Genomic DNA, 135,663 nt, shown 5'->3' on the forward strand with positions numbered 1-135,663 from the left:
GTAATAAAAAACTTAATGAAGTGTAAAATATATTAATTTATCATCAAGACGATCCATATAAATGATAATATTATTAATGCCATTTTTTCTACATTCCTTTTAGTTAAAAAAATTAATGAAATTACTTTTGATATTCAGTTTTAAATAAAAAGTAAGTATTGTTTTTTTGTCGGTTTTCCTCCGTAGAATCTACCTACATTCGTCGTTCAAGTGACGTTTCAAAACGCTTGTAAGAGCCTATTTAGATGTGATCAACACTCGCTTGCTCTTATTCCACACAGTTGATGTTGACGCAGTGCAATTTAGGACATTGCCCGAAAAAGATTTTGACAGACTTTTACGACAGCCCTCCTGTATGAGACCAATAATTGTGAATCTACTTACCGTTACATAATTGAAATTAAAGATCAATATCAGGTTATGTAGGTAGCTATTTATAAAGAGACAAGAATTTTTTACCATACATTTTGCAATAACAATAAAAATTAATTTATACTTAGTTATAATGTTATGTATGGGTATTTACTTAGTTATTTACTACGCTTCTATCGGGAGAAAGCTCGCCCAATAACCAATACCACGATTGCTATCAATAAGGAAACAATTGTAACAGTTGTAATCGCGGGACTGAACCTTAACGAGGCACAATTAGCATCACCATTGGAACCCGGTCGCAAACGCTACACATAGACGATACTTTGTCTATGTGTAGCGTTTGCGAGTAATTTTTCCTACACACGCTAAATGTGGACATTCTCAAGCATAGATTTAAGTAGTAAACTTTAGGGGCACTTCAAAGCGAGCGTAAAACTACTGCAAGACCGCTTATTGCGGGGAGCCGAGAGCGGCGGTGCGAAATGTCAGGACGTCACAGCTGCGTGAATTCCTTATCCTAAATAAGAAAAAAGTTTTTAATTGTTCACGCGCGAGAACACATACCTACTCGGTCTTACGGCTGTTCCGATAGTGCGAAACAAGCCTCAGCGATATCAATTCAATTTAAGCGGTTATAATATCAATTCAAATTAAGCGGTTATAATATCAATTGAAATTAAGCGGTTAGATTATTGTGTAATTTCGGCGACTGCTTGGAACCTAAGGGCTGTGAAGCGAACGCGATCGCCAAAGGTGGACGTAATAAAATGATAATGCGCCGCTAATGCGGTCGTTTATCGCTGAGTCTCACAGCGTAGCCCATAGCGGAGAGAGCTGTATGAATACCTCGCGTGCCTGAGCCCCCTGCTCGCCCACTCCCCCGCCCGCCTGGGCGAGGCCCCGCATCTAAATCAAGCCACACCAATATCGATCAATAGATCACACGGCTAATTTAAAACGAAGCTATGCATGCACTTGACGTATTTATCGGCTTTAACGACCGCCCGCATATGGTCGCGGCGCCGGCCGTTGCTCGACAGCATCGCTCAAATCGCACAAGGATAACGCGCGTTATGTATCCTGCTCTATTAGACATGTACGTACTAATTAAAGATATAAATTTTCATTCAAACAAAAATTTAAATGGAATTTCTTGTTATTTTTTTTTACTTTACATCATAAACCCTATTTACGCCGTCAGATGCAGGAACACGTATTATAAAAAAAAACGTTTTAACCGTTTATCAAGTGCCAATATCGCTGATCTTCACTGATCTAATAAATATATTACTTCGAAGCTTAAAGCATACCTCAGTTAGGTACCTATGTTTCAAAATATTTTTATTAAAAAAACTTAAGTAGTTAATTGCGACGAAGTTAAATGTGCAAGAATAGTGGAGTATATCTAAGTATAATCGATATAGGTGTATTTCTTTACTATTGACTAAAGGGACCACAAAGTTATCTCCTTGGATATCTACCTACTATTATGAACCGATACGAGTGAACTACACATAATTAAACACCTGTGTGGTTATAATATTCGCTGAAATTCAAATGTTTTATTTAATACCAATTAAAACTATAATTAAGTCGAATTCATAAAAAACAATACTCTGTAAATTTGAACATAATTTCAACAAAATAAAAACTTTTAAAGAAGTAAGAATAAAAATTACTTTTGGATTAACATAAACTAACAGTAAAATAATTGAGATCAAGTTGAGAACAGTTGGTGGTGGGTGTGGGTGGAGGTACTTAGAGCGTCACGATAGCACGCGAAAGCGATCCCGTGGCGCTCCTCGTTAAGACGGAAAGGGTACCGCTGGTTTTTTAGTGGGTATTCCGATGTTCGGGGCGCACTCGTCGCCTTGGACACTGGCGAAATCCCACCACCCCACACTGTTCCCGTGGGGGAAACGCGTAACGCGTTTTTTCAGCGTTAAAAAAAGAGGTTTAGGTACTTACATGGAGAATCGCCTTTGGACATAATTTCCTGTTATTAACATCACTGTCACTTTTAAGAACCCATTACTTCCGCTGTATTGTGTTATCGTCTCATTTATTCTCATATCTTAAGAGGATGGTATTTTAAGTAACTAGCTAGTTAAAGAAAATTATGCATTATGTAATTTACTTATGAAGAAAAAGAATGAATAAAATTTACCTATGTATATATTGTTGTAAGATCAGATTCAACAAGTGAGTGACGTCCCATACTATTCTATATGTACCTACTTAGTCGTGCCTACTAAATTATAAATAATTTACTCAATTAATGACAAAAAAAATAGTTAATGTTGTAGCGACATGCACTTATAATATTTTTCGCGGCACACTCGGTTTTCATTCCTTCAAAATTGCTGTCAACCTTAATTTTGGAAAACCTTCTGCAGTCCTTAGCCGACTGAAATACTATCGGTTTACATTATTCTCATTGTTGTTTCGAGATAGCAAATATAAGCATTCGTTATCCACCTACTATTATTTACGAAGTATATTCACAATTTTTAAAGTCAAAAAAGTATACTGCTATACACCTACGCAGCAACTACGCATACTACCTATGTACCAAGTACCTACCTCTATACCACCAACATAAACTTCATGCGCATATTCTAGACTTGCACAAACATTATTTCATTAACGGGCTAGATGTCGTCTCGCAACCTTCCTTACGTTATCGAGTTAGTGACGTCAAGGCAGGAGCTGGTGATGTAGGCGTGGCGTACACCGGCCCCGCCCACGCCGGCGCCGTCAGCGTGTGCGTGTGACTGCATACGGAATACAGCCATACAGCTGTAGGGTATGCAAATCAGCTGCGAAGTGAGATGAGATAAGATCGCTCAACGCGATGCAGCGCTAGACAAGAGAATAGCCGACCGTTATAAATGTATGTCGGTAAAGCTTAGCCTCATAGCCCCGGGTATTCCAAGCATGTATGAAGCTTTGAACTTAGAATTCTGTATCGTGGCCGTGGTACAACAATTGTCTTACCTACATAGGCTTCGGATAATACGTCAATAGATACCTTCTGAATGGCATCTATCTGGCATGTTTATGCGTTATCACTCGTTCGTGTCACGAACACACCATTCAATAAAACTGTAGGAGTGTTTAGTTCTTTATGTGTAAAGACAGGGACACCAAGCTCACACAATCACTATGATGGGAAGCCCCTACCTACTTCCATAAGTATATCTAAGTACATCTCGTACCGTTCCTGCAATTAAGGTACAAACACTGAAACTTTGCAAACTTTGCACCAGGAACTATTACTACGTTATTATTTCCATTTAGACGTAATTACAAACTAATTATTTTCAATTGCATTCTCGAACAGCTACCTAACCTAATTTGTATTACCACAAACGGCATAGTACAAATAACTAAACACGCATCAACTAATTACTGGCTTAAACATTTTTCTACGTCCTTCCCGACTTCGCTCGGGAAATATAAAGGAATAACGTTCTAGATTTCATTTTAATAAAAATATTTTTGGAATGCAATACTGATAATTATTAAAGCTGAAATGGAAAATTAATTCTCTTCGGGTCGTAGGCTGTACCTATAGCATAATTACATACCTTCATAGTAAGGTTATTCCTTACTTTGAAGATATGTAATTACGAAGCAATGTTAAAGATAAAAATATCTCTATATCCGAAAAGAATTATGTCTGTCGTATTCAAGAATAAACTTATGTATAAATATTTACGTAATATTTTCAATAACCATTATACCGGAGATGTCCATACTCGTATAAAGCAGAAAATATCCGTACCAACTTTAAATGGTCACATATTGAATGTCGTCGTAGTCCAAACTTGTACTTGTATATGAATATATTTATATGTGTACATGTTTACATATATTTGTATTGTTGTTGATATAATTTACTGATTGCCGCCTTCGCTGATTTCAGTTAAACCTAAAGGTTGACTGGCAGAGAATTCCTTCAGGCATTTGGTCCGCCTCTTGTTCCAACAGCATATTGTAGTCGCCACTAAAGTTTTTCAAATAAATAAATAAAACTATTACTGTGTTGTCATCGATCACCATAAAATTTGGGTTGTTATGCTTCCTGAGGATAAAAACATACAGACACATCAAAATTAAATAAATCAAAGTAAAGACAGGATACAACAAACGCACAAGAACACGTATGTGGAGACAAATGAAAAAGGTTAGGAAATTAGTCTTCGATTTAGTTTTCAATAGAAGTTGAATTTCGTATATACGTTATATGTTGGTAACAGTCAGACAGTTACAAAATATTCAAACAGCGTGTAGGTACCGTTTGTCAAATTTCAAGTACACAATAGTAATTCGGCAAAATCTTTTAGTTTTTAAAATTACTTTTATTCTTAAAACCAAAAATGGTTCATTGCAATAACATAATTCTCAAATACTTTTCATAGCCTGTAAGTTTTAATTTAAAAAAAAGTGGTATAAAACCCAGTAACTATGGTTAGTTACGATAGTACTTCAGATTTACAAAGTATCTTTGCTGACATAACAATTCGACAAATCACTTATTTCAAAATTTTTTCCAATCTAACAGTTGCGGAGACATTGAGTAAAGAAAATGCGAGAAAAATTTGTGCATTTTTTTTTATAACTAATATATATTTCGAGAATACTGCCTTTTATTTCGACGAGTCCTAAGCCTATGTTCTTTTTAACACCAATACAATCTTAAATCTCTCTAAGAAATCTAAAAATACACCAAATATCCAAATCTACTCAGGCATCTAAAACTTATCGTACATTAAAGAAACTCGCATAAAAACACACATACATGGACCCTGAAAACATTACACTCTACTTTTTCGGCAGTCGTGTAAAAATAAGTGCACCAAATTAACCATTATAGTAATACTGTGATGAACATATATGGTTGCTTAATTATGTGCGCTGGAAATATTATTCATGTATCTTTCAATACGGGACCGTAGGGGTCGGCATGTGTTAGTGAAATTACGCGATAACGACCCGCGGTTATGGAAATCAGTCTGCGCAATTTAAGCGCGTATATTTGTATAACTCGTTTACGTACAAGGTTTCACTCCAAATATTTTTTAAATATTGAAATATTATAATACAATCAGGATCAACCCTATATACACCATACCAAGTCTTCCCTGACACGCCTTTATTTAAATATCTTTTAATATTTCCAAAGCTACTGGTCTGACTAGCATCGTAAATAAGGTTTTTTTTATTTCCAGAAAACACTATTACTTAATATTGTGATTTTTCTGTAAATATTTTTAAATTTAAACCGCATCATCATTTTTTAACCAATAAACTAGGATAGCTAAAAAAAGTGAACGAAAAGCTCAAACGCTCAAAAGCGTTTTATTTTATAAATATGTTATTGTATGATGTTAATTCTATTATAACATATAGATTTCCTATCTAACAAGAATTTCTTTTATAGACTGAAATATTCCATCTTTTTGTCTACTAATCATTATACGTTCACTAGCTGTTAAAGAGATTTAAACGTGTGATCATTTTCATTTAACGATATAATTGAGATTGAGAATATTGTGATGATGTTTGGTTCTACAATAGTTTAGAGTATCTTATGAAAGTAAAGATAAGGACACGATAAATAAAATTAATTTCAACGAACGAATAACAAAAGTCATTCTGACTTATGACATTAAAAAGAGATAGATACAAAGAGAACAGATACAACGCTACAGTTAATGATGAAAACAACAATTAGGGACTTGGTTATTCGTGCGACAAATATAGTCAGGAATCTGATAGCCATACTGACATCACGAACACGTCATGACGAATATAGAATGTGTATTGTAATTTACTTAATAAACTCATGTATTATTCACTTGCCCAACCAAATATAATCTTGAAGATGAGTCTGCCGCGTAAAATACTTTAACTAAAAGATAAGCTGTTTGTGCGATACAAGTTTGTAATAAACATAAGAGAATAACAATCGCAGGAAAATCAAAGCTACACTTTTAGATTATCGTGTCTAACGCGTTTTAAAACTGTTCATCAGATCTAAGATGCCATGTATTAAATGTCTTCATCTTCAAACTTAAACAGAGCAAAGTAACATTTGGTGGTATGTGAGTATGGTGTGGACGGTAGTTAACGAGGTGAGCTGACCTACGTACCACAGACTCTTATCACGAATTTATAGAATCATTGTACATTTGTTTTTTTGGTAGTATTGTTGGGACCTGTTCACTTACCGTTTCAAAGTCATCAAACAGTACTTGTCTTAAAAGCTCATTATATACGCGTTAGGTTAATAATCTTTTGTAATAATAGTTACTACAATGGGTTGTGCTAAAGCAGTTTGTAGGAGAGCCGACATCAATCAGGTCGCATGCGGGTGGATGGAGGCTCAGACTAAGTTCCGGGATGCAAATTACCCGTCTAAATATGTACAGGTTGTATAGCAAATGTATTTGTGTTACCAATACCATTCCTACAAGTTACTCCATTGGACATTTAATTCCTAGTAGGCTTAGGATACAATATAAATTACAAACGACAATTTGAAACGTTAATAAACGACATTAGGTCCCCGAGACATGATACTTATTTATTTATTTATAACAACAAAATATTAATATTTACTTTTATTTTTGACACCTGTTACGTACAAGCACCTCAGGGAGGATCGCTGACGCAGCACATAGCCGCGCAGTCACCGCCGCGACCCAGTTAAGGGATCAGTAGGTTAAACAAATTACATATTTGTCACGTACAGCCCTAAAAACACCTAGCCGGGAAGTCGCCGCCGCGAGTCAGCTCTGCACGTACCACCTAAATTAGTCTAATAGATCAGCATTTTCAGCACTATATATTAGGATGAAATAATTATATGTATTATTCAATATGTGATCCAGTAACGATCAGTATTGTTTCATAGGATTAAGTTTATACATAAGGTAGGATTCAATATCTGCATCCAGCATCGAGCAGTATTGTATCTTAGGATTAAGTTAAGTATAATATTTAGTGATTAATTTGTGTTAATAGAAACTTTGGTTTTTCTCAAACCCTCCGGCTATCGTAAATGTAACTCACCCATAAGCCTCGTCAGCTTGTTTGGGTGCTTAAACATAGACAAATTAAAATATATAATAAAAACTCACACACATCAAACATAATTAAAAATATGTAAAACAAAATAATACACAGGTGAGCTCTAAATATGCAAAGCAAAACAAAGCTTACTTAATATTGTAAGTATGTATAAGGATACTGATATGCAATATCAAAAATTATTATTATTAAATAATTATTATCACGAAAGTATTAGGTTATTAGGATCATACTCATACCTAGTATAGTGTTATATGATCTGCGCTCATACTATAGAAACTGTTTCAGGTAAGATTATAAATGTAAATTGTATCTGTTGGTTGTGGTGTAGTAGTGTTATATATTATAGTAAAATTATTCTATAATTATGTGTGTTCATGTATAATGTATAAAAGTATGTATATTTTACTTTTAAAAATGAACAATATTTATCTTAAAATTGTTAACTCCACCAGATTATTGGGAGTAATCTTAGACGAAGCTCCAGTAGGGCCCTCATTTGTCATCTCTAGCAGGAAGGCTCAGCTCCGCCGTTTATGCTATAATTAAGGCTCGGCAATTGGCAGATATCGAAACTACCAGAATCGCTAACTTCAGTTACTTCCACAGTATTATGTCTTTGGGGTAAAGCGGCTGACATTGAAGCGATTTTCATTCTTCAAAAAAGGCCCATACGGTCTATTTATTATAATTTATGAGCTAGAACTTTCCTCAGAGATGTATTTAGGAATGTTGGTGCTATGTCAGTTGCATCACAGTATATTTATGCAAATATTTTATATATATGTTACAATATTAATCATTACACAAAGAAAAGTGACATACATTTAACGCTAGAAATAATAATAAAATAATCATTCCAAGCTTCCGTCTTAATAAATTAATCAATCGTTTTTAGAGCTACGAATAAGAATTTTTAATAAAACTCTGCAGTCTATACTCGAGTTGCCACAAAGCAGGCTTTAATTAGGTATAAAAAATAATCTTATTAGTAAAGCCTATTACTCTGTTACTGAATATATGATGGCAAAATGCGTGGATTGAATGATTGCTTGATCTCGTACAGGAACTAAGTGTATGTAGTAAAGTAAGTAAAATAACAGCCTGTTAATGTCCCACTGCTGGGCTAAGGCCTCCTCTCCCTTTTGAGGAGAGGGTTTGGAGCTTATTCCACCACGCTGCTCCAATGCGGGTTGGTAGAATACACATGTGGCATAATTTCAATGAAATTAGACACATGCAGGTTTCCTCACGATGTTTTCCTTCACCGTTAAGCACGAGATGAATTATAAACACAAATTAAGCACATGAAAATTCAGTGGTGCTTGCCCGGGTTTGAACCCATGATCATCGGTTAAGATTCACGCGTTCACCACCACTAGGTCATCTCAGCTTTTTGTATGTAATTTATATAAATTTAGATTTATGTAAAATAAAAGAGTAGCTTCTGAATTTCTCGGCGGTTCTTCTCGGTAAGATCCACATTACGAACCGGCGGTAGTGCTTGAGGATTCATAGGTACTCGTAAAATTCTATTTGAATAAAAAGTATTTTGATTTTGATATATGTTATTACAATTAGGTTGTATAATATTCTAATCAAAAACTATTTATATGTCTCTTCGTTATGATATTGAACCGTTTAACAAATATTTTTTGAGTTTATACTTAATATTATATTTTGTCAATTTTTAATTTTTAATGATTTAAAATCTAAAAGTTGTTCGTTTATTAGTTTTGGTAGGAGATAATCTGTAGTTCGTTTTCCATAAACGTTGTTTACTTTAAATGCGGTTCGCTTCTATCTGTTACAGCCCTTGTTGTGACGTGTTATTAAGTTCTTGTTGTTGTCGAAATAACGTTAACAAAGGAGTTCATGATTAATTTTTTTTGTACTGACATCGACAATACTTTACAGTATTCGAACACTTATTTGCTATCATTTTGTTTAAATTTATCTTTGCTTGATAAGATTATGTAAATTTAGTAATATAAATCCAAAAAAATCTGCATATTTATTGTTTTTTATACTTATTTTAGGAAGGTAAACGAACGAGCAAAATAAAGTATTGAGATTTGTCCGTGAACAAGCGATGTTGAGTGTCACCTACCCTCCAGCATCCCCAGTGGAGCACAAAACTCCCAACATCAAATATGTCATCCAATGTATTTCTGGTGCGTTTGTACGGATTGTGAAAGTAAGAGTACAGTAGCTTTACATTAAATTTCAATTAATTATCTACTTATTAAAACTAGATTAGATCAAAACCTTAATACAGTTATTTGTGACATTCTACGTTCTCTAATTTATTAGTTCTATTTAAATAAACTTGTTTTAAATTAAAATATCAATACCTACTGTAATATAAATAGCGTAATCGTTTTAATATATATTTATCCATGAACGTGAACGTGAACCATAAATTACAAATGAAAACATTTTGATTCTGACGCCCCGAATGTTAGGAAGAATTATGACAGTAACGAGGCACCTGAAACAGATGTCCGTCGCGCAGCCCTCGGCCGCAAGGGGACCGGCGGAAAATTAATTTCTAACTTTAACTAATTATTGTTTTGTTAAAAACAAACAAAACTGTAAGCCTCACTTATTTTTACACGCTTTTTTAGAATACATATTGCAACACGTGCGATCTACGTGGCCGGTCAGAAATTAGTCGAGAGTTTGTGCGCAAATATAGTTTTTTGCAGCAAAAGTTGGGAGTAACGTAAGTACACGCAGTAACGTAAGCCACAAAAATGATTAAATATAATGTGCTACTATAGCTAAACAACTGCATATTGTTATTATCTATCATTTTAAATTCGTAAATTACTTAGAGTATTCAGGCCAGCATTTACTGGTGGTAGGGCTTTGAGCAAGCTCCTCTGGATAGGTACTTGATATTGTTGTGTTCCGGTTTGAAGAGTGAGTGAGCCAGTGTAATTACAGGCACAAGGGACATAATATTTTAGTTCTCAAGGTTGGTGGCGCATTGGCTATGTAAGCGATGGTTAACATTTCTTACAATGCCAATGTCCATGGGCGTTGGTGGCCACTTACCACATATGCTCGTCCACCTACCTATTCAATAAAAAAAAACTTGGATCAGGTACTTACGTATATTGTACAAACGCCATTAAATCATCACATTACAGGTTGATCTTACTAATAAAAGGTAAAGCCATTAGCCAAGCCAAAGGAACCAACAAGAACGACTCGAATGACTGTTTTAGCATAAATTATATTAAAGTACTACAAATGTTATTAATATGTACCTTTGTAATAAAATAAACAACAAAAATTTTCACAAGGTATTCAGGAATTGCAATAGGTTCGAGGCAAACCTTACAGCGTCAATGCGTTGCCAAATGTGTAACTACACTTTTTATTTGTTTGATTTGAATCATTCATTCTCAATACCGAAATACATCAACACAAAACGTTCCTAGCTATAATAGTAACGTGGGACTTATACGGAACAGCATGAACCAGTAAACTATTTCCAAAACAATTTGGAGTTCTATTAAATTGTTAATCGCTACCAGATATCGTATTTCGGAATGTCGATATTACGGACGACAGTGTACCGATGTGAACTTCTAACAAACTCCCTACTTGCTCTATCTATCTTGCCTATATGCTCGAATATAACAGGGAATATAATTTTGTTTGAATTAAAGCATTCAGCAATTCTTACCCTATGATGATTCACTATCATAAGCCGAGATGGCCTAGTGGTTAGAACGCGTGAATCTTAATCGATGATCGTGGGTTCAAACCCGGGCAAGCACCACTGAATTTTCATGTGCTTAATTTGTGATTATAATTCATCTCGTGCTTTACGGTGAAGGAAAACATCGTGAGGAAACCTGCATGTGTCTAATTTCATTGAAATTCTGCCACATGTGAATTCTACCAACCCGCATTGGAGCAGCGTGGTGGAATAAGCTCCAAACCTTCTCCTCAAAAGGGAGAGGAGGCCTTAGCCCAGCAGTGGGACATTAACAGGCTGTTACTGTGATGATTCACTCGGATTTGTTAAAAGAAACGTACATATAATACACCACATTTTTTAATTATTAATACATTTATACAATTTCATTTTTTTTATTACAACAATAGTAACATTTGAATAAAATACGTCTTTTATAATACAAAGTTACATGTGTATTTCAGCTTAATCGGTTGAATGGAGCTCGAATCGGTTAAAATTCAGTTGCGTTATTGGACCGCCAGTTGCAAAATTACGGTTTTTGTCAAAAATAGGTGAACCTGAAAGATTGAATATTATAATGAAATAATAATGTAAATATAATATATCTAATCGTTTAAATATATTGAGAGGTCGCTGTTTAACTGCAAGCAACGTCTGCTTTATTAGTATTTCATGTGTAATGTATTAATATACACGTACATAATATTCACAGCGGTACTAATTGCTAGTAGTTAACATAATCTGAGTGTCTTACGGTAAAGAGTTATATCTATCAAATACTATAAAAGTGTCGCTCGAGAGAACTGATGGCTGACTTATCTCAAAGCTGATTTATCTTCTAGCAGGAAATCATCTTAAGCTTACATGGCAACGAGAGTATAATTAGAGTTCGAGCCATTCATAATGCGCTTATAAAGACGCCAGGAAGCGCCTCTGACAATACTAAATATTTATATTCGTCGATCAGGGTGCGGCGGGGACGGAGCGACGCGCGAGGCGGGGGTTGACTCTGGCGAGATTTATGCCGTTGTGATGTAAGGAGATTTATCACGGGGTGCACGTGTGCTCGACGCGCATTGTCGGCGCTCGCCGCGGTCACCGCGCACAGGAATGCCGATCGTAACGCCCATTGATGATTTGCGCTCAGCGTCACCCACGATATAGTCTTATTTCAATACTTGGATCCTAACTGTCATAAATGACGTACGGTGGCAGCTGCTCGCTCAGAAACTCTGCGCTTGCCCAAAATTTATGCACGGAATAGATTACGACGCGCAATAAATTACCGATAGCGATGGGACATAATAGTTAATCTATCAACGCAATACACGATGTACGCTTGTTCTACATTGTAGAGACGACGCGCGGTGGCCGCGGTGATGTGTTCACAGCGAACGCGCGGTCGTGATAAATCCGCAGCGGTCCCGAAACCGCAATAAACAGCTTAGAGTTGCGCCGCTACGATGTGCCACGACGTTTCCTCCATTTAGATTTATTTATTTGTACTCGCATTCTCTGCAATGCAACAAGACGATGGAACTGAGAAGAGTGTGGGGCGAGGGTGGTGGGGGCAGGGGGATGCTCGTAAATATGTCAGTGGAGATGCATCGGCGAGAGTCCCGCCTGCGCTTCGCAGCTGGTAAAATTGTTTACTACCAATACCTACTTTAAGAATAGATTCATATTATCCCCTCAGTAACTACCTCACTTTTGTAATAGTTTATCTGCTAATATCTACCTAAATTATATACTTTAAGAGTTGATCCGGTTCCTCTGTTTCCGAAGCACAGCCAAAGATTATGATGATACACTCGTTGTTATGAAATGTTAAAAAAAGTAATAACCGGACATTAAAAACATTGTGAAAGTAAAAATAAATAGTTTTTGAGTGGTTGGATTGCTTTTAGATCTATTTTATAGTATTTTAATGAGTCCACTTAGAAACTATGAATCGTCGAGATGGATCCTCGTTGGTCGCGTGCCAGCAGCGACATCAAAGCCGCTGGACGCCGAAGGCCGACTATTGTGCGTCTCTCATACTGGAACTGTCTTTTATTTTATTCAAATTTCTACAGTTCAGTTCACGCGTTACTTTATTATTAAATGATTTGTTTTATATACATTCTGAGTTTTCGAATTAAATTTAATCGGCATTAAATAGTCAACATTATTAGTCCCGACAAAGATAAAATAATAAAAACCGGGAACCGTGAAGTTTTAAATACAGAGTGAACAGAAATAAAGTACTGAAATAGATAAGAGAATGTGTGCGGTGGATCGCTATAAACTCAAAACAATGCGGCTCCGTCGGAGAGCGGCTCGCGCGAGTCTCGGTGCGGACACGTGTGCGAGTTTCGAAGAACGTTCAGTACAAATCTATCGAAGTGAAGAATGGAAGCGAGCGCGGCTAACGACCGCCACACGTCTTAAAAATACGCGAGAGGATAACCAAATCTGTTCAATTGTTCTCCGGAGATTAAGCGACGGCGGAGAACGGCGGAGAGCGGCGGAGAGCGGCCGCTGCGGCATTCCGCGTGGGATTTATTGAGCGGGGAGCGGCCGCCGGCGACCGATTTAGTTAGGATTAAAACAAAGGTAAATGTCGCCGCGTATTTTTAGTGCCGCACTAATGTGCCTCCCGCCCCGCGCCGCACCTCACCCTGCTGCCATCTATAAAACTGTCGTATCCTTCTACTCTAATACAAGCATTACTTAAATCACCATTGGGAATGTATAAAGAGATTGGGGTAACGTAGACGGATTCACGTGGTGCCTCGTACTCTCTGGGACATGTTATTATACAAATATCAAGTCGAATCATTAATCGATCGATCGCATCCGCGTCGGGTTCGTTGATTAGTTACCAAAAGGAGCAGCTGCGATTGTAAGTGTCATGACTAACAATGAGCTCGGGATGTGCACCGCACACGATGCGCCTCCGAGTTTCGCAAAAAGCCTCTGTCGCCGCTCCGTCTGCCGTTGCGGGCCCGAGGGGCGAGGACCACGCGCACTGCACGTCGCGCTCGCCGGCGTACCCAGACGCGCTCAGCCCCGCCGGCCGGCCCTCTCGTGCGCACAGCGTTGTGTCCCAAACTCGAATATCAATCGATTTGCAGATTGAGATAGTGCCTTTTGTGTCGGGCCTTACGCGTTCGACGCTACGTATTATTTTCCTTTGTTATGTTTTACTTTTAATGAAGTGGTAGCCGAGGATATGTTTATTTTGAATTTCAGCGCGTGAAATGTTAACGCTGTTGTATAATTAACGATTAATTTCTGCTATATAACTTAGACTTCAAAATAATTTTATTTTTATTAAGTGAGAAGGTACAAAGAAGATTTGTTAGCATCCAGATCATTGACTGCCTCCCGATCTACAACTATAATTCTTATTATCTCTACCTGCTATTAAAATTTTAAGAATCGAGGTGACTGTATATTGCCAAAGATTGCAGGTTCAAATCCGTGCAAGTATCACTAAGTTTTCATGCGCTTAATTTATATTTGTAATGTAATTTTGTCATATCGGTGGTGAATGAAAATATCATATAGAAACCTTATCAATAAAATTCTGTCACATGTGTATACTAATAGGACGCCACCACACTACTTCAATGCAGGTAGCATTGAAGTAGCGTGGTGGAGTAAGCTCCAACTCTTTATTTCATTATTTCTTTATTTCTCTATTTATTTATTATAAGGATTACTAGCAATGTTCATACTGGTCAATGTTAAATTTCATAAAATTATAATACATCCACAGATTTTGTTAAATAGTTTGTAAGCGAACACTTATTAAATTACTATTACTTGCTACACCAACGCATACAACGAAACACGTGCAACATAGAAAATGCAAGCTTGTACATGCGCACATCTTTACAATATAAATATGGACTAAATATTGACTGAATATATATAAACCTTAAACCTTTTTCTTTTAAATAATAAATACCGTAAAATAAAAATATAAAAAATTGCTATGATCATTTAAAAATAAAACAAACAAAAACACCTCAAAAGTATAATTATAGCTCACTTTCATTAGCAAGACTTTAATCTTAATTTAAGTAAAAAAAAAAAGCTAAAAACTCAATTTTTATATAATAAAAGTATCACACTCCGAGAAGACTGGCTGACTGGGACGTTGATGGCTAACTTGCAAATATATCATACATAATGTATTGCAAATATTTATATGGAGTCGTGTTTCTTTAGATTACAAGATATTTGATACGTTAATATTATTGTGGCGGTCATCGATTAGTTCGAAGATAAATCAGCAAACAATTAGGTTTAATTTAGAAACGCTGAGAGCAAATTCCGAATTTCTTGCCGGTTTCTTCTGAGTATGTACTTACCTGTGTAGGTACTCTCCAAGAGGTGGACTAGACATTAATCAGCCGGTGGTAGCTTTACACTTAATATTATCTCATAAAATGAGTCGAAAGTCCTTGGTAAGAGCACTTTAATAAAGTATATTGTGGATTTTATTTTTGGACTTATAATATATACTGTAAATATAATCCTGAGTGTAGGAAGCGTTAGACTGTATGCCTCTACTGGTTATTATATAAGTGTGTTTTAAATAATAATATGTTTTGCTATTGATATTAATTTTAATTTCAATTCTGATTTCAATTTTGATTTTGATTTGATTTAAAAACAATTTAAAAAAATTATCAGTGTAAGGTACTCATAATACTTAACGCAGAATATCGTAATTACTTGTAATTGGAAATACGATTAATAGAATATACGGTTAATCTAATCATTTAATGTTACTTGTATATTGTTATTTCTTTTGGTAATTTAATTAAATAAATAAAATTCGTTAATTCAATCAACCATTCTGTCAAGTCCATAGACAGAGTCGATCTGTCCGCACGTCTCATGCTTTTGATTTTGCCGTTCACTAAAGTAGTCACTTACAAATGTTAAGTTAATGAGTTTCCATACATTGTGCTTAATAATATGCGCGATTGAATAACGACACAAGGCAAAATTATATATAAATATTAAAAACTTTCAGTCATTTCTGGACCCGACGTAGAAATATTGGGATCTCCCTTATTACTACGCAAAGCACTTTAACACCTGAGGTAACACCTACCTACTTAAACGATTTCATTATAAATAATATCGAATGTATTTATTATGTGCTGCACTTCGAACTTGTACAAAGTCAGTTCAAAGTATTTGTAAGATGTGTAATAAATAAATATAGATGTCCAAATTCGGCGTGAGTCATGTTAAAGTATTGCATATTGCGAACGAATACCTGTCACATCCCGCCGCCTACAATTAGAAGAGTGGAGTGTCACTCAAACGATTACGAGTATCTATTTAAGGTACAATGTTGTCGAAAGCCGCTGTTAGCGCGTGTTTATTTAATAGTTTCCTAGTCGGGGCTTAGCGCAGTTAAGCCGGGTTAAGCCGAGCGGCGGGCGGAGAGGCGGCAGATGTCGTCGGAGATCGCGCGGGGCGGACGTGCACTCGCCTTTGACATGGGGATTAGGGCTTGAAGGAAGTTCTCCGTCCTCGGGCGAGAGTACCTACCTACTAATCGGAGCTGATTGTCACAAACACATAGAATGGACCAAGGATATAATGAATAGTTTCACAATTTCCGAAGGATAGCCTTTCGTAATTTTACGTTTATATAGCATGGCAATGAAAACTATAAAAACAATATAAATATCTTTCAATTACGGTGACAATTATTTTGTGACGAATATTTCTAATAAATTGAAATACATGTCGTAATCGTGATGTTGTAACACAATCCTGTCTTGGCAACGATTGGGAAATTTAATAATTAATGTATATATGTATATGAGAGTAGGAACGTCAATGGTGGCAAGAGCCCTTTTGATTGTATCACTAAGAGAACCGAGGCGGAAAAGAACCTACCTAAACTCCTTGGACAAGAAAGACCGTGTAAGAGTAAACCTAGAAACCTGGCATGGTTTGTTTACAATTCACTGCACTGACCATGTACCTAATCGCTATAACCAAACACTTAAGAACTTTTTAACGTAATATTACTAAGCCGAATAAAGCATAGTAACGTACAGTCGTAAAGAAGTTTCGTGCTCGTAAAAAGCTATAAAGATTTTTTGGAAAACTCGGACAAATTGTTTATGTCCCAGGTATCGCATATGCTTACTAAGTTCTGCTAAATTAAAAATAAAAATAATTTCCAGTAATATTACGTTGCTGGGTTAATGCGCGGGGGCGTCGATACCTACTGCACTTCCTAATAGAAATATCGCTCTAATAGTACTTCAGCTAAATACTCTGATCAGAGGCGGGGCCGACTTGTAGCACTTAGCTCGGATAGGAGTACTGACTATGAGCGTATGGCCCTGCAACATGATCACAGTTCGTGACTTGATCACAATAATTGCTGTATAGTTTATATAATTATATGACAAGAACCGGAGCTATCGACATAGCTTGCAAAACTAGCAGACTGAAATGACAGTGAGGTCACGTATGTCGAAGCCCAATGGCCGTCAAAGCCGACGCGAATCGGGAAACGAAGCGTAGGGCGTCAGGTGAAGGGATAACCCGAAGGCGGAGGGACTCTAGGGACCTATGTAGGTAAAGATACAAAATTAGTTTTTTTTTCTATTTATTTAAATAGGAAGGCGGACGAGCATATGGGCCACCTGATGGTAAGTGTAAGTAGTAGAATATCTGATGAGTGGGTATTACCTACCCAGACGAGCTTGCACAAAGCCCTACCACCAGTGAATATATCATGATAAAGAGTTCATATAAAGCTAATGAACTGACGAGTCCGTTAGTGACTCCAATTATAGCGTAACGTTGCTCGAACTGATAGTTACAAATACATTTGCTACAATTAATTCTTTCCACGTGCAAATTATTACAACGTTATTGTTTATTACGAACGTGCATTATTCTTTATTCTATGAGGAAATTATCAACAATAATTAGCGCTATTTCAAATATGACTGCGAGGTCGTCCTTTGTAGACAATATTGCCGTTTACTTGTCTGTGCATTCACAGAATACTTCGTAACAAAAATGTAACGGACCGATATAACATATTTCGCGAGAATGCTCAACGCTTACTTCACCAACTTGCCCAGCGGATTGACCGTGACGGCTGTACCTGTGTATACACGCTACACACATACACAGTGATAGATATTGAATTATTTACATTAAAGCCCTAAAAATATATATCGCGGGGAATGGTGGCAACAATACCAGCAACACATCTTCTTTGAATCGCAACTCCGATCCTCTGGGTGAAAAATTATATTTTAATAATATTTTTAGTTACTGTGAACTTCTAGTGTAAAATAAAGAACTTGAACGGTTTTGTTAACATAATGTCACACAAGATGTTTTTCCTACTGTTATAACTTGTTTTTTTATAAAATCTGTAGGCGGACAGGCAAATGGGCCGTGTGGTGGTAAATCGTCACCACCTCGCGTAGTCATTTGCACTGTAGGAAATATTAACCTTTATTATTGCTTACAAACCTTGGGAACGAAAACGTTATGATCCATTGTAGTCTTGTTGCCTGTAGTTACACTGGTTCACTCATACCTGGTTACACATTACTGGTTCGCGCATACCAGAACACAGCAATACTAAGTATTGTTGTTTGGCTGTAGAATATGTGAGGAGTGGGTGGTACCCAAACGTGCTTGCCCTACCACCAACTAAATTTTTGCAGATGATCTGAATAGCGAAAACGTCTTTTTGTCTCTTGTGAATTATTTCAAACTCAAGAAGAAAAGCAGTCGTGCACACAATATTGTACAATAACGATTTTCATATAAAAGATCGATCGTTTTTAAACGTCAACTTCTTTGCTCGTTTAGATGTTTTTGCTTGTGACAAAGGACAATAGACAGCGCCGGTAAATATATTATTAACAAATGTAATTAACTGCCAATAGCAATTTAATAGCATATTAGCACATCAGAAGTGAAACAGTAACATCGCACTCTCCCCAGTTTTCTTGCCACTAAATATCGCAACTCTGTGTACCGATGAGTGGTGGTGTGCGTGACGTGTTCCAATCCTAAGGGTGTGTTAGCCAAGTATAGGCACATAGCACACATTATCATAAATCTTATGGTCGGCAATTGAAAACGATTAGCCGTCCTATTACAAACAAGAATAAGTTCCTAATAAAAAAAATACAAAAGTGTTTTCAAAATTTCAGTTCGAACATGGTGATGAAATGAGATACAAACTAACAAGTTTAGTTAACAAAAGCTAATAAAATAGTAACGTCACGTAAAATTAAGAGATTATGTGAGCCAATGGTCGATTCGGTGTACAATAAAAACTAAATTAAATATAAGACGCTTTCAATACTAACGACTATCAATTTAACAAACACAACATTTTACGTTTACGTAGCTTGTCGTATTTACATAATTATATTGTTGAAAAACGTCGATAAAATTGTAAGCATGTTGTGAAATTCCAACGCACACATTATCAAATTCTGCAATTTCCGTGTAAGCAGCGAGCCGGTGACACTTCTCAGTAGGCAGCCTGCATACCGGACCGAAGCTATCGCCCGGCCGGCTCATTACGCGAGTAGGTGTCGCCATGAAAGGAAAAAAACTATTGCGTTCGATACATAGTTACTAACACTTCCACACCCTTATGTCTCGGTGTTTTCATAAGAGACTACGCGGAACGCGCCGTAGCACATAGCCAGTACATAGAACGTACACATGCAGAGTACATACTAGAACGTACGCCTTAGCGGATGATGTATTCTTGTTTTTTTTTTACAATTTCTAAAGCAATCTCAGCTCTATTTGAACGGTTCTGAGTCTAAAACCGCTTAAAGGCGCTACGATATCGGAGTGTTATTGACTAGGATTCCTAAGAGCCTACCTTCCTAGACCGAGCTGTGATATTAAGAAATATACACACTAGCGAGTGCAGACTGTTAATATATGTACATAATACTAAACGTAATTTTATAATTTGGATAAATATACACACCAGCCTTATAATAACGTCACATGTATTCTCCAATAGTGTATTTTTTAGAAGTAGGTACACCAAAGTTTTTTACAAATAGGCTTATAGAATGAAATACTTACGTGTCTGTAATTAAATTTTCTAAATGCTTTTTGAAAACCGCAAATATATAAATGGAAAACAAATGTTTGGATAATTTAATACAAATTGGAAATATTAAGTTACTTAAAGCATAGTAAGTAAGCTGTATGTGTACTCGCCTCTAATCGGACTCCAGTATCTAATAGAACGCAGCGCACTGCAGGCCCCGCCCCACGCTGCAGTCTGCGACACGGTCGCGGCCACTGGCAGCAGCTTGCAGCCAGCAACCCGACAGCCCCGTTCGGAATTGATGCCTTGCACTTTACACAAAAAACTCCACACAGATACACAATACTTTAAATCTGTTTATATTTTAATTAATCTACTTATAATATCCTACTTTTTGAATTCACGACTTGCGTAGCAGAATTCTAACCGCCCACTGTTGTCACCATTATATTCAAGTATTGTGTTTATTGTAAATTTACTGGTGGTAGAGCTTTGTGCAAGCTCGTCTGAGTAGGTACCACCCACTCATCAGATATTCTACCGCAAAACAGTAGTACTTGATATTGTTGTGTTCCGGTTTGAAGGGTGAGTGAACCAGTGTAATTACAGGCACAAGGGACATAAAATCTTAGGTCCCAAGGTTGGTTGGTGGCATTGGCTATGTAAGCGATGGTTGACATTTCTTACAATGCCAATGTCTAAGGGCGTTGGTGACCACTTACCATCAGGTGCCCCATATGCTCGTCCTCCTTCCTATTCTATAAAAAAAAACCTTTCGAAGACTTAATCGCACTTTTCTAGTCTTTGCAACTTGTAACGAGACTGCGATAATAACATTTCTGTAATGAGATACCGCAGATTTACGATAAATTATGAATTTTAATCTCACACAACTGAATAAGTTTCTGTCATTAATTATAAACAGCAGTACGTCTTTAAAATAATTAAAAACAAGCTTAATTTAAAATATTTATCAACTCCATAATTTTTACAAGCTTTATATTAGCTTTACTTGTACCAACTAAATACAAAACTAAATTGTGTTTGAACGTAAACAATTACCTACCGATTGATTGTTGCGAGTGACTGTAGTTCGATAATAATATAATAATTTGGTATTAAACTGATCCCACGATGGAGCCAGAAAGTGGATAGTCCATTTCTAAGACCACTAGACATTTAATTCACCTTACAATTATTATAAAAAAATTACAATGAGCATAGTTGAGAGTTGATCCGCCGTGGAGTACCGGCTTAGAATAGTACTCCCCCAATCTCATTCCGTGGGTGTCGTAAGAGGCGACTGAGGGACGGGGAAAAGGGGAGATGGGCAGCAGCGTCCCCCCTCCCATAAACATCTTACCCCCTACTGCGCTCGCCAACACGCCTGCCCAGCGCGGCGAGTATGGGCAAACCCCTCCCTAAATGGCAGATGCGCCCAAAAAAGGCCCCCAGTTACCGGCAAGCCCGCTAGGCCCGACCAAGGTAGCGGTCGCGGTATCGGCAGGGCAGGGGGTGCTAAGAATCACCGGTTCACGGCAGGCTACCGTATAAAACGACTGAAAATGGCAACGTATAATGGACGCTCGATGAGGCTGGACCATCACCTCGCCGAATTAGAAGTAGAGTTAAGTCATATAAACTGGCATATACTGGGGTTATCTGAAGTCCGAAGACAGGGGGAGGACACGATAACTCTAGAGTCCGGTAACTTACTCTACTTCCGCGAAGGTGATAACCTCTCCCAGGGTGGTGTCGGTTTTCTAGTCAAAAAGGATCTCATTAGCAGCATTGTGGAAATCAGTAGTGTGTCGAACCGGGTAGCGTACCTTGTCCTAAAACTTTCCGACAGGTACTCCCTGAAGGTTGTACAGGTATATGCGCCAACTTCGACATACTCTGATGATGTGGTCGAAGCGATGTACGAGGACATCGCAAAGGCCCTCAACGACACCTCGAGAACCCACTACAATGTTGTTATGGGAGACTTTAATGCTAAAGTGGGAGTACAAGATAGCGGTGAATCGAAAGTCGGACCTTACGGCTTGGGCTGCAGAAATCACAGGGGGCAAATGATGGTAAACTTTCTCGAAGCGATCTCCGACGCTCCAATACCCGTGCCATCAAGGCTGTGAAAGTGTTCGCTCGCAAGTTTAGGAGGCCGCGTCTGACAAAACTTAAAACTGAAAATGGTGGGGTCGTTACCTCTAGGCCTGAGATTATCGGAGAAGTAGAGAGGTTTTATGGGCAGTTGTTCTCTTCAAGATCGGATAAACCCATGGGAATCAGTATTGATGACCAGCGCGCCCCTCTTATGCACCATTACTCCGAGGAGCTCCCGGTCGTTGACCAAGGAGAGATTAGGGCGGCTCTAGAACAGCTTAAAAACAACAAATCTCCGGGAGATGACGGAATCACAACCGAGTTGCTTAAGGCAGGCGGGACTCCGGTCCTGAAAGAGCTAGCAAGCCTCTTTAATTCCGTCATCCAACATGGCAAGACCCCGGAAACGTGGAGCGGGAGTGAGGTGGTACTGTTTTTCAAGAAAAGTGATAAAACCCTCTTGAAAAACTACAGACCAATCTCCCTCCTGAGTCACGTGTATAAGCTGTTCTCAAGAGTCGTCACGTCTCGCCAGACGACTTGACGAGTTCCAGCCCCCAGAGCAAGCCGGCTTTCGATCAGGCTACAGCACCGTGGACCACATCCATACTGTTCGGCAGATTGTGCAGAAGACCGAAGAGTACAATCAGCCGCTGTGTATGGCATTTGTGGACTACGAGAAAGCCTTCGACTCCATCGAAACCTGGGCAGTGCTCGACTCATTGCAAAGATGTCATATCGATTGGAGATATATCGAGGTACTGAGATGTCTGTACAACGCCGCTACAATGACTGTCCACATCCAGGACTGTAAGACGAAGGCGATCCAATTGCGCAGAGGGGTGAGACAGGGGGATGTAATATCCCCGAAACTGTTCACCAACGTGTTGGAAGACGTTTTCAAAACGCTGGATTGGACTAGGTATGGAGTCAATGTAAACGGCGAGTACATCTCACACCTTCGATTTGCCGACGATATCGTCATCATAGCAGAGTCGCTGGAACAACTCACCGAAATGCTGCGTAGCCTAGGCGAGTCTTCCCGGTGTGTCGGTCTCGGTATGAACTTGGACAAGACCAAGGTCATGTTCAATAGGCATGTCGTGCCGGGACCGATATACGTCGAGGGGAAACCTCTCGAAGTTGTTAGTGAATATACCTACCTAGGACAGATAATACAAGTCGGTAGGAACAACTTCGAGAAGGAAGCCGATCGAAGAATTCGCTTGGGATGGGCAGCATTTGGCAACCTTCGTCAAGTCCTCAAGTCGTCTATACCGCAATGTTTGAAGACGAAAGTCTTCAACCAATGCGTCTTACCTGCCATGACATACGGTGCCGAAACGTGGACACTAACTGCGGGACTAGTCCACAAATTCAAAGTCGCTCAGCGTGCTATGGAGCGAGCTATGCTCGGAGTATCTTTGAAGGATAAGATCAGAAATGAGATTATCCGGAAAAGAACCGGAGTCACTGACATAGCTTGCAAAATTAGCAGGCTGAAGTGGCAGTGGGCTGGTCACGTATGTCGTAGGACCGATGGCCGTTGGAGCAGACGAGTCCTAGAGTGGAGACCGCGAATCGGCAAGCGCAGCGTAGGGCGCCCTCCAGCCAGGTGGACCGACGACCTTAAGAAGGTGGCGGGCACCAACTGGATGCGGAAGGCGGAGGACAGGGAGCTTTGGCGCACCTTGGGAGAGGCCTATGTTCAGCAGTGGACAACGATTGGCTGTTGATTGATAGTTGAGAGCCGTTTGGCGTGGTTGGTAGATACTTGCCTTTTCACGCCGAAGGTTGTGGGTTCGATTTCCACCCAGGACAGACATTTGTGTGCATGAACAAGTCTGTTTGTCTTTAGTCTAGGTGTAATTATATATATAAGTATGTATTTACAAAAGAAAAGTAGCATATGTAGTATATCAGTTGTCTGGTTTCCATAGCACAAGCTTTGTACAAGCTTAATTTGGGATCAGATGGCCGTGTGTGAAAAATTTCACAGGATATTATTATTATTATAGTTTTGTCGATTTGCAGATATTGTTTAAATCCTACCCACAAGTGAAATTCTTCACAAATAAAATGTACCATAATAGATAACTAGATTTATTGCGTACTAATATTCGTCGTATGTTTTATTTTTAAATATACGTATGTAATCCAAACTACCACCGTACGTACATACATTGTGTTTAATAAGACCTAAAAATCAAGTTGACGCCTCGTTGGTCTTGTGGCTAGGTTTTGGATCACGCAGTGCTCTTAACGTATAATATAGTCTGTCTGGCGCAGTTGCGGTCTCTCTTGAGTATATGAGTCCTCATCGTGTAGAATTCGTTTTTCCTGCGAGCCCCTCAGAACTCGCATAATATTACCAACTACAATCAATGCAATACTATAGTAATCGGGTAAAGTGAATCGGTCACAAAAACACTGAGTCATGACATTACTATTGCCTCCTAAGTTAATATAGCCCTGTATGTGAAAAAGCAAAGCGAAGTGCACACGTACGGAGGCTGGCGATAGACATAAATCGCAAACGCGATCGTCGATAGCGCGGCTCGTTTAAGTCGCGGGGACGTTTTAATCGTCGCGCGACGACGTCGCACGATCGGCGCGAGATACGATCGCCGTCACCACCGCTCGGCCGCGCCGCGCATGCGCACCGACTCGACGGCGCGGACAGCTCGCGCGACAGATTTCTTATCTCGATTACCATTTTTCAGACGCGTCTCGCAATTTCCTTGTTAATTACTTTCTACAAAAATACTCTCAGATCAACTGCGGATCTTTGTTACTGATAGGCATACGTACCCTACGCACGCCTATCAGTATCAAAATACCTACTGGTTTCGGCCGACAAAGTTAAGTAAAATAAAATAAAGCATTCATTCAGCAGTACTAGTTCAATTATAATACTATTTATATAAGTACGCACCTGAATATACGTACATTACTCGATTATCGAATATAACGAATACGACCTATTAGTTTTGTCACATCTAAACCAAAATATTTTGAAAGCGCACGCGCATTGTGCGTAATATATTATACCATAGATATATATATGACATTTGCATACCATCGTGTGGTTGTTGTGGCGGGATTTTAACCATTGTAACATCAAAAATGAACCCACAACTTTGCAAATAAATAATTTGAATTTAGGAAGTAACACATTACATGCACCTTCATATGTAGTATAGTATCAGTAAAATTTTATATTAATATGTGGAACCGAAGCCAATATTAAGTAGGCAGCCGATGCGTATATCAGAACGCAGCACGTGTTCCAGTCTCTCCCACGCTAATGACTCCTTCACTTCCTACTGTTCCTACTTCCCTAGTGCAACCGGTGTTCCTTGTCAACATCTGTTTTCTAACACTATGTACCACTATCGAACCTTAAGATAATACAAGTCTTGGGAAATATTTTCATAGTCAAGCCATTTGTTATACCTACCTACATAATTATGACACGAAAGATACATAAAGATGAGCATTAGTACGGGTTTGATTAGTATTGGTATATAATAGTTGCACACGTGTCTATAAAAGAGCCAACACTTTTAAATTGAAATAATTCAGACACAATTGTAGAATATATGTCCGTACATTCAGTTATTGCTCCCTTAGGATATTAAAGTAAACTGCAAAGCACTGTTTACTTCAAATAGACGCGACGCGGAAGAGGGCGCACGTCGCCCGCGCCCGCCGTCGCGCAGTGGAGCGCACACGCGGGTACGTGCCGTGAGTTATTAGTGGGGACGTATCTGTCTTATTAAATAGGTGTTCCTTAATGAGATCTCGGATAATTACATTGAATGGGATTCCGGAACTGGGACGGTGCGACGAGCGGGTGCGGCGCACATGTGCCGTGCGACCGACCTTCGGGTCATAGTTCGAATAAATCACCATTCTAGAATACGCCTTAACAAGATATATTAAGTATTAGAATAGATTGAACATATTTAAATCGTAATGATGAGTGTATAGGAAAGCGGAGGTCCCGTCACGCTCTGTCGCGGTTAACGGTTTGTTTGGTTCGCAAAAAGATCTTGTTTCAGTCGCCGCCGCCGCCGCTAATGAAGACGATTGCGCTTCGGCCATTAAGTACAAGCCGTCGTGTCGCTCCATCTGCAGTCTGAACCCGCCTTTATATCTGATTGACATTTATTGCCTTTAATGTTTGACAACTCAAATATTTTTTTAACTACTATCGTGTATGGTCGAAATTTATCCAATTTTTAAAGAATCTCGATCGGTTTTATAACTTAAAAAAATGAATGTAATATTTTCGTATTAGTCGGTACAGAGATAACCAAGCCCCCGGCTTCTCCAATCGAACTTTTTGAACGTATATTCATAACAAGTATACTCTGTGCCCAAAATTCGAATATCCATGAGCTGAATCTCCAACCCCCCTGTGAACACACCGTACCGCAAACAAATCACACTTTCGTTAATTAATCGTTAAAATATTTTATTTCATTAAATGAATCATACGAGTAGCGTTATGGTACTTTCAGTTGACACACCACTCCCAGGTGTGACATCATTTAGCTGTTGTCTATTATAAACCTTAGGACATCATTGTCCGTATTCATGCAAAAAGGAATCACTCGATAAAAACACATTTATGAAATATTAAAGATTTTAAAAAAATATGTGCTGCTTCGTTAAAAAAAAATAAAAATATATATATCTTATTTTGATGAATTTATTAATTACTTATTTAAATTTGTGTACGTAAATTTGCACTCTACTCGGTACAAATTTCTAGATGGTCCTTTTTTATTTTTACTAATTGATGGGTTATCGCATTTACAAAAAGGAACCACGACCTGGAAATATACTAATATGAATGAAAGCATGAATTTTATTATAATAAACCTTTAACGTAAAAACTTAACGAAAGAAAATATTATATTTTAATAATTATTTTCAGGATAGGATGAGAATGCAAAAATGCTTTTAACATCAAAACTATCGAACTTCTTCCCATTTTCGGCAATGATCTTCGCTTTCAATATACCTATATGACTTTTTTGTCCTCAGCTGTTTTACAATGGGTGAAATTCGTTTGCAATGTAGCAATATTTCAATCTTATAAAAGTATATTTTATAAGATTGAAATATTTGTAAAATAACTTTGAATACATTACCTTAGCGATTTTTTCTGCGTCTCCTATATACTCACAGTACATCTGATCTGATTTGTGTAACTTTCGCTTCGCAGCATTTGTTCTTACCTCCACTTGTCGATACTCTTCCATCTTTTAAATTCTGAGACTTATTATTAAGAACAGTGTTTTCTCTTTTTGTAGAAACGCCAAGTGTTTTGACAAAAAGATCTCGGCACATTTCAACTTTGTCCAATAAGTACTTACGAGGGAAGTTAATATTTTTTCGTAAAAGTAGTCATGTCATTTGGTACCAACGAGCAACGATAGGTCTGGAAACATTATATATAAAATGGTACCACCAGCTAGTAGTTTAGAACATTTTACAGTATTATTTTACAATAGTTCTTTACACATGACGGAATCGAATGACTTTGGTTCTATTTTGCATAATATATTACTTATGGAATCATTAATTTATTTTATGCTTAAAAAACACACATATATATACTTGGTTCCATTATTACTTATATTTACATACTTATATTTTATTGATAATTCACTAAACCCCGTAAATATTTTGTTAACTGTATTGTTTAAAGAAAAGAAAAAATAATGACACCTGTAGTTTAGTTTAATTGTCACAGAAGTTTAATTTGTTCTCTAAATAAATTACAAATTAATTTTAAACGCTTTATGTTGATAAATATTGCTAACACTTAAACTTTGCAATTCGAAACAGTAATTTTACAAATATTACGAGATATTTAAACAAAAGCATTAAAAAATACGCAGGGCGTGATGTATTATTCTTTATTTATAAATATTATTTTATGGTCTTAGTAGTTCTTTATGGGCGAATAGATCGATTAGCGAATTTTTATATCTCATTGATTAAGAAATGCACGGATAAAATACTAATTTAACTCGTGCGTCGGGACAGGCGGCTAGTATAGTATATAAGCAGGAATTACAATAATTCAGTAAATTCATTCATTTTTAATTACTAGAATAATAGTCCTTAAAGTTGTGTGTGTTGTGAACATTAGTTATTTCTTCTAACTTTGTCGCAGCTAAAATATGACATCATTAAAATATTTTGGCCTTTTTATCCCGTTTAACTGGATTTTCGATTATGGCGCGGGCGAAGCTGCGAGCCAAGCGTTAGTTATTAATATAAATGAAACCAACACCAATATGAGTGGTGCTTGCGCGGGCTTTAAAAAAAAAGCTTTTGCTCGATTAATAAGCAACTACTAATATAAAACGCCTCTTGTAAATACAAAACCGCGGCTAAGCAACGGCGGAATGTGTACGCAATAGTAAGTTTAAGAAACTTACTATGAATCTCCCTATGTTATAGCTATAACATTTTATAGGTACTGCTTAAATTAGAAATATCGAACCGCCCTCAATGGTCCGCGGTTATGGCGACAGTTGCTAAGTTCAATCATCGAATAAGTTTGAAAAAATGCTACTGATGATTGTGAACAACAGGGAGACCCCTAATTCAAAAAAAACAAAGTTACAGCTTAGCTTATGAAAACTCAAAAATCAATTAGGTAATTATATTGGCTGAAATTATGATCCCATTGTTGTAAGAAATCTATTTATTTAAATATTATAAATACTTATTATTAGTACTTTATGATAAAAATATAGTGAAAAATTGTTATTGAGGGTAATTTTATGTGCTTAATACCTATAGTGAGGTACCCACTGACACTCGCATGTGCAATGACTTGAGTAGCTTTAAAGTTATTGTCGGACAGAACTGAAGTGAAGTCCTCAGGACCGAATTTTGATCACAAGAACATTAAGCGTCAGAGCTGGAGGCTTATAGTGAAGAGTCTATGAAGAGTGTAACGCGCACACGGCGTTAACACCGGAGCCCTCTATCCCCTCACCCTCGTCACGCTATGGAAAAGCAAACAGAACTCGACAAGCTGTAAGACATCGATCAATACAAAATTCGAATCTATGAAATAATAGTTTAGAAATAAATTATCTACCTCAAAATGAACAGTAAATGCATTAAAAGGTAAAAAATAAATCAATTGATTCTATTTAAAGATTTTATAGGTATGTAATACAAAACTTTCTGAAGTCGAAGTCTACGTAAACTTGTATTATTTAGTACCTCTCCATCTTTAAATTCGGTTAAATCTAATAATCGAATCTCTGATTAGGATGTTGCACATTCGACAATCTGACGAAACCCAAAACAAACTGCTTTTAAGACGACGCCACCCGTCTTCGGAATATCATTATTCTGAACAGTATTTTTTGCTCTCGCAAGTCGCCTCGACGTCTCCCAGAGCCCAGAGTTCTGTTCCGTTCGTAAGACTTTTAACTTTATTTCCGTAGAATAAGAACCTCCGCATTCCTTGTACGGCTACAAGTTAATTAACCGTTTAATATTCCCGAAGAATGAGCTCCGGTCGCGGTTTTAGCGAAGTCATTACTTTCTTCAAGTTGAAGAATAAGAATTCTTATTACCTTTCGTTTTTCCATGAAGTAATCTCAATCTGCCTAACATTTATATTCGAAACGGAGAAATAAGTAGTTAACACATATGGTATAAACGAAATGAAAACGTCGACGTATCATTATAGATACCTATGTACCTACGTAACACTCTCAATATGTGGGCATGGGTAACGATGATTGTAATTCAAAAATTGTTATATTAACTTTATAAATTTTTATTTTTTATTAGCAGATAATATTTTCCAGCAATCAAGAAGAAAAATCACTAAATTAATAAATTTTTCAAGTAATGTTAATGGTTCCACGTCCTTTTTATCTCGTGACACTCGCTTGGGTGTTGACAAGAGTCACTGCTAGAATTGTCTATTGTCACCAGATAAAACGCCAATACATAAATAAACTAAAACGTTAAACTTTAACTTCCGAGTTAGTAGTAGTGCCCCGTGTTAAAATAGAAAATTGTATCAGACATTTAACATAGATTTACTTTTATTTTATATTTGAACTAAACAGTAGATAATGAAAAGGCTATTTTGTGCACACAAGTACCTCGTTAATGGTTTCTCTCCAAACTCCTACGTAAAGTACAAAGTGTTCATTTTATATATTTAATACACAATTCGGTTTTATCATTCATTAGATACACATTTTATACCTTTTATGCAAAATTGAAATAAAGAAGTCCGATTATAACGAACCATGCACAGCTGAGAACGATTAGTTTTACTACTTAGTTAACTTATAAAACTATTTTTACGTATTTAGTAAGTTCATAAAACTTTGTAAATTCCTAACAATTGTATAGAAAAATTCATAATTTTAAAATGTTTATATTGCACAATAGAGAGCAACGATGGTTGTTTCAGGGACAGGATATGCAATGTCCTGAGAGGTAATGCAAGTCGTCCACGCTACTAGGAGAACATCCGACCCTTGTAACGGACTCCTTGATAAGTGGTTCTCCCTCGGGAACTATCTGTTGAACCAACTTTTATTTATTAGAGATCGTACAGGGATAGTTTTCTCATTACGTGGTGGTAGGGCTTTGTGCAATCCGTCCACAAAGGTACCGCCCATTCATCACATATTAACATGCTTATGAACATTATCACATATTCTAGTGTAATATACGTATTTTATTTTTTAAATTAAAAATTTTTACAATTACCTTCAATTGTTCGTCTATCTATTGTTAGGATATCTGCGTGTGTATATATGATGAATGTATTAACTACTGAATAACATGTAATAAACGATAAGTTACAAAATATATTGTCTGTATAATATAATATAATAAATTTGCTTCTCTATAAATTTGTAAGTTGCTTAAATCTACAAACTTTTTTCAATTTAATGAAACAATTAAGAACGATTCTGAGGCAGTATTCGGTAATGTGATCTGAAAATATCGTTAGGAAGGAGATTAAACCACCGCGCGACTAATTGAGCCGGCGTCGGATAGCCGCTAATTATACGTAATATCGTCGACGCCGTTAACACTCCATTAGCATAAATAAATGCCGTGACAAATTCTCGCGAGACGCGTCTGTTTGTTTTACGATTTATTTATTCCTCACGCTGTGGAAACACAGGAATGTGTCCGAAAACGCCGGTAAGTGTTGTGCGTCAGCGTGCGGCGGCGTGCGGCGCGGTGCGGGCGGCGTGTTTACAAACAGGCGGCGGCTAATGGCGCTATTTGCGGGGCGACAAGCGCTGCCGGGTAACGCCATCTATTGTTTATTTCCAGCGCGCTCGGCCCGCGGCCGCGGCGTGATTAACGTACTTTAGAAATAATACAACTCACCGCACACCAGGCGCCGGCTTCCGACACGTGTTCGCTTCTCATTTTACTTACGGCTCGACAGCTGCTATTTAACATCTCCGCCTAAGTGGCCCCTATTGAGGAGACGCGCGACTAACATAATGTAAACAGATCGCCATCAATTGAGTTCTTGTGAGTAAATCACACGATCGCGAGATGCATCGTACGAATTATCTTATTAAAACAAATAGATTAGCTTAGAGTAGGTAATGGGGGTCATACAGGTAAATAAAAAACGACTGTATATAGTTTTATAATTAATATTTATTGAGCCTGCTCTCGAAGCTATTTACAATATTCTATAGATACATTACGATTAGGGTACGAGGTCCTCGCAGCGCGCTGCGGGTGCTGTAGCAGTAATACAATAGTTGCGAACTCTTTATGCGGACTACCGCATCGAGTGCCCTCTCATACGTGGCAGTCGGGTCGAAGTGTATGTGTACAAATAGCCCGAGACTAACCTTGCGAGTGTCGCGGTTCGCGGGCGTCACGCCGCGTAACGACACTCGCGACACAGTCGTCATTAATACGCCGACCCGGCGTTTCAGACGACTGCCTTGCACCGGAAGCTGCTACGTCACGTTTTACAATTGTATTTCGATCGGACATTAATTGATTGTGTTATTCAAAACAAAAACGTTCACGCTGCTGCTGACCGAGCAAACGTTATACGACATAAGATTTTAGAACAACATAAGATGTACGTGTGTGTCTCCGATCAGCTGTAGGTACAGCGCGGTACAAGCTGTCTGCCGCTAATAATCCGTGAAATGAACAAGGCCGGTGCACGGAGTGGAAAATGTTGCGGAGATAATGGGGCGCGGCGGTCGGCGCACAACTACTAACTTAATCGCTGAAAGGGTTGTTTATTGCACGATGCGTTTCATTGCTCTAACTAATACATGAAACATAACTGGGTATTATTTAACATTGGTTCAGTGAGATATACATATATAGACACATAGGTAGTCTGGTTACAATAAAGTTTATGTCACAAACCAATATTGAGTCAATAAACAAGTAGAGACAATTAATTTACAAATTTTATACATATCAATGAAACAATTCAAACAGGTACGACTTAACGACTTTTTTGTGTTAAAAAAGTAAGTAGCAATGTAACTGTATGTACCTATTAGCATACGTATTTATACTTTTAATTAATAATACCGATATAATACAACAATATACTTCGTTCCTAATAATAAACACAATATGTTACAATAGCACTGAGCCTCAAGGTGATGGTTGTTCTTACCCCGGTAGGTAGGACATATGTAGTTACACGTATAACATTAACATGTAGGATACATCCCGGCTACGAGAGCTATCTACGTTTACATTCTGGCCATAACGTAAATTCCAAGTTTACAAAATCTTTAACATTCTTTAAAACATCAATTACATTTTTCTCAATTCCGCTGACGGCCAGCCTTCTGTTTATCATTCATGAAGTTACAATTCACATCATTACTTATTTACATAACATTTTCCAATCACTAAATCTACGGCAACAATTTGTAACTCATTTAGCGGGAGATTTCTTAGCAGTTCGTATCTCGTACTTTCATCTAGCTACGTAGCTATTGTTTAGTTTTTATATAATCGCAAAGGCAAGTGTTTCAGCGAAGCGGTCAGTAACGATAAGCGTTACACTATTGTAGTTGGGTGTGGCGAAGTGTCGACGCGGCGCGCGGGGCAGTCCGCCCGCGCGCCGGTGCCTTAGGTTGTCTGTATTGTATGTATTTACACCTACATTAGCTTACGCGCTACGTACGTACATAGGGAATTTCCATAAATCATCTATCCATAAACTATATACGGTATGTATTTACATACGTTTTCTATCTAATATTATTTACTCGTCTAAAGCTAAATAGGTACCTAAGTATGAAGGACGAGGCCCGGCAAAACCCGGCGAGGCCCGGCGAGGTCCGCCGGTATTACGGAGTACGCGTTGACTCAAACAGAATTATCACAGACGATTACGTTAATTGAATGAATTCGTTATTGAACTCTGCTTTGTAATGCGTTACACGCGAGATGTCGTGTCGTGTTGTGTCGTGTCGTCGACGGCAGAACGATAGCACTATCAATTTTAAAACGAGGTCTAACATTCAACTGTCTAAATAATTAGGCAAATGTAAGGCGGAATAAGTTAATTACATCGTTAATTACTCTGAAAACAAAACTTGAAACTTTGTAATAATTAATGCGTTGGTTTCGTTATCATTGGTTGTTTGTTTTGTCATCTCAACCCGAATCCGCGGTGAGTGTTTATCTGAGCTAATTGCCGTCTTTAGAAGTTACAATTTACAAAACACTCGATGCGATGTAACGCCGCACCCTCGTTGTAACGCATACCTAAATAATGATTCCTCCTCCACTTAAATATTATTCTTTATTTAAGTAGAGGTGACAAGATTGACAACGACGACGACCGACTTATTTGTTATCGATTTCGTTGAGCTTAATCACGATCTATCATAAAGACCATAACTTGATCGGTTTCAGGCTAGATTCATCGAATCATCGAGTATTCATCATCGATATGTTTATACGCCGTTCGTGCGAGAACATCCCACGCAGCAGAGTGCTCTTCGGAACTGAGCAACTGCGGCGGGTCTCGATGTAACAATAGTAATAGCCGGTATCCGCCGTTCGCGCCACGGTTCGCCGCGTCGCGACTCTTGTTCTACCTCGCGAGTGGGGCGAGTTCCACGAATGTTGAATGAGTTAATACGATTCCTTTGTTTCATCTCCGTTCCCAACAACATGTTCACAAACTTATTTCAGAAATTATCCCAAGTTACGGGTGACGGTAGCCGGTGACTCCATTGCGGCTACAATCGCGTACTGGAAAGTATAAACACCTCGTTGTAAAACAAACGGAATGTTATCATTCGTATTTTACAATTTTACAAAGTTTGAAACATGATCGTAATACTAAGAGCGTGACCGCTCCGATACACAACACACGAGGTCGTCCCTACTACGATACTCATATTTAACTTAGCGCGCGGCGATCGTCTCCCGTCTGCAAGCGCCCGCCGGCCGACACACGTGCAATATCGTCTTCTGTATTCTCACACAGTCGTTCCGATGTATCACAGTTCACACGAAATCTGTCGCACTACCGGTGGCCACGGAGGCGGCGCCAAGTAGCAGAGGTACCCGGATGACGAAGCCTCCGGCTAGGACAATGTCTCTGATAACAACCTCAGCGGTCGGAGCGAGCGGCGCCGTAGCCTCAGAACCAGTACAGGTCCTTCGACGTGTCCTGCACCTGCGCCTCCAGACCTGCAGGCAATGAGAACAATGTTACAAATTACAATTCAAAATTACTTAATGTACTCTAAGGTCTGTCATTTGGCTATTCACTTTTGATAGATGGAACTAGTGAGTGCAGCAACGTTACATTTTGATTCAATTATTGACACTTCAATTAGTACTGTAATATTAGGCAGCTTACATATTTATTATTAAATTGTTATCCGTAATACAAGGTTATTCAAATAAACCATAAAGGATAGTGAGTTCCAGTCATCTAATAAAATAAAAACAAAACCAAAAGTTTTAGTCCTTTTTCATTAAAACAGAAATGTGTAGATTAATTTATTTGGGTCAGTACCTATCTAAGTAAAAATAACATAACCATTTACGAGTAGGGCTGGACCTCGTTGCAAAATTAAGAGAGGGCCAGGCTTGGTCGTAAACTTTTTTTGGCAGTGCATTCTTTGAACCCATGCGGCTCGTCAAAAACTACCTACTTTAGTTCTTATACATCAATACATTTTTCGTGCAATCTTACTTAAGCCTAGGAAAGCAAAGGCTCACGTATTGATTCCCGTGTATTCAGGCCCAGTGCGATTCAACCCGCAGGCGGTAGAAGTTTGTAAACACAAACTCTCCAGCCAACTAAAAATTTATAATTAACACGGACATTGACTTAATCTCGAAAAGTCAGAAGTAGCCAATTGCGATGGGATCGTATTTTTGCGTTGCAGTCCAACAGTGTCCGCTCAAGACTACCGCGGCTTCTTATTAATTTACACATTTTAAATCGATAATTTCATATTATTACAAAATAATAATGCCAAGGCGTTTAAACGTGCAAATTTTGAAAGATTTTCCTATTCAGGGGATTCAGCTAGTAATGGGAAGAATATTATTAGATATTATTTAAATGTGGCGAAAGTACCAAAAAATATACTGCATTGAAGGGTCAAGAAATCACGTTCCTCGAAACTATTTTAACAAAGTTTTATGTAGCCATATATATAAAATTCGCGAGGAGTTTTCGAAACATATCCGATAACGCAATCATCATAAAAAAGTAAAAAAGATGCAATAAGTACAATAAAACAACAAAGTGGATGTCACGACTCAGGACGCGACGCGACTCCAATTGATTGCACGTCACTGCGCGACGCGCGGGCGCACTGATTGTTATAAATGACCCGCCCGCTATCTCCAGCATCAGATCCTTCACATCATCAAACATCACCGATTGAGTGAGCCTACGGACACTCTGCCTTCTTTGGAGATCCGATAAAAAAGAAACAAACAAACGTCACGGAATGATAACGTAGGTATTGGAGTGACCAGGATTACATAAAGTACAGGAAATAGATATTCAGTGGAATGTCTAACACTCTCTTGAACTACATCAGATCGCACACTATTGAGCCGATACATTAACATTTTGCAATGGAAATGCCATATAGTACTTTATAGTATTTTTCCATTAGCGTTTCCGTCAATGTCTTTTTTCCTTCAACTTGAACAAAACGGCAAAATATTCTTCCTTTCTTTTAAGGACTCGTGTATTTATCGGTCGAACATAAGTCGAATAGACAGAAACTGTGCGACAATAGAGGCATTAATTAAAGTTGTGGTGCCGACGGCCGGTTAATTGCGGGTAGCGGGCGACGGGCAGCGGCGGCCGGCCGGTAATTGACAGCGCGCGTGATTTACTGTCGCCCGCCCCCGCGTGCCGCGCACCCTTCCCGCGCTATCGACCGCGGGCGGCAGTGGTCAGCGCGCCGCCATTGGTCGCCATGGGACCGCCCGCCGCCCCCGCGCCATCGCGCCTCCAACGCCCGCTATCGCCTGCTACCTCTGCGATCCTGGTACACGCCGGGTGTTTGCATGCCGGACACCGGACATTTTGTCGTCAGTTTTGTCTTTTTATTTACGATAAATAAAAAATGAGTTTTTTTATAGATCTTTCATCTTTAAGGACTTTTTATATGTTATTAGAACTTCTTTATCAAAAATAATTTAGTAACAGTCAAATATAAAATGCACTATATATAAGTTGTTACTTGATGAGTCACTCAGTACAACTTTTCTTCTTATTTTAAACAAGGGAACACAAGAGCAAGCACTTCTAAATTTAATATTTTAGAAGTTAATGTTTTTCATTGAATTTATAATATTACGGTGTTTGAAGCAGATATTTAATGACTTCTACTGTACTTTACCCAAGCAAAGTAAAGTGAGCAAATCTGCCAAATATTAGAAAATTTATGAGTTTAATAATAATTATTCAAGAAGAAGCTTTAGTAACTTATGTAAGTTGACTTATAATATCTTATAGATTACTATTTCTATTTAATTAAAGATATATTTAGGTGCTCGTTTCACACAAGAAGTAAAGTTTATAAAGTGTACGCCGTACGCGCAATACAAATAATGTAAGCAACTATCTCAGGCAAACGTATACCTTCAACATTGCTTCCAACGAATTGTGAAGCAGACTGAGACAATAACCGAGACGTTGTTCACAGTGTGTTAGCGTTGTATGAAGTGGGTTTGTAACTTTGTAAAGTTTATAGGTGGCTTATTTATATAATAACACAAAATTAAGACAAAATACTCTCCGGGTGTTCGTCGCAAATTTGAAGTTGGACTTTCTAACCGATTATTCTTTTTTAATATGAAGGTATATTTACAGGACCCAAACAATGCAATCAATATCAATTTCAATAACATAAATTAGGTGTAAATTCTATAACTAGAATTAATAAACTAGAATTAAACTAACCATCTCAATATCTTACAACTAGAACGGGCCAATTTCAATTAGGTAAGTACGTTTAATAGTACTCACATCACATTCAGTGATATTATTAATCAAGGGGTTATATGACAATTTCACTAAGTAAAGAACTACAGAAAAAAGTTAAAAAAATAATACCTACAAAAGTAGCAAAATCTAAAATAAAAATAATTATTTTAGCCACGTCAGCCATTCGCCAGGGAAACTATATATCATATTATATGTAGTGCACATGTGTGCTAATACACAAGTGCACACTCTCCTAAGCCGATGGAACGACAAACCCGACACGACCGGAGAGTTTAAGCCAAAGACCAAAGATGCAGAATTTCTTGATGATGTATTATATATTTCTTTTAAAACAAATGTTGCATATTTTTTGAGAACTCCGTCTAAATTTATAAATGAAAATAGTAAAATTATAAACAGAACAGGTTTTATTTTTTGTATGTTTATTTGTAATTGATAAACTGAAAAACTACTTAATCGATTTTAAAAATACTTCACCTGTAAAAAGCTAAATTATAAGCGAGTATCACAGGTTATTCTTTATTTTAAAAATCTCCCTACGAAAATTTCAATAATGTCACCCTTTATTAAAACTTTCTCACAAAGCTTAAAGGTATTAAGCTTGCGCGCGAAAACTATGATATATAAAATAATGCACTACGTGTTTATAGTGGGTACCTGATCGTTGCCCACGAAATAGTCCGCGAGGCTGTTTATCTATTGTACTAGTAATTGAGTCACAATAGCCTGCTTTTTGTTCAAATTAGCCAATGAAAACATGAATAACATCGAAAGGGGAAAAATATTCTTATCTATTATAACTATATCGTTTCATTATGTACGTTTATTGTGTTGGTACACATGTAAATTCCTTTTTAATTCGACCTATCGTTTAGAAATTAAGACCGATATAAAAATGTTAAAAATAAGAAAAATGATGCTAACATTTTATTTTTGTAAATTTATAAATTAATTAGGAAACTCACTCTGTTCAATGATGCAAGCCGAATGAAAATCCGTTTAGTAGTTTTTAAGTTCGAACAGACAGACAGAGAGAAGTGCTTGTTTTATAATATATAGTGATTGATCTTGAAATTTAATAGAATCGTCATTTACTTATACGAATTCTAATATTTTACTTTTTATTGACAGGTTTTTATAACTAACAATTTTATAAGTATAAAAATGATAATTTAAATGGCGTGGAATAAAAGGTTTTTATATCTTTTTCTGTTTTTTCAGAAGTGGACAACACTTAAATAATAATTACATCAAGATAGATATACCACAACTCGAATAAAAAATAATACCATAACTTAATATAGAACCATTAGAATAAAAACAATTAATTATATATATTTTCTTATATGTAAAGACCAGTCTAGGTAAATAATTGCTCACATACCTGCGGAACAGATTGTTCAATTACGCACTCATTAGTTCGTATTGCGAGATTATTTGTTCATGAGATTGATTCCAAGAACATTTTATTGTATCTGCCGCATGCTGCAGCTCGCAACAATTGGTGGAAAATACATTGTATTTTATTTAGATAATAAATTATTTTTGAATAATGAACTAACAGCCTGTTTCATCCCCATGTCTAATTTCTGGAGTTTTATTCTACACGTAGAGATTTCTTCACGACGCTGTTCCGCACTATAGAGCACCAGATACATTCAAATTATGTAAAATGGCAAATTATTCACTCGTATACGTTATCTTTGTCCCTTTGTTACTATAATCACGCACATCAACAATGTATTTTTGGATCAAAGCAAACAGGACCATCTGAGTATGAACATTGATTTTGCAGAGGAAAATTATAAAACAGCGTTAAATTGCCTGTTTCTACTGCTTCAGTTATATTATATTTACGACACGATCTAATGCTTTAAGTTTATATTTAAAAATGAATTAGCAACTAAACTATCTGTCGCAAATTTATTAAGTGACTAAGAAATAAAAAAAGTACTGATCGCATAATTAAAAAATCTTTTAAATACAATTAATCCCTGTGTGAGATAAGTCCGCCTTTGTATATACACCAAATAACAAACACAAATAAACACAAACAAAACCATAACATAAATAGTAACAGTTCTCATGGATGTGTTTAGTCTCTAACCGGTATATGTAGGTAATATGGCAAAAGCTAGTATCATTATAAATTCATGATATTTCATGATATTTCATGAAACGTCTACATAAGCTACCGGAGATGTGACTCCTACTTGCGATATTAGTTAATTAGGGACTCTGAACTCGTACTGGCAAATTTATATCTATTCCCAATTGTTTACATTTCTCGAACCCCTCCAGCCGATGTCCCGCATATGTCAGTCACCGTTTTTCCTATCCATATAATGTGGAAGTTACCTCCAAGTATGACAACTTATACTTATTAGTATAGTCTGAATTTGTAATTATTACTATTACTTAACGTAGTACTGGGTACTCCTAAATAAATAAAAGGGTTGTTGTATTGAAGTCGTTATTTGCTTTTATATAAAAAGACTCACGTTTCCTTGCGCCGGTTCTTCCAGGTCTGAGATATTTCTTTCCGAACCGGCGGTAATATATAAAACAACTTAAAACTTATTTTTCTTACATACTAATGTTCTTTGTTTGTACGAAATTACGCACATATATGCCAATTAGCTCCTCCAGCAAAGCGAATAGCAGAAGGGCTAAAATATGACTTTCCTTTACTTCTTCTTTTAATCGTAAACGCAGCTCGTCTTGTTATAATCATTACAATATTAACGCTATATAAATAATGTCATTTCGCATAATTAATGCCAAAAGTAAATTTATTATGACATCATTCTTATTTATTCTTGTGCTAAAACTTAACGACTAAAATAAAGGACTCTTAATGAAATGATAATTTTTTTTGCACTTATTGTCTTAATATTATTAAATACGTATAAATACATAATAATAAAATAAATAATAATTACCCTATTTACAGGAAAACGTCGCACAAGTAACTTATGTCATGCAAAATATTCTGCCGGATCGTTGAGACAGGTTGGAGATTGTTTACAAATTGATTGTTTGGAGATAAAATATTATTCGAGCTCAAATCGCTTTCGACTAAGGTGATTTTTATTGCAGAATAAAGTGACTACAGACTACTGAATTGTAATCGGTTCTTATTGGGTGAATATATATTCCGAACAGACGGTGGCTTTGCATTTATTTCAATCTTGTTACATGAAGGTAACGCTTCATATGCACTTATACTCGTAAGAATGTACTTGGATAAAGTTTGTATATTTTGATTGGTACTCTATTGACGCAAATACATAAAATGATCATTATTATAGCAAATAATAATACCATAGATATATATAGTATGGTTAAAAATATTCAGTGACACTGAGTCTGCCCCACGTCCCAATCCGCCTGCGCGGCGTATGGTTGACAATGACAAGTGTTCTAGCTACACATTTGTATTTTCCTATAACATTAAATAGCTAAGGGAGCGGTAGGGGTGATAGATACGCGCGAGTGTATGCGTGTGTGTGTGGTCGCAGCGGTGTCACGTGACCGCCCCCACTCTGTCACATATTCCGGAGCCACCCTCTACTTGTACCAGCAATCCGCACCCTCGGCTCGTATACTTAAGTACTTCTATATTCAACTGTAGATACATAGGAATTCAAAATGTTTTAGTGAAATAAATATTTAGCTTAAAACAATTGTTCTGTTTATTTATAAATGTTTTTATACCACACAGTATTCATATACCTAGCAAGTACAATCGGGTAATACACAGACTTTGTTCATTGGTAAAAGTGAAGGTTGTCGTGGCATGAAAACATTTCTAAGCAGCATTATGTATTTTCACAAAATAAGTTAAGCTAAGTAAGCGGTCTTAACTTTATGTGTAATGGAAAGGATAGTTCGGTCATCCTCCTGTCGTCTCTAAGTTTCGAAGAAGTTGCCGATTAACTGTTTAAACAATTCAGCATAAATAATAATTTATTCCTCTTAATTTAAATGTAGTGTTTATATGTTTATTTCTTATTGAGCTGATATGGCCTAGTGGTTAGAACGCGTGAATTTTAATCGATGATCGTGGGCTCAAATTCGGCCAAGCACCACTGAATTTTGTTTGTTGTGTTTTGTGCTTAATTTGTGTTTATAATTCATCTCTTGCTTAACGGTGCAAGAAAACAGCGTGAGGAAAATTGCATGTGACTAATTTCACCGAAATTCTGTCATATGTGTATTCCACCAACCCACATTGGAGCAGCGTGGTGGAATAAACTCCAAACCTTCTCCTCAAAAAGGAGAGGAGGTCTTAACCCAGCAGTGGGATATTCACAGGCTGTTACTTTTCTTTATTACTTTTCGTTGACAATATCGTTCAACACTTTCTGTAATTATTTAACGTATGTTACCAACACGTGATGTCAACACAAAAGTTGCCAACATAAATCACCGTCTGCGAAATTACTTTAACAACGACAAGTTTAAGGTCCTATATCTTATTCTTTTGAATTATAATATTTTAATGATTTTTTCTCTGTTTTGTTTTCTTAATGATGATCATGATCATGAATCCTTATTATCTTACAATTAATTTATAAATAATTAATCTTATATTTCATAAGCAAAAATAGTTTGGCCCGTCTGTTTCTTTAAATATAAGTAATTTCCTTGCGCTTAGTTAAGTGAACAAATTTTCGCTTTTGTAGTCACTTAAAAGGTCCAACGAAAGTAACACAAGTACCAACCTTTTATATAGTTTAATACAGTGTGCAAAATTTCAGCTTAAACGGCTTGGCTTGGTTTCTAATTCAGTTTCAAGTTTGAGTCGCAGTATTGTAAATTATTTTATATACATAACGTAACAAACCTACAATTTGTGATTAAGGAGATTTATAAGTATTTCATATTGATAGTAGATATATATAATTAATTATTTATTTTGTTTTCTCATATTTCATTGCTTTTGTGATAATTTATAAATAAGTTTCTTAAGTTGTAACTGTCTTTTTAATATTTTTAAGATGGCAACATGGTATTTAAAAAAAATGCTAAAAAGAGTTGTAACCGTTGAGGGCTATAATAAACCGCTGCCGAGTTGGATATTTGGTTTTTTTTATTTGTAATCAGTATCGTCCACGCGCCACCTCCGTCTACCATAATAATATGTCCCTGCATACATACATTATTATATGGTAAGTTGAAGTTTGTTTATTTGTCTGCATGTGCTAATACAAATAGATATTGAATTACAATATGATTAACTGAGGCCCTAATATTAATAAATTGGCGAATATGTACACTAAGATCTGCACCCATAGCGGTAAAAAAAATTAGAATGTTGACCGATGTAGATACGGCTCGCCTAGTTATGGTACTTTAGTTATTTCTACAGTATGTCTTATGGCATTCTACTCTGAGCTAATGCTGTCAATCTGCTGAAGGGGGTATTCGTGCAATTTATAACTCAAAAGATTTATTAAGTAGCAATTTTGAGGAAATTAAAATAATGACTCTTACTTCTAAATATATATTTGGTAATGTTATGTTATGAAATTGTGACGTACATACTGTTAACACCAGGAACAAGTATAAGCTTACAACCACTATTACCAGATACAGGGTTAGTATGTGTTTTATGGGGCAATGTATACGCTTTAACAGCAGGATCCCAGAAAACGTTCTAAAATATTCAGCTGTAAAATTTAAAAGAATCGTTAAGAAACACTAAAGGATATTACAATGCAATGCCTTTTTACATAATTGCAAACTTTGGGAACGATCGCCTCTAGGCCATTTGACATAAAAAATATAATTTTTTTATTGTATATAATCAATAATTTTAAAATATAAGATAAAAAATTCCCGCTGAGATTCTTTCGCCGACTTCAAGTCTGAGGTGTTTATTTCAAAACGGTAAATGTAATCAGTCATTTTTAAAATTAGAGGCATGAAATTTTATATACAAGTTTCTGGTTAAAAATAAATTAAAATTATTTCAGCGCTTTTGAAAATTTATTCTCTAAGCGGGTCAAATAGGGGTTGAAAGTTTAGTTGAGTGTTTAATAAGAATGATATTTAATATAAAAACTACTGAAAAATCTTTAGACGTATTCCGTCGCTTTTGTAAATTCAACCCCTAACGAAAGAAAGGGGGTGAGAACATTAGTATAAACATTAAATAAAGTGTGTATATGTAATATACTTTTTTCTAGCCAGAATGAAACTTCATGCAAATTGCAATTCTTACTTTGAAAATCACAGACTTCCATTCAATCATATATGGTTTACTAAAAAATACGCGAGAGCAAAGTTGCGGGAAACAGCCAGTAGTGAATAAAGACTTTTGACTTTTGAATGTATCTTTTATCACCGAGTCACTAAACTTTCCGATAACATTATTAGAGTCGGAGCGTAATCGTTATAATCAATCGTACAACATTAAAAACAATGTGTATGTGTGTGTAGTGAGTAAATGTATTTTAAAGAAAAAAATTGTAGATATGATCTCAGTCAGTAGACTTCAAATATCATCGTTTAGGCTTCCCCTCGCGATTCAGGAAGAGATAACCAAGTGATATGCTGAGACGGCGCGGACGGTCGGCGTCCGGCGGCAGGGTATCAATCAAGCGAGGACGACGGGTCCGAGGGGGTAATGGAGGGTAGAGGGGAGCGGGGAGTGGGGAGGATCTCAAGAATTTAATTTGGCAGCTCCCCTACGCCGCGCAAATTAATTTTAATCGTCGTCATTAGAGGAGGAGCCGCCATTACGCGAGCGCCTTTCAACTCGCCGCGGAACTTTTTGCAGTCGCATGTAATCGCTTCCCGTGCGTGCCGACTGTCTATGCGCCTCTGCCCTATCCCTCCGCACCCCTACGCCCGTCCCCGCACTCGCCGCGGCACCGGCTCGCTTCAATCGAGAGATGTTTTTTCGCGGGAGCGATGTCCGTAGATAATATTAAACGCAAAGAAGCCGCTGAGCAAATTATCCTAATCGGCAACCATCGATCGTTAACGACGTATCTCATAAGATAAACTCCCCGCGAACCCTAACGACGACGGACGGTGTTAGGAGAGCCTTATCTAACTCGTACTTAAGATGAGGCTATTAATAACTAAAACATGTTAATGAGCTTGTAATATTTTACAATAGGGGCTCAGAAAAGATGTGGAAACATTGACTGAAATACACGAACAAGCGCTCGGTTTTGTCACTACGATAAAGGGCCTAAATCATCACAATTAAAATATCGCTCTGCGGCGACGGAATGTCTTTGAAAATTAAAATACACAAGAGGAGATCAGCTCGACCCTCGACGGCCGGCGCGCGGGCTCGCGGTCGGTGCGGCGGCGCGCCGTTATTTATTGTGTTCTTTCACCGCTTGTAACAACGTCGTCATCGCTTTGATTCAGCCGTCGCCGAGGGAGAATGTGATCAATCAATGGCAATAAAATAAATGAGAACGACCATAAAAGAACGTTCAACGTTACAACTGCCTCAAGGACTATTCTAATTGTTTACTCTTATAGGTGCACCGTATTACCGTTAGTTAATGCGATTGCGGTGTTGCCTACCATATACAATAGGGCTACCTCATTTATTTGGTCTGCGTAGCCTAGGCTATCGTCAAGTACTTTCAGTGTTCCTCTTGCCCTACAGCCGTGCACAGTACTAACTGACAACGTACTCTTATTGTAACCTGAAACACGTCGCTCAGCATTACAACTGCCAGTTCATACCTGTCCTCAGGTTTTCTGTCACGTGAGCTTTTATTATCTAAGCATTCTCATTTCAGCTAATGGAAAATTCAACCTATTCTAAAACCAGAAACTTAAAAATAATTATTTTTACCTTTTCAATAACTATGTAACAGACTACCAAAGATAATTGTTTGTGTCTACGTGTATCGTGTGTGGTACTGACCGGGCGGCGCCGGGTAGGAGTACGGCGAGCAGGCAGCGGGGTCGAGGTGCGGCGAGGCGTGGTGCGCGTGCGCGTGGTGAGCGTGCGCAGCGTGCGCGTGTGCGTGCGCGTGCGCCGGCCAATCCACCGGCTTGTACTGCGCGTGCAGCGAGCTGCGGCCCAGCAGCAGTCCGCCGTAACCCGCCGCCGCCATATTGTGGTGCGCCGCCGCCGCGTGGTACTCGGCCGCGTGTCGGTGCGCCGCGTGACCATACCTGTACGACGTCATCGTTATCAAAGATATACGACTACGTAGTTCACATTGCTTTTCGTAAGAGATGTGTTTGTTCAAAGACAGGAGAGCGTGTATGGATACGTTACCCCGCATAGTGCTGATGCCAGGGGTCGTAGTCGTAGAGGTCGAGTCCAGCGCACGCGGGACCCGCCGCCGCCGCGTTGAAGAACGACGCGGGCAGGTTTCGTGACGCCATCGGCACGCCCTCTGTACCAACACGACACGTGTCATATACACAATAGACACACACTATGTGTGTGTCTATTGTGTATATATGTGTACATCACTTTATATATAGTGTAAATCACTTAGACTGCCTCGTTGGTCTAGTGGCTTGATGTAAGGCCAGAGGTCCTGGGTTCAATTCCCAGGTCCAATAAAAAGTTATTGGGTTTTTCTGTCAGAAAATTCTCACTATCATCTCGGAGTCTGGAAATTGGAAGTGTGTACACTCCCGTGCCTTGGAAAGAACGTAAAGCCGTTAGTCCTGCGCCTGAACTCTTTCCGGTCGTGTCAGATTGCCCCATCGATCATTTTGATAGAAACAGTGGGTTACATGGCGGTATTTTCGGTAGAATCTACATTCTAATCCGCTGGTAGCTTTGAAGGGTTGTTGTTGCATGGGTAAGTAGTAACGCTCAATTTTTTTCTAGTATATCCGCGTTATGTTATAACTTGACTTACATATCCTTTAGGTCTCCGAACCAAAACAATTTTATCAAAAACTCCACCACGAAAATAAAATAACACTTCAGAAAAGCAAGCTTCGGAGAATGAACACGAACAAAGAATGAGCAAAAAAAATCAGATATTAAAGAAAAAAATATAATTATAATAATATAATATTAAAGCAAATGAGTGAAAGTGCTGAGAACAAAAAAAGAAAAAATTAAAAAGAAGATTTTGACATCTGATTCAGAATCTAGGCAAGATGAAAGGCTTTGTTTGGCTTGTGATGAAGCTTATTTGTATTAATGACTCACGTAAAATGCACAACAAGATATTCAGATTCAGATAAAGGCAGATTTATATTACGCTGATATGATTACTAGAAATCCTATTTTTGTAAATAGATGTTTAGATTAAACGATTTAGCGAGCCTAAATGTTTTCCAACATTAAACAATAACTTTTATAACTGGAAGGCATTTAATATCCTGTACTTACTATTTTTTAGACTATGCCTGAACATACCTTTAATGCTTATATAATAAAAGAGTAGAATAAAACATGTTACTAGATTAATACTTGATATTGTTTTGTAACACTATTCTACTAATAACTCAATTCTCAACTTTTGCTTAATTTAAACTTATGCAAAAATCGCTACATACTTTTATATTTTAATACTTTTAAAAAACGTTTAATAAACAAACAATTAGAGTAATTTTTGTAGGTACTTAAGTGTTTTTATTGTTTCTACATACACAAAGGCAGTGACATAATATTGAGCGTAACACATGACAATCTTTTTGGTTAAATAATACTAACGAATTTTTTAATACTATTTTATGCTATTGATATTCAGATAGTCTTTCTCAAAAAAGATTACAACATGCCTCCCTCCAGTAGACTTCAAAATCTATGTAACCAGTTGAGACGTACATACTAGATATATTTTTCTTGATGGGTCATAATATTTTGACATTTTACATTTATATAAATTAAAAGTAAATAAAGTTGTACCGAATTATAAATCACTACCACTTCCCTGAACTAAAGAATTCACTTCGAGATGTAAACTTTTTCCACTTCTAATGAACAGAGCCGCACAGTCGTATTGTGTAGTGTGTCGTACTCGTCATGTTCCGCATTTCAATTATCTACGGCACGTCATCCACAAACACTTACGAGTACCTACCTACGTACCAAAACATACCATGGCTGGGCACTCCGTTTATTTATTTTCATAAATATCGTGAAAAGCTTAATCTATAAGAGTTGGCACTGAACGTGCAAACACATTCTACGGTCCTTCTTCATTATTAAGTTAAAAAATATATTTTTACCTTCAATATTGATTAGTAAAATGATAATTTTTATGTATATACAGACGTAAGAGAAAGTTGAAATATATTTAATATTATAGTAGGAATTCCGCAGAGGGCCCCAACGCCGCGCATTCCTCTGCCTGTCACAGGTAGGTTTGGTACTATCGGTGACGCAGTCGCTGGCCGCTCGCCAGATTCAAACAGAAATGAGCCGTTAAATTAGCTCAAGTGAAGTGACGAGCTATTTCAATCGCAAAAAGTAAAACAATTATTCCAAATATCAAAGGAAGATAATTGTCTCCTGAAATACAGCCAAAAATATACTTGCGAACATAAAAAGTAATTAATAAATAACTTATCCAATAAGTTGTCATGTCAACATCAACTGTGTTCTTAGCGAAGGCACTCAGTACCTACTTGTTGCATCTTAAGGTGGATTCAGTAATATTAAAATTAAGAAAAATAATGACCGACCGGAATGTGATCCCTCGGTCGTTAATGTTATGTTAACTGCTCATTCGTTATCGAGAATATAATTAACGTGTCAAATAGCTACCTACCATGAAGATTTAACACCGCCAGTATCAGTACCCACCGCGTTATAGAAAGGGTTATACTTCATGTTGTCGAGATGGCGGTCGAAAGAGAAATTTGAAATAGTTTTAGGTTTCGGTTAGTCTAAGTTATCTAACCTACCGTTACAGTAGACGTCGTACATTAAGACGATAATTAATACCTTCGTGTAATTATTATATCTTTGAATAGTTAATGCTTTTGTTTGCATTAGTTGTTCGAGTATTTGCTATCAAGGTGCAATACTGCATTCACTCGGTGTGTATCGGTTGTGCTTGTGACAGTTTCATTAAACTAAATCTAGTGTTGAATTTTTGTATGTGTTCCAAAATTACATTTTTTTGTACTTCTTCAACCATACTCTAAAACATTAGTATTTTACCTCAACATCTTGTAATAATCTCGAAGTAGGTACCTAAACGAGCTATTTCCCGGGCGGAGTCCGCAGTCCGGAGCGCGGCTCCCACGGCCCGCATTCCGAGAACGGCAGTTCTTTTATTGTCGCGGGAGTTATTGGGAGTCACTCGAAGGCCCGCTTTGATCTCTTATCTCCTCTCTTTATAGTGTCAACTCGTTGTGTACGAACCTAATAGTGGCCATTTTATTTTATAACAATCGGACCGCGGCTCGTCGCCATTCCTTCGCTGGAAGCTATCGCAGTCTTCTTTTTATCCCAACCTACGAGCCTTTGTTAATTCTGCTCATCGGCTTGTGTTAGTTAATGGTTAAGTGATGTCCGTACCAATCAAAATACAGAGTCGTACTGATAAGTAATTTTAGACATTTTATATAAAGTTTGAATGAATGAATTTCCATGCATCAAATATAAATACAATTGCGTAATGTACACAACTGATTTATGCAATTAAATTAATGAAACAGAGCGGCAACTTTGTTTCTGGCAGAGGCTTTGAGGTAGAATCTATATTTTAATAATTATATGTTGTAAATGAAAGATAGATGGAACGATATGAATTAGAATTCGTTATTAATAAGAAATCGGTTATGTTGCTAAGTGTAACTACTATACTATGTACTGGTAGTACTCGGTAGCAACTACAGACTGTTTTGTAGTCATCACATCAGGCACATATAAAGCCTTTTAATAGAACTGTCTGTTATTATGAAAATCATTTTGATTAATTTTAACCAATTTATTTAAATATCTCTAAAAATCTCAACACTACCATCCTGAATTGAAAATAATATTCTTGGAAACGCCTAAACTCATGTCATTTGTTTAGTTGTTAATGTGAGACAAATTAAAACCAAGCACTAATAAACAAAAAGAGCATTTAATTTTCAAAAATAAATAGGTTACCAAATAATTTGCTCATGTCCGCCTTGAAGGCTAATGGACAACCTGGAATCATCCTCGAAACGAAGAAAATCCATGAAGCACTAAATAAAGAATTCTGCAACATCGCGAGACGTAGGTACCTGTTGTGAAATGAAGATCAACGAAGTAAGCTCATGGTTTAAGTTACATCCTGTCGATTCGGTTTAAAGCTGTAAACATTTAAAAGACAGACTCAGAACCTGAATATTTCAAATATATTTTTGAAATCGCTCCTATCAGTTACTTACAACTAACATTAATTTTTTACATTGATATTTTTCGTTGTTGATTTTTTTACTTGATGATGGGCGCTCACGTCCAAGTGTTAAAAAAAGATTCAAATGGTTCGGAATATCAGATACCTGAAAGTCTGTCTTGGCGATTCTGGCTCTGACATGACTAATTTGAAGTGCTGTCAATTGACGATGCAGCGCAGATGCGGACTTTAACGTTTCATACGGAACAATTATCACTATAAATATGTTATTGTATCATCATGTCTACGGCGTCAGCAAATCATTTATAAACATATAGAAGTTTTTGCACCTGGAAAATATATTGATACATTCCATTCCAACATTCCTAGTACAAAAAAGAAATTTGTGTTCACTGAAGTAGTAAATAAGGATTATTATTAACTACAACTATTTCGAAATTATAAAATTTTGATTAACAAATATTAGGTCCTTACATATGAAATTGGCATTTTGTACGGGAGGAATACAAAGTCATTTTTTTTTTATTTGTATATTTAATTTGTATATTGTATTATATTTAATTAATCAAAGTATGCGCCGTTGTTATCTATGCACTTTTGCCATCTCATAGGTAATTAATTGATCCCTTTACTAAAAAAACCATGGGGGCGAGAATCAATAAACTCTTTGAAGGTGGTTTGGACTGCCACATAGGAGTGGAACGAAAACGTTGAAACAAAAAACGTTCTATTGCGGCACCAGCGCCGTACACATCATAAATCCTTCGAGCTGTTTCTGCAGCACTTGTGCACCGGTAGAACTCGTACTCGTAAATATACCGATATTTCATGTTTTCCATTGTGCGGTAATAAGCGACGCCAAAGAAAAAAATAATGAGGAAAAAACAAATAAATGACTGTTTCAAAATTCAAATTTTTAATTAAATTTTTAAAGAGGAGATATTTCAGATCAAAGTGGTCAGTACGACAAAACGATAATTACATATGTAATAAATAATATAACAAAAACCATACATTAAGCAATTGTTTCAGTTTTACGAACTTACAAAAACAATCAAAACTTACCTGTACATTTTATTATTAATTTATTTGAATAACACAAAGCTATTGTGACTGTGTGTGTGTGTCACGTCCACGTGTACTGACGATTATAGAAACACAAATATGTATGAAAATGACATTACACCATCGGACTGATGGTGATGATCAGTGTAGTATAGTGGCAATTAAGAGAGATCTCTTCTTTTATTTATTTTATATTTATGATAAAATATATAAGTAGACTAGCTCGCTCACCGTTGACACCGAAATACAACAATAGAAACGTTGTAGTTTGGAGAGAGAGTAACTGAAGTGGGCGAAGGCGGGAGGAGGAAACTCCCAGCCCATCATGCAATGAACCGCATTTTGACATCGATACGTCGTAAAAATCGGGAAAATTCACTTCATAATTTAAAGATCACGTTACTGAGTTTGTACTTATTAGGTATAACAGTCTCGGAATAAAACATCTGCGTATAGCTAATAACTCATGAGGAAAAAAGTCGATCGAAACAATAATTAGAATTCAATCACTAAAATAGTGTCGTGACGAAGGATACTTATAGTTGTGTGGCTGGGGCTGAACAAGGAAGTACCAGTAAGTACTTTCAGTCTCTACCCTTTGATACCAACTTTCAATAACACATTGTCATACTATCTGATGATCTCTTCGCTATTCGAGTCGGGCTCGAGGCAGTCACGGCAGTAGTTGACATATCGTAACGGCCCCGTTCGCACTGAACGCAGCCGGCGCGGGCGAGCGGCGGGCGAGCGGCGCGGTGGAGGGGCGCGGCTCGCTGACCGCGGCACAAAGGCCGCTATGCGTTTTTGCCGCGCGGCTCCTTTCGTCCGACATTTAAGTAATGGTCCCCCGTTTTTCTAAACTAATCGCGGCCGAGAAACTATGTCCCAGAACTCGGCCTCGTCGTGAATCCACAATTCGACCCACTTTTTGGTGCGGCCGCACCCGCCAACCGGTTGCTCGTTGCGTCATCGATGATCTTTATTTTCTATCGTGTCTTTGCGAATGCCATTCATGCCGGACCCGTCGTTGATTTAGATACGAGATAAATGAATTAATATTATCGTATACACAGACGCGGTCGAGATCAAGCAATCTGCAATCGGGTCATTCAAGCAATTTACAATACGCTTGAACAATAGACGGGCAAATGAATTGCGAAAGGCGAGGCGGAGGGTGCGTCGGTCGTCGACGGCGACCGAGTGGCTGAAGGAGTACGGGCGCTCCATTTCGCAATTAAGTCTTTAATTAAGGCCACAGATTTATCTAGCAAGTTGAGTCGCTAGAGCACGTCGCATCGTCGTCCATTCTACGAAGTACAGATGTTTTTTGCGAGCGGTTCGCGGTAGCGAGGCGGTGCGGCGACCGCAGGGCGAGTGGTCGTTAAGAAACGAGTCGGTGGTTCGGTCCTGGAAGAACGCACCCGTGACGAGCGAGTACCGGGAACCGCGGCTGCGCCTGCATGGCCGCAGCAAGAACGTACATAAATCAGTCTGAATCGAACGCACTCGTCGTAATAGACCCGGAGACGAGGAATACGGCTATTTCGCGCTAGTTTCTTAAGATGGCTTTATGCATTGGTACTCATTAGTAAACAGGAAACCAACGAGCTTTAAAAGAAACTTATTGATAGATTTATAAGATTATTAATATATAAACATGTGTGGTGTCTATCTTATACTGTGAGCATATATAAATAGTGTAGGTAAAGCGACAGGACAGGACTTCGCGGCAGCAAAGTGCAGCGTTTGTTCCAGAGAATGTGTTTGCGTATTGTGTTCTCGAAGTGAATGGCAAACGTAATGTTTGTTCCTATCAGATCGTATTCATAACGTCGAGGAAACGCGATTGAGTAACAAATAAAGACACACGCAAGTCTGCCGCCTGCGGGTCCCATCGGTCAGAAAACACGTAATTTCCGAGTTTCGACTCTACCTAATTACTTGTCTAGTAGTTCTGAGAACGATGAACGTTTCTGAGTTCTCAGGTTGAGAATTATTTTTTACATCCGGTGAACGGGCGATACATTAATGAGAACAATTAGCAGGCCGTTCCCGCTCCGGTCGGTTTTAAATTCAGCTTGTACCGCGGAGTATGAAGCGGGAATACGGTCCCGGACTGCGAAGCCGCGCAAAAACTGCGTGAATAGCCTTCATGTTATAAACATACTCCATAGAATCAATCAGCGGCCGCCAGCGCCGACACCGCGCCGCACCGCGCTGCCTCTTCACACGCTAGTTAATCTCTCGCTCCTACCACATGAACTCACTCGATACTACTACCACGAATTACTTTGTAAGCAGCAAACCGAAGCTGTAATGAAGCGTATTTAATTTATTATAAAAAGCGTTCGAATGCGAACCGTGTTCCAACGGCGACGTTTTTCATCTACAAAAACTGGATGTGAAAAAGTTATATACCTATACTTATGTATATAAATACCAACGCTCTATTTTTTTTCTAAATTTAAAAGGGAAATAGTATATACAAAAATCCCACACATATTCCACAAGTGACGTGACTGACTGTTTACTTTTAACAGTCGATGTGTTCGAGAGTGCTTTCAACGGACCTTCCGCTAGACACGGACGGCATCAACAACACGCTAGACAACTGATCGCTTTCGTCAAAGCGATCAGATGTTATCAATAACTAAATTTGACTTTAACTTTTTAATAAATATTGCTAATTATACTGGACAGGATTGTAATATAAATGATAGAATAGCTTGGAGTTAGTAGGTATTTGTTGATGTGCATGCAGGATTTATAAATACTATTGTATTTGATAATTACTCGTTAATTTTTGTATATTAAGACGCGTCACTACTGAGTTTCTTGCTGATTCTTCTCGGTTGAATCTACGTTCCGACCGCGGGTAGCTTTATATCAAAATTGTAAAATGACTTGATACGGAATGACCCAAAAATGCTTTATTTTTATTTATTTATTTATTTTGAACAAATTATACATATCTTAATAAATACGATAGGAAATACATTAGTATAGTACTATGTCGTAGCTACTGACGCCTCCAATTCGACAGCACATTTATTTATTATTTGTTCATTATAAACATAACACTCAAATATCATTTAATTTAACAAAATATAATATATAAATATATACATCTAAATATATATACTATAAGGAAGGGATGGGGTAGGAAGAAAGAATAGGTTAGGTCAATGTTATATTGATCGTTTTAGTAATGCTTCAGTCTCATCATAGCCCAAATTGAGAAGCCAGTAGGTAATTTGAATTTTACACTGGTAAGTCGTAAGTGAGAAAATATTGTTCTTCTTATTTATTCTATTATATAAAATTGAACTCAAATAATTGTATTGGTGACTTGCCATCGCTGATTTAAATGGAATGGTCCGGCAAACCTTATCACTTCTGCGCTTGTTGACTTTCACAATTGTATTACATATATTTTGTCTTTATTGTATTGACAGTCAACGCTCAAAATATTGACTATCTATAAAATAAAGATATTTAGCAAAAAAAGATATTTAAGTAAGAAATGGCTTCGACGAATTGCCTGTGCGTTGTCAGATGTCAACTTCTAAAAAGCGTGCAGTGCTATAAATATTATTTCTTTAATATGTCTGCTTCTAGGAGGGTTCTTTATTTGTCTTGCAGAAATGAAGAAAATCGATGAGGCCAGACATCCAGACTACCCAGAATATCAGAGTATTCTTTCAAAGTTCTCTGGAATTTATCTCCATATCCATTTAGTGATGTCAATAGTATGTGATTATGTGATCAAAGTTATCGAATACTTTACCTAAATCTACAAACAAGGCTGAGAAAATTATATTATTATCTATACTTGCCAATACATTACGAATAAAATTATTTTCTTGTCTAACTAGAGACATCAACTTGATAGTTCGGAAGTCTACCTTTGGGCTTGTCGAGCGACAAGGCGCGGGCGAAGTGCTCGTCGACGACGGCCGCCACGTCGCCGGAGTAGTGCGTGAACACGACGCAGTTGGCACTGACGTACTGCGCACGCGCGCGTGCGCCTCCGCCACACTCTCCCTCCGACTCTGATGACCCACCACCTGTACAAACAACATCATCTTCTTACTAACCCCATTTATGGTAATTGACATTGTTAATGTTCTATTAATATATAAACAACATTTGACTAACCATCAGCGCTAGCGCGACCGTGGGCGGAGAGGTCCTCCTCCTTGGTGCGTAATCGCGGAGAGTGATGTGCAGGTTGGTGGTTGTGCGCATGCGCGAGGTGCGCGTGAGCGTGTGCATGCTGCGGCAACGGCAGGGAATGCGCGTGCGGTGGAGAACCGGGCGACTGCGCACCGGAGGAGGCCGAACCCGAGCTAAGCGCAGGAGCGCCGCTGGCGGACACCGCTCCGCCGCCGCCGTACTCGCCAGCTGCATTGCCTGCACTCTGCACGTTCAACTGCAATGACACTCACACTTTAATATAAATTAATATGTGTGTTACGTTAAACGGGTGGATACAAAGGTAAGTATCTACAATGTACATATCTAATGAAAACACACACATCATATCGCATGTGTCCCTCAACTGTCCGACAAACAAACAGTCGATCACGAGACCGTGCCGCTTAATGGGCTCCTACTACTTGCGTGTGCGTCACACACAGAACTCACTCGCACAAAACACTAAGGCTGTACGAGAGACGACGTGTAGTGCGGTCGATACCACGCGCACTCTTATAAGCCCGGGAGCCAATTCTACTAACAACTCGTCACTTTATCGCAATTGAATTGAAGGGTAATCGTTGCCGTTTAACCATTTTCTTATTCTACTAACACGACGATACAGTTGCGGTTTGGTCAAAGTTGAAGAAGAAAGAAGCGGGGACGTATAATAACCGTTATAAATTAGTAGAATGGTCCCCCCTGTACGGCGTATACGCTATTCACTCCTCGGCGCATTTTAATTAACCTGTCCATGAGAGTTCTTCTAATTCATTCCTCGGCTACCTACGACCTACGACCGGAGCGCTTTATTTATGTCACACGGTTACCTACCTGCAATTACTATGCAATTTATAATATAAACTGTGCGTTATGTTGTCACTGATAAATAGTAACGGACAATGTTTTGTAATCGTAAGAATTTATTGCAGATAATGCCAACGGTTACATAAATTACGATTAATTAATACGTTGCCGTAGAGTATGTTTTTTATCCAATAACATCGGCCTCTTAACTTTTCTGCGAGAAATAATCACTTTAAACATAATTTTACTAATTGAATGAAATAATAACAGAATCGAACAACTTTTCGATAACGTACGCCGTGTAAATTAGTAACGAATTAATTCGTTGACATTCCGATAGTCATTGAAATTTAAATATAAGCGAGAAAGTTTGTTTCCGTGTGCATACATCTGTATAAATATACCTTCCTATATATGTATGTATGTATCTTCCAATAGACAAATAATTTAAACATGAGCCGAGGTTGAACCTCCTGAATTTTCTTTCTTTTTGCTCTTTTGGTATGTTATTGAATTAGGTTGGTCGAATTAGGTAAATTAAGAGTTTTTTTTTTTGCAAAATTTTATTTTATTACGGCGTTCATAATAAATCGAATTCTGTATGAGTTACATAAAGAAAAAATACAAAGTTGTGATCTTTTGATAAAAATCTCAATCATAAATCGTATTAGAAGAAAAATCCATATAAGTTTTTTTCTCAAGTATAAGAATTTCCACGACGAGTCGTCACATGATGCAGTAATGAGCTCGGATACATATTTATAGACGAGCGGAAAAATTACTTCCACAAGCACGCCATGGACCGCTCCTATAGGTAAGTATTGTCGGTTATGATACGCGCCACAATTGTACGAGTAGAGTCCTCAAATAAAACAAACCTGTGTAGGCTGGACCGAATTGTACCAGTGGCGCTTGTCGGGTGACGAGTCTTTATGACTTCGTGCTGGGATGCCTCAATTCAGTTGTACGCGTCCGCGAAGCTAATTTTAGTGGGAGCCTTAGGGATTTCTAACTAGGCTTCACCTGCTGGCATATGTGGGTACACTCTGGCAACGGAATTATAAACCAGCTCCCCAACCGATAGAGCTCGTGTTGCGCACACTGTCGGTGCTCGTAACAATACGATCAAGTACTCACGTAGCTAGATATACTAAAATGTATTCATTCTATGTACACATGATTAAATAAAAACTTGTTTTTTAAGTTATTGTTTTTTAATGCATTCTTATCTGTCGAAAGGCAGCGCCTGTTCTATTTTTAATTATTATCGATAAAATTCGAGATAAGTTCACATATTTTTCTTTAATTGCAGATGAACACTAAAGATTAGCCGATAAACGTTATGAATGCGCTCCCGGCCACGAGCTGTAAGACTATTATAAAGTTATTATACATATAAAGTTGTTAACACCGACGTGTTCCTGCAGTTGTTCTCGATCAACACCACGTGCGCTATGATATCGGCTACAATATGAGCGATCGTCCCATATTTATGCTTCAAAAACCAGTCAGTGCGAGAGATCCCGTTAAGTCGATATATCTAGTTAGCGGGTACATACAGAAGCGAAGTTTCTCATATCCCGCCACTTACACGCGTCTGCAATACGTGCGGAGTTTTCTGCACACATTCACTTAGTGTGATTGAACACATACAACAGTCAGGCTCGTGTCGGACTGCCCGTTTGTTACAGTCAATTTTACCTAATGAATTAGGTACTTCTGGACAAAAAGAGCCTCATAGAGGTAATTGCACTCTATCAGCAAAGCGTAATAAAGCAATAGTGGTGAGCAAAAAGAATATAAAAAGTATACACATATGTTTAAAGGGCACCATGTGGCGATCGAATAATCCGGGCTGATGTGCACAATAAATAATATATAGTCTATTTCGTCCACGTCGTCACCATTACTCGATCAGCACAAATCTTGAGAAAACCTACATGAAAACTCCCGAGTACCGATACCTACCTACTTCGTTTCAGTAAGAAGTAACCAGATCGATTGCTATCGTCGCCTGTTTACTTATAACACGAACTGCGGTCATATCTCATCTATCTTTTTCGTCGACTTTATTAATGTTGGTTAGTCGGTTTTTACTATTTTTGTAAAAAATAATTTGATAATTTAATAACTATTATGTGTGACTTGTTATGTGTACCCGACGAGTGCGTATAGTGAGTAATAATCGTAATAAACAATAATGTAGTAGCGAGTGGTCGGGTGCGCTCGCCGAGTGGCCGAAGGGAGCGAATGTACTCGTATGTTAGACAAGTCAATTATTTACCAGCACCCATGTAATGGTACACATACCCGTAGGTACCAAAACCCCAAGTAAAATGCGGAATTGAGAGAAGCTATCGTTCAAGATATCATAATTGTTCGCTAATTTCAATGATTTTAAAATAACTTTGTTAATGTGTTGTTATAGCAAAAACTTAAAATAATAGAAACAATAAAATGTCTTTCATAGGTATTTCTATTGATGATTATTTTCAATACGTTTGTACAAATTGAATGTGTCTTAACGGCTTTTCGTTTATTGCATTCACTAACGACTATACTTGTGTATATGACATGTATGTTTCCAATTCCGTGACGTAGGCTCACGTTCCGCTCGTTATGTCCGGTCGAAGCTCTAAATACTTGTATAAGTTTTATTAGAAAATAAAATAAGTAGAAACTTATCGTTAGTCACTATTGAAGCTCCTCTTTTAGAAAAACGGAATCGGTTTGGTTATTACGTCTCAATCCTTCTTAATAATATAATATAAAGGTATTATTACAATAATATAAGCTATTAAAAATAAGTAAATTTATTTCTAACAGCTTTATGACATTTAATGAAGTAGTACCCATAGGCAAAGAACGATGTCAGTGAGGCCGAAAGAGTATTGCAATGGGTATATCCGCTTCAGGTTTAACGGAATAAACAAATCATGTAATCATTACAATGACAATGTAGATATAGAACGAGACCGATTAGTTGACCTTTATTGTGGTGTGCATAATTCCGCCAATTGACACAAAACTTTAATGAATTAAACATCTAAACCTCCCTTGTGAATCACTCCTCCTCCTTGGTACACAAACAAACATACGAAAATACTATCAATAGTTTTTGAGTTCATCGCCTTCAGACAGATAGACATACAGATGCGGCTAGGGTACCTACTTAGTATTACGATATTATGTGCTAAAAGAACTACAGTAACAGGAAGCATATCAAATAAATATTTAGGTCAAAGGCCTGTTAATAACACTTTCAAGAAGCATTAATTGGCTTTAGGATTAAATTGAACGAAGTGTCGGCCTGTCTCGGTATACCTAATAGTTTAACTGATAAATTCCTTGTCCTACTTACCTACATGTTTATATTAACGGATAGGAATCTGAAATTTCATGAATGTCCACAGAGTGTGGAAGCTAATCAGCAGTTCACTTGTCATCGGCTCGTATGTAATTGATACTTCTAGTAAACTGGAAATGGCCATAAACGTTGCTCGACTACAATTCCAAGTATCAGAGTTATGTGGAAGCTTGAAAAAGTAGCGTGTAAAGGTGGCATGGGCGTCATGAGCGTAGACCGCGGCGCAAAAACTCCCGCCACATTAGTATGGGGCGCGCGGCTCCGGGCTCCGAGTCGCTACCCGCCTCTCGTCTCCGCGCCCTAGTGCACGCTCGTAGTGCCGGTACACATATTAGGTAATATCCGATTGTATGGTGAGAAATATCATCAATTATTAGGCTTAGGCTCCGAGTAAAAAATTGTAGTAACTAGTATAATTTTAGACGAATGCGCATGTAATGAGTCTCACACATTTACAATCGTTAAGTTATATTGTTATTTAGGTCGTAGGCTGTCTAAATGTCCAATTGAATTCCGATCGATTGAGTGTTAGCTCGTGATGAGGTAACAGACACACAAGTTTACTATCACATTTATAATATAGCATAGATGGTGTATAATATGTTAAATCAAGCCTATGTAAGTATGTGAGCAGTCGCCTGGTATCAAGTTACCAATTAGATATAATGGTCGCGGGTCGCGGACACCTTCACCCAAACTTAATGACACATTCATTTTATTACCCGAATTTAACAGTTTTATTAAATTATAAATACATCTGCTGCTGTCTCTGCGCTATAATGATACGGCGAGGGGACTCGTTTGTATATTACATAATATTTATAACTGCTTCGATGGCTCAGTGGGCAGCTTATAAGGCTGCTGTCCGTAAGATGCAACTTTTAATCAACATTTTTTTTTATAAAATACGTAGGCGGACACGCAATTTGGCCACCTGATGGGAAACGGTCATCACCGCCCATAGACATCGGCGCTGTTAGAAATGTCAACCGTTCCTCATATTTCCAATGCGCCGCCTTGGGAACTAAGATGTTATGACCCTTATGCCTGTAGTTACACTGGCTCTGTCACCCTTCAAACCCAACTTACCACTAAGTATTACTTTTAGGTATAATATATGTGTGAGTGGTATAGATGAAGTGGGTGTACGAAAAAAACATATTTTTAAGTTATTCTGCGACTGCTGTAAGACGCGCATCGAAGGTGTCCCGTAGAACTTAATTTGTAAACCTAAGTGCAAGACTAAATATGAACCATCTAAAGAGTTATCAGAGACCTCATTAGAATTATCGTATAGATTGCTTTATTTGAATTCTTACCTAATTTCCATTATTATTACTATTCTATTGTAATATTATTCGACTAACGACTCCGACGGCCGAATTACGATAACAGACTTTGCAGAGGTACCTGTTCATTACGAGCTCTATTTGTCTTCTGCACCTGCCGTCGCCGCGGTCACGTGACTCCGGCGTTTGGCGCGTATCAAATAACAAAACATAACGAGCCAGCGCGAGCGTTCTGACTGCATTACAAATACTTCATTATAAACTCGAAAGCTAAACGGAACGCACCTTTCGCTCATCTAATATTTATGCAGTTATTACAATCTTTTTGCAGGACGCGGTCGAAGGGGTACCAAGATTAGTACGGTTATCATTAAGGAAGCTTGTGTACAAGTGACATACCCACTGCACTCAAGTATGTGTCTTTTCAATAAGACTTGATTATAATAAGAAAAGTTTATTTATTATTGTAAGTTTCATTTTATAAGAAAATAAATTACTAAACATCTTTTTTTAAAATCAGGTTTTTATGTGCATAAAACGTTAAGATTGTAATACATAATATTAAAACTCTTTTGTTTTACGCTACGCACGCCAGTAAAACTCACATTACTTTTTCCGCCATCATTAACAATCATCGTCATATATGAGTCATTTTACATAAACCTTATTCACTTATACACCTGCACTCCGTTCATTGGCGAAAACCGTATGAAAAACCGGTCAATACTTTTTGACTTTATCGTGTTCAGACAGACAAACACTTATTCAAACAGAAACTTTGTTACGTTTGTCTTGTTGAACGTCTGGGTAGGTACCGACTACCGACCTACTCATCGCTTATTCCACCGATAAACAGGGTGAGCGAGGCAGAGTAAAAAGAGACATAAGGCATCTTAGTTCCGACGGTCGGCGGCCTATGGACAGTGTAAGAAACAATTTATATTTCTTACAGTACCAACGTCTTCGAGAGGTGGTGACCATTTACCATTAGGTATACCGTTTGTTTGTCTGCCCTCCTATATTAAATTATAAAAATAATTTGATTACATTCGCCCAACTTCACAAACATTTTATTAAAAAAACGACCAGGCCCCCAATAGTGAGCTGATTGATGATATAGATTAGATATTGGACATGTACTATTGACACGTGTCACGCGGAATGAGCTCGCATACCTACATAATAAATAAAGTCATTCCAAATGAAACTCTACGTATGGAATCTTTGCAAACTTCTCAACAACGCATACTTCGACAGGAGATAACACCTTGGCTCGGTTAAACCTATATTATGATATTGGAGCTGATTGAGACGCCGCGGTTGTTGCCGTGCGCGAGGACGATTTGTATAATACGCAACTTATCTCATAGAAAGGTATCGTCTGGGAACACATATTTAGACGTAAGTAGTTTGAAATTAAGTAGGTAAATACTTGTGTGGAATAATACTTCTATGGAACTACGCTCTCTCTGTCTTTTTAATCAAGCCTTTTTATGTGCTCTTTGATGAAACATCTCAAGCGCGATCTAAGTGGACCGGGCTTCTCCGGAGGGGCGCAAAAGTCATAACGGTAACTGAGGCACGTCTTCAGAGTCCGTAAATACATATGTATGCATACATTTATATATATATTATAAAATAGGAAGGCGGACGGGAATATAGGCCACCTGATGGTAAGTGGTGACCAACGCCCATAGACATTGGCATTGTAAGAATTGTTAACCAGCGCTTACATCAATAATGCGCCACCAACCTTGGGTACTAAGATGTACCTACCCAGACGAGCTTGCACAAAGCCCTACCACCAGTAAAACTATATATTACTATAACTATATATCACTATATATTCGTGGTTGTAATTACTTTAGTGTCGATATTTTTTATATTTTTTTTGGTAAGCAGGAGGACATTTGGGCCACTTGACACTACCAGTGTCTACTTAGCGGTAGAACATGTGTGCGTTTCCCCACCCAGGCGAGCTTGCACAAGTCCCTACCAGTAAGTAAAGTGGTATTAAATAATAAAGTATAAAAGGTCTGGAAACTGATGCTATATCATAAATACTCGTGTTGTAACATCACGTTTTCATCCATAGATATCTATGCTGACGCGAAACATTAGCAATACTGACCCGGTCGTACTGGAAGTGCGGCGCGTGGTGGAAGGAACGCGCGGCGCCGCGGCCGTACAGGTAGGGGTAGTAGGCGCCGTACATCACCTCGGGGCAGCTCACCGCCATCCCGCCCGCCGCCGCGCGCGCCCCATCGCCCCCCCACGCCCTCCGCGCGCACTCTCACCGCTCTTCACCACAAACGGTCAACGCTCACCGCTCGTCGCTCACCGCCGCCGCGACACACGCAGCTTCAGCGGCGGCGAGACGCGGACTCTGCGCACACAGACACAAAAACACATTAGTGCCATTAGGTATTGATATTACATAATGAGAAATAAGGAGTTTGTTGATAAATGTCATTAGTGAGTATGTACGTACGTCAAACACAATAAAAAAATAAATAATACACAGACAGTTAACATAAGTTACGGACGGAGTGCTGGGAAATCCCTGGATATAACAACATATAAAAGATTTACTAACATTAATCCTTTATTAATTAATTTTGTCATTTAATAAGAACTAACTTAGTGCATCGTACTCTACTATGTCCCTTCCTAAGGTGTAGGTCTACGTGTCTTTACGGATTTTGTAATCAATTAACGTTGACAGTGTTTTATCAACAATAATTGCCAAGTTGATTGTTACAAAGAATACTTTCTGTTTTTCCAACATAATGAAATATTTTTTTCTTTACTAATGGATATTATAGAAATGAAGGGTTTGTTCATTCGTTTGGCGGTAAATAGCTTGTTTACTTTGGTCGTAGAGTTCTAGCCAAAGTATCTTTACGCTGCGACCCCGACAAGTGGAGCTGTGATCATGAACAGCCAATATGACACAATGTGCGACGCAGGCGCGACTAATACCGATGCAAAGCGGGTGAAGTCGCGAACCGCAGCCAGCAAAGTAAGAAATCACATGCATTTGAATCATGTAAACGACCATTTATATTTTCCGCATTCGCGCAAAACCTACCAACTCTATCGCTACGCCGCTTACTGTTAATACAAGACGGGCGTCATAAAAATCATTCGTATGTTGCAGTACGTTTTTGTTTATATATTACGACTGTATATTTTCTTTCGACGACTTCACGGACATATCTCTATTACATATTCACAATATATAGATGTAAGTATTTAAAATGTACAATTTAATGTTACATGAATTGTAATTGGCTGTGTCTGCATGCGTCGATATGGATTGACAGTATTCAGGGTGTTTATATATAGATCTCAATTTTTTTTAGTAAAGCATACCTATTTACCTATCTGTCTTTTAAAGAGGCCAATGCTTATACAATAAAAGTAGTTAATAGGGTATAAATCAAGTTATTACACCCATCTGTATGAGACTTTAAGAACGTAAAGTTAGTAGTTGTTGATTTTTCAAGCCGGAGGTAAAGATTTAATTGTATTATTTATATTACATGTACCGGACATGCAACATGATGACCGAATGGAATGAGTCCTTATTGATCTTTTTATCGATTCTCGGTAGAATCTTCATTTCGAAACGGTGATATATTTGCATTAAATTTAATCTTATCATCTGAAGATTCAAAAGATTTATTATATTTACCATCATATTTTTTATATATTTTTACCTAATTATATTATTAGTATAGTTTAATACGTTCATTTAAATAATTGACAATGAATACATATGTAATTACTTTTAGTTCAAATAATGACGAGGCACGATGACAACATCTCCGGGGCTTCAATTAGAACATTGGGTTACGGAGTACGGGGGGAAAAATACAACAAATAAGAATAACTTTCTTCGTTTTGGAGTTTAGTACGGAAACAATTTGCATAACCGAATAGTCAGATGCTAAGACTGCGTTCACGCAGTACCTATACCTAAATTAGTACATGCGTATATATTACATCTATGAGTATTATCTCAAGATACTTGTAAACTAAACGCGGAAGTGTTTCATTCGAGATAAAACGAGTACTGACTTGAAAAATCGGTATAAATATGTTGTTTAGTTATTTTCGACATGAAGAGCGATTCCATTTTTTGAGTCAATTGATTATGATGAACATATAAAAGACTTCAACTTGTAAACTTTATTATACAATATTATTATTTTGCCCGACTGCAAGTTATACAATAATTTTGTGATTATTAAAGTTAAAACTCCGAACTTTTTTATGTTGTTTCGACATGTAAGAAATATTGTTTTACAAAGTAACGTACCGACCTACCTACCTACAGCGAAGCCTTAACTTATGATAACTTTTCGTAGTTAAATTTAAAAATGAAATATTAATAGTAATATGCACATAGTAATCTGGATTTGTTCGGGTCGGTAGCTACAGAACGTTGGGCGGGAAAGACAATTAGGTGACCGTCGGGCCACTTAATGGAACGAGTAGACCGTGCAGCGGAAAATAACCCATCGGTTAATTAAATGGAGAAGAAATTAGTCCAATGTGATAATGATCACCGTCTATTCTTTTTTTTTTTTATATAGAATAGGAAGGTGGACGAGCATATGGGCCACCTGATGGTAAGTGGTCACCAAACGCCCTTAGACATTGGCATTGTAAGAAATGTCAACCATCGCTTATAGCCAATGCGCCACCAACCTTGGGAACTAAGATTTTATATCCCTTGTGCCTGTAATTACACTGGCTCACTCACCCTTCAAACCGGAACACAACAATATCAAGTATTGCTATTTTGCGGTAGAATATCTGATGAGTGGGTGGTACCAACCCAGACGAGCTTGCACAAAGCCCTACCACCAGTTTTATTTGTAATAAAAAATGAGACACCTGATGGTAAGTGGTGACAACCGCCCATAGACTTCGGCACTGTAAGAAATATATTGGCGCATTGACTGTGTAAGCTATACCTTACACAGTCAATGCGACACCAAACTTGGGAACTAATACGTTACGTCCCTTGTGCCTTACTTACACAGATTCTCGCACAGCAGAACAAAGCAATACTAAGTACGTACCTACGGCTGCTTGGCGTCAGAATATGTAATGATTGGGTGATACCCACCCGGGCGGGCACAAGGGCCTACCACCAAGTGATTCAAACTGGGATTTCAATTTCGATTTAATCGAGGCGATTGTTATAAGCAGCAAACGCTATTTATTTTGATACGGATTAATGCTGCGCGATAAATAAATTGATCTAAAGTTATCGATGATTTTTCTTGTTTTATGTACAAAAATGTTCCCTGTGATTTGTCTTTAAAAGGTAGATGTAGATATGTGCTTTCGCGGACCTTAATCTATAAGCCCTTTTATGAACGAACCTGATTTCTACAGGACTTGAATTGAATTGGTCATTGATGTATCTCGTATGACTTAGGCAGCGTTAGCATTCTAAAGACTCGATAATAAAACACCGGAATAACGCTTCTATTATATTTTAATGTTAATATTATTAAGCAAATATTATATTATTGTATTTAGGTAATATTTAAAACAACAATATTGAAGCGACACTAAAATTTGTCGAAAGTTATTTGTTAACAATTCAAAATTCATAATATAGTTTAGAAGAAGTAAGCGAATCATATAGAATGAACATGATAGCGCAAGTGCGCGCATACAGTCTTATCCTCATATCGGATGCAGATACTCTAGAAACGAGAATGCAAAGTGAATAAGTGCTCAGGTATTCAATAAAACATCAGCTTCTCAGAACATTCCTCCATCGATTACGTGTGTTGGCTCTTTATTGTTACATTTATAGTTTTAATTCAATTTTGAAAGATGACTCATATAACTAGTTTTGTGAACAAACGTTATTTAAACAAATTAGGCCGTTACACTGATTACCATGACAGCGGCAACATACTTTTTATACCTACATATATTTATAATTAATAATAAAAATAATGTAAACAGGTTTATAGGTATTTATAGGTACACTGGTAGAACAACGAGCTAGTTTTGCTAGTACTAGATATAAAGCTACCTGCTCTATTTGTATGCACACATTCTTATAACAAACGTCCTTTTTAGTAAAGTATCATAGTACATACTGGCCGCAGTACGGGATGCCGTGTAACTGTGTGATTAACGTCAGCATTAACGGCTTCTGCGTGTCGCTAATTCATCTTCAGGGAGCAACGGTCCTCCTACTTTCGAGCGGGACGGGGGTAAAGCAACATGTCACTAAACGCACTCATTCAGTCATATGATTTCCATTTCTGAACTTTATTAATAGAAAAAAAACATTAATTTACCCATTATATTATATGTATTAAGTGTTGGTCTAGAGACTTCTTGTACGGCCCCAGATTATGTGGAATAAATGGTTCGATTCTCGGGTCGGACCTATTGAGGTAATTGGGTTTGTCTTTAAAGATATTTCATAAATAAGAGGTTTCAGTAGTAGTAAAGAGTCCAGCGCCTGGTCGCAGCGATCTCTCTCCGTCGTGTCGGGTTGTCGGCCATCGGACATGTACACGCGGGTATCTATCTACCTACCGCTCATTTTATTAACCGAAGCGACAGTACTTACGGATTATGCGTACATGTATTGTATATAATTTATATGAAAATCGTGTCAAACACATCAAAATATTTAACGAATATTATATTGATAGAGTGAGTTAACGATATAATTATATTATTTTCAATTTAAGCAAAAGTTACTCTAAATAAATTCTATAGGAGTTGTTTCAGTTTTGTACGACACCAAAAGTAGTGGATAAGATAATAATAACATAAACAATAAAATTGCTATTATTTTTACGTTATTTTATGCAGAAGGCATTTTTTTAACATTTTTAGTAGGAATTGTATTGTATTAGTCACCTTTAAACGATGAGTATGAATATTTGAACCCATTGCGATTGAGTGACAATTGTATCAGTTGCGTGTACGTCTCGTTTAACAATGAATCTTTTAAGTGAATGGAGATCCAGTCGAAAACAAAGCGTTTGAAAAGAATAATCAAGCATGTTACTAAGAAGAAGGTTAGATACTCATTGCATCGGATACCTCAATGCCCACTGAGGACTTAACATTAACATAAAAATACAAAATTTTACACTGCTAAGGACGCATTTATCACAGTCTAAGCTGCAGTCACAAGAGAGTTTTATTTAAAATTTCAAAATGTTGGTAAATAATACCCATAGGTTTATTTATGTTTAAGTTAGATAATACAAAATATACATTAAACTGTATAAAAAGCTAAAGTTCTGTTAAATTAAACAAATGGGATGTAAAGTAATTGTTCGAGTATATTAGGCAATTATTATTTTTCTGTATCCTCCATATATATTGTTTAATGGAATATTATTTAATAACATAAGTAACTGATTTAACCGTTTTATTACACATCATTTCATATTTCATTTTTTATTAAAAATTCATCCCGAAATGTTGCAGGCATTTGCCGCATTTGCCGGTGTCACATTACACGGTATCCAATTGTACGTTTTCCGCAAATGCAGTTGCAATAATGTGCAGTAGGTAAATCTACCCTATCCATTGTAACCAGGTCTTAAGCGACTCATCAGACAATCGAAATCGTTAGCGCAAATAGCGTCGATTGCCGTAAGGGTATCCGAAAATTAATATGGCTTTATAAATCAACATGATATACACATATATTTTACAAAATATAAAACATAGTCATTTTAATTAGCTCAAACTTTTTTTAGCTTTATGTTTTGTAAATATGCAGGCCAAATATTAAACATCTCCTTTAAAATCTCTATACTTTACCCTTTCATTATTCAGAAGACACTTATATCTTAAATTATATTGAGCAGCAATTATTAGTAGCGATGTCAAAATGGCACATGCATACAGATATTTTTGCCAATTATATGTAAGTCGATGTAGAGTTCCATACATATAGAGTAAACAAAGCTACCTACCGATTTATACCTTTTTCTATTACTTACCTACCTAAGGTAGGTTCCCAGGTGGTCTCATTTAGATATTTAGATTTGGCGTATAATGTGATTTATATGAATTTTATCTTATGTCTTAATATTGTTTAATCGTATTATGTGAATTAGTTTTTGGTAGGTAGTTAACCCAGTTTACATTAACGCTTACTTACACAATATTACCTACATTCCCTTTGAAAATTAAATTTCCTAGGTGTAGTAAGTACAAGATTGGTTACATTCGGATGTTACACTTTGTTTAAAAATCGTTTTGAAACAAAAGAGAGTGCGACGTACGGTACGTTCGCTAGAAAATAAGCAGTCAGTTTTATCCTTTTTGTCCACAACAGTAACTATCTGTGTGCACTAAATAATTCCTTAACAGTATCGTTTCCGCGGGGCGACCTTACGACAGATTTAAGTTTCCACGCAAACATAGGAAGGCATTGGCCGTCTACGTCATTTTTTAAAGATATTTTGCAGGATAAAACTAATGACCTCAGCGTGATTGTAATAAAATGTTCAGTTAGCGAAGTGTTAGAAAACTGGACAAACTATACCATCATAATATATGGCGAAAGTTGTACGTTGTACGCCCACAGAACGGTCCGCGTCGGCATAAGAAGTACAGGTACTTACACGAAGGTACCTAGGTACCTATCTATTATGGAAGAACCGTAATTTAACAACGTTAATTTACCAACGATAGCCAAACTTAAGACGTTTTACTTTCTAATATTTTACGTAAATTACTTTGTGAACTTATAATAAACAATAAAAGTGTACTGAGTAGGTACGGCGGACGCGAGGCGAGTTATTTTTACAAGTGTTTGTATCGTTTTATTGTTAAAAATAAAAACGAATGATAAACAATAATTCTGCAAGCGAAGTTAAAAATCTATCTGGCCTCGCTAACATGATCAATCGCAGACGTTATCAGATAGGCCTTTAATTTTTATTTACGATTTTCTGTCTTAGTAACAATACTACGTAATTTTTTATGACCAGGCTTTTTTGATTGGTTACCAGAAAATCTTCTTATGTTTTATTGAAATTACTGTAGAATTGAATGAATCAGCTTTATTTATAATGTCATTCATTAATTACAATGTGCAATAGACAAAACCAAACCTACTCTTTAAAATCATTTTCCTTCAAATTCAATGATGTCAAATACTTTAAAATAAATTTTACTGCCAACATTTGGGCTATAGTGTCAAATGCATATAGCCTAACAAAAGCCGGCAGGCCGGACACCGGATACCGGACGGATTAACTGTATTCTGCTTTATGCGAACACCTAGCGACTATGTATAAATATAACGTGACGCTTAGCTCAGCAGTACTTTATTATCTTATACACAGTAAGTAATATATATTATATTTGTCAGCACTTGTGTATACCTATGCATATACATTTTGTGTATCCGGAAAAGGCTCTAACGATTTGGCTCAAAGTTTGTTTTTTGATAACGTTTTGTTTTTTAAGTTTACTAATAATTTAAAAATAAAGATACTTTAGTAATTACTTTACCAATAATAATAATATCAATAAAATTCAAATATCTTTGGTGTCGAAGCTAATCTCTGTATTTTAATCATATGAAAAAGGTAGTACCTGTGTACCACAGATAGTTCCTCGCGCCTTGGCCAGCGAAGGGAGTTCACTTTCTTCGGAAACTGTTGCACACCGGTCCACAATAAATGTAACAAGCGTATATCACAGACACGGAACACTAGCGGCACGAGAGATCACACTCGAGGGTATACAATATACCAGCGATGTAAACACTAGCAACGGAAGAGTCGCCGCGGTGGGTCAGCGGCCGGGGTCAGTGTCGCGGCGGGCACTGTGTCGCGCTCGCGGCTCGCGGAGCGCGGATTTAATCGCGCAAAGAATGCGTCCAAGGCGGCGCGCCGCGCGGTACTGGCGCGCGGGCCGCGACTTCGCTCTGCCGCCGCCATTGGCGCGCCCCGCCCCGCACCGCCCACCGCCTCGCGCCCCGCTCCCATCCGCCCCGCCCTCGCCTAGCGCCGATGTGCGGCGGGTTTTTACCGGCGCGGCGTAACATACGCAGTGCTGTGTAGAGAGCTGCGTAGAGCTAAGAGTAATCACGACTGACGATGTCCTTTGGTGAACTCTGTACATGTACTTGTACCTCAGTAGTCTCCACAGTTGCTTTCAACAACAATAGGACATGGAATTGGACCATAAATTCAAAAAAACCAGTACCTAATTAAGTAGAAACTGTTTTTACAATTACCGACTGTTGAAACCATCCCGTATTTGTTTATAGGTAATTATCCTCCTCGTGGTGGAATAGGCACCATAACTTCTCCTCAAAACTGGACGAACCCGCCTCTCCCTCCTCCTCTACTCCTCTACTCCTGTCTCCGGCAGCCCGAAAGGACTCCGGAGACCAACTCCTCCTCTCTCTCTCCGGCGGCCCAAAAGTACCCCGGAGTCCTCCTATTTGCCACGGAGCCGCTCGCTGGTCAACTCTGCGCAACAGAGAAGTCCCAGGAGCGGCCCGCGACACTTCCGCCGCGTCAGTCTCAGCCGCGATCGACAAGCATTCCGGAAAAACATCGGATTGCTGGTCGACCCCGTTGCCCAGGGTGCACCACGTGGAGGTGACTGACATGCACCTCGGGTAAGACTGAGACCTTTCTTAACCAACATTCAGATAAAATAAGCACGTCAACCTGTTTGTTCAATCTATTTAGCAAAACCAAGAGTCTATTGAAATTGCAGTTTAAGCTTCTTATGTTAACATGAAAAACCTTTAGCCCCGTTTTGCATTTCAAAAAAAAATCGCCACACTGCTCAGGACAAGATATTATGAATTTTGAAGCCGTTATAGCTTCAATATTTTCGTTAATTAAGTTTATATCATTCATAAAGAAATATTATTGAATTTAACAATGGTACGATTTACAGTCGTTCTAGGGACAGAGATTCGATTCTTTTTTTGTTTTTCTTTTTTTATCTTGACCTTACTCACTAAATATTTTGGAATATTATCAGCAAATGAAAGATTTGATAAGACTGAAAAAAGGAAAACAAGGTAAGGATGTTTTGTGATGGATATATATGTATAAATATAAGGTTTATAATATTGATCTAAATGATTATAAAAAATTAACAACATAGAAATGTAGGAATAGGAGCTAAGATTAAATATGAAAAAATAATTCATTAATATAAAAAGCTTACGAAGAACAAGTAGCATGCATCTACAGCAAATAGCAACACCTAGTCATTTCTTCATTTTTAAGGAATCTAGGTCCAATTCTTTTTTTATGTGAATTAGCTGGTCACCTTCTTTCTTACGAAGAAATATTTTGCCATTCGACGTCCAGCAATAGGCGTACTCATAAGATTTGGCAAAATCACGACTGAGATAAAACAACCTCTTCATTGTAGATGAAAGACTTTCCGAGATAAAAATCGGTTTGGAGGGGCCATTTATTCCGAGTTTTACTGTTGTTAATACATTTTTTTCTCGGCTCGATTTCTTATACATTCTGATAATCTTCTCTTTCATCATTACACTAGTGAAATCGACGAGCACAGTTCTGTTACTGGCATCGCGGGAGTTGAGACGGAAGATATCCTTAAATTCATAAGGGTTAATGGCGAAGTTGCAAAGCTTGCCAATAGAAACAATCCTATTTAACAAATTTTCTTTGCTTTCAGATTTATCAGATGGTATATTTTTGATTTCAATACAGGTCTACACCTGGAAAGCCGTTCATAGTTGTCGATCCTTTCTTCCAATAGTTGTAAATATTAAAGATTTCTTTGTTTCTCAATTTCTAGTTTCTCAATTTGATCAGTAATTGAATCATATTTCTGTGACAAAAAATCGACAGACGCCTGAATTTCGTTATTTTGTCTCAAGATTTCATCCACCGCTGAGGATATTTTTTCAATTTTTTCGTTCTGGTCATGTTCAAAAGATTCTAATATGTCCTTTATTTCGCACATGAAAGAGGCAAATCGTTCGCCAACATCGTCAGAACGTTGCCGCTTGTGACGGTAAGTGTTATTTGGTGTTTGGGAAACAATTTCTTGAGACGCTTCTTTACTAGGTTTAATTCCGGAGGTCTGAGCAGAAGCCGATGAAGCTGGAGGTGGCGTTCGGTTAAGTGGCATTGTTGTTAAATAAAAAGTTCCCAAAAAAAAAAAAAGTATATACATTTTAAAATTCTGTTAGGAGTTGGGTTTGAACTCTGATCAGTTAGAAGTTCGCGAAGGTACAATCCGTCGCACTCCTTACAGAGCCGTCCACCACTGGGGCTTCGTGTCGAATATACGCTATTAGTTCGTATTTATAATATAACAGTAATACTGGTGGGGTACCGGGTCATTGAACTCATGAATCCGTTGAACACAAACTGTTGAGTTTTGCAAACCCGGCCGTTATATTATTCACAATTTATGAATTTAGCACTATTAATAGTGCTATTATTAATGCAGACTTCAATAAATTTCACACTATTTTACGACTGATTACTTTAGTTTTATATCAGTGATAAATATATACGAAAATATTCACTTTTTATATTATTACTAAGATTATTTGAGCGGAGCAACAAAAGATACGTGTTGACTTGTCGAATGCCGTATGCAATATGGCCCAGTGGTTAGAACAAGGGAATCTTAACCGAATTTTCACGTGCTTATTTTGTATTTATAATTCATTTTGTACTCGGGGGAGGAGGAAAAACAACGCGGGGAAACCTGCATGAATCAGTAGAAAAAAAAATGCCACATGTATATGCCACCTTCCCGCATTGTAGCAGTGTGGTGTAGGTAATCATCCTCCTCGTGGTGGAATAGGCACCATAACTTTTGAGGAGAAGGAAAGAATTTAATATAATAAAGAAAGAATTTAATATTTTAATTTATAATAAAGAAAGAATTTAATTTAAGAATTTAATATATAAAGAAAGAATTTAATATAATTTAATGTGATTAATTCCTTTGATTATTGTGAATTTGAATTGATTTGATTTAATTCAGATTTTTATTATTGTCATTTTTGTCTTTTTACTATTTATTTGTATTTATGATCCCTGTTTGGTCGAAATAAATGATTTTATTATTATTATCAGCAATTTAAATGTTTATCCTATTTCATTAAACTAAAAATTGTCAGTGGTACTTCAATTTTGTCCCATTTTAACGAGGAGCGCCACGGATCGCTTGCGCATCCTACGTTGACGCTCTCCTTATGGCACACCTTTTTTTTAACGCTGGAAAAACTCATTACGCGTTTCCCCCCGAACATCTATAATCTGAGCTTTAATATTATTTTAGTTTCAGGTCGGACATTCGGTAGATATAGAGTCGGCATGCCAATATATACCTTACTTATTTTTTTCATATATGGCCTAATAATATCATAAGATTTTTTTTTCTTTAAATTAAATTTTCTAAGAGAGAAAATTTTCGGTCCAGACCCTTTTGAAGCGAATGCTACCAAAACTATAACATAGGTAGGTAGGTAATAGTTTGCCACGGTAGCATGCGAAAGCGATCCCGTGGTGCTCCTCGTCAAGACGGAAAGGGTACCGCTGGTTTTTTAGTGGGTATTCCAATGTTCGGGGTGCACTCGGCGCCTTGGACACCGGCGAGCCCCACATACCCCCTCACTGTTCCCGTGGGGGAAGCGCGTAATGCGTTTTTCCAGCATTAAAAAAAAGGTAGGTAGTAGCTTACCAATGATTTTTCCTATATCCTTCTCACTGTACATGCGACTTATAGAAGCTATTTTTTGTGGAATCTAAATAAAGGGACAAAATCTCAATCTCAAGTATAGCCTAGTAGTTCATATTGAAAGAACCGAAGATTGTCGGTTAAAACCCAGGCATTCACACTGCGAAACTATGGAATGCTTTGCCTGAGTCCGTATTTCCTGATAGGTACAATGTTGGTGTCTTCAAATCCAGAGTAAACAGGTTTCTTATGGGCCAGCGTGCTACATCTTAGACCGTGTCGATGCTTAACATCAGGCAAGTCAACGGTCAAACGCTGGTCTATTAATAGTAAAAAAAAGGCAAGCACCATTGAATTTTCATGTCCTTAATTTGTGCCCACTACGTTCTCGAGTTCACTCAGTGTGACGAAAACCTACCCATTGAATGAAAAATCTGTCACTTGTGTATTTACCAATAATAGGTAATTGTAATGTCCCCTTAGGTTCAGGACATTCATTGTTTGAGGAGAGCTCCGCCGAGGCACGAGCAGAGCACAGCACGGGAGGGGCCGCGGATGCGTTATATCATCACAATCAGGCAGCCTCTCCGATCCATGCCGCGGACGGCCATCGCAATGGTAAAACCATTGCGATGGCCAAGTTATCATAAACACAAATCACAAATTCCTTTTAGCTAGCCGAGTCACGAAGTTGTAAGAAACAGAGTCCAGTAAACGAAGCGGTTTTTTTCAAAAATTCAAGAGATCAATATTCACTAAAGCGCGTCCACACTATACGAGCAGTGCAAGTACAGTGAGTATTATGTACCCCGACAAGGTTTTATTACTCTTATTCCTAAAAGAAATGAGATAAAAGGAAATTAGAAAAAATGACGGTAAATTCAAAGGAATTGATAATAGTATTCCACAAACAGCTCTGGTTTATCTCTCCTTTTTTACCTATTACCCCTATTAAAAATAATCTTTAACTACTTTGCATTGAGGTCCTTTTGTCTTTGATCCAGATTTAATTTCTTAACAATAGCATTTCTTAGAATTTCCTACCTGGTCTCTTTGTTATCTAATTTTCTCCTGAGTTTATGATTGTTACTGTACTTTTTATGTACCGATGGATAGCTAAGGAAACGCAGATGTTTTTAAAATGATCCGCACGATAAGAGCCATAGTGATTTTTACAAAAAAATTGCGAGTAACTTAAAGAATCAAAATTAAAAATCGAAAAGTTGTACAGTCTTGGATCTGTAATCTAAAAATGCTTGAAGATTGTTTTTGTTTTATAACTGGTTATTATTAACTAGGATGTACCCTAGCAAGAAATACAAAAAAAAATAGGGAAAATACGTTGATTTTTTTTTATTGAATTTTAGAATCTTAAACATCCTTTAAATAAAAAAAATATTAAAAAATTAATAACTCGAAAATGATACACTTTTGCATAAGCATTTTGGGGGTCATTTGATAGCTATTGTCCTGAACTATAACCCTTTAAAAGGATCGTGACATATTACCCTGTAACCCTGTATAAGACTTTTTCCAGTGTTAAATTTGTAACGACGAATTAAAAACGTTTTGTATAATTGTAAATCACATAGTACCCATAGTCTGTTAATTTACTTAACATTTTTAATCAGTGTGTGCAAAATTTTTTTTTATTTCTAGGTAAGTTGATTTACTTAGTTTTTTTCAGGAATCTTAATTTCATAACATATAGGCATTATTATACTTTTATCACAAACTTCACTATGTGTGACATAGGTGATTAATTGAAAAAAAAAAATTGTTATGCTGCGTTTAACGACGTTTAGACGTTTTTAAGAGTCTATAAAAGTTTAGACAGTTTAGTAGAATATCTGATGAGCAAGTACCTAGTGAGATGAGCTTACACAAAGCCCTATATAGTATATTGCCGCTGTTATAGTGTGGTCAAAACTCATAATATTCATCGATCAAACATTAGTCTAACTTTAGAAAGAGTAAGACCAATATGTTAACAAGTATGTAACCATTGTTACTAACATTTTCTGGAGACATTATTAATATTTTCCTTAAGAGTCTATACACATGAAAATGGCTCTCAAATCATTAATTATAGTGACTAAAAATAGATATTTTTAACATATTTAGTCAATTTATTATTTGAAAATTTGAAGGAATATTAAACAAAGTTAAATTTTATTGGAATCTATTACATGGTCCGTCATTTATTTATATTCTTAGAGATTCCTCGTCTCCCATGTAACAATCATTAACTGTATCCATAATTACATCAAATGTGAAACCATGTTACAATTATTTGATGCTGCACATTAAATTAAAAATACAATTTTAAAAAACAAACTTTTTATTAATATTACACAATATTATCACTACAATTTTGCTCCATGTACATTATAGTGAACAATGAATATATCTGTATCGTGAATTAATTTACTTTATATATTTATTACATAATACCAGATGCTAATATAATATATGACTACAGTGTCTTAGGTATAGAGATTTTTTTTATTTTAATTACATATGATTAATTACTCAGATAATTAAATAAATCTCATAATTAAAGGGCTATATAACAAATAACTAGTACCAGATATTATATATAATATTGTGGCATATTAACAGTAACGCATAACAAAGTAGTGTTCCCATAAACTTCTTACATAGTGTACTAAGCGATACTACCAGGAGTTAGTATATTAAGTTAACCAACAAAAACTATCAAATGTGAAGCTATGTTCCAATAATTTGATGCCGCACAACTTTAACAGTTATCATTTGTGCACTATGCAAGTTTAAGTATTGACAAGCATGATAGTTGCTCATAGTTTGAACACACCTATAGTTTGGGATTCAGAAGAAATTTGGTCGATTTTTAATTTCTGACACAATGCCTTTTTCAACAAGGGGTGTTGTGAATCTATCAAAGACCTGTCCACAGCACACATGCACCTGACGTCCAAGAGAGAGCGTAAGGCGACGTGCGAGTCCTGTAGCATTGCCCTCTTCACCAAGGAGAGCAGTTGCTAATGCACCGTTTCCCGTAGCCAGGGGAACGCCAAGAGCAACTTCATTTAAGTGAGCTTCTCGACCACCGATCCAGACTAGCAGAGAGTCCACCATACGCAATGCTACAGCACGGCATACAAGTTCTCCGCTCCACACTTCAAATTCATGAATAGTCCAAGAGCTTTTTCTGTAATTCACGCGCCTCTTAGTAGTTAAGTTTTTAGGGGAAGAACCGATATCCATTTTTTTCTACAAATATACAAACAATTATGTTAATAAGCAAGTATACATTTTACTTAACTTAACAAGTTTATTTAAATTTGAAAAGAAATGATTATTATTTTTGGATAATAAACTTAAACATAGCAATAAAACTCAAATGTCAATGCCAATTTTTTATTAGTGTCAAAACCACACAGTCTATTAGTTTCTCTGTCTACGGTCTATAATCAAACTCAAAAAATGTAAGTCACTCGATAACTATAGCTACCAAAATTAAATAGTAATATTTAAATTAAAATAATGGAATATTGTTTAAGTTCCAATCGAATATGCTGCAGCATTAGTTACTTTTATTAGGTACAAAATTAAAATATATTTTGCTTACATTTTTTTATATGACACATTATAGAAATGAAATAATTTATAAAATGTTAATTGTAAAATACGTTATAATAAAATTTTAATGCAAGGATTTTTTTTTTTAATTAAACGAAATTTTAATAAATTATTATTGTTTTTTTTAAACAGACTGTTAATAATAAGAATCTGTTTCACATTTCACTTTTTATATGTAAAGAAATTACTGATGTATACATTTTTTCCTTGTTTTGTACTTTTCAAAAAGAAATTTTATTGTATGCTGATAGTTTGTATTCTTTTATATTGATAGTGTGAAAGCATAATGTTGTGTACACCATTTGACATATATATGGCATTATAAATTTTACCCAATCATATTAAGACATTTGGATTTTAACTCTTCTTATTTGTTGAATTACTGGCGTGTATAATTATTATAGGCTATTATATAGAAGTCATGGTCATATCCGCCAATCGAAATTAAGTTCGTTTGTTATCGTCTGCTTATAGCGCGTATGAAACTCGAACAATTGAACAGTTATTATAGTAAACTGCGTCTGTCATCTTATTCATTCGGAAGATCTTAAATTGAGCGGCGTGTAACGCCGGTTCTTCTGTTATAAAATCCACATTTTTTTATATAATTGATCATAAGTGTGAAATTCAATTAAAATGAGGTACTTCTTGTTGCTGGGGTTGGCCGTCCTGCTACTATCAGGTAATTTCATATATCTATCCCATGGAACAGTGAAGTGGAATGGAGTGTTGACGTAGCATTTAGAATAGAATTTTCTCGTAATTGAAACTTTTAAGTATTAAAAATCCGTTTTAGTCTGCACTGTAGCATATACGGTACCTAATGGTTTTTTTATTATAAATGAAACTAACTCATATTTCCAGCATTCTGATTCTAAAATACATGTTTCAATTTAATTTTTTGCTAATTTATTTTAGTTTGAGTTGAAATTAGATTGCACTAGTAATACATAATTATCTTAACAGGATGGTGTCAAGCGCAGGAAGGTGTTGGGAGTGTAGAAGAGGTGACAGTGGACGCCGACCTGGGCGCGTCGCGCGAGGGTTCGCGTACCGGTGAGTCTCGCCCCTAGACCTGCTAGTTACTGTTAGTTGGAAATAAATATGCACGGTAACATTTTCTATGATTCAAAATTATGAAACAAATTATTTATTAATAATAATTTGTTTAATGAACAGTGTATCAATGGGTAACCTCACTTAAGATTATCAGGATTATGAAAATGCGTATATTATCTATCGTATCGTTAGTTGTCCTTGAATTTAATAAATTGATAAATAGTCAAATTGCCTCTGAATATTGTGAAATAAAATATATTTTTTATTTCATTAGAGTTATCAATTGCCTACCTGAATAAAAATGAGAAAAGATTTTTAGGTGTTCATTCAAAACAATGTACAATAACTGTACTACAGCCTGGTTTAATAATGTTAAGACAAAAAAACAAATACTTCTATATATAATGATTTGCTATAAAATCAGTCTGTTAAGGAGATTAATGAAGCTCATATTTTTTTCATTTTTACCTATTAATCTACTGTCTTAATGTTTTTAATTTAAGCATGGATGGATGTTTTAATAACATTTTGTTTTGTGTTTCGAATTGTAAAAAAAAAATGTAGGTGGAAAACATGATATCTATTAAAATGATTTATTTTGGATGTATATCGTATTAAAAATATTGCACTCATTATTAGCTAACTAAAATGAAAGTTTACAATTAGGCAGTTATTTATTTTCCATATAATGTCTAGGTGGTTGTTGACAGGTTTTGGAAATTCTTATAAGGTATAATGGAGTCTAATTTAAACATAAAGTCTATTATGCCTAAGAGTGGTATATTAGGAAAACATCTCTCTGCACTTCATAAGCACACTTCCTATACAAACACGAAAAAAAATGTTCATTGTTATGTTTAATTTAGTGAACAAACTATTTAATATCTTAAAAAATATTAATGTAACGAAATAAATTATAACATCCATTTTCCATAAGAGCTTTATTAAGTGTTTAGATGATTGCTAAAATTAAAAATGATTACAACCAAAATTGAAAGAAAGCTATTGGCTTCGTCGCTTAATTCCGTCGTCTGTGGCGAGTACTCGCAGGCGCTCTTTGAGCCACGCCGAGTCTTGTATGTGGTGGCGCAGGCGGCGGTCGGTCTGCGGGCGCGCCCACTGCCACCACCAGCCGTACCTAAGTTAAACGGGTAGCATTGTGAGAGACATTAATAGTTTAAATATGTCGCACAGGAATCGATGAGAGACGAGGGATCACTAGTGGGATCACAATACTATATTTTAATATCATGGACCAGACCATGGAAGCCATGCATCTTGAATACTCTTCTGTTCGCATGTATGCTGCTGATATCCTCCTTAACCGCTGGACCGTTTGTTAAAATTATTTGTGTTTGTAGATGGAGCCCTGGATGGTTTAGATTATATTCAGTAGGTGGCGCTGCGATCGGGTTCCACGTTTTTTTTAACATAAAAATGTTCTTATTTCACCTTTACGAGGTTGGGACAATTAATTATATTGAACTATTTTGCAGTTCTTTATTTATGCAATCAGACGATTTTTGGCACTTAAAAGCTACAATTGCACAAGTCGTAGAATAATCGATTTAATTAGTTTGCGAAGCCTTCTCAGGCTTTCTAGTGTTGCTGCTAGTCATGATTTAATTAGGATTATTGTATAACCACTGACTCGTGCGAAGTGGTGACGGGCTCGCAGTACATGTCGCGCGGGCCGCGCCCGAACATGTCGCGCACGCGGGCCAGCGCGCGCTCCGCCCGGCGCTCGTCCACCTCCCCCTCCCCCTCGCGCCGGTAGAACTTGGCCCTCACCACCGCGGCTGTCGAACAGCACGAGAACTTAGATCGTATACTTGCCGCTGGTCTCGCACGCACCGCCGCCTAGTCGCCTTACGTAGTCCCAGCGGCTTCACTGCGGACACGTCGGAGCGCCCGAGCTCGCGCTGGAACGCGAACCGCAGCTTGAACGATTTCGAATGTAAGGGGGCGGTCGAGCCCGGGTGGGTCGCGGCCCTCTCCTCGTCACCGCGCTCGCTGTACTCCGTTGTCATGACCGTCGGCCTAATGTAATACAATACCGCGTGTAAACCGTAACTTACGCCGAGTGCACCCGACGACGGTCAGGTGTCATGATATTTCGTTTAATCGATGTCGGTGCCGAATCGATCATGGCAACGAGGCAATCTTACCACGGCAGTATCGACGCCTCCCACTGTGACTATATCCACTAATCGTTGAAGACATAAGTTGTATTAAGTAATTGATAGCTTTTTAGAATTTTCAGTTGGTTACTTATTCAAGTATTAATAGGCCATTCATCTATTACTCTTAAAATTATAAAACATGAGAGCGGACGGCACGGCATGCGAGCGGATGTGTATGGTGACATAAAATGTTCATTGATGAGACAAAAACAAAAAGTTTAAAAAGGCGTCTTAACACCTTCATCCACTTATGACTTCAATTATAACAAACAACAGACGCGGAGGCGCTGCTGCGCGAGGAGGAAGCCATCTCGCCTGACGGGCTGAGTGTAGCGCAGATGCGCGAGATGCGCGACCGTGCACAGAATTTCACTTTCAAGACTGAAGTCAACCGTATGATGAAACTCATCATCAACTCGCTGTATAGGAATAAGGAGGTGAGGCTATTTATATTTTCTATTTAAATATATTTTTTGTCTAAGTTCTTTGATAGAAAACTTGAATGTCTACGCTGATATATATATATATATATATATATTAGTTAAAATTATTCGGTACTGATATCTCCGAATTATTCCAGATATTTTTAAGAGAGTTGATCTCGAACGGATCCGACGCTCTGGACAAGATCCGTCTGCTGTCGTTGACGGACCGCGACGTACTGGCCGCCAACCCCGACCTGAGCATCCGCATCAAGGCCGAGCCAGACAAGCGCCTGCTGCACATCATCGACTCCGGCGTGGGCATGACCAGTCAGGACCTCGTGAACAACCTCGGCACCATCGCCAAGTCCGGCACTGCTGACTTCCTATCCAAGATGCAGGACGTCGAGAAGGTACGTCGGAAGAGTCTAATCTCATGTCTTTGAATATTTTAGTGTCATTATTTTGTTTGAACAAAGGTACGTAAGAGACATTACTCACAAGAAATATTACTTACTATAAATTATTCTTACCCAGTTAAATTTGAAAGAATGCGGCCATTATTGAATAAAAAGTAATATTAGTTGTTGTTGCCTGCCACACTGTTTTCGTAGACTTTTCTGCAATAGCTATTAATCTATTTTGTCGACGAATAGAAGCCGGTTCCTATTACTTACAAACAACTGCCGCAGGGAGGCGCGCAGGAGATGAACGACATGATCGGGCAGTTCGGCGTCGGCTTCTACTCCGCCTTCCTGGTGGCCGAACGCGTGACCGTCGTCTCCAAGCACAACGACGACCAGCAGCACGTGTGGGAGTCCGACGCCAACGCCTTCAGTGTGGCCGCCGACCCCCGCGGAGACACTCTGAAGCGCGGCACGCACATCACGTACGTATTTCGTGCAACATCATCTTGACACCCACCCCGACACACCCGCACTAATGCCGGGCTCGGTCCGCAGGCTGCACTTGAAGGAGGAGGCGGCAGATTTCCTGCAACCTGACACCATTCGTAACCTCGTAAAGAAGTACTCGCAGTTCATCAACTTCCCCATCTACCTGTGGGCCTCGCGCACCGAGACTGTGGAGGAGGCGGAGCCAGAGGAGGTCACGCCCGACGCGGACGCGGATGAGGACGTTCAGGTAGATACTGTGATATAATAAATTTTTGAACGATAAAAAATGATCCTTCTCCATGTCGCTTAAAAACGAAATGACTCATCCGCGTGCAGGTCGACGACGCCGCCGAGGAGAAGAGCGAGCCCAAAAAGACCGAAAAAACTGTCTGGGACTGGGAGCTGATGAACGACAACAAGCCCATCTGGACGCGCAAGCCCAGTGAGGTTGGCGACGACGAGTACACGCAGTTCTACAAGAGCCTCACCAAGGACACGGCCGCGCCTCTCGCCCGGTGAGTGCGCGTGCGTGCGTGCGGGTGCGCGTGCGTGCGTGCAGACAGTGACCGAGCGTGTTGCAGGGCGCACTTCGTGGCGGAGGGCGAGGTGACGTTCCGCGCGCTGCTCTTCGTGCCGCGCGCGCAGCCCGCCGACTCCTTCAACCGCTACGGCTCCAAGACCGACCACATCAAGCTGTACGTGCGTCGCGTCTTCATCACGGACGAGTTCAACGACCTCATGCCCAACTACCTCGCCTTCATACAGGTAACAAGCTTGTTAAAGCTGTTTAAAGGCAGTTAATTCGAGGAGCTTAAACATAATTAATAAGGATTGAGCGACTGGGAATTCTGAAGAGTAGAGAGAGGTTATAAGAAGTTTATGAACAAAGTGTATGTACTTTGTTGGACTTTTCCCTTTTATTTATAGTTTGAATTACTCAAATCCAAACTATCAACATGTGTTCTGTTGCCAAGTCATTATAAATAAGAAAATAAATAATTAAAATAAAATCTTATCAGTGTTGGATTTGTTAAAGGAGTTAAATTTACATAATCTTGTAATTTAATATTTAATTAATTTAGCGTGTTTCATACACAAATTAAACAATATCTAAATCGGCTAGTTCTTTGCATTCTAATAACTACTTGTTTCAGTACTGTCATCTGTTTCAAAAATTTTTGAAAATTGCATTTTGATTCAAGTAGCATAAATTAAGCATATTTAAAATATTTTTTAAAAGCCTGGGAGGAGTCACAAAATAGTAAAAATATAATGTTTATCTATACTTATATATTGAATAAGGTTTTTGATTTAATTTAATTTTTACCCGTGACAGGGAATCGTGGACTCGGACGATCTTCCGCTAAACGTGAGTCGTGAAACGCTGCAGCAACATAAGCTCATTAAGATTATAAAGAAGAAGTTGGTGCGCAAGGCGCTCGACATGCTTAAGAAGATCCCCGACGACGAGTACGAACACTTCTGGAAGGAGTACTCCACCAAGTGAGAAGTGTTTGTTAAAGTTAATACATTGTAACATTGGACTTTACAAGTAAAATAGCAATTAATCTTCACGTAAGTTATGTCACCTCATTAAGTTCGCGTAATTAAAATCATTTGACTGTCGCACACTATTTTGATGCCGGTGACAAAGCAATTTCGATTTATAAACTACTGACACCGCTCTTATGTGACTGTATTGTCTGCAGTGTGAAACTCGGTGTGATTGAAGACCCGTCCAACCGCTCGCGACTCGCCAAGTTGTTGCGCTTCCACTCGTCTCGCAGCGACTCCATGACCTTCCTCGCGGACTACGTCGCGCGCATGAAGCCCGGGCAGAACCACATCTACTACATCGCCGGCTCCAGCCGCGCCGAGGTGCGTACGAGTCGCGTGCAGCCGTCAGACGATCTCGGTTGTCATTATTTTGTACTTTTTAAATATGTATCGGTACTTGCAGGTGGAGAAATCGCCATTCGCCGAGCGCCTCGTGCGTTCCGGTCACGAAGTCCTCTACCTCACGGAGGCCGTCGACGAGTACTGCCTGTCGTCGCTGCCGGAGTACGAGGGCAAGAAGTTCCAGAACATCGCCAAGGAGATATTCGACTTAAACGAGAGTAAGTTACTATTCTCGCTCTAATTCGATCGAAACTCGGCGAACTCTTTCTCTTAACTAAACTCTAATCGGTGGGCACTTCGCAGACGAGCAGCAGAAGGAGCGTACAGAGGCCTACCGCAAGGAGCTGGAGCCGCTGACGCGCTGGTTGGGTGACAAGCTGAGCGCCTGGATCACGCGCGCAGAGGTGTCGCGGCGTCTGGCGCGCTCGCCCGCCGCGCTGGCCGCCACGGCCTTCGGCTGGACCGGCAACATGGAGCGCCTGGCGCTGTCCAACGCGCACCAGAAGGCGGACGACGCGCAGCGCCGCCACCACCTCTCGCAGAAGAAGATGCTGGAGATCAACCCGCGCCACCCCGTCGTGCGCGAGCTGCTGCGCCGCGTGCGCGACGACCCCGACGACCCGCAGGCGCTGGAAGCGGCGCGCACGCTGTACCGCACGGCCGCCATGCGCTCCGGGTTCATGCTGCAGGAGGGGCAGGCTATGGAGTTCGCAGAGTCCGTCGAGGGCATGCTGCAGCGCTCGCTGGGCCTGCCGCCCGACGCGCGCGTGGACGACGAGCCCGAGGACGAGGTCGCGCCGGACGAGGCCGCGCCCGAGGACGAGGTCGACGCCGAGGAGGCCGACGAGGCCGAGCCGCACGAGGAGCTGTAAGCCTCTAGCGGCCCGTTCGTGTGAAGCGTGAACGTGCGAGTGTTCGAGAAGCGCGACAAACTGTTAAGACTGCGTTTTTTTTTACAATTTAATGTAAATGAGTTTGTATGCCTTGAATGAAAACCTGTAAATAAATTATGTTTTATTTATATTATCTTTTATTTACTCAAATTGCTAGAAAAAAATACAATAGGGTAAATAAAGACAATAGGGTAATTTACTTGATACGAAAAAAAATCTAAAAATACATATATTATTGAAAAATCTGAACTATTAACTGATTACCATAATGGCTTTGTAATTTGTATTTTTTAATTTTCGTAACCAAAGCAACATTTATTTATACAGCCAACTGCGGTCAGTACCACTGATCAATATGGCGTCCACTGCGTCCAGATTTTTCACACACGGCCATCTGATCCTAAACTAAGCAGAGCTCGTACTATGGAAACCAGACAACTGATATACTAAATATACTAATTTTATTTGTAAATACATACTTATATAGATTTTTTCAGACTCAGGACAAACAGACATGTTGTCTGTCTTTCCTGGGTGAGAATCGAACCCACAAACTTCGGCGTGAAAGGCAAGTATCTACCAACCACGTCAACCGACCCGTCAATAAAATAAAAACCTTTATGAAAAGAGCCTACTCATTCCTCTAGGGTATTGCAGATATCCATTGGTGGTGGTAGACACTTTTCATCAGTTCGGCCTCCTGCTCGTTTTCCCCTTCTTACATAAGAAAAAAAGACGTAGTTTTGCACAAATATATTAAAAAAAAAACATTTATAAATATACATATAATAGACATTGGCATTGTAAGAAATGTCAACCATCGCTTATACAGCCAATGCGCCACTTACCTTGGGAACTAAGATTTTATGTCCCTTGTGTTTGTAATTACACTGGCTCACTCACCCTTCAAACCGGAACACAACAATAACAAGTACTGCTGTTTTGCGGTAGAATATCTGATGAGTGGGTGGTACCTACCCAGACGAGTTTGCACAAAGCTCTACCACCAAAGAAAAAAACTTAAAACCTCTCTCTCTTTCCTTCAAACGAGGCGTGAAGAGGCATCTTGCGGGCCGGCAAGGCGGTGACGGCTAGTACAGAACATTCTTCCCGACTGTACTGGCCGTCGTCGCGTTTGGACTCTACTACCACTTACCATCAGGTGGAGTAGAGTCATTTGCCATCCCGGACATATAAAAAAAAAAAAAGCTACAACTTCCTCTTCCTAAATACTTATCAATGCTTGTCATTTCTGGTGAAAATGTGAATGATACGAGACAAATGTATGCAGATTCAAACCAATTGCAATCATTCCGCATATATAGTATCCCACGGACTCGGGTTCCAGGTACGGCTTTAATTTTGAGAACATACCAGAGGTTACTCGACTATGGATAGTTTCAAAGTCAAAATTGTTTTTTTTAAATAACAGTTAGTAATCGACTTTCCACAAATTGTAAAAAGTTGCAGTTTTAAAAACGCCTAGTATTTTGTATTTTAGGATTGGTCAAATTCATCAAAAAGTTTAAGGTCACTTGCGCGAAGACCGGCATACTTTATTAAAAACTTAGTTTATTGATCATAATAGGCTACCTTTACGACATTTCAGACAAATTTTAATACAGTATGATTAAATATTTAGTTGACTATTAAATTAAACAGTCAAAATTGGTTAAAAATAATTTTTTTATGCAAAAATCATAACTTTTAAATAACAATCATATTGACGGACTTTTCTGACACGTCGGAAAAGACCGTTTAATGCAAAAAAAATCTATAAATAAGACAGTTTACATGTTGCACAGATAATCTATGTGCGTATTTAAACATTTGTTCGAAATGTTCCGTCAAATTTTTAAAAAATCGTTCCTGGCGGCTTTTACCTCAAAATGAAGCGTTTGTCGGATTAGTCCGGCACAATCGCCATTCAGAGGTAAAAAACACTTTCATTAATCAAAAATTAAAAAGTTTATTTACGAGATCAGCTTTAATTATTTCTTAAATAATTAACACAACAATAAATAATCAAACAAATAAAAAAAAAAAAAAACAAAAAATAGACAACCAATGGAAATTTAGTTTTATTCATAATAGTATTAATTTAACAGTAATCAAACAAAAATAAAAATGTCATTTATTTCAAGTAAGCCACATGGCCTTATTTCGACAATTTAAATAAATTGAATACCTAATGGTGATAATACCTGATGGTATTTAGTTAGCTAAAGTCAAATAAGCACTCATTGTACAATAGGGTTTAGCCATCAGTTAATAATAAAAACCTTGCTTAGTTGGAAACGGTTTACGATATCTGGATACTGCGAAGATCGGCATATACTGGTCTTTGCCTATAACAACTAGTTGGACTTAACCACTAATGTACGTAGAAACTATAATTGTATCATTAGAAATAATTTCTTAAAATATGAGTTTTATTCAACTTTGAGATAATTATTAGATAATGAAATTGTTTTATAAAATTTTAAACTAATGTACTAACCTGCACAGATCCGAATAACATCACACAAAAACACACAGCATACTTTTTTTTAACAATGTGGTATCGTCTTGATGGAAATTTAACTGACAAACTAAATTTCAAATGAAGTTTTTCCTCTCTGTGTTTTAACTAACGCCCTGGGCTTCAATTTATAGATATTAGAACAGTAAACCGTTTTCGTACATCGTGCTGCTATTTTTTTTTTATACAATATGAAGGCGGACAAGCATATGGGCCACCTGATGGTAAGTGGTCACCCAACCCTCTTAGACATTTACATTGTAAGAAATGTCAACCATCGCTTACATAGCCAATGCGCCACCAACCTTGGGAACTAAGATTTAATGTCCCTTGTGCCTGTATTTGTATTGTATTTGTAGCTATGTAGGTAGCTATTAAGAATTAGTTGTATTCCTTACTGTACGGCCTTACCCGCCCGACGGTCTTCCCCAAATTGACCTTATGTCATTTTTTATATGCAGGCTTTTGAAAAAACAAAGATATTTAATAAATACTACCGGATCTCGTCTATATACCACTTCTTATATAATACTCCATAATTTTTATTAACTTCATCCCAATATCTTTCAAAAATATGACATTGTTAACTCGGTGACAATTAATACGTAAATAATATATACTTAGTTCAATAAAAGAAGACAAGATTAATAATAACAATAACAGTATTGTCATTAATTATGTGTTATACTTTCTAATGTACAAAGAAATGATATACATCATTTATAGACTTTCGTCTGCATTCATTTATTTTAAAATGTAAGAACGGAAATACATGCAGCCTGGGGAGGGGGAGGCACTGCCCACCAATGAAAGCCGGTGTTCTGATCAAACAAAACAATATACTGCTACGAAATTCAAAATATCACTTCATTTGACTCCAGTTTCACACAAATAAGCGAAACTTTTTACCAATATTCAATGCAAACACTAGAAATATACTTTGCCTCATTCTGAAAAATGAATAAATATTTACAAACATCTACATAATCTCGCCTTTGATATGTATTAATTAACTAAAGATCTTTTAATAAATACTATAAATATATATACTATATATATACATTCACCTCAGGGCATTTTTTTGCTTTTGTGACAGCTACCAGACTTAACTGACATTTTTCTCATATTAAGTAGCTAAATATTTGACAATCTTTACACTTTCTATAACAACAACACTTCTTTCATGTTAACTAAATTTCTGTACATGTAGTTCAACCACGATGGCGCGCCCAACTCTTTTTTCCAACTGCTATGGTGAAGTGAGCCGCTTACATTAGCTGTTATAGTGGGGCGTGTCTCGCATTCTTGGATTGAACTGACTACATTTTTTTTATAGTTTTATTAAGAATGGCATATGTTTTTAGCAACACTGTACAAAATGATTAATGCTTACGACAAGTAAAAGTAGCAAGGATTTTATGGATAAAAGACTGGCTCCTAAAATTATTTTTTCTAAATAAAATAATACTATAGGATCAAAGTTGAAATGAGTAGCTGTACTAAAATAAATGCCATTAGAGACTAGCCGACCAAATCGTTAATTAAATGTAAAAATATGGTAACAAATTTCATACTCCTAAGTATTTGTCTTACATTACACTACACTTTGTCTATGAAATTTTATTACTATCAACTTGAGCTAGCGAGGGTCCGTCGTAGTGCTCGATGCGACGGAGATCACCGAGTCAGTCCGAGGAGCACCAGCGGCGGTCACACGGGCAGCAGCGGGCGCGGCGCGCGCAGCTTGGCGCGGTTGTAGGCCAGCACGCCCAGCAGCGCCAGCGCCATGCCCGCCAGGTTGAGCGGCGGAGCGGGGTTGCGCAGCAGCAGCAGCGACGCCGCCACCACCGCCGCGCGTTTGGCGGCCGACGCCACCGCGTACGCCAGCGGCGATACGCGCCACAGCACGCTGAATGCGGCCACGGCCTGCAGCCACGCCAGCGCGCCGTCCAGCACTAGGAGCGAGCCCGCGTACGCCCAGCCTCGCGCCGGCGCCGCCTCGCCCAGCGCCAATGCCTCCAGCCCCAGCCACGCCGGCACCAGGAGCACCAGCGCCATGGCGCTCAGTGTCTGCAGCAGACGCAGATGGTGTACCCCCGTGTCGCGCATGACACGCTTGGAGTACAGATGCTGCAGACTGAGCAGCGCGGCAGCGGCGAGGGCGGCTCCGAGACCAAGCGCATCGAAGTGCATCTCGGTGGCGGACGCGACGGCCACGCCGGCCGCGATCAGTACCAGAGCGCCCTGCACACCAGCCGACTGCCGTTCACCGAACAGCACCCACGCCAGACCGGCCGTCCACAGAGGTGTGGTGGCTTTGACTGTTGGTTTAATTCTATAATTACTATGAGTATTATCAATTAAAATATTATTACACTGAGTAAGATGTTTGGTTTTTTTTCATATGTTCATGTGAGTTCATGGGGTTTTCGACATTTCAATGTTTTCTTTCCTAGTTCCTACTTTATTAATAAAACAAAAAATTATTGATGTGCCTACCTGTGTGTGCATATGAAATTGGCACCTTCCATATGGAGATTTGTGAGAACATAGTTGTAAAAAATTTAGCGAATGCTAGTGGTACAAGTACACGCAAATAATATTGCTTTGGAAACGAGGGTGCTCGGCGGACATTACATAAAGCAAAAGCTGGTGCGCTGTAAAGTACTGTGGACAGAAGTTGCACCATCGTGACTGACATAGGAAACGGTAACTCTGTTAGAACCAGCTTTCCCACCACGTTACTTGCAGAACTTAACGCGTACCACGTCACGCACAGTGCGCCAATTGTAACTGCTTCGCGTCTAGAACCCATCTTATAATGCGATCCTGCTTATTTATGTCGTATTCTTTTTAGTACTCTTCCTCTTAGCAACTCCATAGTCGCTTTACTTCCGAAATCAACAAATCCATTTATTGTATATTTATTAATTTAACAAAGTTTCGGTCAAATTTCTAGTTGCATGTCAAAAAGTTTCCAATATAACATAAAGTTTAAACTATAATCTGCTAGCATTATGAACACTGAATTCCTGTTAAATAAATCAAATGCAAAATACGTAACAAGTTACACTAGTTACAGCACCGAGTATGTATTAGGTATTCACCGTTTCTTCAGTCCCTCTACTCACATTTCAGTATCATACTGACGTTTGACAATTGACACATCATACTTCTGACCTGAGACGTCTGACGTCTGTCGTCTGACGTTTCAAGGTTATTTTGTTATAACAGATTATATTAGAGTACAATATAAGGCATTTACATATAATAGCTTATACGTATTGACGGCAACAAAGTTTTATAAGATTTGATTTTTTATTAAATTGAAATTTTAGCTTCATTTTTGTTAAAATTATTGACGTTTTATTGAAGGAAAAAGTTAAATATAACGACATAGCTAATTATAAAAGTGGTATCATCCCTTTTTAGGGTTCCGTACATCTAAAGGAAACTTATGAGATCACTTCGACTCGCACTTGCTCGGTTTTTTTAATTTTATAGAATAGGTAGGCGGTCGTACGAGCATATGGGCCACCTGAAGGTAAGTGGTTACCAACGCCCATAGACAATGGCGTTGTAAGAAATGTTAACCATCGCTTACATCACCAATGCGCCATCAACCTTGGGAACTAAGATGTTTTGTCCCTTGTGCCTGTAATTACACTGGCTCACTCACCCTTCAAACCGGAACACAACAATATCAAGTACTGCTGTTTTGCGGTAGAACATCTGATGAGTGGGTGGTACCTACCCAGACGAGCTTACACAAAGGTCTACCGCCAGTAAATTATTTATTGTGTTAGGCAATTGTGTGAAATGTTTCACTGTTAACGAGAAATCTTGAAACATTGCAACAAACGCAAAATGCGCTTGAAAAGTTTAAATGCAAGAAAAAAAAAACTGCAGAAAAAAAGCACTGTTGCAGTACTCAGATCAGCTTCAATTTAAATAAAAAATGATTAATCTGATAAAATATTTTAATAACATTTTTTAAACAAAAAATCTCATAATCACATCACAATTCAAAAATAAAACACGCGTAGCGGTAACAATCGAAGCAAGGTTCTTACACTGTAAAAAGTTATGTTTAGTAGATCTAGGTGGCTAAATGGTTTTTTTATTTCTAGTATTTTCCTAAATAGATAAAACATTAATTATCACCGACTTTTAGTCGTGTGCAACGCACTTAACTTATGTCCGACATAATTCTAATTCAGTTGATAAAATATAAAATTGCCTGTGGTTCGAAATGATGTCAATTGAGTCTATTGTCAAATATAGCAGAGAAAGTTTTTTTGTAACTTTTTAATATTTGTAACAATATTTTTATTTAACTTAGAATTCTAAATAAGATTAAATACCTTAAATAATAAAACGTTCTTAAAAATAAAATAAATTGTTTCTTGTTTATTTTAATAATAGAAGTAAACGAAAGTTTGTGCAAATATTTTTATTGTAGAAGTTTACTACATGGAACTTAATACAAAACTTTTTATCGGCTGAATTGAAGTTACTTTTGGGTATGTATGTATTTAGTATGTATCATTGTGAGTCAGTTGAGTATCAGGAGGGCCAGCGCACTGCGCCCGCGCCTATTCTTCCTGGTTGATTTTGGCCCAATTATGTTGTGTGACATCTTAAGCTCTTACATCTAAAATAATTTTAGCAGCATAACAGCACAAACCTTACTAATACATGGTTAACGACAGATCACATTGCTGGCTGTTATCTTAACTATAAGATAATACTGTCAATGATAGAAAAAAGAGATAATAATAGGTACTTCAGTTTTATAAATTTGTCAATTTAAAACTCATAAATTTATTTATGTGAAATAAAACCAATATAGTTAATGTAACATAACTATCTATTAACTGTATGGTTGAATATCTAGTCTTATACTATTCATTCATAATTTTATATATTTCATTAAATAATGATTAAGATCTCAGTATGTTTGATAATGATGTGGCAAATTATATAGATTAATAAAAAAATTAAATAAAACAAAATGGCTATGTGTTTTATGTTGTTTTTAAAACTGAAATAATTTTTAATTATAAAAAGTAACATATAGGTTGAAAACTACAAAAATCTATACTGGATTCAATTTGATTTTAAATTAAAATATGAACTGCTTATGTGTATAAATAACTAAAAATGTTTATACATTACAGGAGTTAAATTAAAACATGGTTTAATAGAAACTCGCCAAGTAATTTATATTTTGTGTAGTTGTTAGTTAGTATTTAAATTATGTGTAGTTAGTCGCCTAAAGAGTACAATAGTGTAATTTAAGGATTCAGCTTAACTTAGCTGTAAAATTACAGGTCTCATGAATACATGCAAAAGTAGGTACAGTTAATTTTTTATTTTAAGTTTGTACTGTTTAATTTTGAACATTTAAAGACTGAAATAAGTTCACAACATTTTTACAGAAGATATATAGATTAGTTTTAAAACATTGTATGCAAGAATTTTGGATGTATGCCTTGCTTGAAGTGTTCAACTATCAATCTAATGATGATTAAATTACAGTTTGTTTGTTTGTTGAGCACCTTTGGTGCTTTAATAGGAGGATGTTTAGAAAATGTATAACACATTTCCTAACAATGTTTTCCTTCACTGATTGATGAGAATGATATGAATTATAAACTCAAATTCTGCACAAGAAGTTTCAAGCCTATTAAGATTCACGCATTCTATCCATAAGGCCATTTCAGATCATTATGAGTATGAGGATAAAAATCAAAAACTCATGCATTAAAGGAACAAGAGGCAAGGATAATGCATGTACAATGGATCCCTAACACATAATAAGAAAAACCTCATACAAAAAAAAATATCAAAGTTTAATTAAGCTACGAAACTGACAAATACTTTTCCTCTTGTAAGTTTGATAAAATATGCCCAATATCAGCAATAATATTTAATCAAATCAATTGAATACATGTTGTATTATACTGGATTAATATATATTATTTAAATAATTAGACAGTGGAAATGTGGAGAAGTAAAGACCTAAATAAAAATATATAAAAGGGTAGAATAAGCAAACAACTAGATGAGAAAAATCAGTAGAACAAGCAGGTTTCCAAATGGTTCATTCCACTATAGACAATATCTATATGATCAAGCAAATCATTAAAAAAATACAACAAATGTAGCAAAAGTTTATATTTCTGAGCCAAGATGGCTCAGCTGATAGAGCACATCAGCCTTAATCACAGAATTCGAATTCACTTGTATTATGTATGTACATGTATGTATAGGAGGACACTCAAATATTTCTAACATTGACTGACCAGCTGTAGCTACGAAACTTGGTCCTTCACCCAAATACGAAAAGGCCGCTACAGGATTGTTAACGCAGGACATTGAGCTTATTAAAATGTTTGCATTATATAAAATCACTATTTTTTATTTGTACAAAGAAATATAGTTTGGTTATTTCTATAGAGAACACACAATTAAAACAAAAAAAGATTTATTTTAAAATGCCTACGCCGCCGAATAGTAATTAGTTCAGAATTATCATAATGTATATATATAACAAGTAAATAAAATATGTATTTCTGTAGTCTGGAGTGTCGACGTCAAATTCAAGATTTTAGTTTAATTTCGATCGTCACACTTACACAGGCGGTATCCGAGAACCGCACGCTCGAGTGGCGCGGGCCGGCAGCACGGCGCGAGGGCAGCGGGCGCGGTGATGCGGCGATGGCGTCGCGGCGCGTGACGCGCAAGTGGGAGGTGTTCGCGGGACGCAACCGCTTCTGGTGCGACGGCCGGCTCATGACGGCGCCGCACCCCGGCGTGTTCGCGCTCACGCTGGCGCTCATCTGCGGCACGTGCGCGCTGCACTTCGCCTTCGACTGCCCGTTCCTGGCGGCGCGCGTGTCGGCCGCGGTGCCGGCGGCGGGCGCGGCGCTGTGCGCGAGCACGCTGGCGGCGCTGCTGCGCACGGCGCTGTCGGACCCCGGCATCATCCCGCGGGCGGCGCCGGCCGAGGCGGCGGCGCTGGGCGCGCTGGAGGCGGCGGACGCGGGCGCCGCGGGCCGGCCGCCGCCGCGCGCGCGCGAGGTGCTGGTGCGCGGCCGCCCCGTCAAGCTCAAGTACTGCTTCACGTGCAAGATGTTCCGGCCGCCGCGCGCCTCCCACTGCTCGCTCTGCGACAACTGCGTCGACCGCTTCGACCACCACTGCCCGTGGGTGGGCAACTGCGTGGGCAAGCGCAACTACCGCTACTTCTACGCGTTCGTGGTGTCGCTGTCGTTCCTGGCCGTGTTCGTGTTCGCGTGCGCGGTGGCGCACCTGGCGCTGCTGGCGCGCGGCGCGGGGCTGGCGGGCGCGCTGCGGGCGAGCCCCGCGTCGGCCGTGGTGGCGGCCGTGTGCTTCCTGTCCGTGTGGTCGGTGCTCGGCCTGGCCGGCTTCCACACCTACCTCGCCTCCACCGACCAGACCACCAACGAGGACGTGAGACCCTGCCTTGCATTTATTATGTCGATGGCTTGTTGTCTGTCATGTGCCAGTCGTGTATAGATCGTGATCGTTGCAGATCAAGGGCTCGTTCTCGACGCGTCGCGGCGTGTCGAACCCCAACCCGTACTCGCGCGGGCACGCGTGCGCCAACTGCTGGCACGTGCTCTGCGGGCCGCTGGCGCCCAGCCTCATCGACCGGTGCGTGTCTCGTGACTCTCTAGGTCGGATCGGTGCCCATGACGCCATCCTTGTTGACCGAACTGAAGTCAGTCCCCGGTTGCTGCGTGTAAAGTTCTTACCAACAAAGTAATGTTCTTTTATTTCTCATGGTTTATTGCATTCATGACTATCTTCTTCGGGCCGTCTCACTTAGCTCGCTATAGCCTGTATTATACGTGACGCTTCCGACGGTGTCAGTAAATGTAACGACTCGTGCAGACGCGGCGTGGTGTCGACGGACGCGCGGGACGATTTGCCGCCACGTTTCGCGCAGGTGCTGTGCGTGCCCCCCGCCGGGCCCCCCGCCGGGCCTCCCGCCGGGCCCCCTGCAGTGGCGCTCGTGAGCGCGCCCTCGCCCGCCGCGCCGCGACGCGACGGTAAGTGGTCGTGCGCTATGGTAGTCGGTGTACGAGTCGTGCGACTTGGTGAGTGTACTGTGCGCTGTGTGCAGGTGTGCTGGGCGGCAGCTACACCAACCTGTTCGAGGGCGGAGAGGCGGCGCGCCACGCGTATATGAACCACAGCCTCGACCTGGATCCCGTGCCGCTGCAGGGTGAGTCCTGTTTTTTTTTTATAGCGTGCGGCTACGTTTGTGTGTATACTCTTATATGCCAGAAGTTTTATCAATCGCATCAAAAGTAGTTAAAATAAAATGGACGTCAATAAATGTGTCCGACAATTATTTTCTGTTCATCTTAAACATTCAACTGGAATAAATGGAAATCGATAAAAAAGAAAATATAAAACGAAACTAAAGCAATCAAGTATACATATATTATATATATGTAAAACTTCAGTCGAACAATCCTGCCTCCTGTTCCTATCGCTACACAAATATTTAATTTGTATGTTTAGTAGATCATAATCCAAATAATTCGGCGATGGGACGTGATCCGTTCTCGGCCTGTTCTCTCTACAGAGGTGTGCATAGCGGGCGGCGGGGGCGGCGCGGGCGGCGCGGGCGGCGCGGGCGGCGGGGGCGGCGCGGTGGCGGGCGGCGGCGCGCTGAGCGCGTCGCGCCTGCGCCTGCTGCACGACACCACGATGATCGACGCCGCGCTCGACCTCGACGAGCCCGACCCGCCGCCGGCGCCCGCGCACCACGCGCACCACGCGCACCACGCGCACCCCGCGCACCACGCGCACCAGCCCCACCACGCGCACCAGCCCCACCACGCGCTGCACGGCCACCCGCCGGCACTCGCACTCGCGCTCTGACAGCGGCGGGCTTGCTCGCCTTGTACATAATTACTTCTACGATACCCCAATAAACGACCCCGCCAATTTACTACATTTCATTTAATTTCCTCACGTCCTCGGTAGACGACTCACGATCGGTGGAAATACTGTAATTTTTCTAAAACGAACGTTATTACATTTGATTTTCATTTTTACTTACTTTGAATTTCCATATGTTGAGCGATGAACTATTTTACAAAAAAATTAAAAACTTTTTTTTAAGTCCATAATACATATATTAAATGAAAGCGAGATTTTTTTTTGTATATGTAATGTGAATTTAAGTCATAAAATAAATATAATCATTTTTAAATACAAAGATCGAAACTAATCACAGCCGATAAATAATTTGAATTGAATTTGAATTAATCATAGCCGACTGAGTCTTTATTTTGAAAAAATCATAATTATCCTTGAGACAGTTTAGTTTACGCAGCTCCTAAAAGTGACTATCAGGAATCAATACGTAAAGTAGTATGTATAATTTTTTATTGAAAGTTTAGTTTGGTAAACAAATCTTAAATAAAAAACATTGTTTTTCACAAGTCACAAATAAATAATTCATGTTTTCGAAAATTGTACAATTATCTTTCGTGATGCTGTTTTTACCCATAGCGATGACGCGTAAGTGATTTCTGTAAACATTACAAAAACGCAGATTGCCTACAGTATTGATATATTTTTTTTACATTCATTACATTATTATTTTTGAGAAAATCTCTAAGACTAGCTTTCAAGAAAAAAGGAAAAACAAATCCAAGATAAAAAAACATAAATCAATATTAAGATCAACATTCATTAGTTTTAAATTGTTTACCAATATTTATCATTAATAATATCCTCCGGACCGATTTCGGCCACGGCGGCCAAACTCAAGAGAAATTAGCCAACTACGCAGGAGTTATAAATTATAGTGCACAAGTGTGTGCGACAACACAGGTGCACTCTCCATACTTTATTCCCTAACTCTCATAACCCGATGGGACGACAATCTGACAAGACCGGAAAGAGCTCAGGCGCAGGACCAACGGCTTCACGTGCTATCCGAGACACGAGAGTGTACACACTTCCAAGTCCGGGCTTATATTGAGAATTTTCGAAAGAAAAACCCAATAACTTTTTATTATCCCAAACTGGGATTTGAACCAAGGACCCCGGGGTTTGCGGCCTTATATCTTGCTACTAGACCAACGAGGCAGTCAGTCAGTCATTTGTCATTACAAGACTTGAGACAGCTTACTGTAACAACAGTAAGCTAGAAATCTGTATCTTTAAATTAGGGGGTATGTTAACAACCTTAGGACTTTCTTGTATTTAGCTTGTTTGAAAAGTTAAGCAGTGAGGTTCTTCGTAAGTACCTGAACGTTACTTCTTTTAGGGGACGCTACAATTATTCTGATTGGTTTCAATCATGCTTGTTGTGAATTGGAACTGTTTACACATCTACAGGGTTACAGGGTAATATGTCACGATCCTTTTAAAGGGTTATAGTTCAGGACAATAGCTATCAAATGACCCCCAAAATGCTTATGCAAAAGTGTATCGTTTTCGAGTTATTAATTTTTTTATATTTTTTTTATTTAAAGGATGTTTAAGATTCTAAAATTCAATAAAAAAAAATCAACGTATTTTCCCTATTTTTTTTTGTATTTCTTGCTAGGGTACATCCTAGTTAATAATAACCAGTTATAAAACAAAAACAATCTTCAAGCATTTTTAAATTACAGATCCAAAACTGTACAACTTTTCGATTTTTAATTTTGATTCTTTAAGCTACTCGCAATTTTTTTGTAAAAATCACTATGGCTCTTATCGTGCGGATCATTTTAAAAACATCTGCGTTACCTTAGCTATCCATCGGTACATAAAAAGTACAGTAACAATCATAAACTCAGGAGAAAATTAGATAACAAAGAGACCAGGTAGGAAATTCTAAGAAATGCTATTGTTAAGAAATTAAATCTGGATCAAAGACAAAAGGACCTCAATCCAAAGTAGTTAAAGATTATTTTTAATAGGGGTAATAGGTAAAAAAGGAGAGATAAACCAGAGCTGTTTGTGGAATACTATTATCAATTCCTTTGAATTTACCGTCATTTTTTCTAATTTCCTTTTATCTCATTTCTTTTAGGAATAAGAGTAATAAAACCTTGTCGGGGTACATAATACTCACTGTACTTGCACTGCTCGTATAGTGTGGACGCGCTTTAGTGAATATTGATCTCTTAAATTTTTGAAAAAAACCGCTTCGTTTACTGGACTCTGTTTCTTACAACTTCGTGACTCGGCTAGCTAAAAGGAATTTGTGACTATTATGGCTGCAGAACAAAATTCTTCTCGTCGTCCGTACTCTAATGAGGAATACGCTGACATCTTATTTTGCTATGGATATTGTAACGGTGACGCCGCAGCTGCTCGTCCGGAAATCGACGATTATACTCACGACGAGCAGCTGCGGCGTCACCGTTACAATATCCATAGCAAAATAAGATGTCAGCGTATTCCTCATTAGAGTACGGACGACGAGAAGAATTTTGTTCTGCAGCCATAATAGTCCTTTTTACGAGCCAAGTTATCATAAACACAAATCACAAATTCCTTTTAGCTAGCCGAGTCACGAAGTTGTAAGAAACAGAGTCCAGTAAACGAAGCGGTTTTTTTCAAAAATTTAAGAGATCAATATTCACTAAAGCGCGTCCACACTATACGAGCAGTGCAAGTACAGTGAGTATTATGTACCCCGACAAGGTTTTATTACTCTTATTCCTAAAAGAAATGAGATAAAAGGAAATTAGAAAAAATGACGGTAAATTCAAAGGAATTGATAATAGTATTCCACAAACAGCTCTGGTTTATCTCTCCTTTTTTACCTATTACCCCTATTAAAAATAATCTTTAACTACTTTGCATTGAGGTCCTTTTGTCTTTGATCCAGATTTAATTTCTTAACAATAGCATTTCTTAGAATTTCCTACCTGGTCTCTTTGTTATCTAATTTTCTCCTGAGTTTATGATTGTTACTGTACTTTTTATGTACCGATGGATAGCTAAGGAAACGCAGATGTTTTTAAAATGATCCGCACGATAAGAGCCATAGTGATTTTTACAAAAAAATTGCGAGTAACTTAAAGAATCAAAATTAAAAATCGAAAAGTTGTACAGTTTTGGATCTGTAATTTAAAAATGCTTGAAGATTGTTTTTGTTTTATAACTGGTTATTATTAACTAGGATGTACCCTAGCAAGAAATACAAAAAAAAAAATTGGGAAAATACGTTGATTTTTTTTTTATTGAATTTTAGAATCTTAAACATCCTTTAAATAAAAAAAATATTAAAAAATTAATAACTCGAAAACGATACACTTTTGCATAAGCATTTTGGGGGTCATTTGATAGCTATTGTCCTGAACTATAACCCTTTAAAAGGATCGTGACATATGACCCTGTAACCCTGTATAATGCTGAACACCGCCGTCTGCTCTTTCTTTTTTTGCCTAAGCCATCTTTCGGTTACATTTATTAATTTGAATTTTAATGTAAATGTAGGTATTGCCGAATTGTGATAATTTAGATGTACTACAACGCACGTACGCAACGCAATGAATATGAATTTCCCGCTCTTAATAAGTTGCCAAAGGGGCAACTTCATCTCTAGCAGTCATACTTTGAAACCAACTTACGAATATTTAAATAGTCTCAAATAGAGCGCGCTTGTCGTTTCGATTTAAGTATATATTTTAACTTATGACTTGGTCAAAGTGAAATCATCTCATGTCGTATATACGCTTTGACACGTATATACGACTTACCGAGGAGACCAGGACCCCCCAACCTACCGCAAAACAGCAATACTTGATATTGTTGTGTTCCGGTTTGAAGGGTGAGTGAGCCAGTGTAATTACAGGCACAAGGGACATAAAATCTTAGTTCCCAAGGTTGGTGGCGCATTGGATATGTAAGCGATGGTTGACATTTCTTACAATGCCAATGTCTAAGAGCGTTGGTGACCACTTACCATCAGGTGGCCCATATGCTCGTCCGCCTTCCTTTTCTATAAAAAAAAAAAAAAAAATTATATTTTATATGGAAACTTTATTCATAGTTATAAAAAGTTTGCATGTTAATTTTTTTGGCTTGTCCAGATTGTGCATCTAGGATATTTCTTCCATTAAGGACCTCTTGACCTCCTAGTTCCTAAATAGTTATTGAATTAAATTATGCGTATAATATGAAAGTAGGAGAAAAAGTATGCTAACTTTTTAATTTATTAAGTTAATTAAAAAATAACAACCTAAGCTTCAGTTTTATTGCATGTTTATTATCATAATTTTTTTTTTACTTAAACTGGAAACAAGCTCTGTTGGCCTAGAAGATTCGTTGTAGAAGAAGCGGCTTGTTGTTTGTAATTGTCAAATTGTCAATGCCATATGTCATAGATTGTGCTTGTGACGTTTGTATCCGTTAGGTTTTTATGTGTTAATTATAAATAAGCTTTATTCACGCCAAAAAAGGGAATAAAATACGCTTATCCTGTTGCGCATATCTCGTTTATGTGATTTTGTAAGAGCATCTAAATGGACGAAAATACAAATGCTTTGTCAAGAACGGAGAGTGAGGGGCAGGTAGCGATTTTATTAAATATTATTTATTGTATAAGCCAAGTCCAAGTTCAAGCTAGGATTCGCTTTTTAGCTCTTCCAATAATAAAAACGAAGTGTTTTTTATTTTTATTTCTCTTTAGTCTTTACCAAAATTCTGAGAATATAATTAAGTTTTGTGCTAAACGGGTAGTGAAGAATCTAGACATCAGTTGAAATTTAGAAATATTGTCCCTCTAAAGATTTCCTTAAATCACTACAGTCAAATTAAAAGATTACTCAGACCTGGTTCTCCCATAGATGGTTTTTGCAAGCTGGAAGTGTAATTGTTGCTATGACTTGGTTTAGGCATGACTAATCAAATATATAAAAATCTTGTGCCATGGCGTTTGTGGTTGAACTCCTCCGAAACGGTTTGACCGATTATTATGTTTTTTTTTTTAATGTATGTTTATGATAGTTATGAGAATAAGTCATAAAGTGTGTTTCATACCACTAATAATCTTTTATTATAATATACAAACTTCAGGAAAAGGCTTCTACTTATCTATGATAGCTAGACTTGGTAAAACTGGAGGCATTAAATAATTATTAAGAAAAATAGTTTAATGTTGTTCTAGTATTTTTATTAAAATCAATGCTGCTAATTGTTCATTTTTAAATAAGATTAATTACTAAAAATTATAATAATATATTTATAGTTTTTGTATTAGAATTAAGAGTATTTAATTATTGTTACGTATATAACAGTATGTACATATGTATGTAGTATTTAAATATTGTTCGGGCAAGCACCACTGAATTTTCATGTGCTTAATTTGTGATTATAATTCATCTCGTGCTTTACGGTGAAGGAAAACATCGTGAGGAAACCTGCATGTGTCTAATTTCACTGAAATTCTGCCACATGTGAATTCTACCAACCCGCATTGGAGCAGCGTGGTGGAATAAGCTCCAAACCTTCTCCTCAAAAAGAGGAGAGGAGGCCTTTAGCCCAGCAGTGGGACATTCACAGGCTGTTACGGCAATTATTGTTATAAATAAGACAGCATGTTGACCTTTCTCAATAATATAGTTAGTATGAAAAGATTAATCTTGACAAAAAATATATAAAACTACCTAATGTGATTTGTACACAGCACAATATTCGATTCTTAAGAGATATTGTAATTTGGCTTTAGTATCTGCTGGTAGCAGGAGTTTTGAGAAGTTTTATGTTGGGTAGAGGTTTGGTCCCCGATCACAGCTTAGGAAGCAATCTACCATTTTAGAGAAAATAGAAACAACTATCATAAGTCATACTATGTCACATGGCCACCTGTAAAGGTGGAAAAATCTCAAATAGACTATGGTCTATTATATATAATTGTAAGAGCAGGAAAAGTAACATGTTTTGATACTCAAAATATGTCATATGTCAAAACACTTAATGAACATGCAAATGTCACTGTCATTTGAATAGCGAAATGTATCTATGACAAAAATTACAAACAAAATTTAGAAGTGTGTCAGGTAACAACATAAACAAATAAACCATTAACTATTTACAAAACGGCCTGTCTGACTGTGGTGTAGAGTTTGCCTACTTGTTGCCGTATTGCCGTAGTATTCTTGTATTATTTAGTTTGCATAATTTAGCTACACCTTTTTTATTTAGATACTTAAGAGTTTTTGTATTGACATTAGGCGACAGTTTGATACTGGTTTAGGGAGTTTATTTATTACAAAGCGGCAACACTGCTAGCTGTAATTCAGTATTCACCAATCATCAGATGGTACGGGCACACCCCAGTAACGTTATAAAGTAATGGTTATTTTTGAATTGTTTTGAAAGCAAAGATTTTAATTAAATAATTTGTTGAAAGTAATTATTTTTAACAAAATTTATCAAGGCATGAAGTGTGCTGGTCCTCATAAAGGTAAATAATTTGTTTTGTATAATTTCGTAATTCAGACTAATAATAGCAATGAGTTATATTTGCTGCTGTTATCAACATATCGTAAATGTAAACGTCTTATTATGCGTCAACGGGAAACCCGTTAGTACCTATAGTCCTTATGCTGTTATGGTTATCGATACTTTATACTTACATTAAAGAAAACATATTCTTTATTTTTTGCACCTAACGCGATATATAATGTTATCTACATAATAATAACGGTAACCAATCATGAACAGTACCTAATATATATAAAGAAAAGCATAAAATCGTCTTAGTACAATGAATTAAAAAATCTTCAGTCCGCGTCTCCACAAATATACACGTATCTATATTATGTTCATTACATAGTACGTCATTGAATTATTACATTAAAACAGCAGAGGCATTGCCATTTTAATAGGAATGTGTTCGCCTATATTTAAAAATTCGGACAAACTCGTAATACGTTAAAGATTCGTCGATGTACGTAAGTCGATCGTTCTTCTAGTATGTAAACAATTTGTAATGTAAATAATTAACGTTGTAGGAAGGTATTCTAAAAACTTATTGTTTGTAGTAAATTAAATGGCATATAGGTCTAACTGTAAATTTTTAAAAATCACGTAAAGACAAAACCAACTAATAGCTATTTTCATTTAAATAAAGTATAGAAATTCCGGCACATGTACGCCACTTAACATAAATGTAAAACCAATGCCTAAATAGTTATATGCTATGAATGACGCCTGATGCGTGAAGGTCAGATCAACATTATAATACTTATTATTGAATTAATAATTGATCACAACTGCATAAGAAATTAAGTATGACCTGTGATTGTGCTCTGGTAGATGAAGGCAAGGGGCAGCGGTACTTGAGTTTCATTATATTGCTATTGAAACTATTGTACGTGACTGTGATAGATAGATCACTGCTCAATTATTGGAATTACTCAACGGAGTATTACAAATCTCAAGTTAGTAAGTGATTCCCAACCAGAAATAATAATAATGGCAAACACTGCATATACCTTAAAATGATTTTTTTAGGACAACATACTATATTTATATATTCTATACATATAATAAATCTGTAACTGATCGCTGTCTGGACCTGGAAGATATATGAGTAAAGCTATTTACTATGACCCTTATTAACGCAATAGAACCCAAAACAATGATTGTTACATTTTTTGTCTGTTTGTCATTGCGTTTGTGCACGCCAATCCTAAAAACGGCTTACCGGATTTGAGTGCGGTTTTCATTAATGTATTATGGGTAACTTCACTTAAAATTTAGTGTTTGTTTTATTTCAATCGGTTCATAAATAATAAAGTTATGTTAATTTAAAGAAACACGTCGAACATTTATTCGATACAATTGCTATAAAATAACTGCTCAGTAAAATTAGCTTTAGCTATGGCAAACTTTAGCTACCTATAAATGATTGTGAAATAATGATGATTGAAATTTCATAGGAACAAAACAAAGTTTAAAAATGGACAGTTTAAGTGATGTAGAACTTCAATGTAAGTTGATCTATATAATAAACCATATTATATAGGGTTCAGCTTATACTGGTATATATCGGTTAACTCGCCCATGCGTAGATATATGTCTATATTTTAAGGTTGACTATAACCTTTTGCATGGTAATCAAATTTGTTCTAAGATAATGCATTATTTGCAAAGTCGTTTTTATAAAATATCAATTCTTATGTAAGATATCGAGATAGACAGTTTTTAGTATTTTTTATAGTTTTGACATATAATATTATAACGAGTAGTTGAGTAGGTTGCTTGGAAATACTCATACAAACATACGTTTTTATTTTCGGTTTGTAAATAACTTTGTAAGTTAAAGTTTATAGGTTAGGCAGGTATTTCGTTTCGTTGCCGCATATATATTTTTTTCATGGTTTTGTTAAATTTATACTTTGTTGGTTAGTTTGACAAGTGAAGTAAAGCCTTAAATAAATACAAATAAAAATTAAAAATAGTACAAATCGTGACCGCGTGGAATGGTGGCAAGAATGCTAGCAGCATTTTCCCTTTGAATCGCAATTCCCAATTTCTGGACGAAAAATTAACCACTCATACATACATAACTATTTTTTTTCGGTTTGTAAATAGCTTTATAAGTAAAAGTTTATAGGTTAGGTGTTTCGTTTCGTTGCCGTATTTTTTTTTCATGGTTTTATTAAATTTATACTTAGTCGGTTAGTTAATAATAAGTAATTATTAAAAAAAAACAGATTTGTGTTTTAGTTTTAAAAGGACACATTTTCTGTGAAGGTATCGTTTGCAGTCACAATGAATAAAGTACAGGGAAAGATATTCAAGAATGTCGGAATAGATTTAAGTATGATTCTAATTGTATGTTGTCCTATCTAGATTCGGGCGCGGATCAAAAATAAACAAGAAAAAGTTGTATATACTGAAATATTATAAGTCTGCTCTTAGTGATTTTTTTAACTTGTACAGCTATACCCTGTACAAGTTAGCTTGATCTTTTTGACAAATGTAAATTTTTCTGATCGACATAACTTTGCAATGACGAACATATTATTTTCTTAATTTAATGATTTTAAAAATATTAAAAAAATACATAAAACACAAAAGTCCCTAAAGATTCAAGCGTTATCCGAAAATTGTAAGACTTTTTATTGTTTCAAAGTAAAATTTAATTAGGAACACTGAAAATAGTAGACGCTTGTACAATGTTACATCGGTCGGACGGATGGGACACGAATAACAGCCAGTAACTGTTACAAATATCGATTACAAAAAATTATTATTAAAACCATTGTTAAGTTATTGTTACGAACGCGGGCCCTTTTGGTTGGGGTCTATTTAGCTGGTATAACTCTTTAATATAATAAATAGAAAAATAAGGTAAAAAAAATTTGAATTCTAATTTGAATTACGAAAAGTGAAAAAAAATCGACCCGTGTTTCTTTGGGAAAGTTGTTTACTTTCATGGTCTGAACCACCTATTTAAATTTGGCGGGAGGTCCAAAAATAACCTTGTAGTATTAAATAGGTACTTATTATGAATATTGAACCACCGTCGCTTATCTACCCAATGTTTTATATGTCTAGTGCAATAAAGAATTTCACACATAATACACCCACACCATCTCGTCACAGTTACAAGCATTTTAAAACGTTATTTTTTGGAATACTATTTATAGATATTTTCTGTTTCCCATCACTAGCCCGTCTGTCAAAAAGGTCAAGCTAACTTGTACAGGGTATAGTGTATAAAATATAATATCAGACGTACGTGTGCCCTTCGCATGACGCATGCTCCAGTTTTAATCTCGTTTTATTTATTTAACTCATAGATTTTTAATATTAGTATGTAATCATTTAGTTTGTTTCGTTTTTTTCTCTTTTTTATTATATATTTTTTTTTTTTATATTATTTTTTTTTTTTTTGTATTTTTACTTTAAAGCAATCGTTAATAATTCCACAATGCACAGTTAAATAATGTGTCGCTTTTGTTGCACGCATTGTTTTAAAAACGAAAAAACATAATTTGAGTAACTTTAATTGTTATCTGTCGTTGTTGCGACAGGCTAACGAATGTATAACTGGGTCTGGGAAGGAACGTCTTGTAATCTAATAATATATTAAAGAGCGTTTTCGGTAGCCATCGAACGTCTCTGACTGTTCTAACAAATTACTGTATGGATTTCACACAAACAATGAGACAAAAGTCTAACGAAAAACCACACGCCTATGTAGAAGACGATTGGCAAGTCTTACTAAGAAATATTCATTTTAAGTGGTTACGTTGAACCGCTTCAAACTGGACTTATCGCCCTCCAGTCTATTTATATGTGCATACGCTTGATTACGCGCCTATCTTCAAGATTATTAGCGATAATTCGTACGCCTGTAGAGGCTTAATAAATTGAAAGGTAATACTAAGTATTTGTTAGTTATGTTTGGATTTCAAAAGATGTAACATCTTAAAAGAAAGCGAATACGCTAAAAGGATTTTGGTAAGAAAGTTTATAATGCCTACTTGTTTTTGATAGACTTTCACTATCAGTTAGATTCGCTAAGCAAAGGGTCCCTTAATGCACCAGAACAAAACAAAAAGTACATAGAAAGTCTTGCTATTAATATAATGGTACTGGATAAAAATATATTGCCTTTTCATACTAAAGGACTCAGATTACAAAAAAAATGTTATTTGTGAAGTCATTTAATTGTTAACCGTTGTTTGTTCATTTAATATATTTATTTTATTTTAGTTCCTTAAGGCAATAATAGATGGCGCTGTATGCCAGTTAAATCGCGCTGTCAAGTTATTTTTCTTAGACCTTATACTCGGTAGCGATTTGTATCGGTGTGAATAAAATTGAGGAGAATAAAGGAGTTTACATACAGTGGTGGTGTGTTCCTTACTTTTTGAGTTCCCAAACATTTGGTGCCGAAACCCGGGAGGAGGAGGAGGAGGAAGAAACAGAATCTGAAGATAGTGCAGTGAGTGACATAGTGTAATAGTAAGTGGTGCAAGTGTAATAGTGTAGTAGTGGTGTAAACTGTAAGTACGAAATTGGACTTTAAAAAGTAATAGTTAATAATAGATTAAGTTAAAAACAGTAAATTAGAAGTGATTTGATTTGGACTTAGAAAAATTTAAAGACTATTGTGGACTTAGAAAATTTTATCTATCTTGAACTTAGAATATTTCAGTGAATTTTATCTTTGCAAAATTATGAGTGAATATTAACTTAGAATATTTGAGACGTTGTTTGGACTTAGAAAAATTTGTGTGATATTAACTTAGAAAATTTGGAGTGACTATTAACTTAGAATATTTTGTACCTTTTTGGACTTAGCAAATTTCTTGTGATTTTTAACTTAGAAAATTTCAAGTGAATATTAACATAGAAAAATTAAGAGACTTTGGACGTAAACAATTTGTGTTTACTAGATTTTAAGTAAATGTTTTAAGGACTTGTAAAATTTTTATTAATATGGGACTTAAGATAATTGCAGTGAATTGACAGCATTTATAGTCAACAGTATTGTAGCGAATATTTCTGAGACAAATATTTTTTTTTAATTGGATTGCTATTTTGTTATAAAAAATGGAGGCAATGTTATCGACACAGGAAGAATTTTACAAACAACTGTTGAAATCAGAAGCTAATTTTAAGAAGTCGCCCAGAGACCGAATTAAGGAAGCATATTTAGAGACAAGATTAGAAAATGTAGAGCAACTATGGAATGACTTCAGACAAGGCCATAAGGAAATCGTAGCAAAAATTGATAAGGTGCAAAAGGAAAAGGAAAGCTATTTTACATCCGAGAAATATGATTTATTTTATGAAACTTATGTCAATTATAAAAGTATTCTAAAAGAAACACTTGCTTTAATTCTCGCTAAAAAGAAAACAGCTAGTGATGCAGAAAATAGCTCCGCGCCCACGAATCCAAACATTTACGAAGTTAAATTGCCCAGAATTCAATTGCCAACGTTTACCGGCAAATACAATGAATGGCAAACTTTCTATGATATGTTTGTGTCTTTAATTCATAATAATAAAAGTTTGTCGGACGTGCAAAAACTTCACTATTTAAAAGGAAGTCTTTCTGGAGAGCCTGAAGCGTTGATTAGAAATTTTGCTACAACTGAGTTAAATTATACAGAAGCCTGGAAACAGTTAACAAAAAGATATGATAATAAAAGATACAATTGTAACGCGATTTTAAAAACCTTTTTCTCACAAAAAATCCTTACATAATGAGTCACCGGCTGGCATTAAATCGTTGTTAGACACAACAAGTTCCTGCTTGAAGGGTCTTAGTAATTTAGGCGTCGACGTGAGTACGTGGGATATTATTGTAGTGTATTTTGTGGTTTCGAAGCTAGATGTGGAATCTCGTAAGCAATGGGAAAATTTACAAAGTCGTGTTACAGATGAACTACCATCATGGTTGAAACTTGTTGAATTTTTAGAGTCTCGTTTCAGAAGTTTAGAAATGATTGAATCCGGAAAACAGAACCCTATATCACATGCTTCCAATACCGCACGACCTATACCAAGACCAAAATCATTTCATACCACGCTTCAAGACAATCATAAGCCGAAAGATCCTACTTGTACTTTATGCAAAGGAACACACTATATTTTTAACTGCAAGCAATTTGGTCAGCAGACGGTGACAGAGAGACAAAACTTTGTGCAGAAAACAGGTCTATGTTTTAATTGCTTATCGAATACTCATCCGGTTAGCCGATGTCGACAAGCGAAAAGCTGCCGTCGGTGTGGAAAAAGACATCACTCATTACTGCACTTTGAGAGGGAAGATTTACAAGGGAACACAAACTACGTAGAGAATAAGGAAGAGAAAGAGAAACAAATTTCACACACTCCTCTTGAAACAAAAGTTGTAGCGAATTTTGCGAAGGGAGATTTATATCGTTACAGCGTTTTACTTGCAACAGCGGTTGTTAAAGCTAATTCAAGAAACCGAAGTAAATATACTATACGAGCGTTACTTGATCAGGGCTCACAAGCCTCTTTTATCACAGAAACTGCAGTACAATTACTTGGGTTAAAACGAAAGCCAATTAATGGTTTGGTGTCAGGAATAGGGGATGGTCAGATGCGAATAAATTATGAGACTTCATTAGTAATAGAACCACATTCTAATTCTGATCATCAAATTCATGTCAATGCGTACATATTGTCTACACTTGCGTCAGTACTACCAACAAGTAATTTTAATACACCAGATTGGTTAGAACACGAGAACCTTGCACTAGCCGATCCTGGATTTGGAACACCAAGCAAAATCGATATTTTGCTTGGAGCTGAGGTTTACAGCGAAGTGATATTAACTGGAATTATCAAAAATCCTCAAGGAAATCTCATAGCTCAGAATACAATCCTTGGCTGGATTTTGTCCGGAAGAGTGTCGCAAGATTTAGTCAGTGAGAGAGAGAAAGTTATAAGTATGCATGTTAATGTTAGAGAAGATGACCTATTGAAACAATTTTGGGAGATAGAAAATGAGCCGAATAGTCTGGAGAAAAGGTTAACTAAAACAGAAATTTACTGTGAAGAGTTTTATAACAGAACTACAGAGAGAAATAAGGATGGTAGATTTGTTGTGAGGTTACCGTTCACTGAAGAAGATCCAAAATGTCAATATGGCAAGTCAAGAGAAATTGCGTTAAGAAGACTCCTGTATTTAGAAAAGAGATTGTTGAAGAATGATAAGTTGTACAATGATTATAGGAAAGTCATGGAAGAGTATTTAGCCTTGAATCATATGTCACGGGTAGATAGTGAAGATCTTAATAACCCAAACGCGGTCTATCTTCCTCATCATGCGGTTGTACGTGAAGATAAAGAGACAACGAAAGTTCGAGTTGTTTTTAATGCATCTTCGAAAGGAATCAACAATGTATCATTAAATGACGATCTTTTGATTGGACCAAAGCTGCAGCAAGATTTGAGACATATTCTGTTGAGATGGAGGAAGCATCGAATTTGCATAGTGGCTGATTTAGTTAAAATGTATAGGCAGGTAAGGGTACATGATGAAGACACAAATTTTCAGCGAATATTATGGAGAAATAGTCCTGATGAACCAGTCAAAGATTATAAATTATTAACTTTAACATTTGGCACAGCCTGTGCACCATATTTAGCGGTAAAGACTTTACAGCATTTAGCCGAAATAGAATCACTTAAGTATCCAGTTGCATCCATTATCACAAAAAGAGATTATTATATTGATGACCTAATGACCGGATGTGATAATTTAGAAGAAGCCATACAAATTTACAATGAGATGAATAGTTTAATGAATTCAGGAGGATTTCAGCTTCAAAAATGGAGCAGTAATTCGGACATTTTACTAAAATATATTGATAAGGATAAACATCGATCTAATCAGTACGTACCCATTAAAGCAGACAACATGGTAAAAGTATTAGGTATCTGTTGGAATCGGAACACTGACAATTTCGAATATACTATAAATTTACCCGAGCCTAAGGTGCCTGTGACAAAACGTCAAGTTCTATCAGATATAGCGAGATTATATGACCCAATAGGATGGATTGCGCCAATAGTTATAACAGCCAAAATTTTTATTCAAAAATTATGGAAATCTAAATTAGGGTGGGATGAAGAATTGACAACAGATTTAACAACAGAGTGGTTACAGTTTCGAAAAGATTTAATTGACGTTAAAAATATCATAATTCCAAGATGGCTAAATTACTCTAACGACTGTAAAACAGAGTTACACGTTTTTTCTGATGCGTCACAGGCAGCTTATTCCGCGGCGGTTTACATTCGAATTATGAGTGAGGGAAATGTCTACGTAAAATTGATTTCAGCTAAAACAAAGGTCGCACCCATAGACAAAGAGTCATCAATCCCCAGATTAGAGTTATGCGGTGCACTTCTTGCAACAAAATTATTGTATGAAGTGTCCATCGTAATGAACATACCCAAAGATAATTTATTTGCCTGGACGGATTCAACTGTTGTTTTAGCGTGGCTAAAAGGTCCTGCATGTCGTTGGGCGACTTTTGTAAGTAATAGGGTGTCGGAAATATTGACAATGCTTGAGTACACTCAATGGGGGTACGTAAAATCGAACATGAACCCAGCCGATTGCGCATCGAGGGGGCTGAGATGTAGGGATCTACGTGATCATCCGCTTTGGTGGTCTGGTCCAAGCTGGTTATCAAAACCTATAATTGATATTGAAAAATTAATAGATATTGACACACAGGAAGAAGAAAAAGTAAGAAGTTTGACAGCGTATAATACACAGAGTGAGGAGGACTTTATTTGGGTTAAATTTTCTAATTTAGATAAAATGTTGAGAGTAATATCAATTTGTCGAAGATTTCTTAACTTGCTATTGCCAAAAAATGAACGGAGAAAATTACCAGGACACGTTACTATTGATGAAATAAATCAGACTTTACAGATATGCATTAAACAAGCTCAAAGTTTTGAATATCAACAAGAAATACAGCAGATACAATTACAGGGAGAAACATCTAAGAAGAGTGGTCTTTCCAACTTATACCCATTTTTAGATAAAAATGGGATTATGAGGGTTGGAGGACGTTTAGAACAGGCTGATATACGCTATGACATGAAACATCCAGTGATTATTCCTGCTAAGAGTCACCTTAGTAGGTTATTAATCTGTGATGCACATGAGAAAACCATGCATGGCGGACCACAGCTTATGTTAAATTTCTTAAGGACACGGTATTGGATAGTAAGAGCAAAAGAGTTGGTAAAGAAACATTTCAGGAAATGTGTTATATGTCTTAGGTACTCAAAGGCATCTAATCAGCTCATGGGTCAACTTCCAGGAGTGAGGCTAAAGCCTAGTAAACCATTCAAATCCGCTGGAGTTGATTATGCTGGTCCCATAAATATAAGATTTTCTCCTGGACGAGGTGCTAAGTCATATAAAGCATACATATGTTTATTTATTTGCATGGTTACTCGGGCCATTCATTTAGAAGTGGTTACGGATATGAGTGCAAAGGTATTTATTGCTGCTTTTCGACGCTTTGTCTCGAGACGTGGTCACTGTCAAGATCTTTACAGTGACAACGGTACAAATTTTGTTGGAGCCGAGAAACAACTAAATGAAATGTTCCACAACGCACGTTCTGAGTTACCGAGTGAGATATCACGTTTGCTGACCTTCGAGAATACAAGGTGGCACTTTATTCCACCTCATGCTCCAAATTTCGGAGGCCTCTGGGAGGCAGGTGTAAGGTCTGTCAAAACGCATTTACGTAAAGTTATTGGTGATAGCACGCTGACTTACGAAGAATTATCTACAGTACTGACACAGGTGGAGGCTTGTCTAAACTCGCGTCCTTTATCCGTACTTTGCGACGACATTAATGACCTACTCCCACTGACACCAGGTCATTTCTTAATAGGAGAACCCATTCTTAATGTAACTGATGTTGATTATTCTGATAAAAAATGTACTGGTCTGGAAAGATGGCATTTGACTCAAAAAATGGTTAACGATTTTTGGAAAAGGTGGTCGAAAGAATATTTGTTAACTTTAGCTAATAGATATAAGTGGAATAAGAAAAACCCAGAGCCTGACATCAATGATGTAGTAGTGTTAAGAGACGATTTTTTGCCACCCTCTAAATGGCTCTTAGGAAAAATTGTTAAAAAACATCCTGGCCCTGATGATATCACAAGAGTCGTTACCGTAAAATGTAAAAATGGATATATTAAACGTCCACTTCATAAAGTTAGTGTTTTAACAAAATAAATATGATATTGTCACGGTGGGCGGTTATAATTTCCAATGTATTCAATGTTTGTTTATGTTACTATAGTTTTATTTTCTTTGCGTTTTGTTTTCATTAGATTTTTTTTTGAGTTGTATTTTTTTTTTCTTAACTTTACTTTTGTTGTGTGTGTAAAGCCATACTGTAATTAAAATGAGTTAAATGAATGTCTTAATTTTTTGAGTCATATCTTCTATGTACTAGCTGTTTGGTTGATTGTGTTAGATTTTTAGTTAAGTTTGCTACTTATTACACCTTCCGAGTATGTTATTTTTTTATTGTATGTGTATTGTAACTTGAAGGACAAGTCCTTGGTGGGAAGAATGTTTGTTCATTTAATATATTTATTTTATTTTAGTTCCTTAAGGCAATAATAGATGGCGCTGTATGCCAGTTAAATCGCGCTGTCAAGTTATTTTTCTTAGACCTTATACTCGGTAGCGATTTGTATCGGTGTGAATAAAATTGAGGAGAATAAAGGAGTTTACATACAGTGGTGGTGTGTTCCTTACTTTTTGAGTTCCCAAACAACCGTTATTAAAATAAATATGTCAGTTAACTTGTTTAATTACCATTTAGTACAGATTTGAGCTTTCTTTTCTGAAATGCGTTGCACCTTCTAGTAAAAACATAAAATTTTTGTTACTTTAGTAGTTTTATCAGTGGGGCATTACAAGGAAAACGTTCATTTATAAGTGTAGGTAGATTTCACACCCAATCTGGCTGAGAGTCATATAAAATAAGTATGAGTATGTGTACGCAATATATTACTACCGTAACAGCCTGTGAATGTCCCACTGCTGGGCTAAAGGCCTCATCTCCATTTTTGAGGAGAAGGTTTGGAGCTTATTCCACCACGATGTGGCAAAATTTCAGTGAAATTAGACACATGCAAGTTTCCTCGCGATGTTTTCCTTCACCGTAAAGCACGAGATGAATTATAATCACAAACTAAGCACATGAAAAGTCAGTGGTGCTTGCCCGGATTTGAACCCACGATTATCGGTTAAGATTCACGCGTTCTTACCACTGGGCCATCTCGGGTCTTATATTTTACTAGATTTTGTTTAATATTGCAAACGATATCAGACTGCAAACAATCCTTTAAATAATAAATTTATTAGCCAATTCAGCTTTTGATTTAAAAAATAAAGTTTTTTGATTGACATTCAGTAACTTATTATAACAATTACCTCTCATTTAGAAACAAATTTCTTTTGAAAGAGTTTTTACACTATTTGAATTAAAGTTTCCATCGCATAATTTAGTTTTTACACTAGGAAATACTAATCTATATAATAAGCTATCCACGCGGGTAAAAAGAGATTCCTGGTACAATGAGATGTTCGGCAACTAATCTACTCGCTCTAACTTTGCTAGTAAATTGTACAACACGTCCTGCGTATTTTTACTCGTAATATTTGTAAACTGTTTTGCAAAACTTAAAAGGAATATTAATATGTTATATATTTTGATAAGGAATAAGACTTCCTGACAATTAAACTAATCTTTTATTTTAATCTTCTTAGCGAAATGAAAAAGCTCGAAATGTTTCTGCTCAGGTCTTTATATTTTTTTGGTAGGTACTTTAGTAACCGGTTATACATATATATATTTCTATAATTGCAATATATTTTTGTTCCCAGGTAACTGAATCGGATATGTATAGACAACATTTAAAAAAAGTGGTTGAAAAACTAGTCATTTTTGAAAAAAAGCCAAAAGATATAGAAGGAAGACAAATAACTGAGTGGTTCAGCACAGGCGAAGAGATTTTTTACGAATTCTATCAATTAGGAAATTGCATCAAATGGGATTACTCTTTAATACAGAAAGGGATCGAGTTGAATGAAGTTATAATAAAAATAACAAAAAATCAAGAGTGGCTTCAAACTTTTATAAATATATATCCAAATCTTAGAATCGACTTGGACCTGGTTGGTTCCGCAGGAGATGTATGCAAAATTCGATCTGGAGTAGAAGTGTTGTTGCGCGGATTCGTAAATGTAGATACTCGTTTTAATAAAGTGCTACACGATCTGGAGGAGTTAGGAGAGGTTGATGAATTTGACAGGTGTTTAACAGTGTGGAGAAATACAGGTCATCGCCCCGATTTTGCTTCCAATGAAAAGCAATCTAGTACTCCAAAACATCATTGGTGGTGGTACTAAACGAAACATATTTTTTTAATAATACACTAAGGCATTTGATTTTTTTATTTTGTCATAAGATAACTTGCACGATGGATGTTAAATCCAGTGAGTGGCAGGGCAAGGCCGTGGACAATATTACCAGATATTTACATAGAGGTGGCGAATGTCAAGGCGACGAGCCTCAACTTATCGGTGGTCCAGATTTATTGAATACAATAGGTATAGCTATGGGGTTACCCACAAGTGATCCAGAAAAGTGGACCGAGACTGAATTAGAAAAAGCTTCAAAAGGTCAGTTAGTTTTTTATGAAGACAAAGCTCGTGAAGCCATTGATGTTATAGCTGACCAAATTAGATCGTGTTGTGGTGGAGATGATAAAAATTTTGTTACGGTACTACCTATTGAATTATACCATGAAGATAAATTGTATGAAGTGCCTTTGTTTAGAGTAAAAAGATATAAAGATTCAAAAAATTACTTTGTTGACAATATAGGAAGATCTTATGGTTCATTTTCTGATTGGTTTGAATTTAATAAATTACCGCCTGGTAAAATGGCTTATCCGTATCGACTAATATTGGCACCTCTATCGGGAAGTAAGAAAGCCAATGTATACGTTGCTAGCACCCCTTGTTCAAGGATAGAGGCAAAGACTGCTAGAGGTCTTGATACAGTTGCTGCAGTTGCCGGACTGGGATCTAGTGTAGCTTTATTATTTGTAACAGGTGGCTTAGCAGCTCCTTTAGTTGGAACCGCGTTAGTGACTGCGGGTTATGGTACTACGAGAGCTGGGTATCAATTAGTGGAGAAAGCAACGCATGGAGAAAATATTAACCCTTTTACAAATTCAGAGTCGCGTATGCTTTGGTTGGGCATTGCAGCCAACTTAACAAGTTTTGGAGCTATGGGAGCATCAATGCGATTGACATCTTTAGCTGCTCGTGGCCGAAATATATCCGACGCTTTTCGAATGGTTGCTGATATCGCTAATGGAACAAATGTAGCTGTAAGTGGTATTGCGATTCTGAATACCACTATTTTTATGATTAACAACCATAAAGACTTATCTGCAGTTGATATCCTTATGCACGGAGCTTCGATTGCATTTTGGACGAAGGGAGTTTTTTGTTATAAATCAGCTAACACAATTATAAGTGAATCGCAAAATTATGCATTTTCTCACATCAGTAAAGATTTAAGTCCAGAGCAGGCCGCTGAATTGGCTGCTATAAGAAACCGTGTACAAAATGATGGACAGCTTTTAAAAAAATTTCATGCAGCAATGGCCTCTAATATATCCGCAAAAGATTACTCTCAGATATTAATTGATGGTATGAAATACTACGATACTGTTGCCACGCTTAGTCCAGAACAGATAGAGGCTTTTAACAGCATACGGAATTATGTTAGGGACGATATTCATTTAATAACCGGTCTTAGGCGAATATCGAATCATAATGGGTGGAGTCCAAGTGAAACTATTGAATTAGTTCTGAATATGTGGCAAAAATCAACCCAAACAAATGCTCCTAGTGGAACTAATACTATGCTTAAAGACGGTAACATAATTTTGGGAAGAGCTCCACCGATTAAAATTGATCAATTAACAAAATTGTCACCTCCCATGATGCGATTCCTTGGGGAGCATTTGAGTCAGATAGATGTTGCGGCTAGTCGTCAGTGGTCATCATCCGTCCCCTTGCTGCTTAATCTTCAGGCTCAAGGCATGTTTACAATTTGTCCAGTAACAAAGGTTTTTAAGAGTGGTCGTGCTGTAATCTTTTTGAACAATCAGCTTGAAGTTAGTATATATAAACTTAATACTATACCTAAGGAAGATCGACTTAAAGTCTTTGAAATGATCAGTCGCCTATCTCCTTCTGTATCTAGTTCCCAATTACCTTCCGAATTAAAGCAGATATGTGTACGCGATCACAGGTTGCGTTTCCATTGCCAAAGAAATGAGAGCATTGGACTGACTGAAAAATATGTTGAAAAGTATCCAGCATTACGAAATATAGTTCGAGGCGATTTATTAAGTCACGAAAAAGACAGACTGTATACATTTGTTAGTGAAGTAGATCGATATAAGGTTCATATCTACATGGATGATATGATGAAATTTGTCCATGAAATGCAACCAAGAAATATCAGTGAATTCGTAGCTTATTGTGAATTTGCTATTACTTGTGTCGAAGATGAGATGCTTTTGATAAGTGACCAAATAAAAAAGGAAAAGATAATTCCACCTCGCAACACAAAACTCTCGATTTGGACGAGTAAGTATGGTAACAAATTCAATACTAGAGTGATACCAGTGAGCTGAATTGCTGATAATTAATAGTTATCTTAGAATAAGTGAGGCAGTTCTCATAGGCGCTTGTTTCTTGACGCAGTTGTGATGTTAATTGGGAAGTTATTTGATAAATCACTCACAATGCTCTTTATTTGTCATAGGTTTTGTTGTTTTGTGGTCGAATTGTTTATTGTCATTGAATTGTCATTGATACCTTTCATTGAGATAAAAACGGCGTGCGTACGAATAAAATCAAAAGCATCCGATGTAATAAAAGTAGTCATTAATTTAATTATATCGACAATGTAAGGAGTAAACATATTCCTTACTTCTTAATGGAAAATCAAAAAAAATCTAAGACGATATCTTCCTCGTGACCTGCCACTCTGTAGCCACTGTTAACTCATTTTTTTCTACTTTTCTCACGTGACCTCTCTTAAAGAGCAATACCCAATTATTGACTAAATTACAAGAAAATAATCGTTTATTAAATTTGTGACATAGATATGTACCTTAAGGATTATGACACAAAATAGTATGCCATAGTGTCATACTATTTTGTACCTTGTCGCACTTAATCAAAATAAATTATTTTGTCCTGCTTACACATTCATATTACATTCGTTTATTTTACTCGTTGCCTGTTTAAACTTTATATTATATTTTCTAAATTTCATCGAAAAAAATTAATTGCCTTGTGAAAGAATAAAACAATATAATCTGGCTCATTAGTCGAAATTATAATAAGCACGAGCTACGGAGCTACATTCAAACGTGACCATTCGTATTTCAGGAAAAGAAGCTAGTGCAAATATTTTCAAAAACAGAGAAATATTGATACAGAAGTTCAGGGATACGTTGAAAATAGTAACGGATAACAACATGTTTGGTGTTGTCACACTCGCCGGCGACCTAGCGGACGACGCGCTCGTGATGGCCATAAGGAAGAACACGATCCGATTTGGCAGCCCCGTGTCCGCCGCGTACCACATCTTGAAGCACCCCACGACCCCGCTGAGCGCGCACGTGACTCGCGCCAACCAGACCATCCAGCCGCCCAGCTGCTCCACCGTCAGCGTTGGCCAGGACGGGGACGTCCGCTCCGTCTACTTCAAAGACGATAACGGGGAGTGCTTTCTTCTCGAAAGAGATGGCCGTGTGTTTCTTTGTTCGTATGTGCCGAAGAGTAAAAAGTAGAATTTTAAATACACGCGACAGCATCTTGTTCTTTAATTAAAAATAAATAATAACATTACTGTACACGTGCAAATATTATGTTCCACGAGCACGTTGGGATTGTGTGCCGCTATTCTACCTGTGGTATATATTTTATAAAATAAAAATGTACTTTGTTGGATTATATAACATTTATTACTTTTAATTTTATCTCGTAGTTCTTTAAATATAAAGAATAATATGTAATATTAAATTAAAACAACTATAAAAGGGTAAATCTGTAGAGTAGAGCGTAAACAACTGTATGAAAATGATATGCATTTAGTTTGGACACATTGATTAGACAGATGTTACATTATGTTTATAATTGTGAAATGTTATACATAATATACCAAAATATTACAAGCTCGTCTGGGTAGATACCACCCACTCATTCAATTCAAATCATTTATTTTCTATAAACATAATGTACATGCTTAGTCGCTATATTTATGACATGCAAATATTTTAACTTAAATTATAAATTACAATTATTTTAACTAATTACAAGACAATATATTACATTATAATTATTCATTTAAATAATACTTATAAAATTGATAAATAAATGTCAAATATTTATTGCAGGAATTCTTTTACCGCGTAAACCATTAGTCAAACAACCATTCATGGATTTTTTTCTTAAATCTTAAATAAGGCAGATCCTTAATATCAGAAGGCACAACTCGGTCACAACTCTTTGAGCAGAGAGCTGTTTTACACGGTGGCATATACAATTTATTTGGATATCGCGTATTAAATGATACAATATTCTGATTAAAATAATTGGTTTTTGAATTTCTTTACGAAACATGCTGCTTCGTTTATGTAGATGTATGGCAACGTTAATAATTTGCGATTTTTAAATAAGGGTTTACATAATTGTATTGGATTTTTGTTACATATTGCACGAATACATTTTTTTTGAATGAGAAATATTCTGTTCATTTCTAAGGCATTGCCCCAAAGTATAATACCATTGGTCTGAAACAATCAAATATTGGACGCAACGTAGCCATGATATGCCGATAAGGCTGTCCTTTAGTTAATAATTCTAGATATTCTTCTTAAGGCAAATACAAATTTATTAATTTTATTGCATAAATTATAAAAATTGAGACTCCAAGTAAAAATTCATCTATATGCATACCTAAAAAGGATATTGCAGATAACTGTTCTATATTTTTTAGCACATGTCAAAGTATTATATTTATATGTCATTTTTTTATTTCTTAATATCATATATTTAGTATTTTTCAAATTTAAGCATAAATTATTGCTACTTAGTCACGCGCGGACTTCAATAATAGTTTTATTTATTTCATGGGAATTGTAAGCATTTTTGACACATGGCACAATAATAGATACGTCATCTGCGAACAGAATACACTTATGTTTTGTACAACCGGGAAGATCTTATATGTAAATGAATTTCATTCATTCATTCATTTCATTCATTTCATTTTGAAAGTTCAACAAATTGCTTCCTATCTTTTAAATAACTTTCTAATCATGTATAACAGAGTCTACGTAATCCATAATGTTCACACTTTTTTAATAATACTTACTTACTTTTTTAATAATAAGTCACAAGGTACGTAGTGAAATGTCTTAGTCATGTTACAGAAGATTGCACATGCAGGATGTAGTTGAGTAAATTTACCAGGCCGGTAATAAAAGAATAACGCCAGTTGTTAATGACGTGATTTTTTCAATATATGTACAACAGTATTTAAACTACATTTGCAAATTCAAGGGTTGTGTTTGGTCTGAAACAAAAGCATAACATTTTCTCGATAGAAAAAATCCCGAAATATCCTCTAATCTTTACATTTTCGTGATTTATATTCGCCATGCCTCGCCATGGTTATTGAGACAAAATTGGATAATTTATTATATTTATAAATAACATAGGCTTGGGCTTTTAGGGATTTTTTTATAAACCCTTTCGTTTTATTCCTTCATTCCTTTTTTTTCTGCGAAAAACCACATCTCAGTCTGCATGTCAGCGCAGTTGGCATGCGCTGTTGAGAGAGGATAACAGAAAAAAATATTACAGTACTTTGTATTAATTATCATATTACATGTAGTAAAAAGAAGTACAGCATACTCTTTAGAATAATTTGTAAAATATGTGCTACACAAAATTAAGAATTAGCTACTAATAGCAATTTTGGATCGTCATTTTACAGGTGGCGAATATCCGCAGCTGGATGAACCACAACACCCAACTCTTCCGCCGCCTGCACGCCGATCCAACTTACCACACGAATAAGCGTTAGTTTATTTATTTTTTACTAGATGACCCGGCAAACTTTGTTATGCCATATAAATTATATTTACTGAATATTTTGGATTTTAAATAAAAGTAACAAATTTATTGTAAGTGTATGAGGATGGGATCTATGACAGAAAAAGGAAAGGAGAGCTGTAGACGATAACCGCCGATAAAAACAAAAAAACATCACCATTCATTTTCTCAATTAAATGTATTTCATTAATGTAATGGACATATTCATTGTTTGATTAAAAGTTAAATGTAAAGTGAAAAAAGTAATATATATTTATCCTAAAGCAGTTAATTAATTTCGAAGAGCAATTGAGTGTACAATATTTTTTGTCAGTCCGTCTTTAGCCAACACAAATAAGCTCGACGATTTACCCACCCGAGAACATGCCACGTATACTTGTCCGTGTGATAAACATGGTGTGCTCAAATCTAAGCCACAAACGAACATCGTTTGGCCTTGCGACTTATTGATTGCCATTATACGTATGCATGACGCACCACCCTGCGAATTTTTTCATGCGTTTATTTATTATTGTTTTCTTAGGTTATGTCTACGGATTGAGTGTGTGAGTGGTGGCTCATCGTACATTCGTCCCACATTATGAGACAGAACTTTTGAAAAAGGTGGTCCGTTATTTGTTTCATTTATAATATTGGTAAATGGTCACCCCCAACCATATACATTTGCACTGTAAAAATATTAACCATTCCTTACATCGCGAATGCGCCACCAACCTTGAGAACTAAATTTTCCCTTGTACCTGTAGTTACACTGGCTCCATCGCCCTTTAAGCCGGAACACAACAATACTAAATATTGCTGTTTGGCGGTAGACTATGGGATAAACATAGTACATACGAATGGAACATAATCTTTGCGTTGGCTACTTCGCTTTGGCATCGTTGGCCATCACCATAATTTTTCTTCTTGCGCGAGAATTTTAATTTTGCCGTGACTCCTAAGACATTTATTTAAATTAATCCTTTTATAATTCCAGTGAGGCAACTGCGTCTTTTTATTGCCTTTCAATCGATTCAATTATTAGCAATTAACAGTTTCTATTAAAATAAACAAATTGAATTACTGCTAAATATTTTTTGAAATATAGTTCAATATTTTACACAACTCGAGATGATTTATTTCACACCAACTATATAAACAAACATAATCTGTTCAAAGGTGGCGCTGCTAACAGAATTCAAATGAAATTAAGTTTTACTTATTGCATTAAATAATTAAATTTGTTCAGAATAATGGTATAATTTCTAAAGGATTTAATTTTGAATGTTATCAAAGTAATTTAAACCCTTCAAAAATAAATTAAACATCAAAAATGTCTTTAAAAGTTTCAAACATTCAAAACAGAGTCTACTATAAATTAAATATTGTTATAATAGTTTGATATATAATGGTCATTGATTTTGTTTTTCTTTTTCTTTCGATAGTTTTTTTGACGCTGAGCATATGATTATACGATCATTTCTCTGATTATACTGTCAATAGTAAACACTCGAATCATGTGTATATTGAATGTATGTAATGTATGTATACTTGAATTAATTTACATGATTTATTAAATTATTTTTCAAGATTGCATTATTTACACTTGCTACAATTTCGGTTTCTTGACTTTCCTCCATGAAATTGCGATGAAGACACGATATAAGTCCCGTGTAAATTAAAAGGTTAACAAAAAAAACAATGTATGGTTGGGGAAGAAGAGACCCGAGGAGGAACGAAGTCCTTTGCGATATATTTTCGTGTGCGAATGGACTTCAGGAACAGCCTTGCTACTGGATACGTGCCGATGAGCAAACCGTTCAATGGTGACATGCCCACGCGCACATTTTTGTTATTTCGTTGGATTTGTTCGTCTGTTCTTTCTGATCTATTATTACGCATGCTTTATACTTTATTAGTTTGACGGCCCAAACGCGCCCAAATTTTAAATGTCAAAATGACGCGCTTCTCGTGAATGACGTGGACGAAAGTTCGATGAGGTTCACTATAAGTAATTATTTTGATATTGTCCATACAAAAATACTAAAATCGTGATTACAAAATGAGATGATGGGTTAGGAGGGTGAAAATTTGGGGTTATATGTATTAGGTCCTTACATATGAAATTGGCGTTTTGTACGGGAGGAATATAAAGTATTTTTTTTTTGTAAAATATATTTAATTAAACAAAGTATGCACCGTTGTTATTTATGCACTTTTGCCATCTCATAGGTAGTTCATTGATCCCTTTACTAAAAAAACCATGGGGGCAAGAATCAATAAACTCTTTGAAGGCGGTTTGGACTGCCGCATCGGAGTTGAATTTTTTTCCTTGTAAGAAGTTGTCCAAATTCCGGAATAAATGGTAATCTGTTGGAGCAGGGTCCGGGGAGTACGGTGGATGTTGCAGACATTCCAATTGTAGCTCATCTAACTTAGTGGTTGTTTGTTGTGCAGTGTGTGGTCTTTCGTTGTCGTGAAGCAGCAGTGGCCTAGAGCGATTGACCAATTTCGGTTGTTTAGCATCTAGTTCTTCCTTCATGGTTTGCAGTTGCTGACGATAGATATCTGCCGTAATCGTTTGGCCAGATTTTAGAAAGCTGTAGTGAACGACACCGCCGCTAGTCCAGCAAAAACTCACAAATAAATTTTTCGTTTAGGGCAGGACTTGGCTGGGCCTCCAGGGTTCAGCCATTGCGACGAGCGCTTCCGATTATCGTACAGTATCCACTTTTCATCACAAGTAATGATTCGATTTAAAATCCCTTCATTATTGTGTCGGTTGAGCAAAGTAACACAGCAGTCGACTCGTTTTTGCAAGTTCAATTCACTCAATTCATGAGGTACCCATCTTTCCAGTTTTTTCACTTTCTCGATTTGCTTCAAGTGGATTAATACAGTTTTATCACTTACCGCGAAACCTGCAACTATCTCTGAAGTGCTTTGTGATGGATCCGCTTCCTTTAATTCTTCATTTTCCACTTTAGTCTCCGGCCGTCCACGGGGTTGGTTCTGAAGGTCGAAATATCCAGAACGAAAACGTTGAAACCAAAAACGTACCGTGCTTTCTTTTGCGACACACGTGCCGTACACACCATTAATCCTTCGAGCTGTTTCTGCAGCACTGGTGCCACGGTAAAACTCGTACTCGTAAATATACCCATATTTCATGTTTTCCATTGTGTAATAAGCGACGCCACAGAAAAAAATAACGAGGAAAAAACAAATAAATGACTGTTTTCAAAACTCAAATGTACCAGCTAAATGAATTTATAAATTTAAATTTGGAATTCTTAACCAAAGAGGAGATATTTCAGATCAAAGTGGTCAGTACTACAAAACGCTAATTTTATATGTAAGGACCCAATATTTTTTGACGCTAATCTAAATAAAATACAAAATAAAAAAAAATGACAAAAAATTAGAAAAAAAAAGTTCTGGATAGGGACACCCCTAAAACAACGGTATGAGATATACTTTACGACCGATTCTCATGCCTCCCAAGTATACAAAACAAATACCATATAAATCGGTCAAGCCGTTTCGGACGAATTCGACCACAAACACCGTGACACGAGATTTTTTTTTATATATTAGATATAATCTAAATAGTATTCGCTTGCTTCGTCTATATCACGCAGCAGACTAACAGGAAGGGAGTTAAACGAGGAAGTTTTTTTTTTTTTTTTGTAAATAATTTGTACAAAATGGCTAAAAAGCATCGTTCGCTTTTGTGGCTAGAGCTTGCTAAACCTTAGGAAATACATCGAAACAATGCAAGTACTAAAAAGGAACGTTATAGGTCTTAAAAAAGGTCTACAGAAAATTCTACAACAGCAAGTGTCTATATTCTAAGCTAATCTTTTACAGAATAATTTATAACTATAGATTTGTTGTGAAAGAATTTTCCCCAACTTATTGCTATTCCTTATTCAGATAAATGTGTTACTTACCTTGGAAGTATAAAATTGATTAAAATTTTCTTTAACACATTGTCATTCAAATTAATATTTTAGAAGATTTTATCATCGATTCCAAATAACCTGCAACTAGAATATCGTTCGCCGAGAAACGGGTCAAATTTTGACTTTGTTATTCATATTTCTCATGTATGACATACGTGTATAAACTAACAAATAAATTTTATTAAATAAAAATATCTATTTCATATTAATTACTGGCTAGTCTTACTTCTAATTTTCTTCGTTAGTAAATTGTAACCATGCGACGCCGGGGCTGGTCGCTAGTTTATTAAATTGAAATAGGCAAAGCAGCTTTCGCTTCAAGCTTCCCCATTTAAAGTTCACTGTAGGCCACTGTAAGCCATCCCGGTAAGGAACCATCTTGTGCTGACTGTATTATATATTCTCGAATTGTGGATTCCGTTAAGCTTTCAGCGATTAATCATTCCATGGCTTAGCAAATGATATCAGTCAATCGAGTTGGTCTGTCGTGCCGTGTATCTTGCTTATTACTTTTTTTTTTTTTTTTTTAAATATTGATGTAATTATGTAATGCTTGAGATGTAGTGAATAGATTATATTAACTAAACATACTTATTAATCATTATATACTACGTAACCTAATTTTGTACCTATTTAATGTACGACCTATTGGAAATAAAGGCAGTATCTATTCAGCAGTCACGGCTTTTATTCCTCTCTCAGGGCACCACATTACATGGCGACCCTGCCAAAAGTAGATTCACGCGCGCGAGTATTCTGACACCGTCCGCCGCCGCGTCGCCGACCGATTTTACATATATGGACAGTGATTTATAAACAACGTCTTCTCGTCACAATGCAATCGTCGGATAATAAAAAAAAAAAAAAAAATTTCTATTAAAACTGACGACAGCGGTGCTAGTGTGGTAAAAGTGTGCTTCGAAAATGGGGAAACAGCAGTCTAAAGAAGAGAAGATCGTGATAGCACAAAATGCAGCTGGGGGCACAAATGATGCACCAATCGAGGAGTTCCGATTTCACATGAAAACGTCGAGCGCCCTGTTATGCGTGGTGGTACTTTGCCTAGTTTTGGTAGTCCTGTATGGAGTATTCCGGATGTATCGGAAATGTCATACGAGATGGATACGGCAGGAATTTGAGTTGAACGCGAGTGGCAGCAGGGTGCGACAACTCTCCTTTCGACGGCGCCAGGGTTACCCCGATTTGAAGATCGATGATAGCAAAGTGTAAAAGTGTTCAAAAGCGTATAAAGTGGTATGAGGTGAAGTGCGGTTACATAAATATGTGTATTTCTTTTCGCGTACATCGGAATTTCGGCAAGTTTATGGACATTATTTAGTGGACTGTAGCCTTATTTACCAACGTATAATCAATATTGTTATAATATAATATATAAAAAAAAAAAAAACTTATTAGTTAAAAATATTATCTAAACTTAGTATAATTAAATATGTATAACTAAATGTATGTAACTAAATATATAATGTATACTCGTGTATTATTATAAATTCTACAATTCTTAATAATATGTGGAGGATCCAGGGTTTAAAACAGGTATGTTAATATTCTATTATGCATATTAAGTATTTTTAAACTCTATGGCAACATTTTTAAAGAAATTATATGAAGATTTATTAGTAGTGAGACAGTATTTAATTAAAATAGGACCCGCTAGACGACAAGGTAAAATATTGCAGACTAAGATAATGAACGAATAGACGAAGCTAAATGTATTATTGCACAATATAATAATTATATAGAAAGTATTGAACTGAAAAGCATTGAAAAGGACGAGCGTCTTATTTTTGAAAAATATCGTACGGATATTAAGAAATTGTTTGATGAAATTACTGAGTTGTGTCGAATTTCAGACGGTTTTAGTATTTTTTCAATAATGGATAAATTCGACCTGAAGGTAGCTTTGAGCTTATTGCCAGCGATGAATGATGAGCTTTCTAATTTACGACAACTTATCGATGGTATTGAGTATTATAGTTCGGTTCTCAATACTGAGTCACAGACGTATTTAATATCTTTTACTTTGAAAAGCAGATTGTCGCAGTCTGCCAAGCTAAAATTAGCAACGAAATACGACACTGTAACTGATCTTGTAAATGATATGAAAAGGTTACTTTTACCGAAAAAATCTACAAATGCCTTGCAAAAACAGTTTTTTAATTGCAGGCAAAATGATGCATCTATAGATGTTTTCGGAAAAACCTTATCCGAATTATTCGTTGATCTTACAATTTCTCAATCTGAGGGAAATGTTGAAAAATTTAATATTTTAAAATCTATTAACGAGAAACAGGCAATTCGTCAATTTAGCGACGGATTGAGAAATCGTAGGATTGGCACTATTATTACGGCTCAAAAATTTGAAAATTGAAAGACGCGATTCAGGCCGCAATCGATGAGGACATTTCAGGTTCAAGTTCAACTGCTGAAGTGTTTACACTAACAAGGCATAATAATAATCGTTTCTTTAAAAACACTTCCAGGCCGCCTTCTCATCAGAGCATTCCAAGAGGTACGTACAATACTGACCGTTGCCGAGGCAACCCTAACTACAACGGGCGACAGTCGCATACCAGGACTGGACAATGGGTCCAGCAGCCACAATCTCAGCCACGGGGAGCGCCACGGGGTAGAGCACCATATCGAGGTAGAACTTTTAATAATTATTCTAGGGGTCATAGACCATTCAAAGGACAGATTCGGACAATAATAACTGATGAGTTACAGCCTCAATCGAGTGCATCCACTCAGAATTCGGAACCTGAAAATGTTTTTTTCGTGCCTACAACATATAGTATTCTAGCCAGCGATAGTAGTTACTTCATAAAATTATTTTATAAAGACAGATACGCTTTTAACTGGCTCATAGATACGGGAGCCTCAATTTCAGCTATAAAACATAAACATGTTTTAGATTTCAACGTTCCAATTAACAAAGAAAACATAACAATAAACGGGATAGGTGGAAAGGTACAGGCTATCGCGGATACGTATGCTTACAGTTGACAGTACACGGGCAGTATATTAGTCATAAGTTTTATGTATTTGACACGTTACCTTGTAAGTCGCATGGTATTTTAGGACAAGACTTTTTTTTTTTTTTTTAGGAAAGTATGGAGCGGTGATTGATATGAAACATAATAGTCTGTCTTTATGGATCAGTGAATCTAAGCAAATATCTTTGCAATTAATAGACTCGTGTAGTCATTTATTGTCGTTACCTGCCAGATCAGAATCAATTCACTATATTAATACCAGTTTAACAGAGGAATGTGTGGTATGTACAAAAGAAGTATGTGAGAGAGATAACGCATGAGAAGGGATGTTTGAGTTACGTGCCCTCAATGGATACTATTTTTATTAATTTAGCTTCTCGATCGCAACTATCGCCAGGCGAATTTGTGAGAGAGCTGAAAATATTTTGTGGGAAAATAAATATTAAAGAAGTGTACTTTATTAAGACTGAGAAAAATAATAAATTTGTGGAAAAGTTAATAAATGAAGTAAATAACATATGTAGTTGGTCCGGACCACGTATATGTATTTTAAGGGGAACAAAGAGAATAACTGATAAAGACGATAAGTGTGTAATTTTAAACGATTTTCATATATTACCCACAAGTGGCCATGCCGGCATAAGACGAATGGTATATAACATAAAGAAATATTATTTTTGGCCAAAATTAGAAGCTGATGTTACAGAATTTATAAAAAGGTGTGACAAATGTCAAAAACAAAAACATTCCTCATATTATACTAAGGAACCTATGACAATTAGTTCGACGGCAACTTCAGCGTTTGAAAAGGTATATTTAGATATAGTAGGGCCGTTAGAGAGAGAGAGTACAATAATTATGTGTATATTTTAACTATACAATGTGAGTTGAGCAAGTATGTTGAGGCCTACCCATTAATATCAAAAAGGTCAGATGAGGTAGCCAGGAACTTCGTAAACAATTTTATACTCAGGTATGGTATTCCGAAGGAGATAGCTACAGACGGGAACGGAGTTTTTATCGGACACAATGAAAGAGGTTTGTAAACTTTTGCATATTAACAAGCTGCAGTCTACTGCTTATCATCATCAAAGTATCGGTGCCTTGGAGAATTCTCACAAACATCTAGGTAACTATTTGCGAATACAGACAGACAATCACTCAGAAGCTTGGAGCATGTGGCTTCCATTTTGGTGTTTTTCCTATAACACTGCAGTACATACGGAGACTAAGTTCACTCCCTATGAGTTGGTGTTCGGTAAGAAATGTATTTTACCATCTAATTTGCGATCAGCACAAGTTGATCCTTTGTACAATTTTGATAATTATCCTTTGGAACTCAAATTCAGATTACAAACGTCACAAAAAGAGGCTAGAGAAAATTTAATAGCAAGTAAATTAAAAAGAAAAGATAAGTATGATCGTAATATAAACCCTGTGACTTATAAACAGAATGATTTGATTTTAATAAAAAATGAAACCGGCAGTAAGTTCCAAAACATATATTCAGGTCCATACAAAGTAATAAGGGAATGTTCACCCAATGTAGAAATAATTAAGGATAATAAAAACTATGTTATTCACAAAAACAGAACAAAAATGTATTTTGAACCATTTACCTAACAATTTTGTTAAAAGTTTATGTACTAAATACTTACTTCAAAAGTTTGTAAAGATAGTAATTATAATATGACATTATACTATATGAACATTCGTAATATAAACTAAAATAAAATAAATTGTATTGTTTATTTTTTTTTTTTTATTGCGGTGGAGATGAGATGTAGTGAATAGATTATATTAACTAAACATACTTATTAATCATTATATACTACGTAACCTAATTTTGTACCTATTTAATGTACGACCTATTGGAAATAAAGGCAGTATCTATTCAGCAGTCTCGGCTTTCATTCCTCTCTCAGGGCACCACATTACATGCTTTTAATTGTTTCGTTCTCTCAAGAAAACATCAAAACTACTTAAAGTATTTTCATCACATACATAGTCTTATTTTAATAAACGATAATTGTAATTTAAATAAGTTAATTTATACTATTGTTTAGTATTTTATATACTTACATGAATACAATAGAACTTTGATTCAGACTTGCAGGACAGCTGGATTCGGTGGAGACACAATCAAATACAATAGAATTGAAGAAATGTGGCGCGCTGTGACAGCTAGAGGTGTGTGCGCGGGCAGCGGTGACCGCGCGGGGCGGGCAAGGTGGACAAGCGCTTGCAGTATGTGGCTACGCAATGCCTGTACGCAGAGGCTCTCGACCGTCACCAACTTACATTGCAGACAACGAGAAGCGGGCGGCGCGCACAAGCGCTTGCAGTACGCGGCCACGCGACGCCTGTACGCAGAGGCTCTCGACCGTCACCAACTCGCATTGCAGTTGCTGCGCGACTACCAGTATCGTCTGTTACAAGATCAAATTAAGCTTGAGTTATACAATATATATCGCTGAATTACTTTATAAACCTTATTGCACATAAATAACGTTTGGTGACACCAAGGATACCTGTAAGAGGAAATTTACTCTCAAAAATTTCATTACAAAGAACACACATTTTGTGCACTATACTATCTACTATACAGTTGACTAGTTTCTAGACTTAGGTAGGTAGGTAGGTAGGTAGGTGGGTAGGTGGGTAGGTGGGTAGGTGGGTAGGTGGGTAGGTGGGTAGGTGGGTAGGTGGGTAGGTGGGTAGGTGGGTAGGTGGGTAGGTGGGTAGGTGGGTAGGTGGGTAGGTGGGTAGGTGGGTAGGTGGGTAGGTGGGTAGGTGGGTAGGTGGGTAGGTGGGTAGGTGGGTAGGTGGGTAGGTGATTAGGTTAGGTTAGGTTAGGTTAGGTTAGGTTAGGTTAGGTTAGGTTAAGTTAGGTTAGGTTAGGTTAGGTTAGGTTAGGTTAGGTTTGGCTGCAGCCGGGGCACTAGGGAGGATCCTCCCGAACGTGGGTGGGCCAGGAGGTGCCTGCAGGCGCTTGTACACCGGCGTCGTGCGCTCGATGGCGCTCTACGGGGCGCCGATATGGGCGGACGCTCTGAGCGCCCGTAACGTCGCCTCGCTGCGACGTCCGCAGCGAGCGATGGCGCTCAGAGCGGCTCGGGCGTACCGCACGGTGTCGTACACCGCGGCGTGCCTGCTCGCCGGAAGCCCGCCATGGGACCTCGAGGCCGAGGCTAACTCGAGGGTCTATTGGCGGATCAAGGCGGCAGTGAGAGCGGAGGAGAACCGGCCCCACCCACGTGAGGTTCGGACGTGGCGAGAGGAGGCCCGCGAGAGGGTATTCGCCGAGTGGTCGGAGAGACTGGGTGTCCCGGGTGCTAGCCGGGACCTCGTTGCGGCCATTCGGCCGGTGCTGAGGAAGTGGGTCGAGCGCAAGCACGGCCCACCCACGTATCACCTCACACAGCTTTTGACCGGCCACGGTTGTTTCGGCCGGTACCTGTGTGAGGTGGTCGGTAGGGAGCCGACGGTGGAGTGCCACCATTGTGGCGGAGGAGCCGTGGATACGGCGGAACACACGCGCGTAGAGTGCCCGGCTTGGGCGGAGCCTCGCGCGGTCCTATCCACGGCTGTAGGTGGGGACCTGTCGCTTCCGGCCGTCGTCGAGAAGATGGCCGGAAGCGAAGAGATCTGGGCGGCAGTGTCACGGTTCAGCGCATGTGTCATGTCGCAAAAGGAGGAGGCAGAGCGGGAGCGGGAGGACGACGTGGACTCGCTCCCGCAACGAAGAAGGAGACCTCTTCGACGGCGACGTGCCTTCGCAGGCCGGACGCTGCCGCAGAGTTAAGGTGTGGTTGGCGGCGGAGCCAGTCTGTTGATCCGCCGCGGGGCTTCAAGCCCTGACGCCCAGCCTCCAGTGGCGGACTCGGGGGAGTCCGTCACGTAACAGGACGAAGGCACAGAGAGGAGGGAGGCGCGCCCCAACATCCTGGCGCGCTCTCGAGATGGGTCGCCTTATGGCGACGACCGCTGGCGGGGTTGCGGTTGTAAGTCACAACGTTCCCGTGACCCCGCCGCCTTGCGGAGAGGCGGAAATCCGGGGAGGTTTTAGTGGGTAGGACGGTGGCCCTCTGCCCCGTGAGTCCCACATACCCGTCCCGGTCCCCCCGGACCGGGCGGCAGGCGTAAATGCCTTTCCTCCCCGAAAAAAAAAAAAAAAAAAAAAAAAAAAAAAAAAAAAAAAAAAAAAAAAAAGGTTAGGTTAGGTTAGGTTAGGTTAGGTTAGGTTGGGGTGCATGTCAGTCACCTCCACGTGGTGCACCCTGGGCAACGGGGTCGACCAGCAATCCGATGTTTTTCCGGAATGCTTGTCGATCGCGGCTGAGACTGACGCGGCGGAAGTGTCGCGGGCCGCTCCTGGGACTTCTCTGTTGCGCAGAGTTGACCAGCGAGCGGCTCCGTGGCAAATAGGAGGACTCCGGGGTCCTTTTGGGCCGCCGGAGAGAGAGAGGAGGAGTTGGTCTCCGGAGTCCTTTCGGGCTGCCGGAGACAGGAGTAGAGGAGTAGAGGAGGAGGGAGAGGCGGGTTCGTCCAGTTTCGGTGTCGATGCTGGGCGGACAGACTTCGGTCACCGCCTTCTCGAACTCGTTTCCCCATCCAGGCGCCAGCCTGTGGTGGGACCGAGGGCCTTGCCTTCACCGGCCGGGTCGAGAGGAGAAAACCTCAATAAAAAACAACAGGTGGGTCGCTCACCCAAAGCGACGGCCGCAGGTGGGGTCGCGGTGGTGTGCTAACGCGTTCCCGTAACCCCGCCACCATGCGGTGAGAAGGAAACGAGGAGGTTTTAGTGGGTAGGACGATGGCCTTCTGCCCCGTGAGTCCCACATACCCGTCGCGGTCGTGTCCGGGCGGCAGGCGTAAATGCCTTTCCTCCTCGAAAAAAAAAAAAAAAAAAAGGTTAGGTTAGGTTAGGTTGGGGTGCATGTCAGTCACCTCCACGTGGTGCACCCTGGGCAACGGGGTCGACCAGCAATCCGATGTTTTTCCGGAATGCTTGTCGATCGCGGCTGAGACTGACGCGGCGGAAGTGTCGCGGGCCGCTCCTGGGACTTCTCTGTTGCGCAGAGTGGACCAGCGAGCGGCTTCGTGGCAAATAGGAGGACTCCGGGGTCCTTTCGGGCCGCCGGAGAGAGGAGGAGTTGGTCTCTGGAGTCCTTTCGGGCTGCCGGAGACAGGAGGAGTAGTGGAGTAGAGGAGGAGGGAGAGGCGGGTTCGTCCAGTTTCGGTGTCGATGCTGGGCGGACAGACTTCGGTCACCGCCTTCTCAAACTCGTTTCCCCATCCAGGCGCCTGCCTGTGGTGGGACCGAGGGCCTCGCCTTCACCGGCCGGGTCGAGAGGAGAAAACCTCAATAAAAAACAACAGGTGGGTCGCTCACCCAAAGCGACGGCCGCAGGTGGGGTCGCGGTGGTGTGCTAACGCGTTCCCGTAACCCCGCCACCATGCGGTGAGAAGGAAACGAGGAGGTTTTAGTGGGTAGGACGATGGCCTTCTGCCCCGTGAGTCCCACATACCCGTCCCGGTCGTGTCCGGGCGGCAGGCGTAAATGCCTTTCCTCCTCGAGGAAAAAAAAAAAAAAAAAAAAAAAAAAAAAAAAAAAAAAAAGGTTAGGTTAGGTTAGGTTGGGACCTGTCGCTTCCGGCCGTCGTCGAGAAGATGGCCGGAAGCGAAGAGATCTGGGCGGCAGTGTCCCGGTTCAGCGCATGCGTCATGTCGCAAAAGGAGGAGGCAGAGCGGGAGCGGGAGGACGACGTGGACTCGCTCCCGCAACGAAGAAGGAGACCTCTTCGACGGCGACGTGCCTTCGCAGGCCGGACGCTGCCGCAGAGTTAAGGTGTGGTTGGCGGCGGAGCCAGCCTGTTGATCCGCCGCGGGGCTTCAAGCCCTGACGCCCAGCCTCCAGTGGCGGACTCGGGGGAGTCCGTCACGTAACAGGACGGAGGCACAGAGAGGAGGGAGGCGCGCCCCAACATCCTGGCGCGCTCTCGAGATGGGTCGCCTTATGGCGACGACCGCTGGCGGGGTTGCGGTTGTAAGTCACAACGTTCCCGTGACCCCGCCGCCTTGCGGAGAGGCGGAAATCCGGGGAGGTTTTAGTGGGTAGGACGGGGCCGTCTGCCCCGTGAGTCCCACATACCCGTGCCGGTCCCCCCGGACCGGGCGGCAGGCGTAAATGCCTTTCCTCCCCGAAAAAAAAAAAAAAAAAAAAAAAAAAAAAAAGGTTAGGTTAGGGGTGCATGTCAGTCACCTCCACGTGGTGCACCCTGGGCAACGGGGTCGACCAGCAATCCGATGTTTTTCCGGAATGCTTGTCGATCGCGGCTGAGACTGACGCGGCGGAAGTGTCGCGGGCCGCTCCTGGGACTTCTCTGTTGCGCAGAGTTGACCAGCGAGCGGCTCCGTGGCAAATAGGAGGACTCCGGGGCCCTTTTGGGCCGCCGGAGAGAGAGAGGAGGAGTTGGTCTCCGGAGTCCTTTCGGGCTGCCGGAGACAGGAGTAGAGGAGTAGAGGAGGAGGGAGAGGCGGGTTCGTCCAGTTTCGGTGTCGATGCTGGGCGGACAGACTTCGGTCACCGCCTTCTCGAACTCGTTTCCCCATCCAGGCGCCAGCCTGTGGTGGGACCGAGGGCCTTGCCTTCACCGGCCGGGTCGAGAGGAGAAAACCTCAATAAAAAACAACAGGTGGGTCGCTCACCCAAAGCGACGGCCGCAGGCGGGGTCGCGGTGGTGTGCTAACGCGTTCCCTTAACCCCGCCACCATGCGGTGAGAAGGAA

General features: G+C 37.9%; 7 protein-coding genes across 10 annotated transcripts; 4 read left to right on the top strand and 3 right to left on the bottom strand.

Annotated features, from left to right (window-relative positions):
• Positions 1-32,049: 32,049 nt before the first annotated feature.
• LOC126768689 (protein vestigial) lies at positions 32,050-70,837 on the bottom strand. The gene is made up of 7 exons (XM_050486947.1): positions 70,542-70,837; positions 63,055-63,309; positions 55,422-55,695; positions 55,169-55,330; positions 46,166-46,286; positions 45,806-46,059; positions 32,050-35,108 (listed from the first exon to the last, which is right to left on the bottom strand). The coding sequence occupies exons 2-7, from the start codon at positions 63,160-63,162 to the stop codon at positions 35,059-35,061; spliced, it is 969 nt and encodes a 322-aa protein (XP_050342904.1). The 5' UTR covers positions 63,163-63,309; positions 70,542-70,837; the 3' UTR covers positions 32,050-35,058.
• Positions 70,838-78,763: 7,926 nt separating this feature from the next.
• LOC126768630 (endoplasmin) lies at positions 78,764-85,752 on the top strand. The gene is made up of 12 exons (XM_050486834.1): positions 78,764-78,954; positions 79,239-79,328; positions 81,791-81,951; positions 82,095-82,349; positions 82,629-82,825; positions 82,899-83,079; positions 83,169-83,347; positions 83,414-83,597; positions 84,169-84,335; positions 84,542-84,710; positions 84,793-84,949; positions 85,035-85,752. The coding sequence occupies exons 1-12, from the start codon at positions 78,909-78,911 to the stop codon at positions 85,601-85,603; spliced, it is 2,355 nt and encodes a 784-aa protein (XP_050342791.1). The 5' UTR covers positions 78,764-78,908; the 3' UTR covers positions 85,604-85,752.
• Positions 80,295-81,855, bottom strand: LOC126768748 (uncharacterized). 2 transcript variants are annotated; one of them, XM_050487035.1, is made up of 4 exons: positions 81,753-81,855; positions 81,205-81,371; positions 80,983-81,130; positions 80,295-80,469 (listed from the first exon to the last, which is right to left on the bottom strand). In XM_050487035.1, the coding sequence occupies exons 2-4, from the start codon at positions 81,359-81,361 to the stop codon at positions 80,334-80,336; spliced, it is 441 nt and encodes a 146-aa protein (XP_050342992.1). In that variant the 5' UTR covers positions 81,362-81,371; positions 81,753-81,855; the 3' UTR covers positions 80,295-80,333. The 2 variants fall into 2 exon arrangements, with proteins under 2 accessions (XP_050342992.1, XP_050342991.1); XM_050487034.1 differs by lacking the exon at positions 81,753-81,855 and having other exon boundaries at positions 81,205-81,506.
• Positions 85,753-88,214: 2,462 nt separating the features above from the next.
• LOC126768692 (solute carrier family 35 member E1 homolog) lies at positions 88,215-91,283 on the bottom strand. Its single transcript, XM_050486951.1, has 2 exons — positions 90,645-91,283; positions 88,215-90,466 (listed from the first exon to the last, which is right to left on the bottom strand). The coding sequence occupies exons 1-2, from the start codon at positions 90,958-90,960 to the stop codon at positions 89,856-89,858; spliced, it is 927 nt and encodes a 308-aa protein (XP_050342908.1). The 5' UTR covers positions 90,961-91,283; the 3' UTR covers positions 88,215-89,855.
• Positions 91,284-92,398: 1,115 nt separating this feature from the next.
• On the top strand, positions 92,399-97,133 carry LOC126768660 (palmitoyltransferase ZDHHC18). Its single transcript, XM_050486892.1, has 6 exons — positions 92,399-92,668; positions 94,791-95,624; positions 95,707-95,828; positions 96,069-96,226; positions 96,301-96,402; positions 96,769-97,133. Exons 2-6 carry the CDS (start codon positions 94,869-94,871, stop codon positions 97,065-97,067), a joined length of 1,437 nt encoding a protein of 478 aa, XP_050342849.1. The 5' UTR covers positions 92,399-92,668; positions 94,791-94,868; the 3' UTR covers positions 97,068-97,133.
• A 4,435-nt stretch (positions 97,134-101,568) lies between these two features.
• Positions 101,569-120,488, top strand: LOC126768624 (uncharacterized). Of its 3 annotated transcripts, none has more exons than XM_050486823.1 (3): positions 101,569-101,710; positions 115,585-118,371; positions 119,182-120,488. In XM_050486823.1, the coding sequence occupies exons 2-3, from the start codon at positions 116,181-116,183 to the stop codon at positions 119,583-119,585; spliced, it is 2,595 nt and encodes an 864-aa protein (XP_050342780.1). In that variant the 5' UTR covers positions 101,569-101,710; positions 115,585-116,180; the 3' UTR covers positions 119,586-120,488. The 3 variants fall into 3 exon arrangements, with proteins under 3 accessions (XP_050342780.1, XP_050342778.1, XP_050342779.1); XM_050486821.1 differs by lacking the exon at positions 101,569-101,710 and adding an exon at positions 103,456-103,605; XM_050486822.1 differs by lacking the exon at positions 101,569-101,710 and adding an exon at positions 107,483-107,618.
• Positions 108,655-109,586, top strand: LOC126768714 (uncharacterized). The gene has a single exon (XM_050486985.1). The coding sequence runs from the start codon at positions 108,717-108,719 to the stop codon at positions 109,371-109,373; it is 657 nt and encodes a 218-aa protein (XP_050342942.1). The 5' UTR covers positions 108,655-108,716; the 3' UTR covers positions 109,374-109,586.
• Positions 120,489-135,663: the final 15,175 nt, after the last annotated feature.

Source organism: Nymphalis io, chromosome 5, assembly GCF_905147045.1.
Source record: "Nymphalis io chromosome 5, ilAglIoxx1.1, whole genome shotgun sequence".
Classification (NCBI taxonomy): Eukaryota; Metazoa; Arthropoda; class Insecta; order Lepidoptera; family Nymphalidae; genus Nymphalis; species Nymphalis io.

Bases quoted from the DNA above. Each gene is read 5' to 3' on its own strand.
- LOC126768689 (XM_050486947.1), bottom strand. From the start codon at position 63,162: ATGGCGGTGAGCTGCCCCGAGGTGATGTACGGCGCCTACTACCCCTAC. The intron at 46,287-55,168 runs GTAGACTTCCGA...GTGTTGGTACAG, and splicing joins GTCGCTCGACAAGCCCAAAG to AGGGCGTGCCGATGGCGTCA. The intron at 46,060-46,165 runs GTAACGTATCCA...GACGTCGTACAG, and splicing joins TGGCATCAGCACTATGCGGG to GTATGGTCACGCGGCGCACC.
- LOC126768630 (XM_050486834.1), top strand. From the start codon at position 78,909: ATGAGGTACTTCTTGTTGCTGGGGTTGGCCGTCCTGCTACTATCAG. The intron at 82,350-82,628 runs GTACGTCGGAAG...CAACTGCCGCAG, and splicing joins AGATGCAGGACGTCGAGAAG to GGAGGCGCGCAGGAGATGAA. The intron at 83,598-84,168 runs GTAACAAGCTTG...TACCCGTGACAG, and splicing joins ACTACCTCGCCTTCATACAG to GGAATCGTGGACTCGGACGA.
- LOC126768748 (XM_050487035.1), bottom strand. From the start codon at position 81,361: ATGACAACGGAGTACAGCGAGCGCGGTGACGAGGAGAGGGCCGCGACC. The intron at 81,131-81,204 runs GTAAGGCGACTA...GCTGTTCGACAG, and splicing joins AGTGAAGCCGCTGGGACTAC to CCGCGGTGGTGAGGGCCAAG. The intron at 80,470-80,982 runs GTCAGTGGTTAT...CGTTTAACTTAG, and splicing joins CCCGTCACCACTTCGCACGA to GTACGGCTGGTGGTGGCAGT.
- LOC126768692 (XM_050486951.1), bottom strand. From the start codon at position 90,960: ATGGGTTCTAGACGCGAAGCAGTTACAATTGGCGCACTGTGCGTGACG. The intron at 90,467-90,644 runs GTAGGCACATCA...TTAAACCAACAG, and splicing joins AATTTCATATGCACACACAG to TCAAAGCCACCACACCTCTG.
- LOC126768660 (XM_050486892.1), top strand. From the start codon at position 94,869: ATGGCGTCGCGGCGCGTGACGCGCAAGTGGGAGGTGTTCGCGGGACGC. The intron at 96,227-96,300 runs GTAAGTGGTCGT...CGCTGTGTGCAG, and splicing joins CGCCGCGCCGCGACGCGACG to GTGTGCTGGGCGGCAGCTAC. The intron at 96,403-96,768 runs GTGAGTCCTGTT...TTCTCTCTACAG, and splicing joins GGATCCCGTGCCGCTGCAGG to AGGTGTGCATAGCGGGCGGC.
- LOC126768714 (XM_050486985.1), top strand. From the start codon at position 108,717: ATGGAGGCAATGTTATCGACACAGGAAGAATTTTACAAACAACTGTTG.
- LOC126768624 (XM_050486823.1), top strand. From the start codon at position 116,181: ATGGATGTTAAATCCAGTGAGTGGCAGGGCAAGGCCGTGGACAATATT. The intron at 118,372-119,181 runs GTAAGTATGGTA...TTCGTATTTCAG, and splicing joins AAAACTCTCGATTTGGACGA to GAAAAGAAGCTAGTGCAAAT.